Source organism: Ambystoma mexicanum, chromosome 7q, assembly GCF_040938575.1.
Source record: "Ambystoma mexicanum isolate Mex_15411 chromosome 7q, UKY_AmexF1_1, whole genome shotgun sequence".
In the NCBI taxonomy this organism is placed as follows: Eukaryota; Metazoa; Chordata; class Amphibia; order Caudata; family Ambystomatidae; genus Ambystoma; species Ambystoma mexicanum.
Window position 1 is genome coordinate 162,696,492 of NC_090941.1, and position 144,179 is coordinate 162,840,670.

A 144,179-nucleotide genomic window follows, 5' to 3' on the forward strand; every position below is an offset into this window, starting at 1 on the left:
AAGCATGCATATCAGACGTTTGTCAGGTCAATCTCCATCCTTTCTCCTCTCTTCCAGTCACTGGACCATCACGTCAGTTATCAACCTGAACCACCACCACTCACCATTTTGAACCATGCAGTGTCCTTCAACCGCTTCGGGTTATCCATTCAGCCTGCACAGCTTGATGCCACCTCAAACCTCATGGAGGACCTGCTCAAATCTGACTTGGCACTTACTAACAGCTTGGGACCAAAGAGAGTCAATGCCTGCAAACCCAGCTCGACTCACAAGCACAACAATCTGAAGCCTGGTTCGACACCGTCAAACTGCCTAACTTTGCAATCAGGTACTTTCAATTGAGCCTTCCACCATGATCCACCTTTTGGGGACCTAAATACTACTTATGTCCATTTTGCACCTTTTTCTACCAAGACATATCCTTTTTTAACACATTTTTAAATGTCTTTCGTGTTTGCCTCCCTGACAAGGTATGCAGGATGCTTATACAATTCTGTTATTCTTTCCACCAGGGTGTGTTTTTATAGCGATTTTAATAGTTAGTTGTATGATTGATTTGGTTCACTAAAGTATGTATATATTTTTATAGATGGGCTTTAGTTTATTTTGGAACTATTGAACTGTTGCTGTTTGGGTTGCTTCTGCTGCACATCCATACCACTTTTAAAGTATAGCATGCCCTCAGCCAATGTTTCTATGCATCCCCAGCCTTTCCATCAATCCTAGCCTGTGTATAACGGCTATGCAGGTTCAATGCAAAAATACGACTCGCAGAAATATCTGCTGAGACGGTTACAGGTTCTAATCCCAATTATTCAGCAATCCTAGAAGTGAAGGGTTAAATAGAATTGAGGACGGCTTTTGTACCCAGGAGGGTACAATATATTGGGGCATACGAACAGGCACTTGTAAGCACCCAGAGCCTTGATGCCTCATTATTATTCCCAAGCTCTTCAGACTAGTCAGTGTGAAGAGCTTGAAATCATTAGGATGCCCCAAGGCTCTGTGTTCTTACACTTGTCGGTTCATCTGTTCCAGTACACAATAAACTATTAAATACTCCCCCAATGGATTACTCATAGAGTGATTTGCAAAAAGTGTATTTTAATTGCAGGCTGAAGTATGGCTTTTGGAGCAATTCACTCACAAATGTATTTTCATTGCAGAGGTGGCATAAAACGAAGCGGTTAATATCTTACTGGCTTTTCTCATTGCAGGAGTGTGGCAGGAGTCACAGCCAGAGCTGAAGACTCATGTCGAGGTCCTTATGCTGGATCCAGGGAGAGTGTGGGTGCATGTAAGATTTGACAAAAATCCAGTAGGCGAAGCAGCATATGAAGCTGGGCAGTGGAGCCCTTTATAAGCTTTGCTTCAAGATGGCAGCCTGTGGGGAAATCTTGTGCATTCTCGGCTCAGAATGAAATGTCCCTATGGCATCAGGGGAAATGTAGTCAAATCTTCTGAATACACTGTGGTGCCACAAATACCCTAACTAATCACTAATATTCCTGCAGAAAGTATGATCGAGGTGGGGCCCCAATATCCTTCATGGGTTTCGGCTTTGGCTTTTATTGAGGGGCACGGTGTGGGGCTGAGCCTATCAAGGTGGGGTTGTGACAATAATATTCTCCTGCCTATAAATCATTATAAGCTAAAAGAAGGTGTAATAACATTCAGCCTCTGGATTTAATCGCATCTTGCCTACAAAGAAAAGAAAAATGTATTTTTTTTTCTCTGCAGCTAGAAGTTTTTTTTCTGGGAACTATGCAAAAACACACTCAATTGCAAAGACTGAATGCACTTTGTTGCCTCAAAAGTATTGTTGGGTTCAACAAGTACTTGGTCTAGCCACACACAGAAAAGACAGAATAGCCACTTACAGCAAGTGAATATAATAATGCCCCTGCCAAGTAAGAAGTAAATACTTTTTAAATCTAACTAGCATTTGGTCTGTCCACACTGTCTCGGGAGGAAAGCTCAGGGGCAACGTGCTCACCTCGGAAGCAAGACAACAAGGAGCAACACAGGTTCGATCCCCGGGTACGCGCTTAGAAACCTCTGGGTATTAAGCATGTTATAAATAACCTACAATATGTTAACATAAAGATGACATACAGCCATCGCGTGTAATCTCTTCCTGCCTACCATATGAAATATAAGATCTTTTTTCTCTTCAACTGATATTTGGTCCAGCCACAAAAAGACAGTGCACTAAGCAATAGACCCTGATTGCTCTACCTTGCCACAAAATAATTAAACACATTATTATTTAAGCAACTTGTCTTGTATTTGATTTTACCACTAAAAAGATAGTGCAGGCACTGAATGCAATCTAATCTCCTACCTGCCTTCAAACAAATCGGTGGTCTTCCCATCTCACTAAAAAGATGTAAGTCACATGCATTAATGTGAGGCAAATTGGTCATTCACTGTGATTCCTTCCTCCCAAGTATAGCAAGTGGCAGTCACATGTAGCCACCGAATATAATCTCCTGTCTAGCAAGACTTATATGAATGAACTCTGCAATTAGTAATTGGTCTGGCTACTAAAAGATGGCATGTTCACTAACAGCCACTAAATATACTCTTCTCCTGTCTAGTTTGAATCATAAGTCATTTTCTCTGCAATTAGTATTTGACCTGCCCACAAATAGATGATACAGGTGGTCACAAACAAGGCACTCTCTTACCTAAAATGAACTATGATATGTATTAGTCTCAACTTTACAAACGTCAAGTATTTGGTCTGGACACTAAAAGGTGACATTGTTACTTATAGTCACTAAATGTGATCTAATGTTATGTATGCCTCTAATACAGCCTGTGGTTGTCGTCTTCTTTCCCTCACAATGACAAGGAATGCCAGATGTGGTTATATCATACAAGGTATTCAGTCGTTGGGATTCAGTCCTCCATAGCCAATAAAGGGATATCACTTAAAACCACTTAAAATTATCCCCACCTGCCTAGCAAGAACTGCTGAACTGTTTCACTGCAGCTACCAACTGGTCTGGCCAAAAAAAAAAAAATCACTAAATATAAACTCCTCCTGTCTACAAATATGTGTAAAGATGTTTCTCAGCAACTAACATTTGCTCTGGCCACAAAAAGATGCACTCAGTTACAGACAAAACTGTACTCACTTACCTCAAAATAAATAAAGATGTATTATTCACGTTTTTTCAAGCAACATGAGTTGTGACTAGCAGCTTAACGATGGAGCACTCACAACCACTTATATATTCTCTTCCTGCCTAAGGTGAACTATTAGTATTTTTATCTACAAAGAGATTCGGTCGGCAATACAATATGATGCAGTCACTTACAGCCACGTAATGCATTTTTGTACCCCCAAACAACAGTTATACATGCTCTTTCTCTGTAACTCTTGTTTGGTCTGGTCATAAATAAATCATATGCACCATTACAGACAGTGAATGCACTATTAGACTCAAAAGAAGTCCAATGTTTGTTTTTTTGCAATTTGCTATGCAACACATGTTTGGTCTTATCACTAAAAGATGGCACAGTCATTCACATTCCCTGCACATAATGTATCTGATTATGTTGCCCGTTTCAAAACAATACAATGGCGTTCTTCTACTCACACCGACAGGACATGGTGCATCCATTCATGTCATGCAATGTGGTAACAGGGATGACTGACCTATCCCATTTCAATGTTCCACTCCTGCCTCAGCTAAATCCTATTTTCATGTTTAACTTGTCCCTATACCAAATCATGTTTTAATGTTTTACCTATCCATCAACTAACACCTATTTGCATTTTCTACCTTTCCCTCATCTCAATCACATTATTTGTATACCTCTCTCTCAACTAAGGCCTGTTGAATCAATTTCTCTAGCAACCCTTTTCCTCCCCCTAACAAGACTGATACTCGGATTCGAGCCCTGCATGTGCATTTACCATAAGACTTTAGCCTGAATCATCCAACACACTTTGCCCAAGCCATTGATAATGTTAGGAAGGACTTGATGTATCAGACATGCTCAAGATGTGTTCCTTTTAGTTCATATCCAAAGAGATTCCCTCAGGCACAGGAACAGAGATGAAAAGTGGTTGTGGCTACATCAGATGTCCATTGTGACCACCAAACATTTCACAACACTGCCAGTGATTTGCTGCTGAGGGTCCCCCTGCTGCTTGCCAGCAAGAGGACTGGTAGGCACCACAGATGTCCATGTGCTGACTATCTAGAGATGCATTTGAACCCACCCACCTACAGCAGGCCCCACACTGAGTGGTCATACTCAAATGCTCCCAGTGAAGTAATTCATCAATGAGTAAATAGTCCCTGCTCATTGAATTGCCAAATGCTAAGAAGACCAAGACACAGAGTCAGCCCATTTTGTTCTTCGTGACTACATTTTGGAATTCCTTGTTCACTTACCTTCGGTTTAGTCCAGTAAATTCCTCTTTTCCAACAACATCTGAAGACTTTTTTGTACCCCAAATGATCTCTCAGTTCCTGTAAGGTGCAGAGGCTTTATGCTGATATATTATGGTCATACATGGTGGTGAAGGGCATGGTGTCTTTGTAATAATTGTTAATACTTTTAAATTGACTTTAGATGTGTTTACATTGAACAGATCTTTGTTAACTGTGTCTAAGTAAGGTCCATACTTTTATAAATATGTTTATTACGCAAAGAGAATACAATAATGTACAACCACAAAGGAGCCAAGAAGTCAAGCATGTCTAAACACACCCGTTATCCTACTCCTTTGTTCAGCTAAATTTGCTCCACACAAATAATTCATCCTACTCACTTTTCTTGAGTCAGTTAGCCACCAATTATTTTAGACTTCATCAGTGAGTGAGACTCCTACTTATCTGTAGTGATAAGGAGGACAGACAATGCATTGTTTGTAATTGTTTGTGGTAGCAGTGGTATGATGGCAATCGTAGCACACGCCCCTAGTGAAAATTGATGAGTTCCTGCAGCCCATCTTTGGCTTAGAATAGTACCAGCCTGCTGTTTACATTGCTGCTGTTGATGTGCAGCTGACATGTATTTATTTATTTTATTTAAATAGCACGCAAAAAGAGCCCGCAGGCATGGAGGCGCTAGATGAGATAAACAACAGGAACAAATAGCACAAGTAGGCCAAGGCATATGGTCACGTCATCGGGAAGTGAATCTATGGAACAGAGTTGTTCTCAGTCCCTTTTTGAAAACAGTGAGTGATGTACATGCTCGCATGAGCAAAGTCCCACTCAATCTCCATGCTTAGGGAGTGAAAGAGATTAGGATAAGCCCCATTCACTTGACTCAGACCCAAAGATAGGATAGTCTGAATTTCTCACTGAATAAGCACATATCTGTCAGAGGATCGGTGGGCTTGACAAAAGAAATGCACCAGTAGATCTAGTACTTGAGTTTGTTGTACTCATTCATAGTAAATGTGCAGTGGTACTGCTGAGGAAGTTCGGCTTTGCATTGACCATGCTCTGATGTAGTTGCCTGTGGTAATTATTTTCCCGTTGATGGCCAAGGATTCTTGTGATAGGAAAAGATGCTGATAATGCGTTATGAGTTGCTATCCAATGCAAATAAGTGTGTGAGCGGCAAACAAGGGAAAATATGCCTCACATGAGTGATTATAGTGGAGATGGTGCCTGTGCTCCAGGAGGCGTCAATGATGCTCTGGGGGGGAGGGAGGTGCCAGAAGTGTTTGCCAAAGCAGTGTCATTGCTGCAGTGTTTGACATAATTCCCCAAGACTGCAGAGCTGCTTTCGCTTAAGATCTATTTCTACCCCTTTACTACTACTGTTTTTACATTGTAATTTCTATTTCCTACATACTCTAAGAAAAACAATACGCTGTTCACTACCACTTGTGTTCTAGGCGTGTAAACCCATGTCCAAGTCTGTATTATCAACTAGAGTACTCGGATGTGAACATCTTACATAAGTCAATGTTAGCTTCTCTCATGGTTGTTCTTTTCAATGCAGCCAGTATGCCTTCTAATAAACATCTGCACTGATTAATAATGATAAAAATAAATACATATTTCTGTCTGGTGATAAAAGACAGGTTGAGCCAGAACACAAAAGTAATCTGTCTTTAGTAGAGAAACATTTTTGTAACTAGGGATGTATTGCCTGCCTGGAGCTCCACTGCAGAACCAGGCAGAACCAAGTTCACAGGAAGGAATAGGGTGTGCAGCTCTATTACAGGAACATGGTCTATTTCGCACCCTCCAATGGATGGGCTCCCGGGGCTTTTTCTAGAAAATCACAGATACGACATCCACCAAATGACGATGGCACTCAGCTCTACCATAGTGTGTCAGTTTTCACTGATTAGCCCTCTTAGTTGACCGGACTCTAACATCAGAGAATTGTACCTCCTCAAAAGCTGGACATCTTTTAGATACACTACAGACTTGATATTACACTGGAATAGTGTGCCTTATAATTCACACTCGCTTGCTAAATGCCATTGCTTTCATAAGTCCTAGGAGCTCTCATTCAAAATATAATTCAGTAAAAAATACTCAAAACATCATGGTACACATGACTCATAACAAAACAATGCAATTGTCCGACTTCCCAGCAGCTTGCCCTAGCGGAAAGTTAATGGGAAAATGTCTGATTTGCAGCCCTGGAGTACTTCAGATTTGATATGATTTCTCCTTTGCATAGTAAGCCTCTAAGGGAAAAGCTAAATCAACGATTAGAGTCATTAAGGTACGTGCTGAGTAGCTGTATAAATCACTTTAAGCAAATTCAACATGTTGATGGACAAACAAAAGATAAACCACAAACGAACCAAGGCATATGTCGAATCACATTTACAAGACCTGATGCTTATGTATGTAAGGCGAACGTAAACGCCAAATTAAGGCCTCCGTAAGTTACACAGGGTAATTAGCACTAAATTCATATTCCTCTGCAGGTTATATAGTGCTTTGTTGGTGCGTTGATCGTAGGTACTCGGATGCTCAAAAATATCATGTCCAGAAAACAGATTGATTGGTTGTGTTATAGAAAACAATTAAGGTCGAACTCCTCATTCATTCCTTGAGGTAACAATGCTTCCAGTCTATCAATCCAAAAGGATTCTCTTTGTTGTCTCTTCTTCTTGGTATCCATGGAGGTATTCTCAATAACTTCTAATACCTGAAATTTGATTGATGAAATGTTGTGCTTTTTTTCATGAAAGTGTTTAGCTACTGCTGAATTTATGTTCTTGTTTCATATGCACGATTTGTGCTCATTGATGCGAATGCGCAGTTTGCGTCCTGTTTCCCCCACATAATACAGCCCACAAGGACAGCGTATGCAGTATAAACAGTTCTCTGTGTTACATGTGGCGTAGCATTTTATCCAAATTTTCTCTCCTGTGTATGGGTGTAGCACAAAACCACCTTTTATTACATTGTTGCAGTTGCTGCAGTTTAGAACGGATACGTGCCAGTTCTTTTTGTTGAGCTTCTTCTTGGTTTATCATCACGTGTGTTCACAAGAAGGGCTCTCAGGTTGTTGGATCTCTGATAAGCAAATGTGGGTGGATCAGTAAACAGATCTTTAGTTCTCTCATCTTTGGTGCGAATTTGCCAGTGTTTGTTGATGCACCTCTTGATTTGCATACTCTGGGTTGAAAATGTAGACACATAAACCAGAGATGGTGATGTTCTGTTGTCTTTAGGAGTCAGGGTGCTTAGTCTTGTTTTGGATGCTACTTTCTCTGTGGCCTTTTTGATATCCTCCTCGGGATACCTTCGGTCCTCTAATTTCTTACTCAATTTGGCTAGTTCTTGCTCAAACTCGCTCTGGTCGCTGTTGATCCTCTTGAGGCGAAGCTTTTGTCCATAGGGTAAATTTCGTAAAGTATTTTGCGGATGAAAACTCATCCGGTACAGTAAATTATTCCTATCTGTAGGTTTGGAAAAAAGAGTCATTGTGATCTGTTGATTATGTACTTTGACTTGTATGTCGAGATAATGTATCCCTGGGTTCCCTATTTCAGAGGGGAATTGTATCCGGTGATCAATGCTGTTGATATATTAAAGAAATTCATCCAATGTTTCTCTCGTATCCTGCCATATACCGAAAATATCATCGATATATCGTACCCACAATTTGAGCTTGTCCTTTCACTCTGCATTTTCTAAGATATTCATCATTTCAAAGCGATACATGAAGGCATTGGCGTAGACGGTGCCATGGTTGCGCCCATGGCTGTGCCTGATGTTTGGATGCAATAGTCATTCTTGTATCTAAAGTAGGAGTTTGTTGAAATGAAAATCAGAAAAGACATTATAAATTCTTTTGCTGCCCCTATCTCACCTTCTTGTAAGAGGAGACACTCGACCGCTTCTTGACCCATGTTATGGGGAATACTCGTGTAGAGGCTTGCCACATCAATTGTAAATAGGATGTCGTTCTCAGACAATTGTGTCCTTTCCAAAATGTTCAGGAAGTGTGTGCTATCCTTGATGTAAGTTTGTGTTTTTTGTATTATCGAGTTGAGGAAGTAATCAATGTAGGTGCTGAGTGGTTAAAGGATACCCCCTGTTGCCGCCACTATTGGTCTTCCGGGTGGGTTTATCAATCCTTTATGTATCTTTGGTAAAAGATAAAAGTGTGGAATAGTTGGTCTCGGTGTCTGTAGGAATGCTTTGGTTTTCTTTGTGGTCATTTCTCTTTCTTCGGCCCTGGTTAAAAGGATTGCCAGATTATTGCTGATGTCATTGGTAGGGTCATGTTCAATTCTCAAATAAACAGACTGATCATCCAGTTGTCTTTTGCATTCTCTTTCGTAATCCTGTGTGCTAAGTATCACCAACGCTCCCCCTTTATCAGCTGGTCTTATAGTTATGCTGTCATCAGAGTATAGATTGCGTACTTACGCCATTTCTCCTCTGCTCAAGTTCTTCTTTTTGGTGTTCCCTATTTGATTTTCTTCAGGTCAGAAATTACCATTTTTTCAAAAATATCGATTGCAGGTACACTGATAGGTGGAATGAATGTACTTTTTGGTTTAAACTCAACAAATTCTGCTGGTTCCCGTTCATTTGCTTCGTGTTCCATTTCTGCAAAGAACACTTTTAATTTCAATTTTCTGGTTAGTTTATGAAGTTCGACCTTGGTGTTGAATAAATTGGTGCCAAAAGTTGGTACGAATTTTAGACCTTTTTGCAATACTGCCTCTTCTTGTTGACTCAGTATGCGTTGCGAGATGTTGACCACTAATTTGTTCGAGCTTGGTGTCGTTTCTGTACCCCGGGGCCTTTTCCTCTGCCCCCTCCTCGTTCGTTTCCTCTTTGGTTTGCGTCTAAAAAAGTAGAAGTATGAGAAGGATGAGAAGTGGTATTGCTTGTGCCTGGTCTTGTGCACCCTCTTGCACCGTCCTCTGTTTCTGTTGTTGTTGCTGTTGTAATATGCCCGTCTCTGCTAGAATCTGTGTTTGAGCTGCTATTGTCTTAGTTGGGGTTGGTGTTCCTTGGACGTTGTGGTTGATTCTGATATTTGTCTGCCCAGGTATAGACTTCGTCCCGTAGATAGTCGAAAGTGTCGCGTCTAAATTTCCTTATTTTCCTGGCTTCTTAATCTGTTGTATAGCTTTCCAATTTCTTGTTAATGTCAATCAAGATGTCCTTAAACGTGTCCGCACTTGTGAGTATAGTGATCTCAACTGTGAGATCCTTTATTTCTTGCTCCAAAACTAATAAGTTTGCTGACAATTCTCTGATAGTCAATAAAATTAAATCCAAAGAGCACTTATTGAGAGTCTGTTCCCATTTCTTCACAAACTCTTTACTTTCTTTGCATAAGGTAGGTTTTAAACCGATTCTAAGTCATCGTGGAATTCTCTGTGCCTTGTAGTAACGTCCTAAAGTTACTGCGTGCAGCTTATGGTTGATGTTTTTCCTGATGGCATATTCTAACTGTTTGATCTTTTTGTTTGGATCAGTATCCTGTGTGGTGATGTTGGCTTCCTTTATGAGTCCAAGGATTTCATTTGCCTCTTCAGCTGAGAATCCTAATGTAGTTCCTCTTACTTCTGTTAATTTCTCAATTTCATCATATGACATACCTGCGTGCTACTCCTCAATTGGTTACACGGAAGTGGAATAACTAGAATTGAAGAATGGGAGAGGGTGCACAGCTAGTTTCTTTTGTATTTGTTGAATTAATATATAGTTAGTGTTCACTTCAATTTGCTTAAAAGGGTGCAGCCCATTATACAGTGCCTCCGTGTCGGGCACACGTTATGTGCTGAGAAAGAAAGGACCTAGGCTAGTTAGCCATCAGTGTCGGCCGCACTCCTATTTTACCCAATAGGGTTTAAATCATTTGTCTTGAATTATTGATAACAGTAGAACCATGTTCCAATAGTTTTTCTTCAAAGTGCTTTTATTTTACAGAATGATCTTTTTGTTTATATTCTTTCGTTCTTTAAGGTAACGAATGGTTAAACTTCACCACTTCGTTATATGCTGATACATTGGCAAAGGAAGAATAACCTAGGGCTAATGCATTTCGGAAAAATAGTATTTCTTTCTTCAGAGCCAGGTTAAATTCACAAAAATCTTACTGTTAGAACATTTAGAAAAACATCAGGTATGTATGCATTCAGTAAAGCAGGGTACCCACATTTGACAAACATGTACATATAACACAGAGAGAAGAGAACATCGGATTGTCAGTGAATTATATGAATAACATTGCGCATATACAATACAAATTAGTTATCGTTATACCTAGGTTCCGAAAAATTACTTTAGTAAAGTCATTCAGTTTATCCGATTCCCATTATAATTCATTACTCCTCGTGATGTTAAATAACATGGTGAAGTATTAAAGCAGGTGCTTATTCCTATGTCTGAAAAGTCAGGTAGTGTCTAGTTAGTCATCCACCTACACCCTGTGGTGTCACTGACCTGAGGCTGATGGATATACTACTCGATTCGAGCGTGAGGTTGTATTATTAACGTTGGTTCGCAGAACACTGCAAGAGAAAGTAATGTAATGTGTTTAGCTGCGATCGAACATGGTCTGTTCTATCGTGTGCTTATCTATGTGAAAGCGGAGGCTGCTTACCTAGTGAATTCTTCATGAGCTCGATCAAAAGTGGAACTCCAGTGACGGTTTGCGCGAATCTGTGCTCCCGTCTTCGTGTATATATCTATCGTTGCTGTGGCAACGTTGATACTTAAATGGCACGTCGCGTGCACGTGAAACGTCCATATTGGTGTGGGCTGATGCCGATTGTTGTGGAATTGGGCTGCAAACTATTAGCAGATTATTGGAAGTAAAATGATGTGGAGCTATGTGTTGGAAATAAGAATGGTATTGTCAGTGAAGAGAAAACCTCTTCTACGGATAGTTGCTACACTTATGGCAACTGTTTGTGTTAATGTTAGTGTAGATCAACAAAGTTATTGGCAATGTCTATAGTTGAACAACTGAGGATAGTAAGCCTCTAAGGGAAAAGCTAAATCAACGATTAGAGTCATTAAGGTATGTGCTGAGTAGCTGTATAAATCACTTTAAGCAAATTCAACATGTTGATGGACAAACAAAAGATAAACCACAAACGAACCAAGGCATATGTCGAATCACATTTAAAAGACCTGATGCTTATGTATGTAAGATGAACTTAAACGCCAAATTAAGGCCTCCGTAAGTTACACAGGGTAATTAGCACTAAATTCATATTCCTCTGCAGGTCATATAGTGCTTTGTTGGTGCGTTGATCGTAGGTACTCGGATGCTCAAAAATATCATGTCCAGAAAACAGATTGATTGGTTGTGTTATAGAAAACAATTAAGGTCGAACTCCTCATTCATTCCTTGAGGTAACAATGCTTCCAGTCTATCAATCCAAAAGGATTCTCTTTGTTGTCTCTTCTTCTTGGTATCCATGGAGGTATTCTCAGTAACTTCTAATACCTGAAATTTGATTTGTGAAATGTTGTGCTTTTTTTCATGAAAGTGTTTAGCTACTGCTGAATTTATGTTCTTGTTTCGTATGCACGATTTGTGCTCATTGATGCGAATGCGCAGTTTGCGTCCTGTTTCCCCCACATAATACAGCCCACAAGGACAGCGTATGCAGTATACACAGTTCTCCGTGTTACATGTGGCGTAGCATTTTATCCGAATTTTCTCTCCTGTGTATGGGTGTAGCACAAAACCACCTTTTATTACATTGTTGCAGTTGCTGCAGTTTAGACACGGATACGTGCCAGTTCTTTTTGTTGAGCTTCTTCTTGGTTTATCATCACGTGTGTTCACAAGGAGGTCTCTCAGGTTGTTGGATCTCTGATAAGCAAATGTGGGTGGATCAGTAAACAGATCTTTAGTTCTCTCATCTTTGGTGAGAATTTGCCAGTGTTTGTTGATGCCAGTGCCATTTTAACCACTTTTGGGGCCCTGGGCACAGACATCTTTGGGGCCCCCCTCCACCAAACCAAAGAAATTAAGTAATCAAGAATATCTGGTCGCACCCCCACCCCCTCATCCTGATCACAATCTATAGTTTGATATGCTGCAAGCAGCATTCAAAATAAGTATGTTTACTCCTTTTAAGTCCCCTTACCCTCTTCATTCTTGCTCTAATCAGAATAATAAACAAGTAGCATTTGAAGGACAACATAAACAGTCTATAAAGAGGTTACTTCTGTTCAATTATAGATACAGGAGACTTTTTATCAATAGCATCCAAGAAGGTATGCCGCCTGTAGTAATAATGCAGGACCATACGTAAAAGGTACATGTAACCCAGAATAGACAGAGAGCAATATAGAGTGCTATATAAATGCCAAATAACATAACAGAGAACTCGCATTAGCTTCCTCACAGAATCCAAAAGTGCTCAAGCATGGAGAGGAGACCAATTGGAAGAAAGGAGAAATCTACACATACCCTGGTATAGTCAAAGCTACCAGGAAGGTGTCTGTATCCAGACAGACTGGGATAAGAAGTGGGATATGGTTTTCAAATAGTGTTGCCATTAGAGATCAAAAGAACAAGTGCTGTGGTGTGCAATAAATCAATGCTCCCTATTATAGTGGAAGGAACACTATAGCCTGTGAACCTATGAGTGAGGCTTTTATGAAGATCATACCCTACGGAGGAAATCACTCTGAAGGGCTGACAATTTTGAAAGGTATAGGGACTGGCAATTTTGAGAGGTTTGGCAATACAAGATTAAATGAGATGCCCAGGATCCCACATTGGGTAAGGAGTGGATTTGTGCTAACTCAGCAATTTCTGCATTTGAACACTTTCTTTTCCAGTTCTTATTATGAACTAAAACAATCTCATTTTATAAAACTGACTTGGAAAGTACACAAATTAGATTACCAAACATGACCATTTATAAAAACAAAATATTATAGAAGGGTATTACGATAAAAAATGGGAATGATTATAACTTCATTCTCTCCATCATAAAGGGAAGTATATAAGTACCTGCATACCAGCCGATGTGACTTAACACATTTAATCTGGGTTTTTCTTTAATATTTTAAAGCTTTAAATACTTCCAAAACAATGGCTTGTGACATTGTCATTTATAAACATGCATAAAAACTTTGGCTTTTACAAAAAAGCAAACCGTTTTTTGTGTCAAACTAGCAGACCTTAACATATGCTTGCCTGAGGCCTACCACATCTGGTCTTCTCTCTTCTGTCTACCACTCCTTCCAGTCAAATTGCCTACATAAGAAGAAAGATCAAGTAATGGGCTAAACAATGCCACTGCATGCAAGAAGGCAAACCTCACATAAGACAGCAAAGTAATGTAAAAGATAATAGCTGATTTGACCACGATCCCTGTATCGTCTTCTGACAAAGCCAGGATACAAGCATGAGCGCTTTTGTGCCACAGTCTTGAATTTGGATACGTATTCACCTCTTGGACTAATAGTTTATGCTCATCATTGGAGGTGATTGCCTAGGTTTTACAACACCCCATCTGAACAAACCAATTTCTAGACCTTCACCATACAGACGATATGTTAGTTCTTATAGCATCCCCTATCTGGTGCAAGTACATTGCTGATAATGCACTTGTTTGCTATAAAACCAAGTAAATATGCAGGTAGGTTTATAAACTTCAAACATATGAAAGGCTCAGCCAGCTTTGCTGGAATGTACTATTCTAATCTTGCATGTGAACACATATCTCTCTTATGAGTGCTTGACACACTGAGCTAACTTCTAAACGATTGTGGCATTCAATTTATGAATATGCATTTCAATTTTAGCTATTGCACATGGTGAACATAATGCCACAGAGTTGTGCCTATGAACACACAAACTATTTATTCCACACTGAACACAGAAGGCATTACATGATGAATTGATCAAGGCAGAAAGTACTTCTCAAAACAGACATGCAATGGGCTTAGAGCCTCAGCAGCATGCCATAAAATATCCTGACACGTGCTATTTAAGTCTGGTGAACAATGGAATCTTACTTTTTTAGATCAGGCCCCCTTGTGGGGCCCCCCTCCAGGGTGGGGGCCCTGGGCAATGCCCCTTTTGCCCTCCCATAAAAACGTCTCTGGTTGATGCACCTCTTGATTTGCATACTCTGGGTTGAAAATGTAGACACATATACCAGAGATGGTGATGTTCTGGTGTCTTTAGGAGTCAGGGTGCTTAGTCTTGTTTTGGACGCTGCTTTCTCTGTGACCTTTTTGATATCCTCCTCGGGATACCCTCGGTCCTCTAATTTCTTACTCAATTTGGTTAGTTCTTGCTCAAACACGCTCTGGTCGCTGATGATCCTCTTGAGGTGAAGCATTTGTCCATGGGGTAAATTACGTAAAGTATTTTGCGGATGAAAACTCATCCGGTGCAGTAAATTGTTCCTATCTGTAGGTTTGGAAAAAAGAGTCGTTGTGATCTGTTGATTATGTACTTTGACTTGCATGTCGAGATAATGTATCCCTGGGTTCCCTATTTCAGAGGTGAATTGTATCCGGTGATCAATGCTGTTGATATATTGAATAAATTCCTCCAATGTTTCTCTCGTATCCTGCCATATACCGAAAATATCATCGATATATCGTACCCACAATTTGAGCTTGTCCTTCCACTGTGCATTTTCTAAGATATTCATCATTTCAAAGCGATACATGAAGGCATTGGCGTAGAACGGTGCCATGGTTGCGCCCATGGCTGTGCCTGATGTTTGGATGTAATAGTCATTCTTGTATCTAAAGTAGGAGTTGGTTGAAATGAAAATCAGAAGAGACATTATAAATTCTTTTGCTGCCCCTATCTCACCTTCTTGTAAGAGGAGCCACTCGACCGCTTCTTGACCCATGTTATGGGGAATACTCGTGTATGGGCTTGCCACATCAATTGTAAATAGGATGTCGTTCTCAGACAATTGTGTCCTTTCCAAAATGTTCAGGAAGTGTGTGCTATCCTTGACATAAGTTTGTGTTTTTTGTATTATCGGGTTGAGGAAGTAATCAATGTAGGTGCCGAGTGGTTGCAGGATACCCCCTGTTGCCGCCACTATTGGTCTTCCGGGTGGGTTTATCAATCCTTTATGTATCTTTGGTAAAAGATAAAAGTGTGGAATAGTTGGTCTCGGTGTCTGTAGGAATGCTCTGGTTGTCTTTGTGATCATTTCTCTTTCTTCAGCCCTGGTTAAAAGGATTGCCAGATTATTGCTGATGTCATTGGTAGAGTCATGTTCAATTCTCAAATAAACAGACTGATCATCCAGTTGTCTTTTGCATTCTCTTTCATAATCCTGTGTGTTTAGTATCACCAACGCTCCCCCTTTATCGGCTGGTCTTATAGTTATGCTGTCATCAGAGTATAGATTGCGTACTAACGCCATTTCTCCTCTGCTCAAGTTCTTCTTTTGTGGTGTTACATATTTGATTTTCTTTGGGTCAGAAATTACCATTTTTTGACGAAATATCGATTGCAGGTACACTGATAGGTGGAATGAATGTACTTTTTGGTTTAAACTCAACAAATTCTGCTGGTTCACGTTCATTTGCTTCGTGTTCCATTCCTGCAAAGAACACTTTTAATTTCAATTTTCTGGTAAGTTTATGAAATTCGACCTTGGTGTTGAATAAATTGGTGCCAACAGTTGGTACGAATTTTAGACCTTTTTGCAGTACTGCCTCTTCTTGTTGACTCAGTATGCGTTGCGAGATGTTGACCACTAATTTGTTCCAGCTTGATGTCGTGTCTGTACCCTGGGGCCTTTTCCTCTGCCCCCTCCTCGTTCGTTTCCTCTTTGGTTTGCGTCTAAAAAAGTAGAAGGTTGAGAAGGATGAGAAGTGGTATTGCTTGTGCCTGGTCTTGTGCACCCTCTTGCACCGTCCTCTGTTTCTGTTGTTGTTGCTGTTGGAATATGCCCGTCTCTGCTAGAATCTGTGTCTGAGCTGCTGTTGTCTGAATTGGGGTTGGTGTTCCTTGGACGTTGTGTTTGATTCTGATATTTTCAAACTACTTTAGAAGTCATTCTCACATCATCAGACATCATGGCACTCATAAAGTGATGAGAAACGTTTCAGAACGGTGCTTGGTGGTTTGGGGATGAGATTAGAGTGGTGTGCTAATTGTGAAAAGAGCATCCACGTTGTGACGCACTGTTTGTTCCTAAGATTTATCTGTGAATTGCTGCTTGTTCAACAAGCACATGTCCAAAATTTGTGTTCAGTTTTTGTAACATTTTGTAAAGCTTTTGAAATTGCACTGGGTGATTGTGAAATGATTTGCTGATGGACAACTTTATAACATTACAGTTGTTATTCTATGATGTATCTGTTTCTCCTTTGCTACGCACTCTCCACTTCTCCCCCCTTCCATGCACTTTTCCCCTCCCCCTCTCCCTCTCCCATGCACTTGTACGTTCTCAATGTCACTGGGCCTAATAAGATCGTTGTTTTGTTCTCCCCTGTTCCCTACCCTTGCCTTGTCACGCTCTGAAACACTTGTGTACGAGTGCTATAGAAATAAAATATCAATATCAATATTCAAACAAGTAAGTTCAGTATGCAAAATATAATTCGAAAGAAAATTAAATATGTGACACTGCATTTTAAGAATGTATTTCATTCTCAGAAATTCTTTCCTTTTACAAGTGTTATGTTTATTTATGTCAATTTAAAGGTTGTTTATTCACACCCATTTATTTCTTGTTAATGTGTAAGGTCAATCCTGTTGGGTTTTACACTGTGCACCCCGGCCATTTGTATGGTCCCTAATGGGATCTGAAAGAAAAGCACATTGTATTTTGTTATTAAGGACATGGTGGAAAAATGCAAAATGAATTTGCTGTTCGTCTGTGCATGCAAATTGGAAGCACCCAAGTCTCTGTGTGTTGGGTTCTTTCTAGTTGTTTTGTGTCTAGGGACCTTTAAGTATGAAAATACAGAAGGGTGCCTTATCTGAAATAGTGCAAAATTAAGTGGGATAGTACCGTGTTCCACAAGCTCGTTGGGGAGATGGAGAGCTCTGATGGTTTTAGGGAGGCTTGGGAGAGGGTGTTCAATTGTAGGACTTGTTTCTGTAAATATCCATCACTGTTTTAGGGGCTCATACGAATTGTGTATTAAATGTTTATTTCGGATTAATCCATAAAACAACAAGATAAAAAGCATGCCGTACAAACAGCCTATCGAAAATGTTAAATTGCAGTGATAGGTTCATTGTTTTCATAACATACAAATAATATCGTACAAAACATAATTGCAATATAAAGTACATGTATGCATGTCATTTAAGCCAGTCCTACCTTCATGAAACCGTATTTCCATTTCATAATCAATCACAAGGAATGTGCAATCTCAAGATTCTCCCTACAATATATTGTGCCCATTGAAAGGTGGCTCCTTCTAAGGAGCCAAGCACAATGGTTGTATGTGTACAAGGCAAACACAATCAGGTTGATTTAGACAGGGTTAGTGCATCAGATAGATTCCAATATTACATTTTAACAGAACGGGTTTCAAATATTGTCTCCTATATTATGGACATAGTAAGAGAAAGTGTTCAACATGTTCATTCTCTGCGATACAACATGGGCATTGCTCTGATTCTGACATATGCCAGTTATGTAACTGTGCACTCAAAGGTAGCGTGCTGAATGTATGCCTTATTTTAAGAGAACTTGCAAATGATGGATTCATGGTATACATGTATCTTTTCTGGCCCAAGAGCCAGATTACAACACTGATATTCTCAGGCAGGCGCTGAGGATCCAAAGTAGCTTTCTATCGTGGTCTTCACCTTTATAACAACGCACCCGGGTCTAGTTTCTTGGTGTGGCCATTGATAGATGGAGTATTACTCCCTAGGGGTGTCAATTCCATGCGTTGACTTGCCTACAATAAGGAATATCAATTCCCCTATTCTGGGAAAAAAGATCTGTTAGTGCTTCTCTATATTTTGACAAATCGGGGGAGACCCAAAGCCATACACAGTACATAATTGGTTGGTTGGCTATCCTGTCCACTATTTTCGTTTGAGCTAACTCTATATGTATGGGCATATTGGAAATACTACCAGGTAGGAGAATGGCATTTTTTAGAAATGTATTCGCCTCTACCTGAAATCTGGCAAGTTTAGTGTAACCCCAAATCTCAACCCTGTAGACTACTCTAGCCCTGGCCTGCATATTATAAATCTGTAATGGTAGTTATAAAGCACCATACCCATGGATGTGGGCCAGTTTTAGGGTGGCGTAGCTTGTTCTATCCAAGCTCAGTATTGCCTTTTCAATTTGAGCAGTCGGGGTACTGTTACTGGAAAGTATCGTAGCTCGGCAATCAAACCTATTAACGTGCTCAATGAATTGACCCTCAAAAGTAAGATGTCATTTTAGTTGTTTTTTTTCGTGGGGCTAGTGTAACACGGTCACTTTGTTTTCAATAATGTTCATCTTGAGACTGCTTTCTTTGCCTCCCCTGCTCATGAGAATTACATTTCCAAACTTGTTTCATCAATCCCATTTCTTTTAAATTAACTGTGACATGTGGTTAATGGTGAAGTCTCAGTGTTGTTGTATGAGGGTGTTAAGGTGGGTTGAAAGTATAGTGGCAGGGAATGTATGCTGTTTGGCACAGTACAGGGTTGTATTCTATCGCGTGGCATATGGATTGTGGTGGGGTCAGTCTGGTATTGGAGTGCTTTGCTGGAGATGGTGCATGGTGTGCTTGATTGTGTGGTGTTAGGTGCATGGTACCCAAAATGTTCAGTCTGTAGAGCTGGCCAACTTTTACTCAAGACATTTAGATCACTGTAAAACGTGCATGCGTTCAATATGAGGGGTTGCACATTGCATAATGTGACTCACCATGAGTCTGTGTGCTTGGATTCGCTTGTATGATGCTATTTGGTTTGGTCTATCAGATGTTACGTGGTTTACACCAGCTGCAGGGGAGACCAGAAATGAGGGATGATAGCAAGGTTGCTTAATGTCATTACTGTAATGTCCCACTCTGAGAATTGTCATATACTACACTAGATAAGTACTGTAAAGTCACCAGCCAATGTTCTAAACATTTGAGGGCCCCTGTTTGGAAGAAGCTGTGCTTGAAAAAGGGACAGTGACAGAAATTGCAACGAGGTCGTCCTCATGAAGCCATACAGCCACATTCAGAGTTGCCTGAAAATCACAAAGAGGTAATGCCACCATATCCTGTAGTCGTCATGGAATCATACTGCAATATGTAATGCATATATGACATTTATAGAGTGCAAACCTAGATGGAAAGCAAACAAGCACTGTAGATATGGGCTGCACCCCGGGAATTACAAGTAAGGGAGCAAGGGTAGTACAGGAGCTGGGGTGGATATGGGAAGCAGGGGGAAGGCAGGCGCTCCAGAAAGGGGCATGTAGGGTTATTATGAACGTAAAATCAGACAAAAGGACTCAGGAGTTGTATTGGAAATGGACTAAGCAAGATAACCTTTAATACAGACTTCCAGACCAAGTACACAGATAACACCCTATCAGCACACTGCCCAAACGAACTCAATCCCGCCTCCAAATCACCATCCCCTTATGTTCCCTCATGGTCCCCTTATATTCCCTCATGGGCTGGCCTCTCATAATACCCATCACTTCCATTGGACCTCCTCTGCCACCCCAGGTTATAACAACAGGGTTCACTGTCTATATCCGCAATCCATCTTCTATCTCTATGTCGTTTCATGGTTCTACTCTTCTGGGTCAGTCATGTTGTTCTGATGAAATCGGGCGTGGTCCTCCTCAGGTGAGGGGTGGGGAACCAACGCCCCCTGGTGGATTTCCTGTCGGGAATAAGAGTCTATTTTTATGGCTGGTTTAATGGCCTTCAGCCTGTGCACTCGAGAGCCTCCAAAGTGCTGTTTCAGCAGTACTCCAGCGCATGTCGATTTGGCTGAGCTCTCGGGACAAGTATTACCTCCATCCAGTGTGGTGGGAATTTACCTATCCAATGTCTGCCATAATTACAAATAAAAATAACAAACTCTGAGGCACATATAAAAGCGAATAAAACTACAGTTATAAAAACACTATTCCCAGACCCCTCCCATATCGGTTTATTATCCTCCATGATCACAGTTGTCATATTTCACTATGGGGTCAGTACAATGGGGACCTTATTACCCTATCCTACCCAGGGGTTATCCACATTCACAGACCCCGCTTTTGCGCTTACTGCACAACTAATCTAGCTAATATGGTTATTCACCTCTTCTACATACCCCAATTTACCAGTTTTTTGTTTGCACAGGCAAACCTATTCTTAACTACATCTACCTATGGTCCAGTCCTGCTTTTAGTTTGCTTAGGTAAACGTTTGCACTGATTTCCCCAGCTCCAATTATAGCATATCACTTTCTTGTTACATTTCTAATAAAACAAAAGAGGGATAAGGTCAGGGCCAGAATGAAGAGTAGGCGAGCTGGAGGGTCTTTTTTGTATAACCACGGCTAAGGACTGGCGACAACTTTGCATGCAGCACCAAATCACCCCTGCCAACAGAAGAGAAAACGTTGTGTGACATACTTGTGGTAATATAAGGTTGTTGAGACACTTCCTTATTGACAGCGCATAACACACCTCCCTACATACATATTGTGGCTGTTCTTCGGGCCACCTCAAACACTTCTTTTTCCCTGTTGTACTGCGTCTCTAGCACCTGCACATTTTTGGTCACATCTGTCACATGTGTCTCATTGCTTCTACTACCTCTAAATCCCTGAAACTTTGGGGCATCAGTGTCTGCCATCCTCTTAAAAATTCCACATACATCTTTACCATCCTCTTCTAGGTAGCCAGCCAGAAAAAAGTAAACTGATTGGTACTTGTGTGAATAGTAAAACGCACATCAGATTCTGATGACGCTACAAACTATACACATTGGTACTTTCCTTGAAAAAAAATTCTCCCTACCAAACTATATCTGCTCCTTCAACTTCCCAGCACACTCTATTTCCAGCTAACACAATTTGACCCTCACTTCATTTACTGAGGTATAGCAATGGTGGGGCTGTAAAGGCCATAACTCCCAATGTGACCCAATACTGAACCACAAATCAGGTGTCATCCCGGGGCAGAGATCAGGTATCTGGACGCATTATTGGGTAGTTTAAATTTCCATACTTCATGGTGAGTTATCCACTGCCAGTTGAAACCTACCGGGCAGTATTCTATTGGTCAGGTGTCAAAGTCTTTTAATTGGCCATTGTGCTGTAAAAAAACACTCTTTTTCTTCACAGTACCACCCGCTGTACTGCCGAAGGTTTCTCCGTGGACATAAGCGTTCCCAGAGTCATTTTTCAAAAACCGTGGCAGGCTATGTTGCACATCTTCCCTTATCAATATCAGTAGGGTATTCAGATAGTCTTGCGCTTTTTTGCATGCCATTTCCATTACAAGTTTCTTGCAGCTTCCAGCAGACCATCCATCAGTTTCTGGAGGGCCTCTTGTGTCAGCTGACTCAATAACCCATTTACGCACAGCTCATGATCTGCGCCTCACTCCCTGCCAACTCTGCCACAGACATGAGCCCTATTGCTTCTCTAGTCGATTTAATCGACCTTCCAAATTTGTGCCTTTGTATAACCCCCAAGTTGCAAGTCTCACATTAGCTCCACTCCACGTTTTATCTAGAACCTCCCTTTTCTGTCGATCATTCAACAATTCTGCCTGTTGCTGAGCCAGTCAGATGGCAGCCCCACGGCTGCAGTTAGGGCAGTGGGTAGTGTTAGGAAACTTCTTTGGAAGCAACTTTTCCTCCATATTATATGGACCCCCAAACATTTTGCTTTTGTTTTTGCACTTTGTCCTGACTTTTTGCAGTAAAGTGAAGCACAAGGAACAAAGGAGAGTCAAAAGCTACCCCTATTTCAGAGAAGCATTTAAAGGTGGGTGGTGGTGCAGCAGAAGCTAGATGTAGCAAATACTAGCTAAAAGAGCTCACGATATCAGGATAATGAATCCAAAACCAGGAATTTTAATTAATGTTTGACACACATCTAAAAGATTTTAGGTCTACAGCACAACATATGGCCTTAAAAACATAAACAAGAAATATACATATATCACACAATTAATTCCATAATCCCTGTTTGTGAAGGTTAGTAGCAAGATTATTATTATTTTTTTTTTTGGATTATTTGTGCAGTTTCAAGTAATACACGTTGGTAGTCGTACGCAGTTATCCTGATATTGTGACCTCTTTTAGCTAGTATTTGCTACATCTAGCTTCTGCTGCACCACCACCACCCACCTTTAAATGCTTCTCTGAAACAGGGGTAGCTTTTGACTCTCCCTTGTTCCTTGTCTATACCTACCCTCAAGAGTCAGGCCCCCCTTCAACACAAAAGAGGGTACAATCCCTATGCCCCCTTTACTTCTTACTTAGTAAAGTGAAGCATTCAGCTTCAATTCACTGGTCTTTTGCTCATATGTAGTGGAGAAACTGACCAGTCCTTAAGGCTGTGTTAAGGCTGTGTTTCCCTTAGGCTTTTGAATTTGTTGCCTTTTTGTGTAACATTTTAACATTGTAAAATGCATCTTCCAATGCAGTGCACTGAGGGTTCTTTTGTGTGACCCTACACTAAACTCAAAGGTATTTTCTTGTTACTTTGCATAAAGGAAAACTGGTGGCAGCAGTTACCTTTTCTTTATTTTTACTAAATTTTCTTTTAGCTCTCTCATGTTACTATGTTTGGCAACAAACTTTGGCTTGTTGCCTTACATGGCACAAGGTTTTTCGTTTGTTCTTTGGCCATCTTGTGTTTTTGCCTTCTTCCTGCCTTCTCAGGTCAGAAAACTCCTTTTATGGTCATGCATTTGCACAGGAAAGGCTGGCTTTGCACAGACGTGTGAAGGCCATGTGTGTCAGAAGCTAGGAAGTGGGTTGGGACTGGCTGGTCCAAATACACAAACTGGTTTATATATGTGTGGAGTCTAAGGATGAGTTTCTCCAACAGTGGTCCCTGATTGGACCACTGCTGGGGTGTGAGTGAGGGGCAGATCTTCATTGGTTGGGCTGAGTTTATGTGCTCACTTCAGTTTTTCCATAAGAAGAAGAGTCCTGCAATAATTCCCAGAGATCCTGTGAGGTTCCAAGTTTCCTGCATAGTCGTGAAGACCTTGGAAGACCCGTGGCCCGATCCTGAGAAGGTTCCATGTCATTTCATCGCCTGCCTTTTCATCCCCAGGCTTTTTAACGGGCACATTCCATCGAATGTGCTCATGTTTTTTTCTTTTTTTTTGCGGGGGTTACCCCCAAACCCACTCCCACACTTATTTTTGCCCATTGCCCACCCGCCCAAACCCTTATCTGCCCTTTCCCACCCCCCTAAAAAATTTGATGAGCACATTCGATGGAATGTGCATTTTGAAAAGCCTGGGGATGAAAAGGCAGGTGATGAAAGGACATCGTACCCCTGAGAAGGCCTAGTGACTAACATTTACTTTAGTCCCAGTGGAACCCTGTCTGGCTAGTGATATTTAGAAGTCCTTGGGTGGAGCTTTGACCCTTGGAGTGTTGGGAACAATCATTCTCATCCTCTTCTAGTAACCCAGCAAATTGAAGACCTTGTAAGTGTTCCTGGACCATCCATTGGATTGACCAGCTCCAAACTGGGCTACCGTGGTAGAAGTGATGTTGTTCCAAGTTTCAGTCAGCAACTCAAGGCGTCTTCAGCTAGTCCTGCAACAGTCTTTCCTGGGAACTCTTGACATTCTAGCATCAATGGGGACCGAGATAGAGGATCGACTTCGACCACAGCATCTGTGTCCCCTGCTCTTGTTGTGCAATGGTGACCATCCTGAAAGCAGCATTCTGGTCAACCATCTTGAAGATTCCTGAACTGGTTCCTGCTGCATTGTTCATTGAGAGGAGGTTACATCAAGCTCCTGTACTCGACCGGAACTCTACTTGTACCAGCAGCTCCTGGGCTTCTTAGACTGGAACCAATGGCGGGAAAACTGACCTCAGCTAGCACTCCAATGGCCTGCAAAGCTAGGAGAAAAACCAGAGTATGGGTGGTAAGTTGTAGCAATACTTACTTGCCCCCATATCTCCACACTTTAAAAGTACGAATAACTTTTGAAACTTTTACCATTGTTGCCTAAATTCCTTTGAAAGCTGGGAACATTCTTATTCACTAAAATACATCATATTCTGACTTTTGGAACCTTCCTTACATCACAGGACCCTCCTAACATGTTACCATACCCTACAACTATTGGAAACTTGAACCTTAGGGCATACAAATTAGGGATGGACTTTGAAAGTTTGAGCTGATACTCCTGTGGACTGTTGGTGTAATAAATATGTATTTGTTTGTATTGATTCATTATGTACCTTTACAAAACATATAGAATATAAAGGACATATAAGACATTTAAACACATAAACCTTCTGTAGAACATGTATAAACATCTAGACATCTAAAACATGGCATAACCTACAACATTTCACAACTAGCATTTCATTATCTCAGAATAAATGACAACCTTGCCCCTTATCTTTCAGCATATCGCAACTATAGCTAATAGTCTCTGAGGTGGGTTTTCCACATTTAATCTACATCCTCCTAAGAACAGCTAAAAATAACTAGCTAGAAATTCATACAAGTTCCAGAATTGAACATTTAAAATCAGTTATAAAATCTTCAAGACATCAATGGTTAATTTAAAATCATTTCTTTCCATTTCATATTATTTCTTCCAGCGTTTTCCGGTAGTCTTAATTAGATATTGCCTACAGGAAAATAACACAGAATTATTCCTCAGTTATGTGTACTCATGATGTTTAAATTCTTTGACATGTCACTCATGATCTTAAATAGTGCTATGTGAACCGATTGGAGGTTAGAATTTAGACAAACATTCCAAAAGTCTTCATTTTTTATATAGACTCAGGTTAGTCATATGGAGTGTTCCTATCTTTGGACAAGATGTCAAGACGTGTCTTGCGGTTTCAATATACAACTTACATTTGCAGATTCAGCACATTCTTTGTTCAATGGGAATATTACTATGACTTCCTTGTATTACGAGCACTGCGAGTTGGTTTGCTCTCAATTTTATCATGAAGTTATGAACAGAAGGACATGGGTATTTCAAAAGGTAGTGTAAAGTATAAGTAACCTGGAAAGATACTGCGCCTGATTTTTGCAAAATATTTTTATTTCTCAGAAAATTGCCCTTAAAGTTGATGACACGTGTTTCGGTCCTCCAAGGACCTTTTTCAAATCAGGGCTATTGATTAGTCTTAACATCATATAGTCATAAAAAAGACAAAAAATGAAAACATAAGCAAATAGTCACATTGGTAGACATGTGAGTATATCCAAAAATGAAGTGATTATATAGATATTAAGATTAAGTATGCATTGAAAGAAAACATTATTTTGATAAAATACATAAACACAATAGTGCATGGATGTTAGAAATAAAATGCCAGACAATAAATGGATGGGGAATAGGGGTTCGAGAAAGCAGGGGTGAGATTCGGAGAAAGATAGATGCAAAATCTTAGTTAGTTATGATACATGATGCATTTACAAATCAAAACATTGTTATGGTCATTCATATTCTTTCATGTCACAGAATATATCTAGAAGCGTGTTACCTTGTAGTCATGTAAGATGCCCCTGTCACATAATGTGAAAAATGAGCTTCCATATATTTCAAAAGGTACTGTTGAGTTCTGAGGTACTGATGGCTGATGGTTGATGTATACTTAAAATAGCGCAGTGTCTGGAGATGTGAGTAGTTATTAATCCAGTCCTGCTGTTCGAGTTTATGTTTGAAAATAACCTTCAATACTCCAGATTTTGTATCACGTGCATAATCAGGACTCCGGCTCATGTCCTTAAAACATTCATCATTTAGTTTTACAAAGTTATTAAAGGGTTTCAGGTCATAGTTTGTACCCATAAAATGTAACAGCGGGCATTGGGGAAAGCAGCAAGATTTAATGTAGACAGAGCCTCTATGTATTAAAACCTGACTCTTCAAAGAAACCAATCCCAATTCAAAGCAGAGGTAAGCCATTGTGGTGGATGAGGACAGATGTAACAGTTTCCTCCAGAAGGTACCCTCAACTACATTGAGCCATGTGAGATCTTTCATGACTAGGGCCTCGATACCATATAGTATGGCAGATATGAAACTTTGCTTACATAGTGTGAGGATGCCTTCCATCAAATATCCCGCAGTCTGACTTGCAAATGTACTAATCAAGCAAGTCAGCTGTATTGCCTTCCTTTTTTTATCCTCCACAATGGATTTATAATTTCTATCAGCACTCAGTTTGATTCCTAGATAAGGGTAACTATCAAGATACTCAACTCTATGGGAGTCAATTTGATGGGCCTTCTACTTGCTACTAACATGCTACTACAACTCCTCAGGTGAGGGGTGTGGGGCTGACGTCCCCTAAGGCACCATCAGTCAACAATAAGGGTCTAGGGTTATGGCTGGTTCAAGCCGGCATATTCCAAAATGGAGGTTTGTGTGGCCTTCACCCAGTGAACCTGAGGGCCTCTAAAGTGCTGTTTCATCAGTTCTTTAGTGCATGTCCATTTGGAGGAACTCTCAGGACAAGTATTACCTCAAGCCAGTGAGAAGGGAAAGGAAAAATAACACACTCTGGGGCACATATAAAAGCAAATACACTACAAGTATAGAAACACTTTTCCCAGACTCCTCCCATAGCGGTTTATTACCCTCCATGATCACAGTTGTCATATTCCCTTTATGGCATCATTACAAGGGGGATTGTATCCCCCGCTGCTCCCCACACAGGGGTTACCCGTGTTCACAGTTTTGAGTGGGGTGATCAGTAATTCAGTAATTGGAGAGATATTCTTAAAGGGTACGGTCTCAAAGCCCTTCTTGTGGTGTAGAATAGAGGGGGTTAGTCGAATCTGCAAGAGGTAACTCGTTCCAGAGACAAGGTACATAGTCGGAAAAGGCCTATTTCAGGTTTTTGTACTCTTTCAGACATTTGCTTCCAACCCAGTGATATTGTGGCTTTGGGCATTGCTCTTGATTTCAGAGATGGTTCATATCTCATCCAGGAAGAGTGGTGTTTTGACTGCGACTACTTTGCAGGACTATCAGGCTCTCAAGAACACGATGCGTTCTTGAAGAGGTAGACACTGCAACACCTTGAAGATGGGGCTGATGTGGTTAACATTTCAAGTAACCATTACTGTTCCCAAAGTTGTCATGCAATCATCTGGAAGTCGTCACATTCAGTCTGAATATATCATGGGATCACCCTGGGGTAATGTCCATCCATCTAGGTGTTATCAATGAATCATAATTAAGCAGTAAAAGATGATCACGAACTTTTCAGAGAAGTAATCAGAAACTCATTCTGGAGTATTTATTGTCATCACTCAACAGTAATTTCATTTAAATATGTCAGTTTATACACATACTTCAGAATGTTTCTGGTGATCTCCCAGAATTAGAGATGGATTACTCCAGGAAGGAGTGAGTGAATAACAACTTTAGAATGGTTACAGGAGATCTACCTTTTCAACTTGAGAGAACTTCTGAAATATATCTTCCGATCCCCTTTCAACACGATGTTGTATACCACAATCTGTCTCATTAGACATCACAGAAAAGAGGCCCACATCACATGACACTGTGGCCACAACCAGCCTGGAAACGTTTCAGAGATCAGGATCCAAACACGTGCATAAAGCGACATCCAGAATTGCAACATAAGAACCGAACACTGGTCTGCCTTTTCATGATATGCCCCAGACTCGAAAAATGACCGCATGTCCCAACTATTTGTATTCCATTCCTGTTCCCTTCCAGAGAAACTGCCCTCTAATCAATCCAGGAGTCTGCCGTGATGTGCTACATTTCAATATATTCGTTGTCCTGTGCCCTTTTTTTGTATGTCGTGCCTTATGCTCTTCTTAAATATATTGCTCTGCACATCAACCCCCTTGTTCTCTTTAGCCAGTTCTGTCATTTAAGAAAACCCTAAATATATTGTTTAAAACGCTTTGATATATCCAAGAGAGTGCCAGGAGGTCAGAGAGAAAAGTACATTTAGACAGAAAATTAAATGTGCAATATGAGTTCCACGGTGGATTGCTTTAGCTTGAAGGCTAAAGAGAAGTTATATTGAATTCTATTTTCGCACACTTTACAAATTGTAAGTGATGATGTTTTTGTTCTCACCACCACATGAAAAAGTACAGCATATTTCGACAAAAAATGCCAGGAGGTGAACACATAAGGTTTGAAAGAAGTCTCAATTTATTTGCTAGGACTTTTTCTTTGAAGTTGGCAGCAAGTAAAGTAAAGCTCAAAGGAGTTCTGGTCCCCCTTGGCGTCTGCTGATGTATCCTGAGCCTCTCGTCTCCACAGCAATGAAACTGGAAGACAGTTAATATGTTCAGAACTTGTGAACCCCCTCAGGGTCCCCGGAATTGCAGACCCCACCCATTGTAACTGTTTTATACGATAGACAGGCCGATAAAATGTACTAAAACAGTGAGAATGTGAAGGCTGCTTCAGGGTGGGAGGTACATTACCATCAGCATATCAGGAACGAGTCTGACATTTTGTCAAGAAAATAAATCTAAAGGGTGCATTGAGTGCACATTGAGTGCACCGTCGGGAACGTGTGCGCTCCTGTGCATCTTGTAAATGCTAAATCCAGGGGACTGTATGTTGGCATATTTTAACGGCCATGAGTTGATGTGATTTTTTATGTATGACAAACACGACCTAGCTTGCCCTTTATTCCATTTCTTTCGAAATTGCTTTTTCTCGAACGCATTGTTCTCAATACTTTGGTGGAGAATCATCTTTATTTATTTATTTATTGTGATATAGTTTAAATTATAAACTTTACACAAAGCAAAAGAAATAAGTTTCATAAAATTAGCATAACATTAAAATATGCAGTAAAAAGCAAAGATAAAATATCATCTTCATGAGTCCAATGTTGACCATACAGTTATCTATAATACAAATATTAATATACAATTGTTCATTCCCTACAATTATTTAGAGTGTTATGTCCAGCCTGACTTCAATCCTCAGCCAGATAGTATACAGTGCTGTCAACAAACGCATGCTGTTAGAATTAATACAATGGTTCCAAAAAAGATCATCTTTAATATACTCATTGTTGAAGACATATTTATCCAACAGGGGTTTGAATGTGCTGGCGATCTCAGTGCATTCGGTTAGAAGATGCTTTGCCGTTTCCAACAAATCTAGAACTTTACATAAACGGCATGTTCGCAAAGAAATAGCTATCTTGGCCTTTCTTCCCGTAACAGTTAGCGTAGGCAATTGATCCAGTCTGAGCAACAAGATAAACCGTCTAAGTCTGACTGATGGACATATATTAAGGTATCTCTGTGGTTTCTTAAAATCGTAAAGTCTATGTTGAACGAATTTGTAGCTTCTCAGCTTCCCTAGATGCTCAAAATTTTCAATCCAGTCCCAGAGATCTATACGTTTACATAGAGCCCTTTGAGCTTTCTCTGAGTAGCCCCCCTCCTTATTTTGCCACCCAATTTCAGAATACAGTTTAGTCATTTGGTCAATTGTTGTGGTACTCGATTTCTCCCTGGCCATTTCTTGATGGACAGCTGTTAATAAACCATTACTGGTATCACGAGTCATTTTTAGATAGATTGATGCTCGCTTCTTCAGTACGAGTGCCTTAAGAGAAATCAAGCCCAATTCTAATCTTATTATAGCCATTGGTATACAAGGAGCAAGGCCAAGGATACTACGCCAAAATTTTCCTTCGATTACCTGTAGCCAACCTAGGTCCATCTCCGATAGGGATTCTAAGCCATAGATTATGGCCGGGGAGAAAGCTTGTATATACAGCTGCCGAATACCCCACAGCGTAAAACCACACTGCTTAATGGTGAACCTGTGGAACAGGGCCGTCAATTGAGCCGCTCTAATTACACGCACCTGTTTACAGGCCACATACTCGCCAGTTGTTTCAAAGTCTATACCCAAGTACCGATATTGGGGAACGTAGGTGATATTCACCAAACCTACCTTAAGTGATACACGTGATACTCTCTTTTTTGTGTATCTCATAACCTTTGTTTTCCCCAAATTAATACTCAGGCCATTGACCTCTGCATATTTCCAGAGGGCCGCCGCAGATCTGCGTATTCCACTGATGGTGTAGTCGAAAATCACCAGATCGTCGGCATAGGCCAGGACAGGGCAAGAGGCTTTGCCAATTTTTGGCGGGCAATTGTTTACGGCGGCTATTACTTCGGGAATGTCAAACACATATAGATTGTATATTAGGGGCGCTGTAACACAGCCTTGCTTAACGCCCTTATTTTGTGTAATGTTAGGAGTTGTGTGCCCTTCTTGATCGAGTTTCAGTTTTACTGTGTTGTTTTGATGTAGTAGTCTCAGATAATATATAAGACCTTTCGGACAACCCATTAGATTTAATTTCCACCATAGACGGCTTCTGGGGATAGAATCAAAGGCTGCCGCAAAGTCTATATATAAAGCATATAGAGGAGGGGCCCCCGGTCTTAAGGCTCTAGTTCGTAGGATATCCATGATCATGATGTTTTGGGAGGTCGAATATCCCTGTCTGAACCCACTCTGGAATTTGGACAGTACACCAGAATCCTCAGCCCATGTTTGTAGATCTTTTAATAATAATGAGGCAAATATTTTCCCTGTGGCATCTAGCATTGAAAGCAATCTGTAATAACTAGGATCAAGTCTATTTCCTTTTTTAAACACGGGGATCAATATTGCCTTTTGCCAAGAACTAGGTATTTTACCAGTTTTTAAAATTTTCTCGAATAATATACTCAATAGGCTGGCCCAAAAAGTGGGATGCGATTTAATAACAATATTGGATAGTCCATTAGGTCTTGGTGCTCGTGATGATTTTATCTCTTTTATTTTATTAAGAATAGATTCATATGATATATCAAACGGAGCAACTGTTGGGGGACTATCCAATACTGGTAGGTTATTGTCCTCCGCTTGCCGGTTTTCCAAGAACCTTTCCCAGACTCTGGTTTCAATGGGATTGGTCAGTATCGCCTTTTGTGGGTCACGTGCCTCATTCAACAGGGACCAGATGTCACGAGTAATCCCTTCACATATGGTCTTCACTGTTTTTTGCCAGGCCAGTAATCCGTCTGCTCTTTTTTTGGCTTTAATAGCCGCTCTGTATCTGTTTTTGATCCCTCTGACTATTACGTAACATCTTTCCCCATGGGCCATAACTTTTTTTACCTTACGGAGCTCAGCTCTTAGCGCTCTTTTCATGTCTCTAATTGCTTTGTCATAGGGCATTCTTTTTTTTACTTTCCGTACTTATCATTAACCCGACTGATGACGATGCATGCCTTTCTGAAAAAGCCAAAACCCAGTCTTCTATGTCTTCAATTGACAGCTCTTTAAAATTAGGCAACTTTCTGTCATCTGCCATTCCCAGAGCCTCAGCTGCCAAAGAGATATTTTTATCCGACCAAGAAATCCTAGTACCGGATTTATTAGTTTTTACCATGCCTATGTTACTAGGCGGAGGCAACTCTCCGGAAATACTAATCTTACATTTCAATGCAGCATGATCGCTCCATTCATTAGTGATCACTGTCATGTCTGTCACCAATTGTTGGATCCTAGGGCACACAAAAATATAATCCAGTGTACTATATGAGATCCCATTTGACCATGTGTGGTGACCAGGATAATCGCTAGCTGTTCTGCCATTAAGCATCTCCATATCCCAGGACTCAAATAAGTAATCCCAGGCCCCCCCCTCAGGGTCTCTTTTATTGTGTATCATAACCCCGCTTTTTTCTAGTCTGGGATTCGACATTTTACTCACATAGCCTGACATATGGCAATTGAAGTCACCAACGACAAGTACTCCCGAGTCTCTAGATGTGTACAGCCACTCTGCCAATAGCTCTTGAAGTGAGTCCTGTAGTTGTTCGCTTAACTTTGCCCCAGGAGGGTTGTATAGACTGACCAGCAAAAAGGAGCCCCTAGGGTTCTTGAGATCCGGAATTACTTCGACTGCCATCATATTGGATTCAGAATTGCAGTCAACCTGTCTCGAACCCATAGTATTGGCCACCCCAATGGTCAAACCACCATAGGGTCGACCTTTTTCACCCCTCTTTGCTGCCACATGATATAATACATAGCCATCCAAAAATAAGGGGTCTATAGCCCATGTCTCTTGTAAAAAAAAACAGTTACATTTGTCCAGTAACTTTATTGAACCCTCCGGGGATAGCAGATGAGTAAAGCCACGGGAGTTCCAAGACAGAATCGTTAGATCTCATTGATTAGTAATGATCTCAGGAAGCGCCTCCGCTAACCATTTTAGAATTTGTTGAACTTCAGATGCCACCATCTTCTTACCCTTAGGTAAGCTTGGATAATCTGCTGTTACTGGAACCATATCTTCTTCTACTATAGGCCAATCTGGCTCAACTTCATTTAGATCAGCGTCGATTTCGACGTCTACTGCTTTTAGCTCCTCTTTATAGTTCCTTAACAGATCTGCTGTAGCCAGGAACTTGCAGTGTAACGCAGATACTTTGGAGTTAGGGCCTTTTAAGGGTTCGACAAATACAAAATCGTCAGATTTAAGGACCCGCAATTGTGGGACAGAGTCCAATCTTGTCAAGAAGTCTGAACGCGATAGCCATTTACTATTTTTGCTATGATATAAGTCCTTTATCAGACATATCCTATTTCCCCTTGTCTCCCCTTTGATTTCATTGACATCCGCTACAGATGTTTCCAGGTTTTCTGGGTCCATAGGCATTTCCGTAACTTCCTCTGGTTCAGGCTCTCCGTTGTATTCCTCGTCCAACTCTATACTCATTATCTCCACTTCAGACTCCTTGTCGGCCACTTGTGCAGGCAGCAGCCAGCTGGTGAGATAACCCTCTTTGGTCGCCTTCCGTTTCTTGGCTCTTGCCACTCTTTTCCTACTTTTTTTGGTAAGTAGTGCCGTCTCTCTCTGTTCTTGCACCATTCGTGCCCTAGTACCACCTCTTTTGCCTTTTCCAGCCCTTTTAGCTAGTCTCTGTTGTTTTCGTGAAAAAAGAGGGTTAGGGCTAGGCACGTCCTGCTCAGCTTCCAGGCTATCTTGCTCTTCGGTTTCATTGGCAATGAAAATTGCTTCTGATAAATTGGCTTCAGCCTCTTCAACTGCCGTCTGTCTTCCTTTATTTTCCATAGCAGTCGACTCCGTATTAGCCAATATTCGCCCGGACATTTTAAGCAGAATCTTAAGCGCAAACTGTAATGATGCTACTGACGCCTGGATTTCCGCTATTTCAGAGGCCCCTGGAAAGGACTTGTCCTGGGACTCAACTTCCACATCGGGGACATCCTCTGTGGAAACCATTGCCAGATTAGGTGAAAGTGACAGTCTATCTGAGCCGGGACCCACCACAATTGATCCTAAAGGTGGGGTTATGGTTCCATCCATTTGTATGCCACTGTTGATGCTCATGCTAGCCGGATGTGGTGTCATACTTTTTTGAATGTTTAGACATAGATCTAATAATGAGTTATTGTCTATGTCCTCAAAGTCTATCGATGCTAAGGCCTCATTACCACAATGGGCTGGTATGTCTTCTTCAATAGCAGTGGAGTTAATTTCGCCAACTACATTCAATGGAAAGAATTCCGTAATCACACCTGGAGAATCATCAAGGGCATAGAATAGGTGGGTTCTAGTGTAAAAGCTACATGCAATCACTCCTATCAATCACTCCTAGCAATCGCTCCTAGCAAATGCTCCTAGCAAATGAAGCAGCCTACTGGAGACACGTGCTTCCTACTTCATGGGTTTCAAGCAGCCTCTGTGTCATGCTCGGATTGCTCTAGATTCAAGTACAATCCTTGGGGTTCATGTTGGAACATTCCCACCAAGCATGGCTCTCTTTGCCGGAGCATTAAAGAAAGGCATTAAACCAAGGCGTAAATCAATGATGCCTTGCTCGTATGAAGACAGAAGGGAATAGACATTTTCAAAATGAAGCATGGGGGAGGGGTCCTCGGCTTTCACCCCCAAATAAACTTTGCCAGTCCGGTAAATGTGCACACTTTCCTTGGCGGTACTGCCCATGTTATTTATACTGATTTGGGTAATGTCTGTAACTTTTATTGAAGCAAATTAAACAATGTGATGTGTTGTATGGACCACTTAATTAGTCAATATGTTTCTGTGTTTCTCATAGCATTATACATATAATTATTCACGTGTTGAATAGCTTAAATGATATTAGCACCTGGGGTGGCGGAGCCAACCAATCAGGTTGCTTGAAACGTGGGCTGAAACTGCTGATCTCAGCCCGCATTCGAGGCAGCCTACTGGCTGCTTCCTCCATCCGCAGCACCACCTTACCCCCACCCTCCCTTGTTTTAATGTTTCCCTACTCTTCCTCCTTACCTACCCATTATCAAAGGCGGCTCCACCCCCTCTACTGCTGCTGCCATGCATCTGCTGATGTTCCGTGGCCACCCTGGACACAGAAAAGGTGATCCATTTGGAGCTCAGCCGTCCATTTCCATGTCGGCCATTTTTGGGGAGAATTCTCAGAAATGTGCTAATTCCCTTCTACCTTAGAGACCCCCAGCTCTTTTTTCCTGGACTTTAGGACTTGAAATTTAAATCCTGGAGAGAGTGAGACCTTTGTCCCACTCTCTCATGTATTTTCCTTTAATTTGGACACTCCTGTTTCTTTTGGTTTTGGATTCTGACACACTTCTTAGGCATCATCTTTTTAGATTGTGACACACAGCACCTTCAGCGCAGTGGCACAGGGAAGTCTTTCGGATTTCCCAAAGGTTTAAATACCTTCTCTTGGATAAACTACTGTTTCCAAGAGCAGTGAAATGAAATTGACTTTATTTACATTTGTAACTTTCTAGACCCAGCACACACTATGTTACAATAGGTTTCTGGAGGGGTTACTTAGTATCCCCTTTGTCTACTTTCTCATGTAACATTTTTATGTTACCCAATCTAGAAATAATGGCTGGTGGCAGTGGTTTACTTGTTCCCACCATTGTGTGTTTCTACCACGGGCTGCAATTGCAGCTGCAATAAAGCACCCCATTGGTGCCCATTTTCTCAAAATTGCCTGGTCTTCTATTTTTGCTATTTCTTGTTGGAAAGGTCCTTCTTGAGATTTACTCTGTGCGCCAAACCAGGTTTGGTCCCTTCGTTAATGTTGTCTTTGGCAGGATTCACTGATGAAGCCCACCTCTGTCTCCAGCATGTCTGGCAAGGAAGGAAGCGAGGGAGGTGCCCGAACCTCCCTGTGCTTAGTCTCCTTGATTACAGGAAGATGGCAGACTCCATAGGCATCCCCGGCATCTGGAGGATTTGTATGGTGGAGAGGAAGGGAGCGGCCGAAATGTAAGTTGTGTTCCACCCCTCCACTCCACCGTACAAATTAATAAAAATGATCTGTGGTGTTAATCGAAGGGGTAATAGCAAAGCAAGGATTGTACACCTTCTATTAATGTTATAGGTTATCCAACATGAGCCCCATCCTGTATTTTTTCTTCTGTAGGCCAAATTGAACTAATTCATTGCTAGGCACAGCAAGGTAGTGATTTAACCAGGGTCTGAGAATTTCGCCAAGTGGGAAGCTTGAATTTCATCTCAGGTTTCCTTGCTCCATATCTTGCAATGTAGTCAGTGGAACAGACCACCTCCCATTCCATTTTTAATTTTACATTCTTCCTCATCGTGGGGCGAGGGCAGGAGCCCCCCCAGCACCCCCAGCCCAGCAGAGGAACCACGCGACAAGCGGGGAACAGGACAGGGCCTGCCTGACCCTGTCCCCACACGGCGCCTGACTCGCCCATGCCGGGCGCAGCGCGGGCTGAAACCGAGGCTGAGCCTCATTTACACCAGCGGTAACCGCCGGCAGGCGGATCACGCCGGCGGCCAGCTCCAAGGCCACTCTAAGGCATGTTGAGAGCCTGTTTACCCCCTCACTCCACTCTTCCTCATCGTGGGGCGAGGGCAGGAGCCCCCCCAGCACCCCCAGCCCAGCAGAGGAACCACGCGACAAGCGGGGAACAGGACAGGGCCTGCCTGACCCTGTCCCCACACGGCGCCTGACTCGCCCATGCCGGGCGCAGCGCGGGCTGAAACCGAGGCTGAGCCTCATTTACACCAGCGGTAACCGCCGGCAGGCGGATCACGCCGGCGGCCAGCTCCAAGGCCACTCTAAGGCCTGTTGAGAGCCTGTTTACCCCCTCACTCCACTCTTCCTCATCGTGGGGCGAGGGCAGGAGCCCCCCCAGCACCCCCAGCCCAGCAGAGGAACCACGCGACAAGCGGGGAACAGGACAGGGCCTGCCTGACCCTGTCCCCACACGGCGCCTGACTCGCCCATGCCGGGCGCAGCGCGGGCTGAAACCGAGGCTGAGCCTCATTTACACCAGCGGTAACCGCCGGCAGGCGGATCACGCCGGCGGCCAGCTCCAAGGCCACTCTAAGGCCTGTTGAGAGCCTGTTTGGAGCATCAGGAGCCAGGGGCCACGGACCTTTAATCTTTTGTGAGTAGTGGAATACCCTCAGTCTATACTATTGTGCTTTCTGGTATGCCCTCTGCTACTCCGCACCCATAAACATTTGAACTCGGTTTCTTTAACTGTTTGCTACATATGCTCATGCTTCCAACGCCGCCGCCTCTATGCATTACTGCTGCCACCTCTTTAATAGTACAGGCATCCTTAGCCCTTAGTGCTCCATGCCTCATGACTGCTATTTGGCCGTGCCCTATGGTCGCTAACGTACCACCGCAACTGTGTTGTGCCCTATGGTCGCCCAGACCCCACTTGCATTGTGTGGTGTGCAGTCATAATGTCGACATCAATAATGTCGACAGTCAAAATGTCGACAAATTAATGTCGAAAATCAATAATGTCGACATACAAAAATGTCGACATTTTACATTAATGTCGACATTTTTTCGAAATGTTGTATAAATAAATAAATATATATTTATTGTTGTGTTGTATGTGTTGAGTATGAGGGGTGGGGGGTGGCAGGGGGTATTGGGTGAGAGGGGTTGGGGGGGACATCCCCATAGTAAATGATATTATTTTTATTTATTTGTTTATTTATTTATTGAATAATAAATAAATAAATAAATATATAATTACTATGTGTTGGGAATGAGGGTGAGAGGGTGGTTGGGGGGGGTGTGGGGGGGTGTCAGGGGGGTGTTGGGTGAGGGGGGGTTGGGGGGGGACCCCCCCATAGTAAATTAGACTCTTTTTGGTTATTTATTTATTGAAAAAATAAATAAATAAATAAATAATTAGATTGTGTTGAGTATGAGGGGTGAGAGGGTGGTTAGGGGGTGTGGTGGGGTGGCAGGGGGGTGTTGGGTGAGGGGGGGTTGGGGGGGGACCCCCCCATAGTAAATGATACTTTTTGTTGGTTATTTATTTATTGAAAAAATAAATAAATAAATATATAAATAATTAGAATGTGTTGCATATGAGGGGTGGGAGGGTGATGGTGTGGGGTGTGGGGGGGTTGCAGGAGGGTGTTGGGTGAGGTGTTGATAGTGTTAAGGGTTTATAGTCATATTGTCGAAAAAAAAATGTCGACATTTTTTTTTCGACATTATGACTTTTTACATTAAAAGTATAGAATGTCGACATTATTATTTTCGACATTATTTTTTCGACATTTTTGTCTGTCGACATTTTTTTGTCGACATTATGACTATAAACCGCATTGTGTTGTGCCCTATGGTCGCCCAGACCCCACTTGCATTGTGTTGTGCCCTATGGTCGCCCAGTCCCCACTTGCATTGTGTTGTGCCCTATGGTCGCCTAGACCCCACTTGCATTGTGTTGTGCCCCTTGGTCGCCTAGACCCCACCTGCATTGTGTTGTGCCCCATGGTCGCCTAGACCCCACTTGCATTGTGTTGTGCCCTATGGTCGCCTAGACCCCACCTGCATTGTGTTGTGCCCTATGGTCGCCCAGACCCCACTTGCATTGTGTTGTGCCCTATGGTCGCTTAGACCATACTTGCATTGTGTTGTGCCCTATGGTCACCTAGACCCCACTTGCATTGTGTTGTGCCCCTTGGTCGCCTAGACCCCACCTGCATTGTGTTGTGCCCCATGGTCGCCTAGACCCCACTTGCATTGTGTTGTGCCCTATGGTCGCCTAGACCCCACCTGCATTGTGTTGTGCCCTATGGTCGCCTAGACCTCATTCGCATTGTGTTGTGCCCTATGGTCGCCTAGACCCCACTTGCATTGTGTTGTGCCCTATGGTCGCCCAGACCCCACTCGCATTGTGTTGTGCCCTATGGTCGCTTAGACCTCATTCGCATTGTGTTGTGCCCTATGGTCGCCTAGACCCCACTTGCATTGTGTTGTGCCCTATGGTCGCCTAGACCTCATTCGCATTGTGTTGTGCCCTACCTATAACGCCTATGCCCCCTTCACGCCACTCCCCTGTATATTACCTTAGCCCCAGCATGCTACTCTGCCTGACTGCGATCATATTCCCTTTCTGTGTCATGCAAAGTAACATACCCTGCACTGGCAACAGTTACCTAGCCTATAATAATGGTTTAGTCAGACCCGCCTGCCCAAGACACCACCCGATCACCTGCCCTACACCATTCCTGCCCACCACACCAGCCTTCCCCCCGGATACCAAGTCCGCCCTTCCCACCCATAGACATGCACACGTTCCGCATGTCGCAGCTTACACACACCTAGCTGTCTATAAGCAGAACCCCATCAACACGAGAGCATCTTGCCCTACCATTGACTACAACACCTCTACATTAGCTAACCCAACCAACTCCCGTAACACTACCCTCATCCCCTCCGATCGGAATTCTAGACTTGGCGCCAGAACCCACCACAGACCTAGCAAAGGCCCTACCAAATCACTCAATAAGATCAACCCTCACACTGTAACACCCATCAACACTATCCATCCCAGTCTTAAAGGAGCTCTCCTAAATGTCAGATCATTAGTCGCCCATGCCTCAGAAGTCGCTGACATTATTCTAACAAACAACCTAGACTTCCTTGCGGTAACCGAAACATGGCTGCACGATGCTGCAGGTCCATCTCTTACCCTAGCCATACCTGATAACTACACCATCCTTAGAGCAGATAGACCGAACGCTCGAGGTGGCGGCGTAGCTATCATCTTTAAGTCCACGCTTGACATCAGACTATCCTCTGCTCCCCCACTCAAATCCTGTGAACACATTACAGTCAAATTTCAAACCTCCCCTAAAAGTACTATTACGCTGCACTTAATTTACCGACCCCCGGGCCCTCCTGGCTCATTTGAGGAAGACATCACTTCACTAGTTGCTGAAAGTTCCAAACCATCAGCACAATTGATTATACTCGGAGACTTTAACCTTGGGTTTAACGACCCCCTAGACACCCCAGCCACTGCCCTGGCCATGGCATTAGAGGAGCATGGCCTCCAACAACTTTGCTCCAAACCTACCCACTCGAAAGGCAGAATCCTTGACTGGATAACTACCCTTAACTGCAACATTACTACGAAAGATCCCACACAACTTATCTGGACTGACCACCACCTCCTCCCGTTTGACATTCTTACCAGCAACTCAGCACATAAAAGGCCTATCATGGCACCTGCCTGCCCTACTAGGAAAAAGAGCAATATCACAGCGGAAGCCCTAATACCTCTGGTGATCCCTACTTTAAACGCACTACCCGCCACAACGGACTTGAACCAACTGGTCAACGCCTACAATGAGTCCATGGCCAAAGCCATTGACATCATTGCCCCACTGAAACTGCGCAAAGGAATACCCAAAGCGCACCTGAACACATGGTTCACCCCGGAGCTCAAAACCCTGCGTCAACAAAAAAACAAACTTGAAGCACTCTGGAAATCAGTGCCTTCTATAAATAACAGAACCAATCTCACCAACATCTCCACCCTCTACAAAAATGAGATTATACGGGCCAAGAAAGAATCTCTCAATACTAGGATCTCCCAGGCAAGCTCCAGTACTAAGAAGCTCTTTAACATACTAAAGGAATTAGAAAACCCCATTACCCCCACTGACTCTTGCACTAAGGATAAACCCTGGTGCACAGGGATCCAGAATGCCCTAGCTAACAAAATCTCAGGGCTCCAAACTAAAATCAACAACAAACGACAACAACTCACTCTCGATCCCACCTCCTTCCCCACGCCCCCTCCACCTACTGCCACTAATTCAGGCTTCACCTTCAAAAAGGTATCCATATTGGAGGTTCAGAAAATTATAGCATCCCTTAAACCATCGAATTGCAAGGGGGACAGCTGCCCCGCACAGATTATAAAAGATGCAGCTAGGGATCTCTCCCCATTTATCACCAAATTAATAAACCTGTCCTTCGCCAACAACATGGTCCCCAGCAATCTGAAACAGTCCTGGGTCCTACCGCTACTAAAAAAAACTACTCTCAACCCTGACATCCCCACGAATTACAGACCCATTACCACCGTCCCATTCCTACTAAAAATCTTGGATAGAGTGGCTTATTTACAAATCCAGGACTACCTTGAGGCCAATCACCTACTAGGAACTCGCCAATCTGGCTTTCGACCACAACACGGGACAGAAACGGCCCTTGTTGATCTCAAATGCCAGATAGACGAACTCAAAGACAAAAACAAGGCTGCCATCCTTCTACTCCTTGACCTCTCCGCTGCCTTTGACCTGGTCGACCATAAAATCCTGTGCAACCATTTATCTCTGGCAGCACACTTCTCCCACTCTGCAGTCACATGGATCCAATCTTTCCTGGACAACAGAACCATGCGGGTCTTCTCCCCCCTAGCAGCGGCTGACCCCATCCCCATCACCTGCGGTGTCCCACAAGGATCCTGTGTCTCACCTACCCTTTACAATATTTTCACCAAGCCCTTATTCGACAAGCTGGACAATCTGGGTGTCACCTATACTAACTACGCAGATGACACCCAGATACTCCTCACCTTATCAGGCAACTACAACAAGGACGCCAAATGGATCAATGAAGTCTTTTCCATCATTCAGGCATGGATGGCCACACATGGCCTATGCCTGAATGATGACAAGACTGAATTGCTTCTTGTAGGCTCACCGAACACTATCAGTAAACTCTGTCCCGGCTACACTAGCTTCACTATTGACGGTAACACCATACCCATTGCCAAGAGCGTAAAAACCCTCGGTTTCTACCTAGACACGAACATCAACCTAGCTAAACAAATCAACATGACCGCCTCAGCCACTGCCTACACCGGTAAACTTATCAGGGCCTGCAGACCACTGATCTCCCCTAGCAACTGTCTCATCCTAGCCAGAGCACTCATTCAATCTAAACTGGATTACTGTAATAGCCTCTATGTAGGTGCCAACAAAACAGTAATCAATAAATTGCAAGTTTTACAAAATAACGCACTCCGTGCCGCCCTCAATATTCCTAGAAGGGAACACATCTCCGCCACCAGAACGGCCTGCAAATGGTTGTCCATCCAACAGAAAATTGATTTGAAAACCATATGCCTTACTTACAAAGCCCTCAATCATCTTGCCCCACCCTACCTCTCGAACAAATTTACACTAAGACAGAACACTAGAACCACCAGATCGTCCAACTCATTACAACTAACAGTTCCCAAATACTCCCTCAAAAGAGCTGGAGGATCCAGCTTCCCAACCTTGGCATCACAACTCTGGAATTCCATCCCACTGGATATTAAATCCACACCTACTTTCCAACCCTTCAGAACCAAGGTCATTTCCTGGTTAACCAACAAATAACTGTCCTACCACATATGTATGCACTCCGAATGTCCAATTTTATGTATATTGTTTGAATACTATTATCTATGCCCTATCAATACTGTACTATTGTCTTTTACCTGTAACCTGATGTTCAAAGCGCATATATACCCCCGGGTCAAGAGCGCTATATAAATAAATAAACAAACAAACAAACAAACAAACATTAAGTTGCACTGATTTCTGCAGAGCTCTTTTTCAATACCGAAAACGGTATTCTATGTTCAATAATTCTGACATGCACAGTGCTCAGTTGTACCCCAGCTAAATTCAAGCAGTATAAATCAAGCTTGCGTTCCATACCGCCTGAAAGCTGGCTCCCTCACCACTTTCCTTTACATTATTTAATTTTGTTCCCCTTTTCCTTTTCGCAACCCCACTTTGCCCCTTTTCCGGCCACCATGGAAAGCGAAGAGGGGACCCGAAGAGCCCTGCAGTCCCTTTCCATGTTGGCCATCTTTGGAAAAGGATTTCATTCATTGACTCGAGCGCCTCGCACGTCCCATTCAATGAATGAAATAATTTCTTTTTTTTTTTTAGCACCCCAGGTTACTGCTTTGGTAATGCTAATGTGTAAATGTCCTGGGTACCTCATTAAAAGTCCTTGCTTCGCTCTGGCTTTTAAATTAGGCCAACGAGTTTGTTAACATCCATTCCAGCCCCTGGAACAGGTGCTTAACACCACATAAATACATACTAAATCACATGTTTTAACAATATGCAATGTATATCGAAACATGTTCAGGAAGACAAATCGAACAAGAGTACAAAAGAAATAGAATATCTGCAAATAACTGCAAAATAATATATAATACTGCATGACGCTTATGTTGCTCCAGTGAGTTATTTGGCAATGGGGACCTGATACATTTGCACTCAGTTGTAGCCAGGTACACGCCGCCAAATCTTTGTCATTTGCACAGCGGAGTGCAAATGTACAGGCTAAAAGGCGACGTAGCTCCTTTTTGCCGGCCCTGGTCCATGCAAAGATGTACACTCCCCTTCCCCAGAATAGGGACAGTGCCCATGAATACCCTCAAACTCAGCCCGCTGGGTAGGGAGTGGCGCTGCACCTGCTCAAATAAAATCACTGTTAACAGGAGATGGCCCCCGCCCAAGTTATTTGATCACTAAGGGATACAGGCACCAGAGTGAATTGTATAGGGATCCCAATGGGGACCTAGTTCTATTTAATAACAATACGTATACTTTTCATTATCTTTCATTTCCCTTGGATTCCCCTGGTGTGAGCTCCAACTAGTGGGCACCTGTTACGTCATCTCACCCTTCCTTGGATGGGTCACAAGGACCCCAAGGGTGAGCCTGACACAAAAAAAACCTTACCTAACTAAGGTACTGCCCACATGGATTGTGAGGCCAGAGGATGGCCTCTGTGGGTGATCCCATCTTGCCAAGCGGCCTCAGGCAGGCCACCACATATTATCCCACTACCTAACACTGGAGTACCTCCCCTCTACCCCTTCTTTAACTAATTGCCATATCTATATAACCTCCCATTTAACTAATAACCCTACTTAACATTCCCCATAACACTTACCCCAAACTCTATACTTCACCCTACTTAACACTTTACCTACTTAAAATGTAATTATAAAATGTACACATATAACTACAGATACATATATACATTAACATACAACATACATACCACATAAATTGCTATGTCACAATGGGGTGACTTCTGCAGTCAGTCACCCCTTCAGAGTACCTTGACATCTGTCTCTAGTTTGCTGGCTCTGTGCTGACTGCTGGCTGAAAGTAATGCTGGCTGGTGAAGCAACTGGCTGATGGCAATGCTGGCTGGATTTAGGTTGCATAATGGGCTTGTCCTCGATGACAAATAATGAATCCCTGGGTCGTCCTTCTTTAGGGTGACCCTGTCCACCACATGCGGCCACCCGCAGTCATGTGTAGACTGTGTGCCAATTTTTGTCCTGGGTAGCCCCCTGCATGAGTGGGAGTCTGCCTGCGTTTACTGCTGTGCCCTGTGGTCCTTCTTGATCTTCTGGGTGGTCTTACTCATTCATTACTCATTCACAGTACGCCACTCATTAAAATTAGTTAAAAATGATCTATGTTGTTCTACATGTTGAAACTTGTAATGTGAAAACTAAGGGATGTAAGTCTACGGATTTATAATTTTATCAATTTCAATTCATGAATTCAATGTTGTTCTGTAACTTTCATGACCCTTATCACTAACTGCAATATGATGTGAAGAATCAATGACATCCGTCAGTGCCTTGGAGATCAGATACATCCCCCCTCTTTTTCATTTTTCCATTAGCCAGCTACTTAGGGGCCGATTCATAGAATTAAATAGCGCTGAAAAACAGGCACAAGCGTGAAAAATGCACGCAAGCAGCCATTTGTTGATTCATCGAACACATAGCGCGTGGCTTACCGGAGACTTGCGCTGAATCCGCGTGGGTCAAACACGTCACTGCAACACGACGAACGCCTTGAGCGAGACGCCCAGCGAAGGCGCATACCGTCCAGCACAGTCACCTAAAAAGGGGGCAGAATGTGTGGAATGGGGAACAACAAGCGTAAATGTGGGCATTACGTGGGAAGTACCACAGTAAAATACTTGCAACGCCCATACGCGCGCTAACAACACGTATTCATGGAATTGAACAGGGCTTCCATGTGCACAGAAAAAGACGCGCTAATCCGGAAACAGGTCTGCCAATGGAAAGCAGGCGTAAGCATCACCGCGCATCAATAGCAATGCATAAAAAGGGCGCGCAAACACAAACGCGCATATACAGTTACAATGAATGTCCTAGTTTCGCAGGAGTGATGGCTGGACACTGCAGGAGGAGGAGGATAGCCAGGGCACACATTTTTCTACCCAGGACCAGCCTTTGTAGGATGCCTGATAACCAGGTCTATGGCAGGTATAGGTTCCCACCCCATATCATATTAGACCTGGTCACGGAGTGGGAAGATGAACTCACATCACCCACCCTGTGCTCCCAAGCACTGAGCCCCTTGGAAAAGGTGCTCATTGTACTGCATTTGTTGGCCACCGGGTCATTTCAGCGGACAACTGCCATTTGCGGGGGCATTTCACAGGCCACGCAGTCACGCTGCCTACACCAGGTGTTGGCAATCATGACTGCATGTCCCTCAGTCCGCAGCCACATATACATGCCTAGAACACCCACAGAAAGGCAGGCCATCGTCCAGGACTTTTACGGGGTGGCACACTTCCCTAAAGTGCTTGATGCCATTAATTGCACCCATGTGGCCCTACATCCACCTAGGGCCACAGAGCACATCTATCGCAATCCCAAGCACTGGCATTCCATCAACGTGCAGGTTGTATGTGATGCCAAGGGAATCATCACCTCTGTATATGCCAACTATCCGGGGTCCACACATGATAGTTTCATATTCAGAATGTCACCCTTACAGGGGGCCCTAGAAGCTGGGAGGCATGACAACACATGGCTCATTTGTGAGTACAAATGCCCCTGCAAATGCCTGCATGTCTCACACAGACAAAACCACACCACTGACAACCCATCTCGCCACTACAGGGGACAGTGCCTACCCTCTGAGCACCTACATGATGACGCCAATACGGAACCCCACCACACCACCCCATGTAAGATACAACGCAGCCCACATTGCAACTAGGGCCATAGTGGAACGCACATTCGGAGTGCTAAAGTCACGCTTCCACTCCCTTGACCACTCAGGTGGTGAGCTACTATATGCGCCACCAGTAGTGTGCAGGATCATTGTGGCTGCATGTGTCCTGCACAACGTTGCAACATGGCGTGGCGTACCGGTGGACATGGTGGTGCACCCACACCCCTAGCAAATAACAGGATTAACAAGGGATAACAGGCTTATCTCAGTTCTATGATCTGACCTATACAGAACCAATATTTACTTTTACATAAAAGATCATAGAACTAGTGAATCTGTGTTGGAGAGCTCAAGTGTGTATAGGCCTATACAACCTTAATTTCATACCTATACAAAATAAAGAGCCAAGTGTCCGTCTAAAATAAATGCATGATGTGAAAGAATTCAATTCAACTCACTGGACACAATGAATTAGTTCGCATTTTTCTTCATATGTAGAAAAAATAAAATCATTTAATCTGATCTAAAATTCATCAGCAGTGCCACTAACAATACATTTCCAGATTCAACTGTTGAATAAATTACCAATCTGGTTGGGCACAACATAATCATAACATCCCACAACAAATACACCAGGCATACTTCATTAATACACAATCAAAACAATCTCACATCAAAAGTTTAATCCATTCAAATTTTAACATTTATATCCACAATATAAAACAACTGTGTAAAATACAATCTCTATTCTTTGTCACTAAGAATGGTGAAATATTAACAAATCGACAACCACCAGATGTATAAATCAATACTGCTTTTGCAATATAATCTAATCAACAATGGTATTGAACACAGCATAGGATTCCCCAACCCAACATGTTTCTTTCTGTACTCAAATCACTGTGCAGAAATTCATCAGGGGTAAGTAAGTCCAGCGTATTCAAATGGATGGATGTAACAGTATAGTCCTGTGGACAACAAGACAAGCTCTCCTGTAGATAAAAACACAAAAACACAAAAACACACTCAATCAGGCTAGATTGCAAAAGTGTACTGATTGATATATGCTACCATCGTGCTATTAATGAGCGGAGTGCAAAATGAATGGGGCAATCAAACCCCACTGTCGCCTTCATTACCGAAGAGGTCACTAATACCACATCGGTATGGTGACCAGGAGACCAGCTAAATTGGTCCAATCCTCACATGACACCACCATCGTGAACACCGCGTGACGGATCTAGAACACCCACGATCCTAGTAATTCCATCATCCGAATATGTTGTCACACAAATGTTCCATGATATCTCATATTTCGGATGAGAGAAAACATCCTGCAAAAAAATAGTCACCCAAGTGTAACCATGCAAAAGCCCAAAATGGATATTGACCACAGGATCACCATCAGAATCAGGAGTACCCCCAGATTATCCGAATCTGGCGGTGTAATATTACTGTGCACCCGCACCAATGTGAATAGTTAGTCAACCGGCACTGGATAACATGAACCATCAGTATATACATCATCCCAATAATGGTGAACCCATAACTGTGTCCACCAAAAATAAAGCAACTCACGGCTCGTGAACGGTTCCAGTTCACCAGGGCACGTATCTCATGTCCAGAGGACAATCATACGCGGCCCAATGGGTCTCGAATAGACGCGGCCACTGTCATGCCCTTCAGGGTAAACGGCCCAGTCTGTCAGGCTAACGGTGCCACGTCAACCGAGAAATGGGAGGAAAAGTAACAAGGGACAAGCAGAAACCTTGAGTCATTGCCAGGAGCCTTATTGTCCATGTTACTATCACCAATATGCCTCTTGTACCCTAGAAATATAAACCCTGCATAATAGTCGTATGACAACTAACCTGATCGATGTCAGCACGCCGCCTCAGTGGTGGTCAGTGTCTTGAGCGTGGGTCAATTACTTCCATATCTCAAGTAGGAGGAATAAAGGAGGTGCCTGCTATCAAGGGATGGTCCTCGCACAATGCCAGGTCTCTATGTAAGAAAAAGGAAGAGACGGACAACTAGTCACTTCTCAGACTCATGGAACGTTCGGCGTACGTACATCTCAGATCCTGCCTGTGACATGTTGGGCACCAGGCAGTGGTATTGTGCAAGTCTAAAACAACGAGCTGCTCTTGATCTGACTCGAAAAGATCAGTGTGACTCACACAACCCTAAGAGAACCACTACCGCCACAATCACTTACCATTAAGTCAAATCCGTAGCGTTCCTCGTAAGTGACAATGTTGGTATCGGCCACTGCGGGAACATTAAAGCTAAAGATATACGCAGCGTGTGACCTCACGCACAGTCACGTGACGACCACGTCCAAGCTGATTCACACCCCTAACCACATGCATGGCGGCTGCGGATGGGAGGGGAAAGGACACGTGACGAGGCTGCCCGTACCCAGCTTGTGGCACAATTATTCACCTAAAATCCAACCCCTGTGGAGTGCACACAGGCCTGGTACATTCCAGGTCACAATCGATGATGACAAAGGGACAATCATCTGTCCCAACCTTAACACCCTGAGAATGTGTCCTCGGAAGTGCTACATTGTGTGCATCCCTTAGTACTAAAAGTATCTCAATCTGCTGTGCACAAAAGGAACACATGGAAGATGGAGTATGCCAGAATCTGCATGACAAAGTACACATCTAAATGCTGGTATGTCACCTAAACCCTCCCACACTTTATATCACCTGCTTGACATACCATGCCATGGCATGCAATGTCAAAACAGAGAAATAAATGGCCAACACATAAGACTACTGTCACAAAGCGTGCAACTATCAACCTAAAAAGTCCACAAATGACTCACACATCAACATAATCATGTATACAGGAACATCAATTGGCCAGTACAACAAACAAGAAACACAGGACCCAAGAGTCAATCTGTCTGACCGCGACCATACACAAATGCACATGTGCCTCAATGTGTGTGGACTTGCACATGCCATCCTTCTAAATTCCACCCTTCCAAAATCGTGTGGCACTGCTAACTAAAGGGGGCAAGGGAAGGGCATACCGCATGAAGGCTAACAACAATGAATACAGTCAAGGCAATACAAGAAGATGAAACATGAACAAAGGATGCATCTCAATGTACGAACATAAAATGATGGCAACCATGCGGTGGACAAACAATCATGAATCCCACCAGGGGTGTATACACAGGTCGAACTTGAGACTTCCCATAGATAGAATGGAAGCCCAATGCTACTGTGTAAGTTTCTTTCACAAGCTGCACTTATAGCAGCCCATGGAAAGGGGAAGCAGGAGCGGCATATGTGCCTGGACCCAAGGCACGAACACCAACACAAGAAAAACTTCTATGGGACCAGCTGGAACCTACAGTGGATGCTCTCGGCTGCCACACAAAGCAACACACTGTCACATAAATGCACAATAGACAAAAAAAATGAATAATAAAAAGACAAAAATACCCATAGGAGGCCGGGGGGGCACCCAGGAGGGAGGAGGTGCAGGGTGCACGTCAACAACCACATGTGTGAATGTCAAAAAAGAACCCTCCATGGGTTAATGGGCCGCACGGCTATGATGGAGTGGGAGACCCATCGCTGCTGTCGCCACCCTCTAGTGCTGCATCAGAATGTGGTAGTGGAAAGGGAAGATAACCACGCATAGGCCTGGTCTGGTCCACCATGGCAGTGGCCATGAGGGAGTGAGATGCTTGCATCTGCAATATGATGGCCTAGAAGTCTCCATGCAACATCTCACGGGATGCACGCAGTTCCTTCGTGATGGTACGAGTCATCAGTTGCATCTGCTGTTCAGATCATCTACTGCAGGAAGCCTCGAGCGCAACCAGTGTAGTCCTGACCTTCTGCAGCCAAGGATGCACGCAGAGCCCTCATTTCTGCCCGTCGGCTCCTGTTGCTGGCCACCATGTTAAGCCTGTGTGAGCGGCATGTGGACCGCAATCACAATGCCTGCTGTTGGTGCTCCACCTGTCTTGCTGGGGGTATCATGGAATTGGCCACCATATCCATTCCCTGAGCCAACATCTCATGTGAAGCAGCCTTTTGTTGTGCTACAGGATACATGGTTTGCTCCTACACAGTATCACCAGCTAACACATTGCCACCGCGGTGGCGGACCCCACACCTGCCTGGGCCAAGGGTACCTGGCACTTGATGTGATGACGCCGCCTGTGGCTGCCGGACTGCATCCCTGCCTGGTTCTGCTGCCCCATGAGTCAATACTGTGGAGCATGACCCTGCAACCATAACCACCACGGATGGATGTTCTGACACTGACTGGCCCTGTGAGGGATGTTCCCCCCCTCCAGACATTTGGGATGCAACAGCACCCACAGTCGATGCACTCACCTGCAACACCACAGATGTATCAATATCTGACTCACCACCAGAGCGTAAGGCTTCCTTGGAGGAGGACTCAGACTGAGCCTGGGCCAGGATGGCCTGTAGCACCAGTGGAACTTCATGGGCTACCACACCACGTCCTCCACTGGTGGTTTGTCGTGGCACACTAACTTGTTCCTCCACCACCTCCTCCTCTGCATCCAGTGCCTCATCACATGCACATGGACAGGAAGAGCCATGTAGACCACACACATAGGCATCAAAATGTCGTCATGTAACACATCAACCTGCCATGTCACAAACTCCCGCACCTACGCAGTGTCAATGCAAGTGAAGGCTAGCATGGAAGCAGCCATTGACCTGTGTGGAAGGGTTAAATGCAGCCTGTAGTGCATAGTACCTGCAACACACATGAGCACCTGACTGGCATAGTTCATGCACCAACATCACAGATGCGAAAAGACACATGCCACATACCATAGCCATCCCTGATCGGCAACACTGCATTAGATGTGACTTGCTGTATACTGTCCCAGAGCCATGTACAATGGATGTGACATGACATGTAATTCACAAGCTCAATACACACAGGTGTCACACAGTGCAACAATGCAAGGGTGGTGGAATGGAGTGAAGTCAGACAGACCCATCCCATGAGGCCAGCTCACATTGACATCACGTGAGTGAATAGGCATGGTGAAGGTGAGACATGGGGTTGGAAGTGGGAGTGGGCAGTGCAGTACATGGGAATGGCATACCAAATAAATACAACTACATTATCATCAATGAAAATGCTGTGTTCTGGTGGAAGTGTATGTGCAGACATGAGCTGTCCATAGCTGCTAGAGGGTTGTAGGGATACAGTTAACAGCCACTGAGTGTGGAGAATGGCAGGGAGTCAGTGCATGGGAACAACTGGTGGCACAGAGGCCTGCGTCGGAGATTATAGTGTGGGTAGTTGACTAGTGCATTCTCCCAGTCATCCCAGAATCGTAGCAGCGCCAGGAGGAGAGGGCTGTAGCCTTCTCCCCCCTCCATCAGGACCCCAGAAAGAAGTAGAGACCCCAGACGCCCTCTACGCTCGGAACGAGCAACGCGGCCTCACCCACAATCTTTGCCTGTTTTTGGCAACATAATTAAGGGCATTTGCACCCATCCATGCAAAATTGCCCACATTTCAATTTTGGGGCACAGAACAGCTCCAACAGCCCGTGGCTCCATTGGCTGCCATTCCACACAACGTGGTGAATGGACGCCGCCTAGCCCGACACACAGCATCAGTTTTGAGCCTACCAGCACCTGCCGCCCGTGATTGGCTGCCCTGCATACACCCGCCCTGCAGCTCACCGATAGGCGGCAGCCGAAGGGCAAGCCTAAGGGCCTGTCTGAGGCCAAAGGCACCTCAGAATCGTAGCAGCACCAGGAGGAGAGGGCTGGAGCCTTCTCCCCCCTCCATCAGGACCCCAGAAAGAAGTGGAGACCCCAGACACCCTCTACGCTCGGAACGAGCAACGCGGCCTCACCCACAATCTTTGCCTGTTTTTGGCAACATAACTAAGGGCATTTGCACCCACCCATGCAAAATTGCCCACATTTCAATTTTGGGGCACAGAACAGCTACAACAGCCCGTGGCTCCATTGGCCGCCATTCCACACAACGTGGTTAATGGCCGCCGCCTAGCCCAACACACAGCACCAGCATTGAGCCTACCAGCACCTGCAGCCCGTGATTAGCTGCCCCTGCATACACCCACCCTGCAGCTCACCGATAGGCAGCAGCCAAAGGGCAAGCGTAAGGGCCTGTCTGCGGCTGTCAGCGTCGGGCAGCAAGAAACTAGCAGCCTCGTCTCACTCTAAGTACTCCTCTGTACTTTGCCTTAACGTTCCTAAAACTACCTGCATTGTCCCCTTTTCCAACCATCTGTGTACTACCACCGTCACCATCTACACACCACCCTGTGTCTAACAATCTCGCTCACAGCCACCTGCTGATACGCACTTTCCTGTCCATGATTGCCCATATCTTGCCGCATGTCTGCCTCCAACCATCGGAGGACCTGCAGTTAACTTCCATACAGTATCTCAAGTAACTAAGTATTGCATTGTATCTCGCCGTCTATTTTCCTATATGACCCCCTGACGGCACCTCTTCTGCCACTGTTATAAAGCACGTTACATGTGCGCAATCCGTGTCAATAGCATCCACGCTACCCATCCAGTTCAATGCGAGCCATATCATGCTGTTATAAACTGCGCTTAACTGAGTTATATCTTGATGTTATAAATTGCTCTCGTCTACTGATACCCTGAACTCTTAGCCTATAATGCAACTTTCACATCTAGGAGGACCCTGCAGCTGCCTTGCATAGCACTCTCTAGCCCACCCTGAGATTTATTTTACCCATGCATTGCCATACTGTTACAACCTTCCTGTCTATTGCTACACCACATTTTAGCCCATTTACTTGATTCTCAAACCTCATATCTATTCTCGAATCTAGGTGAATACTGTAAGTGTATTTAGCCATTGCAAACTACTGTGTTTTCAGTTGCTTTAGCCATTGAATCTAGCCATCGCACACTAGTGTGCTTTCTGTTGCTAACTTGATATTCGAATCTAGGTGGTTCTCCGCCCCGCTTAGCCATTGCAAACTAGTGTGTTCTCACCTGCTTACCTGATTCTCGAATTTAGCCATTGCAAACTAGCGTGTTTTCAGCTACTCACCTGATTTTCGAATTTAGCCTTTGCAAACTACTGTGTTTTCAGCTGCCTACCTGATATTCTGATATAGGTGGTTCTCAGCCCCACTTAGCCATTGCAAACTAGTATGACATTAGCTACTTTATGATTCTCACACTTAGGTGATTCTTTGCACCACCTATACAATGCGAACTAGTGCGACATCAGCTACTTTGTGATTCTCACACTTTGCTGCTACACGCAGCTTAGCCACTTTTGCCTACCTCGAATTTAGATGCATAAATGTAATTTAGCTGTTACTCAATGCATATTAGCCAAATTGCTATACTTTGAATCTAACTACTACTACATGCACCTTAGCCACTTTTGCCTACCTCGCATTTAGATGCATAAATGTAATTTAGCTGTTACTCAAAACTAGGTGTAACGCATCTCCTCCCAGCCACACTGCTCTACCTTTAACCTAGGTGTCACTCACTGCATTTGTAGCTACATTGTAGCTAATTGGGGTTAACCAAGCCTATACCCCGGCCTCCCAACACTCCTGCCACCGCTACTTAGTATGTGTCCATTCACTACCAACCTGCTTGCATGCCTCTTGATCCTTTTAAACACTGCAACACAGCTCAAGATGGCTCCACACTTACCCAACACACCATCACTAACTGGACCTAACAACCAGGAACCACACATAGGGCCTCATCACGAGTTGGGCTGTATTCCCAGCTGTAATACCACCGACTGTAATAGCCCGAGCACCGACCGGTCTGGCTGTATTACCGCCGGATCACGAGTTGGGTGTTAACGGTAAATCCCCATTCCCCATTGGGTCCATTGGATTCAATGGGGTATTTTCAGCGCTAATTATGCGGGCTAATACAGCCGGCGGTAATACAGCCAAAAACAGGGGATTTTCACCTCCAGAGAAAGGCTGGAGGTAAAACAGCCCATTTAGTGCCCAACTCGTGATAGGGCCAGCCCTTAAATGTGGCTGTAATACCGTTACCACCGCATTTAAGGGCTACAGCCCAACTCGTGATGAGGCCCATAGACATAAACATCCTTCAGCCACTGCCACCCACTAGCCTCCCTCGTGCTACCATAGAGAGGAACCTAGGACTCAGAGCCAGACTAGCCAAAATCTATGAGCCCCTTGCCCGCTCACTGCCCACCATACAGAATTCCAGAGCGCCGTCGCCTAAACCTAATTCCTCTACAAAAACCTCCAATTCACCTCAAAACTTCAACCCTAGACCGTCCTCACAACTCCCCCATTTACGCCACTCCTGAATCAACACATGACAAGTGTCATACTACTACTCCTAAAAACACAGATAGCCCCAAAATTAAGGGAGCCTTGATCGACGCCAGGTCGCTAGTAGCTCATGCTACAGAAATAGCAGACTTAATCCTTAAAGAAGACCTTGACTTCCTCGCTATTACTGAGACCTGGCTACACCCAGCAGCAGGCCCCATGCTTATGCTGGGAGTCCCAGATAACTACTCTATCCTGAGACAAGATCGCCCCAATTCCAGAGGAGGGGGTGTCGCCATTATCCATAAGTGCAGTCTTACCATAAGACTAGCAACTTCTTCCAATGTCCCCTCGTGTGAAACACTATCAGTCAAACTTCCACTTACCAATATCCAAACTCTCAATATCTATCTGATCTACCGCCCGCCAGGTCCCATCGGCACCTTTGATGAAGACCTCAACTCTATTCTATCCATCAATCTTAAAAGCTCTACTCAAGTTCTCACCCTGGGAGACTTCAATCTGGGCTATAATGACCCGGAAGACCATACCGCCAGTACCACGAAATGCAATTTGATTCTCTAAATGCCATAGTCTTTCCCTTTATTGCTATTCTGCTGTTTAATGTATGTTATACAGTCATCTCTGCCAAGAGTCTGCTTTCTATCGCCATAGTGTTTGGTTTCCTTCAGATGGAATTCGTTGACTTGGTTCTCTCCTGGTACGCAGATTGTTCCTGTATCTTCTCTGTCTTTGTTTTGGGCTTCTTGTTAATCGTCGTGCTGTTTGGATCTCATGCCAAGACGTCTAGCTTTATGTATCATGTAACATTGTTCTGTTTTTTGTGGCGCGTATAAGCCTTCGCGTACCCTGTGCGCGGTATAAATAATAAATCAAATCAAATCACTATAGTTGAACACTCACAGTGAGCTAGGCTTTGCGCAAAGATGCACGGCACCCACTCATTCAAAAGGTAGAATAGTTGACTGGGTAACCGATCACAACTGCCAAGCGAATATCACAAATATCTCACACCTAGCCTGGACTGACCACCATCTGGTATCATTCATGCTTTCTACTGACAGACCTCCACCTCCGCCTACCATTATGGCCCCACCTACTCTCACTAGAAACAAGAAGAACATGACAGTAGAAAGACTCATCCCAAACCTACTCCCCACACTCAACATACTCCCTGACAACCTTGACCCTGACACCTTAATCGAGGAATACAACAAGATTATGTCCACCTCGCTAGACCTTATCGCCCCCCCTTAAACTCAGACCAAGCAAACCAAAAACACACCTCAACAAATGGTACACACCATTCCTTAAAAACCGTAGGCAGCAGAAAAGAAACTGCGAGGCCACTTAGAAAAAATCCCCCTCAGTCGCGAACAAACTCAAACTCTCAAAACTAACCGCACTCTACAAAAAAGAAATGTATATGGCTATACGAACCTCCTTTGACTCTCGCATATCCCAAGCAAAATCCAACATGAAAGAACTCTTCTCTATCCTCAAAGAAGTAGAAACCCCCATAGTACCCCCTGACACCTGTACTAAAGATAAAAACTGGTGTTCAGAAATTCAAAGTGCCCTAGCAAATAAGATCACAACCCTCCAAAGTAAAATCTCCAGCAAAAAAGCCTCAGTCAATGTCAGCCTCCCTCCGAAAATTCCGGACAAGCTCACGCCCACAGATATCACCCACTTCAAATTCTCCAAAGTCAACACACTTGAAGTTGAAAAAATCATCCTGTCCTTGAAACCATCCAATTGCCAGGGAGACCTGTGCCCAGCACAGCTTATCAAAGACGCTGCCTGTGACCTCTCCCCTTTCATTACGAAACTGATCAACGCCTCCTTCGCCACTGGCTCCATCGCCACCAATTTAAAACAATCTTGGGTACGTCCACTACTGAAAAAACCTACACTTGACCCAGCCATACCCAAAAATTACCGACCCATAACGACAGTTCCCTTCCTACTAAAAATCTTGGACAAGGTCGCCTATGTACAAATACAGAAGCACCTGGAAGATCACCACCTCCTAGGATCCAGACAATCAGGGTTCCATCCTCAACACGGGACTGAAACCGCACTCATTGACTTAAAAGCCCAGATCGACACGCTCAGAGACAATGGACAAGCTGCCCTACTCCTCCTCCTCGACTTATCTGCAGCTTTCGATTTGGTCGATCACTCTGTCCTATGTACACACCTCCACTCTTCAGCGCACTTCTCTACTGAGGCCATCACCTGGATCACATCATTCCTTAATGGCAGAACCATGAGGATTTTCTCTCCCACTGCTGCAGCAGACCCTGTACCGATAACATGTGGGGTACCACAGGGCTCCTGTGTCTCCCCCACATTGTATAACATATTTACCAAGCCCCTTTTCGACGATTTGGATCATCTCGGTATCACCTACAGTAACTATGCGGATGATACCCAGATCCTCCTTCCGCTTTCTGGAGATTATGGAAAGGATTTGGCCTTGCTAAATAGGGTATACATCATCATCCAGGCATGGATCGCCACTCATGGACTATGCCTGAATGATAATAAAACAGAGCTCATCATCCTAGGTACCACGTCCAACCTAAGGAAACTGGGCCCGGCCTACAATTCTTTTATGATTGACGGGAACAACATCACAGTCGGACAGGAGGTCAAAACATTGGGATTCTACTTGGATTCCAACTTTTCCTTCAAAAGACAAGTGAGCTCCCTAGCATCCTCCACGGCATACACATGCAAATTAATCCGAGCAGCCAAACCATTTCTGTCAGACACTAGTTGCCTTACACTCGCTAGAGCCCTCATACTGTCCCGCCTCGACTACTGCAATGCCGTCTACCTGGGATCGTCCAAGGCCACCGCCAGAAAGATACAAACCCTCTAGAACAATGCTCTCAGAGCAGCCTTGGGCATCTCTAGAAGAGAACATATCACAGGAATCAGCCAACAGAACAACTAGCTCTCCACTAAAAATAACATTCTTTTAAAAACAGAATCACTCACCCACAAATCTCTTAACAATGCTGCCCCAACATACCTGATCAATAGATTCCACAGACAGTCCTCTCTAAAACCCATTAGAACAGCATATAAAGACTGCCTATCCATCCCCAACTACAAACGCGCCACCATAGGAGGAAACAGCTTCCCGGTGAAAGCAGGCAAACTGTGGAACTCCTTGCCTCCAAACCTCAGAATGGACTTGCCCTACCAGAACTTCCTCTCCAAGCTAGTCTCATGGCTGCAATCGGAGGCCCACTAGGATTACTAAATGCTGCACTACCCGCACACACTGTAACCATGTGTGCCTACCTGTTTACATGTATATAATTCCTATCTGACCCACTGCTGTTTTATATATAACATTGGTTTACCTCATTGTCTGTATGTATATTTTATGATGACTGCAACTAAGCTTCGAAAATTCTTGTATATGCTGCGCCCTGATACCCTTGGGTACTCTCGCGCATTATAAATAATAAACATAACATAACAAACATAACATAACATCCAGGACTCCAGCAGGGGAGAGGAGGCCGAGAAATCAGAACACATGGGGAAGGATCATAAGAGCCCCCAGACCCAAAGAAGGTTCACCTCCAGTGTCATTGATGCAGGGAGGCTGTAGAAGAGGGAGGCCCCAGCCAAAGATAGACATAAACCACCAACTAATTGCTCAGAGAATTTACTGACATTGAGGGAGTGGGAAAGGGATGATCAAATACCATGAGAAGGAAGCCAATCAGGAAGATGGAGTTGAAGGAACTGCCCCACCAGGAGCCATAAGGCCCAATGGACAATGCAGAGCGATTGACAATGAACATTCGTAGCCACTGATAGCCAGTGACATCATCACAATCCTAGGGAGACACAATACCTGGCACCAAGACAAAAGGACAATCCCCGCTGCCCAGATCAGGATGAGTTGCAGAGGGAAGAGAGTAGAGGCACAGAAACTGGCCATAGGGCATTGCAGTACACCACCATAAGCATGACCAGTCCTCTGGAGACATTGAGCTACTGGAGGAATCAGAGGAAGGAAGTGAGGAAGTGTAGCTGGCAGGGTGACCCGTCAGAGATGTGTGGGGAGAAGGCCAGTGTGGAGTGGAAGATTGTGACAGGCTATCCGCCATCACTGGTTTGAGCAGGAAGAGGGCCAAGAGAGCCTGGACAGAGTGACATGGAAGGAGTGTGCACGTGTGGTGATGGTGTTCGCCACAGTGTGCAGCACGTTCTGCATATGCAGTCTGCAGGTCAACGAGCACGTGTCAGTCCACCATGACATGGTTCACCCATTACAGTCATGCTAATGCAGCCAGAACTGCCAGACAACCAACACACTTCATCCAAGCAACATACACATGACCTGGACACACACGCATCACCACTTACTAGACATTTCCTCATAGATTAGCAGGTCTCCCACGCTTCAGATCTGCTCCACATCAATCATAGCACCTATGATCTCCTCCTGTGGAGTGAGTTAATCGTCCTCTTCTGGTGACCCACCTCTAGTCACTAGAGTAGAGGCATAGTTGGCATGCATCTTACCCTTAGCTCGACGCCGCAAGTCATACCAACACTTCATTGTGTCAGCAGCTGAGCACCTCTCATGACCCAAGGCGTTAATAAGGTCAGGGACACACTGCCAGTGGGCCATACGCTGGGAAGGTGTATGTGTGCTCCCTGCCTGCACAAGCATGTCACGTTGGTGTAGCTGCACATAGTCCACGAGGACCTGGAGCTCCTTATCATTAAAGCTCCTCATCCTCGACGTGTAGGTCTCCTGTGCCATGCCTTGTGACTGAGCCTGTTTGCCTACTGCATACTTTGCCTTCATACGAGGCTGTACACACCCCAAGTGGCTGGGACCACTTGGGTCAGTAGGGGCTGGAGCACTGGTGGCCTGGGCTGTGGCATCAAACACTGATGGTGTGACTGTAGGTGCCCTTGCAGGTGGCTGTACCTGGGTGCCGGTGTCATGACACTGCACAGCATTTCCCTTCCCCCTCGATGCACGGATGGCATCTACCCCTGCGTCTCCGTGGACCGGGGCGGGGAGCACCACAGGCACGGATGAGTGACCCTGAGGCTGGGTGGTGGTTGCTACAGATGCCCCACCAGCTACCTGACCCTGGCGGGGGCGGACATCAGGTGACACTGCTGCATCTGGACCCTCAGTGCCGGTGCCATGATGCTGTACAGTATTTCCCTTCCCCCTCAATGCACGGAGAGCATCTGCCCCTGCGTTTCCGTGGACCAGGGCGGGGAGCACCACAGGCATGGATGAGTGACCTGGAAGCTGGGTGGTGGTTGCTACAGCTGCCCCTACAGCTTCCTGACCCTGTTGGGTGGGGGAATGGCTCCCCCTGCACGGGGCCTGACACCTCCACCACCTCTGGCACTTCCGCCACCTCGCACACCTCTGCCACCTCAGGTGCCTCCAACACCTCAGGTGCCTCTGCCACCCCGGCCACCTTTGCCTACCATTCCCACTAGTTGCCCTCCCAGTCATGGTACAGATGGAATGGTTCAATGGGAGGTGCAGCTATCCCTTGTCCTGGGCAATGCGAGTGAGGGGACAGTGTACGTGATGTCAAATGTACCAGTGTGCCCCAGCAAACCTCAATGTAACCCCTGAGGAAAAAATAAATGGCCCGCGTAATGCACAGGAACCCCAAAAATGAAAAAAACATGTATGTGACCCCTCTGCAGCCCACGTGTAAAGAAAAAACGTAACGCGGTACCCGCAGCACCCAGCAACACAACAAATACATACGCGAAGGACACGTAAGCTACAGTGATGTTAAATAAGGGGTTATGTGACACATAGGGGCACCCACAGATAGCAAAATGCATATGTAACTCACCGCCAGCCTCAAAAGTACACGCGGGTGCGCGCGTAGGCAATCCACCACCAAAAGAAGAGGCCCACGTGTAAAGAAAAGATCACGTATGGAAATGAAGTCCACATGTCCGTCCGCTGTAACTCGGTAAGCGTGTGATGCTCTCCTATGCTCAACTTTATCCCAACCCTGAACGCCATGCCCAATGTTCAGCGTGTGTCACGTAAGTTGCGCGCTTAGGGACTTTTCTCTGATTTCACGCTTACATAGTTTTTCCGCACACGCAGAGTCACTCTGTTTCTGGCTGGCCACATGAGTAACATGGAAGCCCCGCGCCCCTGCCTATCAGCCAATTTACCTGCCTCCAATTGCCCCAAGCTGCCTCCGATGAGCCATCTGCTACTGCCAGCCCACTCTGTGTGCTTGGGGCCCATGTGCCCTGCATGTTGGTGCCTGCTCTGAAGCCATTGCCAGTAATCCTGTCATTGTGACCACCACTGCTGATCCTGAAGAATCCTGGCTGCCATACCACTGCTGCACAGCCCAGCCCCAGGACCACCTTGCCCACCCACACCTGCCTCAGGGGTTGCCATGCCTGACACAACACCATCTGAGGCAAGTGGCAATCCCCCGGCAAAGAGGCAGAGGGCTGTCAGCTTCTCACCCAGGGAAGTTGGCATCCTGGTGGAGCAAGTCCTGGGGTATCGTGATGCCCTCTTCCACGGCCCATCTCAAATTGGCAATGAAGGACGGAAGAAGATCTGGGCGGACATTGTGGGTGCCATCCACGTGGAGGGGGTGGCACCCGCGATTACCATCATGTCCACAAGCGCTGGGAAGACTACAAGTCCAGGACCCTCAACAAGGCCCAGCGCCTTCTCAAGGCTGGTGGTGATCGAGTGGGGTGCCGGGGCTGGTTGACCACCAACGAGATGAGGGTCCTGGAGTGCTTCTACCCAGCGCTGTATGTCCATGAATTGGAGTTGGTGCTCCATCTTGATTCGACTGGTAAGTGTTCATGTGTTCTTGTCCACCATAGTGCATGTGCATGTTGACTTGTAGCTGGAGCGTGCACCTTGGCCTTATGTCTGTCATGCCTCCTGTACAGATGTCTGTGTGCATGTCCCTGACAGTGCTGCATGTGAGTCCATTCAAGCGTGTCCCACATCTATGGTGTCTGTGTTGCAATGTGTGATGTGCACCGGCATGTTACAACGCGCACATGTTTGCATACCTGTGTCTGGACTGGGGCAGGCGAGAGGTGTGACACATGGGTGCTTATGTAAACATCATAGACATGCATGGTGTACATGTGCATGTGTCTGAGTAGTGAGTGTGTGACTGGCCAACACTCCGGGATATATGTTACTTGAGTTCTTAATTTGTGATTGCCTCATGCTGCCAATTTGCCCTTGAGTGTACTGCAACGTGATATCTCCATGGCCTGCTTCATGACTGTCAGGTGATGTGTGGGAATGGGAAGTGTATGACTCATGATGCGTGCGAGCTGGAGGCACAATTCTGACATGCTGCCAATGGCTTGTCCAAGGATGTGAATGTCTCTTGTGAATGAGAGACATGATTGTGCATGTGTGTAAATAGGACTTCCCTGTGTGTAGTGGACGGTGATGATGCTTGTTACCTCTGACAGTGCCACTGATGTACATTAGCATTGCATTGTGACAAACACACATGTGTTCAGTACCCTGAAGTTTGTGTTTTATTTTTCCCTATCCACAGCGAAGATGGGAGAAGAAGGCGGAGAAGGCGCTGTGGAGCAGGGATGCCTCCACCATGCGTAGACGCAAGGCCCAGTCTGCCTCCTAGGTACTGTCATCTTCTGGGAGCGAGGAGACTGGTGCCTTGTCCAAGTCAATGGCCGCAGCTGCTGAGGGTACAACCAAGTCCAAAAGGGTGAAGGTGGTGGAGGACACCTCAGAAGTGGGAGGGACAGGTGAGCCCGCACAAGGGCAAGACATTGTGGAAGACAGTTGGGAGGCATCCAGGTTGGCAGGAGAAGGAGGAGGCCACATCAGCCCAGCCCATGCAGCCTGGCAGGGGTTGTGACGTACCTGTGATTGCTGCAGTCCAGGGTCTTGGGCCAGAGGCAGTGCAGGTCAACGTGGAGGGGCCAGTGCCTAATCATGTCCCTGGTACTGCGACTGCAGCCGTATGCACATGCAGGCATGCCCCAGGCCGGACCCGTCAACAGGTGGTGGCCGCTTCCACCCAGACGGAAATACCAATGCCTGTGGATGTCACCATTCAGTGCAGGATGGAACCTGTGCTAGCCGGTATCATGGGGCGGGTAGACTTGTTCGTCATGATGTACAGGCTTCCAATCGGGAGCTTGCACCTAATCATGAGGAGGTCTGCAGTCTCATGAACTGGCTGACACATTTCCTGGTATCGCAATGGGTGCATAGGCTGGCCACTTATGTGACCCCCTTCCTCGTCTGCCTCCTCTGTGAGCCAGTCATTCTCCCTGCCGTCTTCCGGCCCAGATACCACCAGGGCCCCCTGTGCACCTGTCCTAACCCTGGGAGCCAGTCTGGTGGAGACCACATCCCTGCCAGGATCGGGAGTCGATGGAGGATCAGCAGAGGTGGTCACCACAGAGATCCATCTGGGGACAGGACATGTGGCAATGGTGGAACAGCAGGAAACAAAACAAGCAGCAGGGCACATGCACAACAGCCCCGGGGGTTGTCATCATCCCGGAGGCTGTCCTGGAGGCAGAGGCACCAGGCTTTTCGACGGCGGCATGCTAGCGTAGGAGCCAACAGGACTCGGGGCCTCCAATGGAGGAGAGGCAGGTATCGGCCATCGGGCAGGAGGCACACATGGACCTTTCAACAAGGATGTCTTCCGTGTTGCGGCGACTTGGCCAGCAGATTGGAGCAGAGCGGCAGTGGGCACAGGGGGCACGACTCACCATCGCCAGGGCAGATAATACCCTGTGTCGGGCAGAGAGGTGGTCAGAATACCTCGAGGAGACTTGCAGGGAGTTTGAGAGGGGCACGTTGGAGTCCCTGCAAGCCCTCAAGGGGAGAGCACAGGCTCACTTAGGGGAAATCGACACAGAGTTTGATGATGCCCTAGCTGAGACTTTGGGGGGAAATGGTGAGTCACAGTACCAGCCAGCTGCCACTGTACATAGTTCTTTAGGTTTAAGTTTCCTTTTGTTATTTCTTTTTTTGGGAGTTTTGTGACTTTCCTCCAGGTATTGTACATAGTTCTTTGTTTTTTGGGATATTCTTTTTCGGACTTGGTTTTGGCAATGGACCCTTGATTTTTGTAAATAGTTCTCTTTTGAACAGATATTTTTCATTTCACCATGGAGCAATGGTTTTCTTTGGATTTGCGTTTTCATTTTTTCACTACTTTATGGACATGTAGCACATCTTTTCTTTCAGCTTCATTTGTTTGACTTGCAATTTATTTTGTTTTTGACAATCTTTTATTTATTTGCTCATTTGGTGCTCAATTGGTAAATTAGTTTTATATGAGCATGAGTTGAATACTGTTTTTAATACATATTTTTTATTTGAAATCAAAGTGGTGTCTGGTCTTGATGGTTTAGGCCAAGTTTCGCTCTTGCTTACTCTGTTCTATGTCCATGATGCTGGCCGTTGTTTTACATGTGTGTGCACACATGCATGCATGTGTCATGTTTGACTTCCATTGGCATGTGGCATGTTGTGGTGTGCATGTACAATGGATGGGTGTTAAGGTACACTTGGAGTGTGCAGCATGTGGTGGCTTTTCATTTAACATCTGCTGTGTTCATGTCTATCGGTCCACAGTGTGTTGGCGGTTAGGAGGCTGAAGGGTGAGGGGGGTGAACATTAGGCCAGGTCTGCCTGCAGGTTGCCATCACAGGTGGGGTGTGGGGACATGAGGCGGGGCCTGCATGCGGGGTATGGTCACAGGTGATGGAGGGTCCCTTGTGGTGTGGGCTGGTCACAGGTGATGGGGGGATCCCATGTGGTGTGGGCTGCCTGCAGGGTATGGTCATGGGTGATGGGGGTCCCATGTGGTGTGGGCTGCCTGCAGGGTATGGTCATTGGTGATAGAAATCCCATGTGATGTGGGCTGCTGCGTGGTATGGTCAAGGGTGATGGGGGTGTCCCATGTGGTATGGGCTGCCTGCGGGGTATGGTCATGGGTGATGGGGGTTTCATGTGGTGTGGGCTGCCTGCAGGGTATGGTCACAGGTTATGGGGTCTCATGTGGTGTGAGCTGCATGTGGGGTAGGGTCATGGGTGATGGGGGATCCCATGAAGTGTGGGCTACCTGTGGGGTATGGTCAAGGTTGATGGGGGTCCCATGTGGTGTGGGCTGCCTGCAGGGTATGGTCACAGGTGATGGGGGGGTCCAATGTGGTGTGGGCTGCCTGTGGGGTATGGTCACGGGTGATGGAGGGGTCCCATGTGTTGTGGGCTGCCTGCGGGGTATGGTCACGGGTGTTGGGGGGTCCCATGATGTGTGGGGTGTTGATGGCTGCTGGGGTGTGGATGTCCCGTCAGGAGGCGTGTGCTTCCAGGGGATTTGCGTGTGTAATGTGTGGTTCACGCAGGCCTTCCTACGTGATTTGGCTAGTGCGACCGGGGTACGCGATGATTTGGCTAGTGCGACCGGGGTACGCGATTACACTGGGGTGCAGATGGGGTATGCGCGGGCCTTTACATGTGATTTGGCTGGTGCGACTGGGGTACGCGATTATGCTGAGGTGCGGATGGGATACGCATGGGGTACGCTCAGGCTTTTCCATGCGGTTTGGCTGGTGCGACCGGGGTATGCGATTATGCTTGGGTGCAGACGGGGTACACTCGGCCCTTTCCACGTGATTTGGCTGGTCAGACTGGGGTATACAATTATGCTGGGGTGCAGTAGGGGTACGCGCGGGCCTTTACACACAATTTGGCTGGTGCGACTGGGGTACGCGATTACGCTGTCGTGCGGACAGGCTATGCACAGGGTACGCGCAGGCCTTTCCACGTGGTTTGGCTGGTGCGACCGGTGTACGCAATTACGCTGGGGTGCGGACAGTGTACGCACAGCACTTTCCACGTGATTTGGCTGGTGCGACCAGGGTACGTGATTACGCTGGGGTGCGGGACGGGGTTCGCACTGGACTTTTCATGCGATTTGGCTGGTGCGACCGATGTACGCGCAGATTTTTCACGCTATTATGATGAGGGGAGCTTTGTGCTGAGCCATGGGTGGCGCGGGGCCTTGCGCCGTATTTGGCATTTCACTGTGTTTTTCCTGTGGACAGGGCATGTTGGGGGCGTTACTGGTGCTGCTTTATGTGCATTGTGCCACAGCTACTGATTCCTCTGAAAATCCATGAATACGTGTGCCACGCAATTGCTGGTTTGCGACACAACTGGTGCACGCGTGGCGCATGCTCCTTCTCAGCGCTTGCCCTTGCGCTACTTCTGCGCCTGATTCTATGAATTAGGCCCTTAATTGGACCCTCTATTGCCCCAATATTCTCATGAAATTTCATCTGGTTTCCTCAAACTAATAGACTCCACATGTTCTTAGGAGACACCTCACCCTAACAGCCTTTAATATGTTCTCAATATTGTGTCTCGTCCCAATATATGGGTTCCGTACTGTTTAGCACAGAATGCTTAGCTTGAGCCATGGAATAAGATAAACTGTTATTCCTGCCCATTCCTTGGCTGTGGATCAACCAACCATCATCAGTATCTAAATGACATTGAAACACCACCACTCTGTGGTATAGTGGGACAACTCAGTCTCATCATCAGACTGCCTTTGAATTAGCTAGAACTCCACCTGAATATACAACATGAGCACTAGACAGAATGTGCCTGTTCACTACTTGATGTCACAGGCTTGCGAATGACATCATTCCCACTATATAAATAAACATCCAATATGGGGTCTGCATATCCCTACATGTGGAACATCTTGACCAGGCCAACAACGGCATGATGCACACATCCGCAAATCATTATAGGTAATACTCTCAATGTTGCTGACATTGCTTGATCGCAATGCCATTCTTCCAGGCATAGCAAGTTACCAACAAGGCTCGTTCGTTTCATGGATTATTTACAGATACAGTACATGGTACCTGCAACAGCATTCTGAAACAAACCAGACATCTCCACATTGATCTGAATGCAGAACTTCCTACACCTTTGGTTTGAGTTTATGGCCCTTTGGAACAAGCATATGCAATGGATGGGATTACACCAGAATAATTCTGAGTCCAAATAACTGGAAAAACTCAACAAGATAACAAGTTACTGTTTTATTAACAATTATCTAAAACATGGAGGTTACACCAAACATCAACAGACGTACGCTCAGTCTCTCAATGATCTGCACAAAAAATACAATTCTATGTGGCAATAGTGAAAAACTTATCAAGGGTCGGGATTGGTTAAGGGAAACATCTAGATATTCTATCATATAGGAGCTAGGATTGTTATTGGCTGTCCTTTATCAGGTGGACAACTTATGCTTACCTCTACAAACATGTCATTTAAGAAAGCATAGTTACATTGTTTTTCAATGGTCTTCTAAACTATAAGTTCCTTCATTATACAAACTAATACAAATGGTTGGCACGCTTGCGCCATGTCTGGAACATTCGGTTCATTTAGCAGCATGTAAGCCCAGACCCAGGTGCAGGGAGAAAGGGCATAAAGCTACCTCACCACCCAATTAGCCCAGCATCTCTCATCACCATACCTTCTGTCGGCCTTGCAGAGTATTCTTGTCTAGGGAATGCACAGTAGTAAGGACACTCGCTATCATGTCTGGAACTCCAAGTTCAAGCTCTATTTCCATCCTTCACTCACGTGACAAGCGACCACGATCTGGTTCATTTTGCATTTTTTAAATGTTCTAAATGAATTAAAATTTGGCATCCTTTGTGTTCTTCCTTGCACCTTAACGTGAGAAGATTCATCCTCTGCACACTTGTTCTTCTCCAAAGTAGCTAGCTGACCTCGATTTCTACAATTTTGACTTTAGGGCAGACAGCCTCTCCACGCAGCTCCACTAGACTTCTATTCTGCTGCGACACAGCTTTTCTTTCTCCCTTCATGGTTTCTGGCTTATTTGTTTCATGATACCAATGTCCAGTTTCTGTGCAATGGCGGCCTCGCCTGCATTCTATTCACTACTCATAGCTGGCCTATACAATGACATGATCTACCTTGCTTTTCAGCGTATGTACATTTATTGAACTTCTATTTTCTGCAAAACGTTGTTAATGTGTTATCTTCTTCTTTTCCGCGTTGATAGTTTACTCAATTCTTTACTTCGCCATTTGTCCTCTATGATCCATACATCGTCTTCCTTCAGTGTCTCAGGACATTGTGCACACTTTTTATGACATCATAAGTTTATTTTCTTTACTCATTCTCATATTCCTTCAGGGAGTTCCTCTTGCAGGTTGTCATCTCTTCAGGGTACATTCAATAGGGTTGTCTCAATGGGTATCTCCTTTGAAATACTTGCTTCGGTATTGGTACGATAGCTGGTGTCAGGCAAGTCACAGTCTCATGTCTTCAAAACAGGTGAGGAAGGGGGTCAGGATCTCCTGCAGATGTATACAGCTGCTCCTCTACATGACCTTGATAAGATACACCCACCCAAGATTTATATTCTTAAGGGAGCATGCAGAGTTAGACAGACTTTTCTAACAATTTGGGACTTTTTAGATATTCCTACCACTGATACACATGCTAAACCAAGTATAACAACCTTAAACCCTCATGGAATATACGACGACTAAAAAGGTACCATTTTATCATCCTTCCACAGTGCAGTGTAATCCTATCTCTAATAATAAATCTGTCCTGCCTTCAGGATCCAGTTCCATATTGACATACTTATATTCTCTCCCTTAGAACATGCATAAAAGCACCTGGGAAGCGCCATGACCAGAATTATTATTATTTTTGAGGTTATTATCAGAAAAGCACCTCTCTTTTGGGCAAGGGATTTTCTCGTAAGGACGTACAAGTGTCACTGAAGTGTGATTTAGAACATATCTGAACATTAACAAAAGTTTTCAGTTTTACTTACAGTGGGCCTCATTACGAGAATCCCGCTAAAAACGGGCCCATTACCGGCATGGAGTAAGTAGTGGGTCCGTGCTCATTTAACGCCGCTAATATCGCTGATTACGACTGCGCGAGCACGCGGAACCCCCATGCCGGTAATGGCCATACCGCCTTCCTATTTTCATTACCTCCATTCTCGTAATGAGGCCCAGTGTCTTTTTTTCTCTCTTCTTTTTCTTCACTTTGGACACAACACGTTCAAATGCTATGATGTTTTTAACTTGTGCAATGGGCTCAATGACTTAACTATGACATGGTTCAACAACACATGATTTTTCCATATTCACACAATGAAATGGGAAAATGTATTTTTTACTATTATGGGTCTTGCACACATGGTGGTGATTCCTTTGTATACTTGCATATAATAAATGTGGTGATTTATGTATATGGCACTGATCACCTTTAGAAAGACCTGGTTGAGTCGAAAAACGCATTTTGGCTGGAACTTTGTAATTTTTGATTTCCAAAATAAAATTGAACTTTAATTACAATCAACAAACATTATCTCCATATTGATACTTTGATCTGGACAGAGCAGGACTATTAGAGGTCTGATGATAATCCCACAGACTGACCTAGCGTGACAGTGTTATAGGAATCCTTGTGTTTTTAATAGTTGAAGAGAAGTTAATAAGGATTGGACTTTGGAACCCTGTGAAGTCCCCAACTATAATTCTTACAGTAGTGATGGTGAGATTTTTGGTTGTGAGAAGGGAGGGGATGTCGGATAACCTGACACTTGATGAAATGATGAGGGAAGTAGTAAACAGTTATCACACTATGTTTAGGCACAAAAGAAGAGGAGCCCTAGTTCCCAAGATGTGCAGCCTTTCCTAAGAGAGAGACAAGGAGAGCTGTAAAAAACGGGATGTTGAGGTTGTTTTGGGAATTATTATGGTTATGTCTTATTTTTTAAACTGTGCTTTGTACATTATATTTCTAATGTTTATTTCTTTGATGATATTGCATTGTGCTGTATTATAATGTTTTTTTCTACACTGTGAAGTGATGATGATTAGAACAATACATAGCAAGAAAGAAAGAAAGCGATACTGAGAAATGGAGAGAGAAAGAGACAGGACAAAGGTAGGAAAGAAAAAATATAGATGGCACACTACAGATAGTGGCATAGAGAGGGTGACTGAGACTGGCAGCAAGACTGTGCTTGATACAGTCAAATTAGGACATAGGAGAAGTACTGTGTCAAAGGAAAAGGCTTGTAATAAAGGAGAAGGACTGTGGGTGGTGAAGGATAAGGACTATGCTGAAGAGCTGTCATGAAGGGAAAGGACTGTGAGTTTTGAGAAGGACTGTGACAAATGACCATGACAAAGGAAAAGGCTATGATGAAGGACTGTGATGAATGAGGACTGTGATGAAGGAGAATGACTGTGAAAGAGGATTGTGATAATTGCGAAGTCATTGGATAAAGGAGAAGTACTGAATATGGACTGTGTTGAAATTGAAGGACTATGATGAAGGACTCTGATTAAGGAGAAGATCTGAGATGGAGAAGGATTATTGGGATGGACTGTGATGAAGGAGTGGTACTTATGAAGTAGAAGGGCACGGATTGTGGCAAATAAGAAGGGCTGGGATGGAGGACTGTGATAAAAAAAATAACTGATGAAGAATGAAAACTGTGATGAAGGAGAAGGCCTTTGATGAAGGAAGACTGTAAGGGAAAGGAAGGAATGTGACAAAGAAGAAGGATGATGACAAAGGAGAAGGACTTTGATGTAGGAGACCAACTGATGAAGAACAAGATCTGCCATGAATTAGAAAGACTGGGATGAAGATGGACTGTGACAAAGGAGAAGAACTGTGATGAATGATTGTGATGAAGGAGAACAACTGATGACGGACTAGGGCTGTGACATAGAACAAGAACTGTGATGAAGCACCCTAACAAAGGAGAAGGACATTGATGAAGGAGAAGCCCCGATGATGAAGAAGAACTGTGATGAAGTTGATAAACTGGGATAAAGGAGAAGAGCAGTGACAAGGGAGGAATGTGATGAAGGACTATGATGAAGTATAAGGGCTATGTCAAAATAGAACAACTGAGGTGAAGGAGAAGGCCTTTGATGATTTGATGAAGGAGAAAGACCAAGAAAAAGGAGAAGAAAAACTTTTAAGGATTATGATGGAGGAGAAGGTCTGTGACAAAGGGAGACTGATGTAGGCAAGTGATAAATCAGAAGGACTTTGATGAACAAGTAGCACAATGGCTTTAACAGCTTCATGCTGGAATTCAACCTCTAAAAGCGGGACCAGGTATCAAACCTGTGATAACTTGGTGCTGTGTTGTTTCCACAATTGCGACAAAGGGGAGATTCTGTAACAAAGGAGAAGGACTGTGACAAAGGGCTGTCGAAGAAGTACTGTGAAAAAGATAGACTGTGATGAAAGAGAAAGACTGATAAAGAACATTAACTGTAATGAGACTGAAGGACTGTTCTGAAGGACTAAAGGAGGAGGACAGGGACAAATAATGACTGTGATGAAGGAGAAGGACTATGCTGAAAGAAAAATATTATCATGAAGGACTGTGACAAAACATATGACTCTGATGATAAAGAGGGCATATGCTGAAGAAGAACTATGAGGAAGGAGAAAGAAGTACTGAGGAAGGACTGTAATGAAAGGTAAGGACTGTGACAAAGGACTGTGATGAAGAAGGTCTGTGACAAGGAAGGACAGTGACCAAAGACTATGATGGACTAGAAAGACGGTGAAGGACAAGGATTGTGATGCAGGACTGTAAAATGGAGAGCAAGTTTTATAGATAAGGCCTGTGATCAAGGACAGTGGGTTGTTTGTTGGGCAGTTTACAGTATTACTCGACTTAACATTATACACGTCATCCCCTAGGCACGGCATGTGCCATATCTTCAAGAAGGAGATACAGGGAACCCAATGAATATATTACAGAGTATGTCTGTGTTAAGTCTTTTTAGACTTCTGGGTCCTGAGGAATGCAGTAATTAATTTCAATGCAGGAAACCGTTGACAGATTTTCTAGAAGGGTGTCAACTATTTATACAGTCACCTCTGAATTGGTGACTCCCAGCCCTTTAACATGAGTAGCTATACTCTTGAGATGGATGGGGATGCAGATTTTAATCAAACATCAATAATTCAGATGACACAAACTGTTTGGCAAAACGTTTGTCTGTTTTAATGTAAGTCAGTAAGTAAGTATCAAACATCAGCAATCACTCGATACTCAACTCTCAACTCATTTAAGAAAAAGCATATTTTTATAGACCAAATTTGTCAAGACTGACATGTAGACCTGCATCATTACCAACATCATCCTACGTGGCAAACTTCTAAAACCTATCGGGAAATGGGATTGTCTCTAAGTGAACTATTAAGTATAGGTGTAGTATCTGTATGAAGTAACAGAGAGAAATAATTGGTTACTTAACATCAGGTGGGGCAACTAAGCCCTCCCTTTAAAATGGCCACTATGAACGTCACTAAATGTATGATGTCCCATTGGCTACACAAACTATAGGACCCCCAACTACATGGTCTTCTACAATTGGTTGCTACTAACCCCCATCAATAACTTTCCACCTACGTGAGCAGCATTCAGGCTGAACAACTAGGTGCGGGTGAGCTTGTCTCGATACCAGCTTCCCACCAATTAAATGGACACTCCATCATCACCTCAATGTTTTAGTGTCAATTAGTGTCTGAAGTTGTCCTTGAGTCTGTACTCTACTCTGGGATTTTTTAAGAAGAATGGGTACTGTCTGGCTTCCATGCTTAGGTGTGATCTCCTTGTGCATTCAACTTTCTTCCATCACGTGACTGGACACCATGAATTGATCCTTTCTCGTGTATTTAACTGTAACTTCCAATAGTTTTCTGACGTCTTTTTGTTTATACTTGACCCTCTTGAACAGGAGCTTCTGTTCTTTCACGTTAATTGTATCTAATGTCAATCAATTCCAGTTCTGATAATACCTTGGCTCTTTGGCTCATCCAACTCCTTAGCTGAAATATAATCTCTTTAATTCACTTGCCTTTGTAACTGCAACACTAAATTTGGAGGCCTTCCTCGTTTGTTCAGACTGCTATTTACGTAGTGGAACATTCATTCTTCATTCAATCCATATGTATCTATGAGATATATGTATGCATGTTGGCTCTTGCCACAATCTTTTTACTATAAGCTTCACGATTGCTTTGCTGCTTGCGTTTCATTGCATCTGTACACGTTTAAACTATCTAAATATCTTCATCACACTTTTGGCATAAGTCATCTTGATCCTAAAATGTCACTTATCCTTAGTACTTCTTCATTCTTCATAAATCGTCTGCCTCTCAGGTCTGATTATCTTCTATCTATGGAATAGATTCAGTTTCCTATGACGTCACAATTCATCCTGGCCATTCAGTTTCTTTGTTTCATCAGGAATCATGTTCAAATGACCATCATATTGTCTTGGATGCAGGTATGGTTTCCTTAAGGGATACTTTACTTCCCATATTCACTTAGGTATAGGCATTCTTATGGGTACTGCACAGAGTCATTGATCTTCTTCTTGCCTTCTGATTGGTGTAGTATACTTCACATACTTTGGCTCATACCCATGAGGTAATGTAGGCAGGGTAAGTGGAGTAGGGGTACTTGGCTCCTCCTCTACACCTCACCTGAATTCTTTATTTTAATTGGATTTGTTTAATCAACACGGCAAATGCTGAACTTAATAAATACATACAAGGTTCACAATGTTTGGAATATATTTGCGCTGGGGTAGGGGACTTTTTCCTTTAAGCTGAACTATGATAATTTAAAAAGAGCCATATTGATCCACATTGAGACACCAAGATGGTGCCATCTGTCATTCAGAGTCCTTTAAACCAAGTGGCACACCTCCCTCATGAAGCTCAGTAAGGTTGAAACATATGTGGGGTTGCATGTGTTTCTGTGAATAGGGGACCTGGTCTCACAGTTCCTACTGGGGTGCTCCAATTGATGACATGGCTGACCGATTTGCAAATGGCTTGTCCCCTTCTGTAGTGGCGTAGATGGGCTAAATAATGGAGGTGTAAAAGGTTGCCCAGCGTAATGTCAGCAGTTAATGTTACTTCAAAATCGTCCACGTATAAAATGTTGTGGTTAGGGGCAAATTCCATTCATCATGCTTTCACATGATGACAAGGGGCTTCATCGCAGATGTTTTGCACTGATGCAGGTACTGTTTTGCACCGCATTATCACTGTGGTAAAAATTGTTCTAATGCAAATACGCATTCTTATAATACATTTTTGCCGCAGGGGAGGGGTTGCCATAGTACTAATACTGCTCCATATTAGCACCAGTGAAAACATTGTCATGGTGCAAACATTCACTGAAATTATATGTTGAATTCTTAAGGGCATATTTTGCCCTAATCATTTTACAGTAAAAATGTACACTTACTACCAAGGTCTTTGCCAGTGGCTAGTGAAAACCTGGGAGTGTGCCAGTGAAATGTGTGCCATCCTACTGTGGACAGGACAAGTGCTTTCATATTGGAGTCAGATGTGATGGCAATACCCACTTCACAGTGTTCACTTGCAGTCTGTTCTGTGACCTGCAAGGCGGCCTTGATGTGTGTTGTATTATTACGGCCCGACGGGTTGCAAGGCACTGCAGAGAGAGTTGTGTGCCAATAAATTAATGCACCATATGGGCACACCATGGCTAGGTAGGCGTACTGTAAGCAGACGTGGAGTCGGCTGATGGAGAGAATAGGTGACTGAAAAGAAAAGGACTGCGGTAGCTGAATACTCGCACATTAAAAGACTGATTTCGTGCACTGCTCCTTCAGAAACAAACTCACAAGGAGTTGCAAATGTACAGAACATATTTATATGAAATAAAACGAAATAGTTATAGCTATTTAAAAACAGCATAATGCTTTCTGCGTGATCAATAATGATCCTCCGGCAAGCCTGGGGAGTGTCTGTGACCTGTTGGGACTCTCTGGGCCTCCTATTTTGTATAAATTGTAGGCATCTTTGTGCCCCCAGTCTGTTTAGAGGACCATGCGGCCGCCGCTTCGAGCTCTCCCGCACTTCTGTGATTCCTCCACTGCCCGCCTCCCACCGTCCCCGATTGGTTCATCCAGCCCACAACACCAGCCCTGATTGGCGCTTCCCTCCTCACAGCTGGGCCTATCGACCCGAGGGGCTTGCGCTTCCCCCACTTTCCTGCGGCAAGCCTGGTGAGTGTTTGTGACCTGGTGGGACTCTCTGGGCCTCCTATTTTGTATAAATTGTAGGCATCTTGGTGCCCCGAGTCTGTTTAGAGGCCCATGCGGCCGCCGCCTCGAGCCCTCCCGCACTTCCGTGATTCCTCCACTGCCCGCCTTCCATCGTTCCTGATTGGCTCATCCAGCCCACAACACCGGCCCTGATTGGCGCTTCCCTCCTCACAGCTGGGCCTATCGACCCGAGGCGCTCGCGCTTCCCCCACTTTCCTCCGGCAAGCCTGGTGAGTGTTTGTGACATGGTGGGACCCTCTGGGCCTCCTATTTTGTATAAATTTTAGGCATCTTGGTGCCCCAGTCTGTTTAGAGGCCCATGCGGCCGCCGCCTTGAGCCCTCCCGTACTTCCGTGTTTCCTCCACTGCCCGCCTCCCACTGTCCCCGATTGGTTCATCCAGCCCACAACACCGGCCCTGATTGGTACTTCCCTCCTCACAGCTGGGCCTATCGACCCGAGGGGCTCGCGCTTCCCCCACTTTCCTCCGGCAAGCCTGGTGAGTGTTTGTGACCTCATGGGACCCTCTGGGCCTCCAAATTCCGGGCTTGGCATCTCCATCGGAGCACGGTGAGTGTTTCCCCTTGTCTGCTGCCCTCTTGAACATAACTTGCAGGCCCCGAGGCCCTTTTCCAGCCCCACTCCAGCCCTCTTCCTGCTCCCCCTTCCCTCCTGCCTCCCAACCCGCCCCCCCTGCTCCCATTGGTCCTCTCGGCCTTCATCACAGGTCCTCCCAGGGCAGCCCCCGGCCTGTGCAGCCCTCACAGCTAAGGGCCCGAGGCAAAGGGCGGCTCCAACAGAGGCGGCTCCAGTAGTGTCTGCAGGTGTCCGCAGGGGAAGCCAATGAAGCCAGGAGTCGGCAGACACCAACATAAACTGTGAGTGTGGCATGGGTGGGGTGTAGAGCAATTACTCTATTCCAGAAAACCCCTGCCACTCTACCTTACCTTTCCATAGCATAGACTGCCATAGACTTACATAATGCATACTTAGAAAGGCTTGCAACCACTGCAAATGGACTGTAAATGTTGTCCTGCAACACATACCAACTTACTTACCAATGTCTGCTAGTACCACACCTGGAGGGAACTTTGTAGATTAGCCTGTGTCGCATCTAGATGGGATCAAGATTGTTAGCATGCACCACACTTACAGAGAATTCTTAACATGTGCACACATAGATGGAATCCTCATCCTAGCCTGCGTCGCACCTAGATAGAACTGTGAATGCTAGCATGTGCCACACTCAGACATAATTCCCAACTTTGGCCTGCACCGTATCTAGACAGGATTGTGAATGTTAGCATGTGCCACACTTAAAGTTGAGAACATTAGCCTCGCCGTATCTAGACAGGATTGTGAATGTTAGCATGTTCCACACTTAAAGTTGAGAACATTAGCCTGCGCCGTATCTAGACAGGATTGTGAATGTTAGAATGTGCCACACTCAGACATAATTCCCAACTTTGGCCTGTGCCGTATCTAGACAGGATTGTGAATGTTAGTGTCACGCTCACCTGAAAACTCCACAGGAACGATGGATTCTCTCGGCCTCTGCTCTCCTGTCTGAATTCTGTTCTCTCTCTCTCTCGCCTGGGGTTCTTTCTGCAAGGGTAGGTGAAGAGCGGGTTAAGTACTATACCAGGACCCAATAACAACCCACTCCCAGCTCCCTGAGTGGGTGCGGTGTTTTGGGGCTCACCTCCTAATGTGGTAAGGCGGGCTCTCCGTCCTGGCTCAGCAGGGGCACTATGGTGCGGGGCCGGATGGCTGTATGGGATGCTGTCCCCGTTTGTGAGTGTTGCGGCGGAAGACCGCCTCTTCGAGTCTTTGTTGTTCCGGAGATCCGGGAATTAGTCCAAGGGCAGTTTATTCACTGACCCTTAAATGGCTGTCCAATGTCCAAGTGTTCGCCGATGCCTAGTTACTTGACTAGGCGCAGGTAAGGAGAAAAGAAGTATGTCTTTTGGGGTTCTTGTACCAGAATTGTCTATAGTGCCTAATCTGCTTTTCTTTTGTCTTTTCCCCAACAGGTTTGTCAAGAAGTACCTCTGCAGAAAGGAAATCCGGATGGACTACAGAAGCCAGATGGTCCGCATGATGAAGATCGGACTGGAAGGACGATCGGACCGCCGAAGAACAGGTGAGTAGAAAAACAAAGCTTACTAATGCTTTCTGTTGTTTTCCTTCTTGCAGGTGTGAATCTCGAGGATGCCAGGATGATGTCCAGACAAGGATCGGGACTGCAGGAAGCCATAGAATGGCTCCAGAGACTGGACCAGGTAAGCGCATGCTCACTGCTACAGAGAAAATACACGAAGCGAGTTCTGCTCTTTGGCCGTGGCCTTTTATAGGAAGCCTCGCCCAAAGACTAGAGCGTTGCATCCGGTCCAGGTTGGCACAAAGGAAGTCATGTAAAATGAACAGGAAGTCCCTCACTATTCTATGGGGGTAAGCGGTTTCTAAATGGAATCATGGATATTAACCTGACCTTGCCCTCCAAGCTCTTACCCATACTGCTCCCGCCTGATTTCTCCCTGTGTTACCATGAACTAGGTACGAAATCGACTGGCCTGTTTGACCTAACCTGGTACCCATGACAGTTAGCATGTGCCACACTTAAAGTTGAGAACATTAGCCTGCGCCGTATCTGGACGGGATTGTGAATGTTAGCGTGTGCCACACCTGGACGGAATTGTGGAGATTGCCAAGCACTACACTTAAAAGGAATTGAGAATGTTGGCATGTCCCGCACTTTGATAGAATTATGAACATTGGCCTGTGTGGTATCTGGATGGTACTGTTAGGGTTGGTGAGTGCCACACTCAGACTGAATTGTGTAGGGCAGCAAGTGCCACACTTAGATAGAACTGTGAATGCTTGCATGTTAAATGTCACATAACCCACTAATCAATATAAACTCTAACTCTCTGTATACTTAAAAAAAAAACTCACACAACCATCTCTCTCACAGCCATCTGCATGCACTTCACCACTCTGCAACAACACATAAGCCACACCAACAGCACACGCGGACTGACACTGATCCAATACTCGCACCAAATCTCAGCACCCGGTGTCAACAGAGTTGTAGCTGCCAACAGTACACCACTCCTCCCACTATCCTACGCCCTCTTCACCTTACTAACCCATCCCACCTTTCTCATTTACAGATCCTCCAGAGCGCCTCGGGACCTATTCCGTTGGTGACGGTGCGCTATATAAGTACCGTTAACATGATATAACATAACATAACATAACATACCATTCCACAGACATTTTGTTTTTTCATTATTAGGTCATTAAAATTATTTTCTTCTGCTTGATGATCCTCGTTGTGAACAGTTTTGTGTGCCCACTCTTTTTGCGATATGCAACAAAACTGTGTCAGATATTCTTTTCTAAATTCCATACAAGGTTTTGAGAATGGTGTGTTGGTATTAACCATAACACACGCATTGGCAATGCCAACAGTTTGGGCTTTTGTGTAGGCATGCGTAAGTAACTTACCAGGCGCTTCCATAGCAGATATTACTGCCCATTGATGGTAGAAGGCGCACAATGGCGCAGGTACCTGGGCATCTAATAGCAGTGCCTGGCAAATGCCTAATACTTTTTGCGAGCCAAAACTATTGGCATTGCCAATGATTATTTTAACAGGACTTCAGTGAAGGATACGTATAGTGCTTATAAATCGAGTGGCTGAAGACAGCCCAGGATAAGACATTTTTATTACACTAGTGGAGTGTTTACACCTCAATTAGACTGCTTTGAAAAGACACTAGCAGGCACTTGAGTGCAAGGTTTGATGGTAAGTTTTGATTAAAACAAACTGAAAGATTTTCCAAGAGCCAGTGTTTTGGGCAGGGAGGGGCAGAACTAGGTAGGAATGGCCATAAGGATTAGCATGGCCATGAGCAGTCAATGGGTGTGCAAATAACCAAACAACACCTACAAGCCTTGTGTCCCTCCTCATATGCCATTTCTCCCTATCTGTGCTCTAATACAATAGTTTCGGCCTACACAGGGTGCTAAAGCACCACCTAATTGTCCAAAGTAAAACATATGGTAATACGGGCAACATCATCAGGATGAATTACAAGTGCGTGGGCCTCATTACGACCCAGGCGGTAAGGGGTTAACAGCGCCGTAAAAGGTGTCGGCGCCATTAAACCCTTACCGCCTAATTACGAGGTCCCTTTGCGGGTCCCGACCTTAACGGCTGGTTTTACCAGCTGTTAAGGGAGGAACCCGCAAAGGGACTTTCGAGGTAATTACGGTAACGCAATTTGCAGTATCGTAATTACCGCCTTCCCCATTCCCATTGAGCCCTATGGGGGCAAAAATGGGAATGGGGAAGGGCCAATGCTGAATGGGGAATTACCGCCCTGCCAACCTTGGAATGGGACGGTAATTCCGCCATTCACCATGGCAGAGTTGGTAAAATACCGGCGTCAACCACGGCGCTAATAGCGCCATGGTTAACGCCAGGGTCGTAATGTCTTTGGCAACATGCTTTGGTGCAAAAGCCCAAACATGCATCTTTCGGAAATGTATTGAATGCCTCGCATGGCGTCCATGGATGCTATTGTACCACATTGACCTAGGCACTGGCGCAGATTGTTTATTAAATCTTGCCTCTTGGAGAAGTCTATCTCTATCTGTCAAGGATACGAAAAAACCATTAACTCTGACATTTTAAAAACTGTATTTCTGAAATATCGCACTGATAAACTGTAACATCTCCAAATCTTTCTGGAAAGTCTTAAAGGTGCCACCGAGAACAACCACTTCATTTGCCCAATGGTCTTGCCTCGTGATTCCATCTCTGCCCGCATTGATTCTGTCTGCATCAATTTGTTCAACTCTAATCTTAAACAACAGTGACCCTAATCCCAGCAGACTGTGAATTCATTGGGCATTGCCCGTTGACTGTTCAATTTGAGAGACGCGTGTTAAAAACTTGTAAAAACTTGTATGGGTAACCAGTCCCAAAGTCAATGGGGGTCATTCCGAGTTTGGAGGTAAGGGAAAAACAATGCCAGTAAAGGATTACCGGCATCGCTTACCGCTCCAGTCTATTCCGACCTAAGAACCCGCTATTAGCGGCACCGTTAATAACGGTGCTGCTAATAGCGGCATTGGCGCGGGAACGCAGCTCATCATACTGGCAATAGCGGCATGCCGCTAATGGGAGGAAATCACAAGTCAGGCGGACAAGCAAATACCGGCATCATGAATGCGCTAATAGGGGATATCGGCATGCCGGTATTCCGGCATCTCAAACCAACCGTAAAATGCTATGTGCAGTGTTCCCAACTTCCACAGATGCACACAATCAGCACAGGTGGAGGCAATGAAGTCTGGGCCAGTACAAAAGGAGCATACCCACACACCACACCCCTTCCCACACCAAGATGATTCCAATAGTAGTAGCAATACTGGAGCTGGGGGACATGCTTGCATTGCAACACCAGCAACAACAACAACAGCAACAGCAGGCGCCAGAGAGGAGACGCAGGAGGAGAAGGAGGGTGAGACAGGCCCAGCATGCCCCACCAGTGGAGCCAGCGGTACCACGCAGGCAGCCCCCAATCCCTCGCATCAGAGCCAGTCCTTTCAACCTAACCCCGGAGCAGATCCACACCCTGTACCGTCTGGACCGGGACACCATCTCCACCATCGTGGACATGATACATGACATTGTCAGCCTCATTGAAATACGCACCGCCATCCACCCTCTACTGAAGGTAGCGTTGGTGCTCCACTTCCTTGCCACAGGCACCTACCAGCACACAGTGGGGCACATGCATGGCATATCACAACCCTTATTTTCTCGCATTCTGAACCAAGTACTGGATGCCCTCCTCAAGCACACAAGGCACTATATATCCCTACCATGGACTCCCCAGGAGATCCTTGATACCAAAGTTGGCTTCCATGCACTGGTAGGCATGCCAAATTGTATAGGTGCCCTCGACTGCACCCACATGGAGTTGGTGGTCCTGCATGCCATGGAGGTGGTGTACCGCAACCGCAAGCAATACCACTCCATCAATGTGCAGATGGTATGTGACGCCAGCAAGATCATAACACATCGTTGTGCCCGATATCCCGGATCAATTCATGACTCTATGGTCCTGCGAAACTCAACGCTACCATGCTACATGGAGCGGCATGCGGGACGACGTGCCTGGCTACTTGTAAGTTGCATGACAGGCATATGGCACTGATTTGGGGGGAGAGATGCACACACCACCATGGTGTCAATGTTGATGTGAAAGCATGATGTGCACATCACTAAACACTGTGCCCCAAAGCATCCCAAACAGAACATGACATCCAGATCCCATAGGACAGAAGTAAGGTCGACACCTATCACAACATGACAAACAGTAAACCCCCCCACATCCCACTAAACATGCACCACTCATCAGCGGACCTCACCTTCCATAACACCATCCAGCAACATGCAGTGAATATGCACTATGTTGCTGTCTCCAGCAAATCACCAAACAGGACAAGCATCCATGGGAGTGCATTGAACCAAACCACTAAGGGGATCCACTGTCTGTCACAGGGCCGCCACAACCACAGGATTTCAGCATGTCACCATGGCAAAAATCAGCGCTGAATGCCTAACATTGCAGAGCCTACTGCCAACACTCCCAGTCAGCAATTCCTACAGAAGACAACACATCTCACGAACACAGCTGTATGCCTACTCGATGCATGTACAACAAGACAGCAGTGCACACCGTGTCTCATCTTGAAGATGCATCCCACACCATTAGTCCATGGCAGAGGACACAATGAGGGCCTGAAAGTGGCGTTCATACAACCAGTGACATGTGCATGGGACCAACGATAATCTGCAGGCATGTGTGACTAGTACAGCTGTCCATTATGATTCGACTGACATGTACCTTTTGTTGCCTCCCATGCAGGTGATAGTGGCTACCCCTTGAAGCCGTGGCTCCTCACCCCTGTCCGAAACACACAGAACAGGCACGAGGAGGACTAAAATCGTTCCCACACCCGTACCCGTGTGGTCATTGAGCAGACCTTTGGCCTGTTGAAGGCACGATTTCGCTGCCTTAACCGGTTGGGTGGGGCACTCCTCTACAGGCATGAGAATGTGGCCAAGATCATCATGGCATGTGTAATACTGCACAATATGTGTATCCGACGGAGCATGCCCCTGCCCCCTGACATTGAACTGCTACCACCTGGTGATGAAGAAGGGGATGAAGAAGATGTGGTTGCACATCATCGCGGTGCCGATGCATAGGAGGGACGTGCTGTGCATCAGTCAGTGATAGCACAATATTTCCGACACACATGGCTGCAGAGGGTGACATGACAGTGTGACAGAGGGCACTGGGTGTTGGAGTACATGTACACTATGCACTGTATATGAATAAATGACACATGCGCAATGATGAATGTCCACTCAAGATGTTTTTTTTTTTTTTCACACAGCGGGTGTATTGAAATTTACAATGAAGAAGAAAGTGCACCAACCCCCCTCCCATTCCCCCCAAAACTGCCAAACACACCCTCCTCCATCCCCCTCCCCCCAAAACTCCCCCACACATGTCCAAACAAGTGTCCATTGCCTTCATCAGGCTGGCCAGTCTACTTCCTGCCACTCCCTGGACCTGGTGGCGGCATGTCCGGGCGGCACAGGTTGTGCGCCAACTGGCGCAGTGGGCTTGTCTGTGTTGAGCTGGAGGACGATGGTGTGACCGTCTGCTCCATCTGGGGTGCTGGATGTTCAGCCTCCATAGCATCAGCGATGCGGCTGAGGACCTGCCGCAGGGCGGATACCTCCTCGCACAGTCTACTTGTATTTTCTGCAAAGATCTTGCCTAGGGAGGCGGTGTTATCAGCAATTATCTTGCCCAGAGAGGCAGTGTTTTCACACCACTCCTGCTGTGCTTGGGCATTGTCATTCACAAATTGACGCACAAGGCAGTCAGCTCCTCATGCCGCTGCGGCCCTGCCGGTACACCTGTGGAGGTGGAGGGTGCTTGGTTGTCATGTTCAACTTCTATGGGCTCCACTATGGGACTCATGACCCCTTGGTTATACTCCTCCCCCAGACTGCTCCGCAGTGGTGGCATGGTCAGACTCTAAAGATGTGATCTGGGGGGATGGTGCTGGACTTGGTGTGCATGGCAGTTCGGAGGAGTCGTCCTCCACGGGCACCCAAACCTCTTCCTGTGCCTCCTCCTCAGCCAGAGGTGCTGTGGCTGCTGTCTCCCTGACTGAAATGGACTCTGCTGAGTGTGGAGCTTCAGCTGTGTCCTGTGGCAGTGTGACAGGGGTTGCAGCTTCTATCTGGACGGCCCTTGGCGGCACCAGTGCCGTGGCATCTGGAGGTGGTTTCCTTGGTGGTGCATGGCGGGCCTTGTGTTGGGCCTTTGAGGTCGAAGGCCTGTGCCTCATCCCGAGCCCTCTTCCGGGGTGTGGTTGGCTGTGGGGGTGAGTTCCACACCTCGCTGTCATGGTCTGAGCCTGTGGGGGTTGACGAGAGGGACGGCATGAGTGATGGTTTGATTGGCATCATGCATACATTTGTATAATTGCTCATCTACACAATAGAGGGTAATAGGGATTTGAGTTTGGATGATCACATTGCTTGCTACATGGGTGGGTGATGCAGGGATCCGTCGGGGTCACTCATGTTGGGGCAGACGTATGCTATGTGACATGCATATTTGTTGTGGGCCGCATGCAGTGTGACCTATGCCATTGATGTCTTAGTGTGTTATGTGGAAGGTATGGCATTGCCTTGCTGCAGGCATCTGCATGTGTCTGTGCTGTGTACGACAAATATGCTGGGAATGTGTGTATATTGGGCCATGCGCCTTGCGCATATGTCCTCCCACTGGGACAGCTTTATGGGAGAGCTTGCTCCTCCGCCAGTTGACATGGCCTGGCTCCTGTTGGCTGAGAGTATGTTGCGGACTCGCAGGTGCAAGTCATCCCACCTCTTCCTGCAGTCCTTGGTTGTGCGGGAGGTGTTGCCAACTGCGCTTACTTTTTGCGCCACTAGTGCCCAGATATCCTTCTTTCTGATTATGGCCTCCCTCTTGAGGCTCTGGGCAAACACAACATCTGCATGTTCTTCCAGGGTCTAGACAAGCATGGTCAATTCATCTTCATTAAAGCGCTCCTTGCACTGGCGGGAGTCGCCCTTTTTAACAGCCTTGGGCATTCTGGTGGTGTTGTGGATAGGATTTCACAAACAGCAATATCCTACAGGTCCTGGCTGATGAGGATGGCAATGGATTGTGTTTTTAAAGATAGCCACCATGCTCTTTCCCGTTCCTGTGCGATGGCGCTACTTCCGGTTCCGCTTATTTACGGTGAACGCTATTAGCGGTGACCACTAATGCCGCCTTGCTTCATGTCGGTAGTGCAATCTGTGCTTTACTTGATGGTGCTAAGGCCCTTTTTGGGGACTTCAGCAGCATGCCGGTAATGTCATTACCGTCATGAAGCAAAGCTTATGCCTGCGAGGTTGTAATAGCCCTCTATTAGCAGGCTCTGACCTACACGGACACAGAATTTACTCCATGCCAGTAAGGGCAGTTACTTACCTCCAAACTTGGAATGACACCCAATGATGCCACCAAGCGTCATTTTATACTTAAACACTGACAATAGTAGTTGACATGGTGGTAGGGCGTTAACGGCACCGTTAACCCCCTACCGCCCTATTACGAGGTCCCTTAGCGGGTCCCACGAGGACCGGCTGGTTTTACCAGCCGCCCTTAGCGGGACTCGTTAAGAGACCATGGAGCTAATAACCATGGAGCTAATAACGGGCCCGCAATTTTTGGGCCCGTTATTAGCTCCTTCCCAATTCCCATTGAGCCCTATGTGGGCTCAAATTGGAATGGGGAATGGTTTTCGAAATGGGGACTTACCAGGTCCGCATAGGTCGGAATGTCCCGGTAAGTCCCCATTCCGACACCACGGACCCGGACCCGAGTTTGGAGACAGCCATGGTGCTAATAGCACCATGGCTGCCTCCAAACTCGGAATGACCCCAGTGCTAGTTTATCAAGGTTCAAATCTGAACAATTGCTGGACATGTAGAACGTGATTCATCACTTGCCTTCTGCCTAATTAATTAATTAGGCTCCTGTGCTCCTTCATATTCCATTTGAGATCATCAGTACATGTTAACACTATGTTTAACATGGACATCTTTTTCAGACAGCACTCGTTCAGATCTACACTTCTACCATACCTGTCCATCACCTTTCCAGATTCTGACCAATCCCGTTGCCTGTTTTTGTCAAATGCATATGAAGAGATGTTAGAGGATAACCAAAAATAGAAATTACCCACAGAGTGTGTCCCCTTGCTGCCCGTTCCAGAAGGGCACTTCGGGGCACTCCCATAGGAATTGAGACAACAGACGCACTGCCCATATGACCAAACTGCAAAGGTGCATCCCACATCCCAAATGGTCACAGCTTTTGATTCTGCTGGCAGCTGATGTAGAATAGCACTGCTGCTAATGAGGTCAGCTAGAAGGCGTTATTATTTCCAGAAAGGCTACAGGTGGGCTGTTGTGGGGCACATGAGGATGCACTCAGGTGTGTGGTGGGAAGCATGATATGATATGATATGGCATTTATAACACGCCTATACACAAGTGTTTCACGGCGTGACGAGGCAAGGGAGGGGAAACAAAGGGAGGACAGACAGCTATTCTACTAGGCCAGGTGTCATTCAGATTGCGCAAGTGCATGGGATGGGGGAAGGGACAGTGCAGTACAAGGGAATAGATAGTAACAGTAAGTAAAGTAACCGCCATTAAGTGGCAAGTGCAAGGGTAAGTGCAGACATCAGGTGTCAAGTGCTGGTAGGGGGACTTGTATGGTTACAGAAACAGTCTCCAATGGTGGTGGTTGCTGGCAGGCACTGCAGGTGTGTTTGACTGGTGGGGGAGGGACCTGGCCTCGAGATCAGAGGCTGTCCAGGTAACCAGTGCAGATCCGGTTACAGCCAGGAGGTCAACAGGGGAAGAGGAGGAGAAAAAGCAGAAGCAAAGAGAAAGGTTTTGAGGTGTTTCCAAAACCGAATATGGTTCTCCTCAAGTTTAAGGGAGGCAGGGAGGCTGTTCCAGAGGGAGACCCCAGTTCCCCAGTTGAAGAAAAAGATCTACCACCAACTCGTTGCTTGGAGAAGCGACTGACCCTGAGGGAGTTGGATGCGGATGAGCGAAGAGCTTGCGAAGGAAGATATTTAGGAAGAGAGAGTTGAAGGTATTGAGGCCCTGCGCCCCAGAAGGCCTTGTGGACAATGCATAGAGTTTTGAACTTAATCCTCGCAGCCACTGAGAGCCAGTGCAGAGATTTCAGTCCTGGGGAGATATGATCCCTGGCCTTGAAGCCAAGGACAAGTCTCGCAGTCCTGGTCTGGATGAGTTGCAAAGGGCAGAGAGTAGAGGCAGGCAGATGGAGAAAGAGACTGTTTCAGTAGTCCAGCCTAGAGAGAACCAGAGCTCTGGAGACAGTGAGCTTCTGGGGGAAGGTAAGGAAAGGAAGAATATCTCTGAGCCGGTGCAGCTGGTAGTGTGACTTCTTAGAGACGTCAGAGATGTGAGGAGAGAAGGAGAGTGTGGAGTCGAAGATGACCCTGAGGATTTTAGCCTTGCAGGTGGGAGCAGGAAGAGGGTCAAGAGAGGCCGGCCACAGAGCTACAGGAAAGGAGGGAGTGGGTGTGCCGATGAGGAGAATCTCAGTCTTACTGGCATTAAGGCAGAGGTCATTGACGGCACACCACACCTGGATAGCAGACAGACAGTCAGAGATGAGGGACGGAGAAGAGATGGCCGAAGGTAGCCTGAACATGAGCTGAGTGTCATCCGAATAGCACTGAAAGTTGGGGCAGAGAGCGGCAATGCGGTGGGTAAGGAGTGCCAGGTATTGGTTGAACAGCCAGGGAGAGAGGTTAGACCCCTGGGGGACACCACAGGTAGAGAAAAAGATAGCAGAGAGGAAGGACCCAAGTGGGACCTGGGAGGGTCAGTCAGAGAAGAAAGAAGTCAGCCACGCCAGGGCCTGACCGGTGACCCCCAGGTTATCACTGCGACGATTGAGCAGGATGGCAAAGACAGAAGAAAGATCAAGCAAGATGAGGATACAGGGGGTGTTAGAGTCAAGGTTGGAGAGCAGGTCTTCACGAATATTCAGCAGAGCAGTTTCCGTGCTTCTGGCAGCTCTGAAGCCAGACGGATGGTCATGAAGACAACCAACAGATTCAGTGTGGAGATTAAGCTGGGAGATGGCCAGTTTCTCCAGGAACTTGCCCAGGAAGGGAGTGATGGAGATTGAGTGGTAGGTAACTGGACAGGAGGGCTCGGCAGAGGGTTTCTTAAGAAGCGGGTACACAAGGGAGTGCTTCAGGGGGGATGGGAAGAATACAGTGGTGAAGGAGTGGTTGCAGAAGTCAGCCAGGGTAGGAGTCAGGGAGTTGATGTGGTCCTTGATGGTTGTGGAGGAAGAGGGGTGGACCTGTTTTGACAAGACTTTCATAGATCGGACTTGCCTAGAAACCTTGTCTGCGGAGAATAGGGGAAAGCCAGAGAAGGAGGGAGGAGAGGTGGCTGCAGGTCGACCTCAACCCCCAAGTAAAAGACCTGTCTGGGGCACCCAAGGCCCACATTTGGAGTATTTCCAGAATGACAGGAAGCAGTGTTGGTATGCATAGTCTGAATTGATTGGGGATATATTTTTCTAATCCAGTTGAGCTAGGCTCTGCAACCTCAATGATAGAACATGTGCTTCCAACATACAATTTTAACTAATAATCCTTTTCATTTGGTGATTAAATCAGAGAGGAAACCACAATTCTCATTAGTGTTAGAATCGGCAAAGACATCAGTTGTTTCAAACAAAATGAAAGGTCATAGACAGAATATGTAGGACATATGAAAGGGGAGAGGGCTATAGGAATTGGCAAAACGTAAACAAGGGTAGAACAAAGTCAGACAGAGAGCAGAAGTGAGAAGTGGAAAATATGTTAATGGGGATGGGGCATGTCAAGGCATGTTGTGGAAACTCAAACATTTCTTCTGTAGAGGGGAGTACATGGGAGGGGTAATATAAGGGCCACCATAATGAATGGGAGAGCGTAAGAAAGGCAATATGTCACAGAGAACCAGGCATACATTTGATTGTAAAGAAAAGGAAAGGCATGAGCTAAAAAGAGAAAAAGAAGGAAGCATGAAAACTAAGTATGGGAGAAGGAAGAGAGAAAGGGTAAATGAAAGGGAAAAAAGCAGCTGGAGGGAAGCGTGTGGAGAATGGCAGTGGATGAACTAAAGAAAAAAAGACACGTGAACACCATACAAAAAGAGACAGGAGAGAAGGTGATACGTAAAAATATGACTTGAAGAAATGTGGTGCGGTTAAAGGGGAGTGGGGAAGGACTGTGGAAGCAAAGAAGAATGTGAGACAGCAACTGTGGATGAATGCATGGAAACTGCAAATAGAACATGACAGATGCATGATCTAAAAGAAATTAAGGGCTGATGTAGACTTCACCAATTTCTGAGCACTGACCTATCCTGTCCCAAGTATCAACTCTACATCAAGTTCCTGGGCTACACAGCTTTTTTCATTACCAATGTACAGCAAATTTGACAAGTTTGACGCAAATGATTAGCAAAATATATTTTCATACAATAAATTATCAAGCTACAAGCCCCACAAGTGAGACATCATATACTAAAGAGAATAATGTTAATATCAGTGGATTAAGTCAAGCTGTGAATCACACAGCAATCCATACATGGATGTTGATAGTGTTCCCTAATGTATGCACCGTAATAGGAATGCAAGGTAATAGTCTTTTTGGTATGTATTGTCCCTAATAAGGGCAAAACCAGTATTCAGTTATTTGCAGCCTTGACAAATGTTTTTCTTGGGTTGATTAATATTAAATAGTGCTGCCCTTTAAAGAGCAAAAGGCTTGCATTTGGGATAATTTGCATACCCTTAATGCGTTGTTCAACGTGTTATGTAGGGTTGCATGTTTTTAACAATAATTATGCTAAACACAATTAGAACATATATCATAGTTCTTTTACATCACATTATAAATGTATTTCTCTTACAATTAATTCATGTCTCTTTTAAACCTTTTCCCTTTTTTCCTTTTTTCTTTTTCTCTTTTTAATTTCTAGTTGCTGATTTCTGTGTCAAATGTTTAAACCTTATACATTTAACACAGAAATCAGCAACTAGAAATTAGAAAGGAGGGTTTAGAAAAGCTTAAAAATCCTTTCAGCTGTGATGTGAAAAGTAGAATGCGCCATTTGAGCCATGTCATACATGCCACAACGCCTCTGAGTAATCATCAGTGTAAATTCACCACTGATTCAGATCCACATGACTAAGGAAATGTGAGTATGCAAATAAGCCCACATTATTTCAAATGTAATGTGATAAAGTTTACAGTGATGATTACTCAGAGGCGTTGTGGCATGTATGACATGGCTCAAATGGCGCATTCTACTTTTCACATCACAGCTGAAAGGATTTTTAAGCTTTTCTAAACCCTCCATAACTTTGCTGCTGTCTGCTTCACATGCCCCATATGCTCCATCCACAAAACATTCAGACTATACTGCGCTAATGATTTATGTTGAGGGTGGAGCTAGTTTGCAGTCTTGAGTGAGGTTTGTCTTATATTGATCAAGCTATGTAAGACAAAGACAAGTTCATGGAGAAAGAGGCTGGTGTTTGGGCTAATCTGAAAACCAGCAATCTGTTGTTTATGTTGCTCTTAATAGGAGGTGAATTTCCTGTCGGGTGCCCCAAAGAGAAGTCCCTTTCACATGAAAAGCAGGATTTTTCAACACTGACACAAAAACCACATTGCTTGGGGCTGCAAGTGAAAACTGAATGCCCTATTCACCTGACTGAAAAGCAGGATTTTTAAACACTGACCCCAAAAATGACTTGGCATGTGTATCTGCAGTTTAAATATGAAAAATATACCACTGATAACAGGAAAAATGTCAGGGAAAAAGAAAGATTGCGTGTTGACAAAACATAATGTATACTATGTTTCACATACAAAATACCAGTGACATTTGAAAAGCCACTTTGTTTTCATGAAAAAGTGTCTCTAGGTAAACCCTTTTGCTGGCTGTTGGACACATGTCACCACAAACTTCTCCACTGGAATGTGATACCCCTCATCTAATTACAACTGCAGTAAAGTGTGTCCAGTTAAAGGTGTGGAAACACCATTGTTCCCCAGACTTGCCAGTTCTGAAGGCAGTTACTGCAGGGCAAGTTCCCTTTAGCTGGAGCATAATTAACAGGTGTGAAGATTGGGGGCTACAACTTCAAAGAGCAAACTTCCAACTTCAGAGAGACTCATGAAAAAAACCTCTGGTCACAGGCTGGCCCAGGGAGATAGATGGCTGTGCTGGATGAAGCAGTCTGCCATTTGCTGAACATACAGATTTACAATTAATTCGAAAGAAATGTTATAACTTAAGCCTTTTTCCCAGCAACCATAAGGTTGATTATTTTGTACCATTTTGTAGGTACTTTTCAGGCGATTTTGGAGATATAAAATTCCTCCACCTGTGACTCTGGGAACTGTAATGGCCAACTAAGATGTGTTTCTGGCTGATCTGAAAATGTTCAATTTTTCCCAGCAACCATAAGGTGAATTTTTTTCATTTATGTACCATTTTGTAGGTAATTTCTAGTCGATTTTTGAGATATAATATTCATCCACTTGTGACTCAAGGAACTGTAATGGCCAACTAAGATGTGTTTCTGGCTGATCTGAAAATGTTCCAAATGTGAGCGTAGGTGAACGGGTGGAGGGTGAAATTGGGTTCATGGGTAATAAGGTACATATTCATGACTGTTATACTTTTTGTGAAAAAGGCAGAAAAGTGCCACACGGCCGTGCAAAGTGGTGCTGACCTGGCTTTCGTCTTATTTAATTCCCCATGATTAGCAGAATCAGAACAGATGAATATTGTGTCAGTTATTAGTAAAATTATAGTGTTGCCACATAACTAGATTTTTGCAAAAAACGTGATATGAGAAAAAATGGGACTTGTAAATTAAAGTAGCATATGTTTGCTTCAGACCCCTAAACCAATCCTGACTGGGGGGCTGGATTTGGGAGGAGTGAGAAGGGTAACTGCCCAATCCTATTTGGATGACCTCTTGCAGGATACTTCCCCAAGATGGTAAAATTGGTGGTGTCATCGCTCCTATATAAGGGGGACTGCACTAGAAGGTGGAGACAGAGCTGGTGACATTTACCATCAGGAGGGCTGCTGAAACCTACCACCTGACAGCTGCAAGGAAACACCAGAGGTGATTGCTGAGAGTGCACCTGGATGGAGCTGTCTACTTCTAAGAAGGCCTCAAAGTTGACTGGGTCCGATGGTGGAGAGCGAGAGGTTTCATGTAATAATGTCCCTGCAAAAATGTGTCCTGGCAAAAATGGTGCCGTTTTTTGTAGAGACACTGTCACATTGAACATGCGGGATACACCCCCGCAGCCCACACATTCTTTTTTTTTAAAAGGGGAGCATGGGACATCCCCACAACCCGTCCCCTATACATAATGTCACCATATATAATGTCACTAATGGCTTTTCCTGGCGACATTACGTATAGGGACATTATGTATGGGGACATTATTACCTGATACTGAGCAGGAGGCCATCTTTGAGAGTGGGGTGACCAGACCACTGCCCTATCTTTCCAGAGTGTCCTGAGATGCAGCTGGCTTTCCTGTGCTTTAAACAGAGGCTTGCTATCTAAGTAGAATTTAGCCCTGGGACTCCAAAAGGTGGGAAATCTGCTTGCCTTAAAATCCTTTCCCTTTAGAGTGGGCGGGGAGGGAGAAAAACTGTGTAGATCCTTAGCCTATTTAACTAAAAATGTTAGTTTAATTAATTTCCCATTTGGCAGAACACTACAGGGTGAATTATGTTAAAATTCGAAATTAACAAAGCTCACTTCCCAGGGTGCAATGAAAACTATAACCTATCATTTAATAAGTAATCCTTGTTGTCCTGCTGACTCCAACCTCTTTAAGGAAGAGGGGTGTCTTTTTTCTTAAATCAGTCCACCCTTTTTATCCAGCTTCCCCCAACACAGAACAAAGTAGGGTGGGGTCTGAAAAACAAACCAATAAATCACCCTGTGATTATTTTAAATCAAAAGTGCGGCCGAAATCATAACTGCCATATGTATTTGTACCAATCTTGAAATCCTACTGCTAGCCTTTTAAGCCTGCATGAAAATCATGGGCATGATATGAGTCAGAGATAGGGCTTAATAAAATAATCTGTTAAACAGTTTGTTCCGTCACACCTTGAGTGGGAAGGGAATGAACTCCCCATGTTGAGGGTGGCTTCTTAATAAACCATTACATTCCAATGATGGTTACTAGATTGCACTGTTCCATGTGTGACTTGGCTAAAATTGATTATTATACTTTCATGTTTCAGGTGAAATTGCTTTCTTCAAGCTTTTTTTGTATCCATTCTAACTTTGCTGGTGTCCCAGTACTCCAAACACAAGGCTGTCAGATTATACAAAAATACTTGGGAGGCCCTCTACTGAGAACAACCAGGGCGGAATAACCTGTTCTATGGGAAGGTGCCCACTCGGGAGGGTCTAAAACCACCTTTTTAGCTCACTGTTCCTTTCACAGAAGAGAAATATCCAATTGCATATCAGTCTGATCCTACCCACTTAGGCAGTCCAGTACCAAAATGCTAGTCAATTCTCTTCTGAACAAAAGTACCAACTATCACCCTAAATTACAGAGGATAATCCAGACGTGGACATGTTGCTCACTGTGCTCAGTGAGGTATAGCTTCACCTCACTGATGAGGCCCGACTAAGTTGAAACAGGTATCTGGGAATGGTACTCTTGTTCATTGGACAATGTTTTTAAAGTCAGCAGTTATAAAGGTAACTACTATACATCAGAACATGGGCAGCATGTGAATGGAAATAATACTTCCCCAGAATTATCTCGCTGTCAAATTGGACATAGAAAACACTTTAAAAAAATGCTTGAAAGGTTTTTTATTCAATTAAATAAAAAAAAGCCATCAAGAATAAAAGGGAATGCCACTTTTTTAAAGACCTGCCCATGAAAGGTAGTCTGCCCCTTTAAAAGGAGTTCGTCAAGTTAGGCATATTGCTATCCACCAAATGCTCAGCACTGTAGGAGTTATGGCAATTCTATACAGTTTGCCATTTTAGATTGTCGAAATATTGTACTTGTTGTCATCATTTGGAATATCACCTGACACACAATGCATCCTTTGCCCCGATATCAGAACCTTTTACTTGATGAGTGAGCTTCTGTTTAATTATTTGCTTCCTATTAATCAACATACGCTTAACGAGAAACTAAAGCCACAACTCTATTTTCCCCACAATGTGGCACCAGCCAAAAATGGTGTGGCCCATGCACATGTGTTTGCCCACGCCAAGCACTTGGTGAAGTATCTAGGCTGTTATGACTTGATGTGTATGGAGTTGTATTGCGTTGAAGTGGAGGTACTAGCCTCAGAATAATGGGCAGCCAGATTCAAATCTTATCTATGCCAATGTTTTTTTTAAAGAGTCCACAATCAGTCACATTGTATAATTGCTGCAGAATTTTAATACCAGACAGCTTTATTTTTTAGCGTGTTATTTTCTAATTTGGGCTGCATTTCTCATACCTGTTATATAGACTATGGTGTTGAGGCTGGAATCGTCTAAAATGACTGAGTTGATTAGACAGAATAGGTGATGTGGCCAAATTTCGGCAGTTCTAAAATTTCGAATGGCCGAAAAGTTAGACCAAATCACCCATGCAGTGCTATGGGCTGCGGGGGCTGTGGGGGTGTACCCCGCACCCTTGCTCACTATATTGTGAGTGGGGTGCGGGGTTGTCCCCCGCAGCCATCCCGGAAAAGCCACACAAAAAAGAAAGAGGAAATGACCATGCAGCGTCAGTTCCCGATCACAGAAGTGAAAGGGAACAAGAGTTGCAGGGACACTGCGAGTCAGCGGCCGAAAGGTAACTAGGGGGTTGGGTGTGTTGGTGAGGGTGTGGAGGTGAGTGGGGGCAAAGTTAGAAATGTTCAGGGGAGAAAAGACCAAAGTAATCTTCGGTCTTTTCTCCGTCCAACATTTGGATCTCAGGCTTTCAACCCCGATCCATCAAGCTTACATACACTTGGAGCATGAATTAACATCACTGCTTGGTGGCCAAGGGGATATGTGCAGCCATTGCAGTGATGTTCGAGAGGTTTAAATAGTCACTACTAGAAACAAAAGGCACAGTTTCAGAGCTTCCTCCCATTGAATGATGCTTTTAATGCCCGCTCTCTGCAAACAGTCACACGTTTAAAGAACTACAGAAGTAAAAAAAAACGTGTTTCCTTATTAAAATGTGCACTGAACTTTTGGTTTGGTTTTTGTCACAGCAATCCAGAAGCACATTGCACTTCTGGAAATGCCGAAAGATGTATTTTTATTGAAATGCACCTTGATAGTTGTGCTATGCAGAGATGGCTGTACTTGACAGCCTTCTATGAAACAATAAAAGTGCAGACTTTTACATGCCGTGTGGACCCCTATTTCTCCTCCCTCACAGATATGTACCGTGCATTGGAAATTGTGAGCCACTTTACTTGATGTACCTGTTGTACCTGCTGTGCATACAATGACTAACATCCTCACCGCAGAGATTAGAGCCAATCAGCAGTTCCCTCACCTTTTCTGCCATCTACTATCACACCAGTGGGAAAGAGCACCCCCAGAAGAGAATGAAGCATCAGACAGAGTAATATTGTTCCTCATGTTGCAGCATGTGGGATGCAGTGAGGGGTTGCACGGTATAATGTAGGAGGTGGGGGTCGCCATGCATGTATACCATCCATGTTTACAATAGCTGGGTATACTCCTAAATGGTAGCTATTGCCTCTATTCCCCTTGCAAGGCACCAATCATTGCGATGGCATTGAAAGGGAACATTAAGTGCTCTCAGCTACCCTCTCATAATGGCCCAAAACAAGGTGTTCCTGCATCTGAACAACACTAACATTCCTGTGCTTTTAGGCATCTGTGTGAGATCCTTGCCTCTCTGAATAAGGAGAATGATGAGCGGCCATGACCTCGCTGACATCTTTGCTGACCTCTCTTTATGCAATAAACGTTATGGCGAGTTCTCAATTAGATATGGCGAACTGTGACAGGAGTTACAATAGACGTTACAGTTGCCTTGGACAGAGTGATGTGGTGGGGGCTGGTTGTTCTGTGTGTAGGGAAAGTGTTTCTGCAGTACTGTACTGTACTGTAGAGACCCACACGATCCATTCCATTTCAAACTGTAGATGCATACAAAGTGACAGTATTTGCTTTGCATTCTGGGATTTGTAGTCCTGGTTGCATAGTGATTTATAAAATAAGACATTATGAACTAGGTGGTGGGTTTGTAACCGGGGTAAAAAACTGTTTATATGTTTTTATTGTTTTCATGCAACGTTTGTAGACAGCCCGGTAATGGGGTTGTTCTATTACATGCTAGGCTGTCGATTATAATCCATGCTACTAACAAGGAGAAGTGGGTGCCGCATGCAAAATGGTAAATCGTGACAGGTGATAACTTTGATCAAGTTCTGTTATGGCTGATAAGTTGTTGCTCTTGAGAGTTTTATCCAGATGGCATTCAAAAGAGGGGTCACTTTTTGAAAAATAAAACACTTGCAAAGCACACAGTGAATGTTCATGTCTGGGGGCCTCTTCAGGAATGTCCCTTGACCCATGATTGTCTTTGAAAGCATAATGGCCATAGCCTTCTTTCAGACCCGCATGTGTGTCGCTGATTGCCCCCACGTGCAAAGACGTATTATGCCTGAGTCATTGAAAAATTAAGACAAGTCCACTGCAATGGTACCAAACATCCCTCTGCTGCATGGCATGAACATCAACAGGGAGCAGCCAATGCATGGAATGTGCACGCTTTGGTTTCAAGTATTTACACATTACATTTGCCACCAGAGAACTGCCCATGTTCGATTGGCGCTGTCAGTGTGTATTGAGAGGAATTAGGCAGCCAGGAATAGGTCATGTTTTTAGATTGTGTGTATATTTCATGTATGTTCATTTCACGTGTTTCTTTCCCTGCAAGTTATATGGCATTAAGCATATGAGTCTGTATTATTTTCACTATGGAAATGGTTTCTTGGGTTTGCTCCCAGCTCACCTCTCGGCACTCGGATAAGAATGGGTAGGGGAGGGGACGGCAGCAAGGAGAGAGAAGGTCAGATCAAAAGCAATTTTGAAAAAGCTTTTGGAAAATCATACAATTCGTTCTCAGAGATAAAGAAATGTAATATTTCCTTATTTGATATTTGATATTGGAGACATTGGTCGCATAGTGTATCTTGATGCTCTGAAACCTCACAAAGGTAAGTCATACAAATCAATATCAGTCCAATGAAATGTGATACTCAATATTTCAGTTTAGCCATGGTGCCCAGACGATCCAATGTGTCAGTACATTGCACCCTAATAATTCAGAAAATATATAAGTACAATATTGAACCCATTCACTGGATTCCCTCACTTATTTTTCACAACAGAGACACATATATCAATTGAAAATAAATGTGTCACATTCCTCAAACTGTGGTGAAAATGAATGCAAACAAAAATGTCTCCTCCAAAATGTAAAATGAGTCATTGCATAATTTACTATTTTTCATAAAAATAAAAATAAAAAATACATTAACATGGTTTTATTAAAGTCAAGTTTGTAAGTAATTATGTCTGACAGATTTGTGTAAACGCTTTGAAAGACTCAGGGTCTTCACTGTGGGTGTTGTGAATGGATGAGTGTGAGGAAGGCAGATACAGGAGGGCAGGACCAGCTGAAAAACTCGTGTTTGTGGTGCTGGTGGCGGTGATGTGGGAGAGGAGGGCTCATTGTTAGAGGCCGATTGTGTATGTATATGGAGGAAAGGATTTGCATGATTGAACTTCTTTGAATGGAAACTGGTCCTTGTACCACTTAAAATAGAGGGAGAGATCACACCACTACTCCTGTCAGTTCAAGTCTGAATACAGTAGATTTGACGAGACCTGATCTGTTGCCAGCACTGATCTCCTAATGGAGAGTAAACTGTTCACGAAAAAAAAAAATCCCATATGCTAAGAGCAAGAACGAGTTCCTCTTCATCACAAAGGGTAGGTAGGTTCCTGTACAATTCATATTAGCTGGCATTTTGTCTATCCTTTTCTACAATGTAGGCCCTTCAGTTGTTTGATATGCGGCATTGGTTACTGTGTGTTGTGTACTTCCCATTTGTGTGAGTGGCATTTCTTTTTCTATTGACATTGGAAGACTTTGATATGTGGTTACAGTACTGTTTGGTATGATGTGTTCTGGGGAATTTGTGAGGAACCATGACATTAACATGCTGCATGTTTGTTTTCTTTAGTGCCAAGAGACCGGCTCAGAGGACATATCAGTTCCCACAAAGGAATCCATCACCTGCCATAGTACTACCCTAATGATCCTGGATTATTTGCGATGTACTGTGCAGCCAACTCCTAATAGCAATGCACACATTCTGAGAGGCACTGTCGAAACACACTGTGGGGGATCAGTTGCAGATTTCAAGTGGCAGATTGAGTATGCTTTCCCAAATGTCTATGCATGTTAAGACATGTATTTCCCTAGTGGCAAAAACGGAAATGTATCTGCAAGCGCCTGTAAAAGCAGGGGGTGGGTTGCAGTGCACACACACCGTACATTGTAAACAAGTAGCAATGAATACTAAACACATTCACTGTCACACAATATGGGGGTGCCTTCCAAAGATGCCCCAGAATTTCAGGATGTTTGTTTTTTGCAGTACCGGTAATACAAACATGCTGCAAGCATTATACATCTAAAAACAGAAATGCAGCCTTCAAAATGCTTTACCAAGCTCAGAATGGATGTGATCTGTGCACTACATACCTATATGCTCCATTCTGTCTGGGACATGTAGCCCTCTGGCTGTAAAGGCATAATTACAGCTGTGAGAGTCTATACCTGATAAAAGGAAGGTATAATAAACACACTAATGATTCTAGAACTGGCATCAGCAGTGGCACCAACTTATGAGCTTAGCTCATCTAGCACCTCAAAGTCCTTGAAAAAAAAACGTGAAAGAACTTGTGTGGCAAGACCAATACCTTGGCCTTGTCAAAACGGGTGTGAACCTTTATGAGGAAGTTGGAGACGTATGATGAAATCCAGAGCCAGCCCTAACTCTGTTGACAGTAGCGGTTGAAAGGTCCTCAGTCCCTACCCCTGTTTAATGCCAACCGGCTTTTTTGCTGACCACACTTATCTCACGCCTTGCCTCCAATACTAGATACTTTCCAGTGTCTCTCTGTTCGTTCTAGAAAAACATTATCCAGTTCCAAAGAAAAGAAGAAACTAAAAAGAGGAAAAACATATCCAGGAAACCACTTCTATAGCGTGAAACTCAAATCCTGGAGTTCACATGGAGAGAGAGACTTACAGATAGAAACGGCAGCGACGTGGCGAATGTGCACCGCCGTCATCACTGGTTCACCATGAAGAAATAGAGAGTAGCAGGGAGAAGCCGCACTCCTCTGGGGCCAACAGAAGAACATTGTGGAGCACAAAGGCTCTTGCATGCCCACACTAGATCAAGAGTGATTAAGTGGGGAGATGTGTCCACACTTCCCAATTGTTCTTGACTGAGGGACACTTGAACAGAGTCCCGTAATGTGAGGTCAGAGATGCCAGCGAAGGATGACCAAGAGACCAGCAGAAGGTCCGAAGGAGCAATGGCCTTTAGAGAGATCTTTGGAGCAGACGAGATGCTTGCTAGAGAATAGAAGTGGTACTTTGGTGTGACAGTTGGTGTTTGTGTGACAACCATGCTTAGAATGACTAGTGTAAGGTGTTTGGGTTCAAACAGGTGTATCCGAACATCCCAAGCTTATTTATTTATTAGTAAATTAAGATGATAGATGAATCTTGCTGCAGCAAAATATGCCCAATGTGTCTCACCTGTATTTACGCTCTTTCAAATCTAATCTAGAGATATGAGAAATACTCAGTCTGCCAATACTTGAACATGAAAAATATGTAATACTCAAATATATATAAATTATTTTATTGACCACTTATCAATATACTCAAATGATTCCAATTACTGCAAAAAAAACACATTCCATGAAATACGTCTTTTTGGTTCACAGAATATACAAATTCGAATGCTTGTGAGCCTTCAATTTAATCAAGAACACACACTCAGTAATAACAAAGAAAAACCTCAAATCCTAGGATCTATACAGAACCCAACGTTTCAAGGCAACATACATCTCCAGCAATAGTGAGTATTAAACATTCATTTGTCGCATGTTTCCACCAAATTGCAGCTTAGTTCTGTCAACAGCTTTTGATCATGATCCTTATATATGGCATCAATTAATTCTCCTCTATCGTTTGAACCCCCAAACACAATTCACGATTTGAGTTTAAACAATGTTGATGCTTAGAAGGATGATTGTAACAAAATTCACAATTTAGGCTTGTACACTTTGAACCATAGACCAACAGATGTTTCACTTTATAGGGATTCAATATTCACACAATGCATACATCCTCAAGGTCTTTCTGTCCTTGAATAAGTGGATGTCATGTTTCAAATATTTAAGTTTGTAGCATACGCGTTTCAAACATCTAATTCCCGTCCTTGAAATTCATTGTTTTTCTCAGCCAACTAAATAAATGCCTTGTGCTCTTCCCTCAAATCCTTTCACTCAAATAATGTGATTGTTCAATTCATTCACACATCGTGTTTCTAATCAGTAAAATAACACGGGCTACACTGTGCGATGGCAAGCAATACATGGCCATCTCGTTCATACCAAACACCATGGGTGAATGAATTGAACAATCACCATAAATGGAGATTACAAACCGAGCAGATATTTTTCTAGACTTGGAACGCTTTTTCTGAGCATAAAGAGAAAGCAGGCTCTGTGCTGGCCCTTCATTTAAAAATGAATGAGTTGAAAAGGCAGGTCCTGTTGATTAAGGATGTAGGAGAGCTGGTATAAAGAAAGAATGAGGACATGTAGCGTCTATGGAATCTGCTCTCATTATAGTGCTCCCCAAAACAACCAGAAACTAAATGGATTATATGAAATATCAGCCAAACTCACTTTTGAATGGAGATGTGAAATTGCTAGCTAAAACGTATGTCCAGTGATTGAGTGGGCACTCCCCTAGTATAACCCACAAGAAACAGACTGAATTCATAATTTTCCATATTAGCTCAGTCATTATGAGAGAATGGATGGATGTGTTTCTTTAACATAAAAACTCATCAGACCCATGCCCGGCAATTATTAGGCAAGAAAGCCTTTGATAGGGTTAATTCATCATCATCTTTGAATAGGGTCTATCTCACCATCCAGGCATGGATGAATGATGATAAAACAGAGTTGATTATTCTAGGTACTCCCTCCAACATCAATAAATTAGGTCACAAATACTCTTCATTTATCATTAATGGAAATATCATTAGGGTATCTAAGGAGGTAAAAACCCTGGGCTTTTACCTTGACTCAACCATGTCCTTTGATAAACAAGTGAAATCTCTGGCCTCTAGCACATTTTACACATGTAAGCTTATCAGAGCTGGTAAGCCATTTCCTTCAAATGACAGCTGCACTATCCTAGCTAGAGCATTAATTCCCTCCAGGTTAGATTACTGCAATGCACTCTACAGTGGTGCTAACAAAGCAATTATTCAGAGGCTAAAAATCTTGCAAAACAACGCTCTAAGAGCCGCACTAGGAACAAACAAAAGAGTACACATTGCCTCGACTAGACGTCAACACAAGTGGCTCTCTACCCATAATAAAATACAGTTAAAAATGGCCTCCTTGACCCATAAAGTTTTAAACAATGTTTCCCCTAGCTCAGTAATAGACAAACTGATGAGAAGAACATCCAGTAGGCCAACAAGAGTGAGTAACGCCAACTGCCTCGTGGTACTGAGATTTAGACTTACCAAGATTGGTGGTAATAGTTTTCCTGTGAAGGCTGCCAAACTCTGGAACACCCTGCTTCACGAGCTGAGAGTAGACCAACTCTATCCACACTTTAGAAAGAGATATATCACCTATCTCAATTTGACTGAAGGCTAGTTAGACTGTCACAACGGCCTACACAACCCTACACCATGCTGACGTTGCCCATTTTTGTAAATAACAGTTGGAACTGTACTGCATATATTTGAATTGTATATTATCTGAACATTTATACCTATTTTCTGCCTGTAAGTAATTCTACGTGTACATTTATGTTTTTATATTGTGAACTACTTTGAAACTTTGTAAGCTTTGCACCTTCGCATTGCTGCGCCCTGTTAACTTTGGGTTTGGTGCGCATTAGAAATAAATAAACAAACAAACAAACAAACAAACTGGGCCTACCACTGACTGGTTTGGAGCAAGATAGGATGTGGTCCCAAATACCTATGTCTATTTGATGCATATTGCAGTAGGGCTAGAGCACAAGTATCAGTAAATGGTCTAACATTTGCTGTTTGTGCCATTAGGAGAGGGACTCGGCATGAATGCCCACTTTCCCCCATTTTTTGACTTATTTATTGAGACACGGGCCATTTTGATCAGGTGGGATATTGCGATTAAGGGAATTGATTGTGGTCGCTGTAGATCCTTCTTTATACAGGGGATCTTCTGGTACTGCTTTCAGATTGTGAACAATCATTTAGAAGCCTATTAGAAGTCATGGGATTATATAGGGGAGTTTCTGATTGCAAGGTGAAAACCTCATAGACTGAGGTCTTTCCAAACACGTCATCCTTAGAGGTTTCTTCAGTCACATGTGTTCGCATTGGGTAGGTAAGGATTTCAAATACCAGGGAATCCAAAAATCTAGATATACATATCATATACTGGCCAAAAATGCTCTGGTTAAGCTGATAGAATTATGAGCTCTATGTAAGAAATGAGTGGGATAATAATTGTCATTATGGGGGACAAAGTAATAATTAAGATGACCCGCCTTCCCAAATTACTACACCTTTTTAGCATGGTCATGCTTCAGCTCCCCTGTACGATTAAATCTGAAATATAAAAGTCCTAATTAATTTGCATGGGGGAAGGTAAGAGAGCCAAAATAACTCTGGGTGTTACGACGATACAGTTCTGCATGGGAGGCAGTGGTTTCTAGAAGGCAACTGTATATCACAGAGCATGCTAGTTGCATACACCTTTGTTACTAAATCAATGTAACATCATGTGAAAGACCAAATTGGGTCCTTATTGAGGAAGCCTCTGTCGATCCAATTCCTTTGGATTGTCTGCTGCATGTAAATCAGAATCCTTCGGTGTCCACCACACCACCAACTATTGCGCTTGAAATTCAAGTGTGTAAGCGCAGCAACCATTCTGGAGGTGTGAAATACCTCCTTTGAAGAGATTCATGCTTCTGTAGGAATCTGGCTATACATATTGATAATCATATGATCACCTGTAAAGCTAGTCAGCGAGCCAGAATATGGAGAATAGAACAGGTTCTTGGTGGGAATACGTTACTGGATTTTGAATCCCTCAATTTTCAGCACAAGCTGCAGACACAAGTACTCCAACACTATCAGCAACGTCAAGACGTGATTGCAACTCTTCTTTCTCAACTAAATGCTAAAATACATGACCCTCTTAAAATGTTCCTCCTCTTGAGGATGTCCTTACTCTCAGCAGCTTCTATATATCGCCTGGACATATACTTTAAAGTGGATTCAGACTTCTTGTGAGATAAGATATCTCACGCAGACTGAGATTGGATATGTTCTGGAGTCTTTTGTGGGAAAGTAGACCTAGATGTGTGTTACACACAGCAAAGGACTAGTCATTACTTGTATGGTCACCAAAGAGAATGTAGTCATGTCAAATACTTCCTGATAATTCATGCTGGTCTTGTAGGAAAGAGATGGGGTCCACTAGTTGTATCTTCTAGTGCTGCAATAGAGTAAGAGACTTTTGGGTAGAGGTCCCCAAGTGTATAGATTTTATTGTAGGCCTGCCATTTCTAGGTTTGTCAACCACATACATATTGGGATTGATTACATAACTTCAAGGCATTATCAGTGCAAAGCAGGAATGGGTTTATAGAACCTCGTAATAGCTCAAAATATATACTGCAAACCTGGAAAGATGGAACTAAGCCCTCATATGAGAAATGGCTGCAGATCTTGATTTTTCTTTCAGCAAACTAAATTATCCGAGGGGAGATTAGATTGAAGATCACAAAGAGATGTGCATACATTTAATGATCTCTATGGGTGACTATGTCAGGCCTGTGGGATATTACTGATTCTCACACACCCTTCCCTCTCCCACCTGCCCACAGCGCCCCTCCCCCTGCAGATGTAATGTTATCACACCATGCACTTTTCATATGGTAAATCGTTAGATGCTGTGTGGAATTTTGGAAGAAATGGTCAATCCATCAAATCTCCTGAGAAGTCTAATAATGTTGCATGATTCAGTGTACGCAATGGTTACATTTGTTTAGGAGGATCAAGTACAGAACATTGCTTGTCACAAGAGGAGTGACAAAGGAGTGTGTGATGCCGCCTCCTTTTCAAACTGTATGTATACACTGGAACAATCAAATTCTAATGGCCTCTATGGTGGCAAGCCACTGGTACCTCTTGTATCATGAGCAGATAACATGGAATTAGCCTATCTGACTAAACATTTTTGATCTACTGACCCATTTGATAGTTTTTGGCATGTGTGATTTGGCCTGTGAGGCATTTTTCCTGCATACTTTGCAAAATACTGAACCGGGAGAGCGTGGGTTGCAGAGGGTGTCCCCTGCTCCCCAAGTTCGGTATTTTGTGGTTTCAGGGTTGCATGGGTGCCCCCCGCTTCTTTAGAATTGGAGGCGGGGGACAAACAAAAACGAATGCGCATGTAGCCTGAAGAGATAAATTACGATCAAACAACCCAAACCGATAACATGGTTCTTATAGCAAAAAGCTATAGCTATAGCTAGATTGTGCCGTGATTGCTAGATGACTTTACAGGATTGATATGTTAATTCACGTTTAAATGTTTGCTGTGATGGTAATTAAACAGGATATGAAAGTAGTAAACACATTTTACTCAGGAGGTTCACTGATTCCGGTTGTTGCGAAATATGACTACTTGGGAAAAATCCTCTCAAAAGAGCTCAATAGAAAATAATATTTATATAAAGAAAACAAACGTATGGCTCAACTAACCAGTGAATTTCTTGGATTTGTGAACTTTATTCAAGTACATTTAATTGACATTCTGCTGCACACCTACACAGTCTGAACTCATTTCTTTTCTCTCTTCGGAGTTGGGATACAATGATTATAAAGCTTTCCAGATGTTGGAAATTGTTTCTTCAAATCTGTCTCTGAGATTTCCAATGCCTGCATCAACATTTTCCTTGCACTGTAAATTCAGAAGGGGATATTTAGAAGAGGCATTGAACCTTTCCCACACTTAGTATGGTGATCAATGTGAGCCAATAAAAATGCAAAGTTTACCCAGCAGTTGGTTAAAGACTGTTGGTTGTTGTTTTTTGTGTCCCCTGTGGCAATTCAGAACAATTCAGAACAGGACAAAGGTCCGCAGTATGAGCTTGTTGGTAATTTGGTGGTATTTCTGCAGAATTACTGACAAAATCATTTCACCACTCAGTCTAGCCGAATTTCTAATGGATTACTGGTGGTGGTAAAGCAGTGTTATTCCCCATTTTTGCAATCCATCAGACTCCATTTGGACTTTTGTTGGATTTAATATGAGGGGTAATTCCTCTTTGTAAATGTGCTGATATCTGGCCGTAAAGCCGAGGATTTATCTCCAGCATCCTGCTAGGGGTACATCCTGTGCTTCAAGGATAAACTCGGAATTAGATGGTGCAGTAATCCCATTAACATAAAAATGTGGCAGTAATGGGATTACCACCACATTTGTTCTGCTGTGCCGAACAGGTGATGTGGCCCAAAGATCGTTAATAAGCAAATGATTCTAAATAGGAATTACACAGAATAAGAAAGCCAAGAAATGATTATGTCACATAATAGGGTACATGGGTCTTTGGCAAATTTCTTGGTGAGTGCAGAGTATCGCACATTTATTGGGCCTCACTATGACTCTGGTGGTAGCCGTGCCGGTAAAAATGGCAGACTGCTGCCGGAGTCATGTTTTTTTTACCGGCACCTGGCAATGGGGAATCACCGGGGCATTACAGCCCCTGTGGTCCCTACGGCCAGGCGCCAAAAAAAGAAACTCCCCATTCCAATGTGCGTCCCATCAGCAGCGTTAATAAGGTGCATCCATCAAAGTCTGTGGGCGGGTGCTGTTCCACCAACTAGGTCAGACCTGGCGGCCGGAAGGGCATTCCGCCTACAAACTTGTACTCTGCCGGTCTGGTAACAACGGTGCCCGTAGCTCACCGGACCATTGTTACTGCGACCGGCAGGGTTATAATGAGGCCCATTGACACATTGTGCCTCATTACGAGTTTGGAGGCAGCCATGCCCTTAATAAGGGCATGGCTGACTCCAAACTCTGGTCTGGGTCTGTGGTCCCTGAATGGGGAAATACCGGGCCATTCCGACTTTGGAGGGCCCGGTATTTCCCCATTTAGGGAACCCGGACCATCCCCATTCCCATTGAGCCCCCATAGGGCTCAATGGGAATGGGGAGCATGTTAACAACGAGCCCGTTAATGACGGGCCCGTTGTTAACATGCTAGTCCCCTCGCAAGACCCGCAAAGGACGTCTGGTCTGACCAGACGTCCAGAGCGTGTCCCGCAAGGGGACCTCGTAATAGGACGGAATGGGTTTAACGGCACCAGCACCTTTACCAGTGCCATTAAACCCATTCCCCCAGGGGCGTAATGAGGCTCATTCTTTGTCTCAGAGAATATGGCTCACATGGGTGAGATTTTAGTTACTCCCCACTGAAACAGTTGTGGTGATTTGGCGACATAAACATATAAGAGAATGCAGATGCCCATTCTGTTCTGACTTGGTTACATTTTCTGTGTATTTTTTGTTTTGTAGGGTTTATAATCAGATTCTACCCCTGTTTGAAATACATAGATATGTACATTGAAGATATGCATTTGTTGTCACTTACGATGCAATGTCCCTGGAGATCATGAAGTATTGTCGAAACACGTTCATGATAAAAGGAAAATGCTTGCTCTTCCTGTAAATTTGGATAATAACGAGATGCTCAAATGCTTACACGAAGGCAGACTACGACTACTTGCATATAAAGTTCTGTTTTGGTATTTTAACTATAATATTGGAAGATAAATGTATGTTATAACTGTGCAATGTATGTTTTTAATTTGTTTATATCTTATTCCATGTAAAAATAAATATGTGTGCTTAATGTGCATACATTTATGAACTTGGACATTTTGAAAATGTTTCATAATTGATTTTGCACAACAGCAAGTCACATACCTGTCTCGGAGGATTATTAAATATATGTGAGTTAATCGCACAACTTTTAGAAGTATACAGCGATCTCAAGTTGCCACTTGTCAGCTGTAAGCTTTTGAGGTAGTTTTGGCTTTTAATCTAGCATCTCTTTTTTTCTCTTGTACTTGCAGTGTTACATTCATTAAGGTTTATTAACACCCTGGCCGTGTGTGTGGTGGAGGACAGCCAGACTCCTAGCAAATTAGGGAGCATGGAATGTGGGATTTACCTCATCGTAAAGCCTGTGTTTCAAGTCCTTGGGCTGCTGGAGCCCATAATGTTTCCCGCTGGGAATCAAGTGAGTGCTTCCCGACCTCTCCTGCCACCTCCTCCCCAATTTCTACTGACCCCTCCCTGGCAGCCCCAAGCCCACTTACCTTAAGATGCCCCATCCCTTGCCAGTGCCTGGAAGACTTTATGTTCTGTCGATTCCACGTCACGGCAATGGCCATCATGGAAAGAGAGAGGGGACTATGTGTAATTCTCTTCACCCTTGACATTGATGTCCATCTTGGTTTGTAGGTTTTTTGAAGTTTAGAAGCATGCATTTCTCAACTAAAAAAGCTACTATTAGCATCCCTTTAATGATGCCAGGATGTTAATATCTATAAACTCCTCAGGGCACAGGGCTTTACCAGGTCTGTTATTGCCTAGGCGCCCGTTAAGGCCCTTGCTTCACTCAAGCCTGCAACTGGCTTCTTATTGATTAAATAATTGTGTAGGGTATGTTGCAAGAATGCAAGATGGCACAAGCTAAATGCCAGGACTAGCTGAATCTCACTTGCAAACTCTGTGCATATTTAAAAAAACATGCTTTCAGTTCACCAAGGACTGACAGTAGTTTAAAACAGGTCAGCAGTGGGATGTGCACATTATGGCATCTGCTTACATTTCCATGCGCCTACTTTCCATCAGATAACCAGTGAATTTCAGAATAGAAAACATGTGCTGCTTCTAATCAAGCACATGGTTCCGTAATGGCCTTGATGAGGCATCATTTCCACAGACGTCACGTCCTATGGTGGTTTTCCACATGCCATGTACTAACCAGTCCCACTACATATTTGTTTAGGACGTGTGCCCTGTATTTGATCATGTACATGCAAGCTTACATCGGTGTAGAGCCAGAGTGCATTATCAGCTCTGCTACTGGACTAGAGCAGACTTCAAGTTATCCTAAGCCATAGATTAGATTCGCATAACACAATTTAGAAACTGTCTTCCTTGAGATTAGAATTTAGATTGCATCGGTTCCATGCTCTGTGACAGAGCAGGAAAGCGTTTAACTGCATTTGTTTCCGTCAGCGCTCACTCCTAAAGCAGCCTGACTATTGATCTCCAGCTTTCCATCCCGCTCACACAATGAAGACACGAATCGGTAGCAATGCACACACGACACAAGAAAGGAAATTCAATTTGGATGAATTAGATATCTTTTCAGATCTGCTCACTTTGTAAAACCTATTTCGAGGTTCATCTATTTTGGGAGAAAGGCAAATAATACAGCTTTGACACAAAAGCTAAATTGAGCATAATTGCAGGTTTTGCAATGATTTAATGTTTCTCTGACTATACATGTTTAAAGGTGTACATACTATAACAATAAACATGTTCATACTTTATATTTATTTGTGAATGTATCTGATCATATCGATTATGACACCTTATCCATAACTATAGCATATTTTACATAAAACACCTTTTCAAGTTACAAAGTAAACACTGAATCTAAATGATCTGTTTCAACATTGGGTAAACTCCCACCCCATCACTATCTATTTCTCCTCCTCCTTTCTATCTTTCCTTTCACCTTTCCTTCACACCACATTGCTGCTGTCAGCAAAACTTGCAACCTACAATGAAAGATCAGACAGATTCTTCACATTGTTCCTCCAGGTGACTTCTATGCTGCAATCCAAATTCTGGTTTTCTCCGAGGTGGACTATGGCACCACTCTCCGTATGGAACTCCCCAACTGCACCCTTGTACCCCTTTAAGCTGTACATACAAAAAACAGTTGCCAGATTCCTCCTCCGGCTACCCAAACATTTACACATCACCTCTGCTCTTGCTCAGCTAATCTGGCTCCTCGTACCTCAGAGAATCACCTTCAAATGACTCTGCATTGTTTCCAAAGACATCCACCACAAAACCCTGTCTTACCTTCATGACAAACTGAAACCAAACACCCACACAGGTGCCAGACAATCAAGCCAGCATCCCCTACACATTTCCCACAGCATGCACATAAAACATGCATTTACCCAGTGGGCACCCAGGAGTGGAACACCTTACCACTTCACTTCTGCAGTGCACCCTCCAACACCACTTTCAGAAAGAGCCTCAGAAGAAATCAGTTTCCTCACTATAACCCTGACCATCCACCTCCCCTGCTACATCTTGTCTATCCTAATCATCCCTATCATCTCCCGAAAATGTTTTGTAACTTTAGTTTCTCGTCCCACCTTTCCAACCTTTGAACCTTATAAGGAGGTTGGAGACCCCATGAGTGTGGTGTACACGGAACACAAATTCGAATAAAATGAAATAAAATAAAGCCTTTGTTGATTTGGGGTGTTTGGTATATCATCTGGCAGGAGGCTATCTACATGTGGGTGAGTGGGGACTGGGTGTGCTCCCAGAGGGTACATGTCCATGAAGTATGGTATATAACAGCAATCCCAATGCCATTCTGCGTCTCCTGGTTCGTGTGTTGCCCTCTGTAGATTGTAAGGAATTGGACATCATGATGTGTGTGAAGGTGGGGATCAGACCTATCTTTGTGAAAAAAGGCTGTACCTGCGTTGTGAATTGTGATGAGGTCAGCAATATCTGCTGCATTTAGTTCTACAGAGCAAACATTGATGAGCATGAGGTTTCTTGTGTGTTGTGGAGGGCAGTGTGGTTGTTGGGGAGTACAATGAGGATGGGCTTCTGTGGGTTGGAGTTGAATGGGAGTTGTGGGCTATCTGGGTACTGGCATGTGTGATTACGACAAGGGTGGTTGCCGTCTGATGCACATGAGCCTTGTTTACCTGGATGCATGGGTAGTGGATCCATGCTTGTCCTTGTCTTAACAGGACCGAATAGGAATTGGCCTAATAATTTTGTATAAGTCACTGGTATGAGAGACACACTGAGATCTACATTATGAAGGGAAGCAAAGAGGCGGGGCAGATAAAAGGTGCCTGAAATTATTAGACGTGATTAGCAGGCATATGTGGCAAAGGTCACTTGCCTACGATCCCCTTGCAACAGCTAATCAACTGCAATGGAAACCAAGCAACGGCTATACCAGTAGTTCTGTCATTTGTAGTTGTTTATCAATGTATATATTTAGCAGGGGAAGGAATGAGGAATGACAGCACAAGGGGCTGAGAATGACAGTGCAAGTGGAAAAATGACAGAGCAAGGGGGGAATGACAGTGCATGGGGGGAGGAAGGACAGTGCATGGGGGAAGGAAGGACAGTGCAGTGGGGAAGGAATGAAATTGCTTTGCTCTTCATTCAAAGTAAAACATTCAATTTCACATAAAGTATATGCAATCTGCCACTATTAGTAGTGCCAGTCGCACATACTGGGCCTCATTACGGCTTTGGCGGTAGCCATGCCGCTATTGGCGGCATGGCTGCCTCCAAAACCAGGTCCGGGTCCGGGTTCCCTGAATGGGGAATTACAAGGCCATTCCAAGTTTGGAGGGCCCGGTAATTCCTCCCTCAGGGAACCCGGACCCGGACCTTCCCCATTCCCATTCGAGCCCCCATAGGGCTCAATGGTAATGGGTGCAGGGAGCTAACAACGGGCCGATTACGACCGGCCCGTTGTTAGCTCCCTGGTCCCCTCACGGGACCCGGTAACGATGCCTGGTTTTACCAGGCGTCCTTACCGGGTCCCGCGAGGGGACCTCGTAATCAGGCAGATTGGGTTTAACGGGTCTGCATCCATTTGCGGCACTCGTTAACCCATTCCGCCAAGGTTATAATGAGGCTCACTGTCTTCATATAGCATGGCATTTTTTATTTAGCATCAAGGGTAAAGTAAACACGATAAGACAGACTGACCTACATTCAATGTAATCAAAGGTTTATAGTGAAATTTTCGAATGTCACCATTTCGAATGCATTTTTCTCGAATGAAAAATGTCGAGAAAAAAAATGTTGCTTTTTATTTTTTTTTAAATGGAGGGCTCCCCCCAAATCCCCATTTTTTTCGACATTTTTTTTCCCGACAAAAATGCATTCGAAATTGTTCATTCAAAATTTTAACTGGATACCGTAATCAAATAAATACACGTCCAGTGCCACTGGGGGTGGGGACATAAACTCTGCTGTGCAAACCACTCAGGGTTTGTTATTGCCAAAGTAAATTCATTTCATAATTAGGAATACATATTAGCTGCAAGGACTACCATCTCAGACTCTGAGTCCCCTCTATAGTCTACAACAAAGTTATTCAAAAGATGAGCTTGATGGTTTAATCCACTGCACATAATCAGTCAATTCAACGTATGTGTCCAATAATCAATATTAAACTTCCTCCTTAGTTATTGTCCAAAAAATATTATCAAGTTAGTTCTTTTTTTCAAGAGTTTTTAATCTCTGACAGTGATTTATCTACATCCAACACGTGTTTCGACCTCAATTTACACAGGTCCTCGTCAGGTACATTAAATCACCTTTAAATTCATATATTACAGTGAAAACATTTATACCAAATCATTCAGGCACAATTATCCTAAATCATAGATTATATGTTGCACAGTTTGGTACAGCAATCTAATAAAAATAATAATTTTGCTAAATACCGCATAGAATGGGTATCAGAGATTGTTCCACATCCCGGGGACAGAGTTATAGTTTCGTCAGAAGACAGACAAGAAAAATGTATGTGTACACATACGAAAATTGTGAATCCTGTCTTTCTTTTCACATAAAATCAAATGACTTCCATATTTAAACACTATAGTCTGCATGCATTCACCTGCTTGTGTTGTGCATAACATTTCTATTAATCTTACATTAAGATCTTGAAGTGAACTCCTTTTCATGCTGAAAGAGCGTTGCACATCCTATCATTCATTTCAAGTGTACTCATTCACCTACTCATGTACTACACCTCATTGCAATTATTCTTACATACATAATAAAAATGCAAACACCCTTAAAAGCACAGCTGTAAAGTATCCATGGGACCAACACTCCACAGGTCTCATTTACAGACCGATTCATGGAATAAATGTGCGCCAAAAATGTCCGCGCAAGTGTGCGAAAGCGTGCGAATTGCAGCGCAAGTCCGAAAATCGCAGTGCAAGCGTGCGAAATCCGCGCACATCGATTCATGGAAGTCCGTGCGCGTGTAAAATCTGGGATGTGCGCTAGCAAAAGCGCACGTAGCGCGGCGCACCCAACAAAAGTAGGCGGAGCACGGGGCGTAACACGTGGAATGGGGAACAACGCGTGAAAATGTGGGCGTTACGGGGGAAGTACAGGAGGCAAATGCGCGGAACGCCCACACGAGCGCCTACAACATGTATTCATGGAATCGAACAGGGCATACACGTGCGCCAAAAAAGACGCGCTAATCCGGAAACACGTACGCCAGCAGGAAGCAGGCGTACGCGGACCCGCGCAGCATAAAAGTTCATGCAAACAACAAACAAGCTCAGACGCTACAATGAATATACCGTTCCTCGCAGCAGTGGTCGTGGGACACCGCAGGAGGAGGAGGATAGTCAGGGCCAGAATTTTTAAACCCAGGACCAGACTTTTTGGGATGCCTGATGACCAGGTGTATGGGAGGTACAGGTTTCCACCTCACATATTACTCGACCTGGTGAGTCAGTGGCAGGATGACCTCACATCACCCACCCTGTGCTCCCAAGCACTGAGCCCCTTGGAAAAGGTGCTCAATGTACTGCATTTCTTGGCCACTGGTTCATTTCAGCGGACAAGTGCCAAAGGGGGGGGGGGTGTCACAGGCCACACAGTCACGCTGCCTACGCCAGGTGTTGGCCATCATGATTGCACGTCCATCAGTCCGCAGGCACATATACCTGCCGAGAACACCTGCAGAAAGGCTGGCTGCCGTCCAGGATTTTTACGGGGTGGCACACTTCCCCAAAGTGCTTGGTGCCATTGATTGCACCCATGTGGCTCTACGTCCTCCCAGGGCAACTGAGCACATCTATAGAAACCGCAAGCACTGGCATTCCATCAACGTGCAGGTAGTATGTGATGCCAAGGGAATCAACACCTCAGTATATGCCAACTATCCAGGGTCCACCCATGACAGTTTCATTTACAGAATGTCATCCCTAAACCGGGACCTAGAAGCTGGATGGCATGGTGATACATGGCTGCTTGGTGAGTATAAATACCACTGCACATGCATGCATGTCAGATACTGAGTAATGTCACAACCCCACTAATGATACCCATCATCACCTCCCCAGGGGACAGTGCCTACCCTCTGAGCACCCACCTGATGACGCCAATTCGGAACCCCACCACACCACCCGAGGTAAGATACAACACATCCCATATTGCAACCCGGGGCATAGTGGAGCGCACATTCGGAGTGCTCAAGTCACGCTTTCGCTCCCTTGACCGCTCTGTTGGGCAGCTGCTATACGCGCCCCCGGTAGTGTGCAGGATCATAGTGGCAGCATGTGTCCTGCACAACGTTGCAACCCGCCTGGGCCTGCTGGTGGACATGGTGGTGCCCCCACATCCCCAACCACATGCACGACCACTGCGCATGGGAGGGGAAAGGCACGTGGTGAGGCAGCCCGTACGCAGCTGGTGGCTAATTACTTCAACTAAAATCACACCCCTGTGGAGTGCACACAGCCCTGGTACATACCAGCTGACAATCAATGATGATGACATAAGGGACAGTCAACTGTCACAACCATACTAGCCTGAGATTGGTGTTAGGGAGAATTCTCTGTTTAGGCTGAATTTCCTAACCTAGTGAGTCCCCCAGCAGCTCTGCTGGAGTTCTGGAGTTTGGTTTTTTCATCCTGCCAAGAGTGAGACTCTTTTCCTCCCACTCTTGGACATGATTTGTGGTATTTCTTTGAATGTTAATGTGTTCTATGGGCTATGGGGTCTTTTACTCCATAGGGTCTCATGTGTTTGGCTATGTGTGTTACACAGCACCCTCCGTGCCGTAACACTGGGGTGTCCTAGGTGACCCCCACAATAGACTCCATACCCTGGGACTGACTACTGTCTCCCAGGGCATGTAAAGTCACCATTGGCTTTACTAGACCTAAATTTACTAACAGAACTAATACAAACCATCCTATTGTGGACGTACTGGTAGGGGTAATTCGATTACCCCTGGGTCTGTTGTTCGAGGGGGCACTGTCCCATCCCCCCTCGTCGAGTTTTGGCTGGTGGCAGTGGATACTACTTTTTATATTCGACCGCAAATATATTCCTATGGGATTCTTCCCATTGTTCTAGGCTAATACTTTTTCCCCTTAGTCTCTAACATACCGCCGGTTTATTTGTCTTAAATAAATCCACCGGTTGGTATTTTCTGCCAGAACTCGGTTTTTTAAATGGCGTATGTGTTCGCTTCAGTAACTCCAAACCAAAGGTCGAGCCCTTTGTTCCACTTTTTGGCGGGCTTCTACACAGAAGCCCCCAAAAGTGGTGCCACTCTGTCTGGGTACCACAGGGGTTGTGGGAGGGGGTTTAGGCACCCTGGACTGAGTTGCCTTGCCAACTCAGGTCGCACTCTTGTGTGATTGGCCCAAGTGGTGAGCCGCCCCGCTCACCACTTAGCCTGCTTGAGTGACAGCTAGGCTGAGTGAATGGGGGTTTTCTGCATAAAAGCAGGGCTTTTGGGACTGGAACTTTAGAAGTCGCCACAGGACCTAAAGAATCTGACGAGGGTAAAGCTGAGCCGACCTGCAACAACGACACCTCTGGTGGAGCCCTGCTGAACCGACTCACCACTTCCCGACGACAGAGGAGATCTCCCTGCTGGAGAGTCTTCTTCCCCTGACTGGTGGGAACAACCAGTCCCTTGCTTTTCCTTTGCTTCCAGGACGTAGTGGTCGAATTGCCCGTGCTGAGCACACCGGCAACTGGATAGCCACTAACCACTGTACCGCGACCAAAAGGTGGTGCCTTGTGATGGAGCACTCCACGGCGGGTCTCTTCCCTGGTGGTGCAACGATCTTCAACTTCTCCTCGACGACGAGATCCTCTCATCTTCTGGCAAAGCCCTGACTTGCATCCACCACCAGGAACAACTGCCCCCACCGGAGTTGTCTCTTCACTTGCAAGGTACTGTGTCCGCCTGGCTTCCCTTGTGCCGGTTAGCGTGAGGTGTCTTAAAACCTTACCTTTCCACTGGGTCGCCTCCAGGCCTTCTTAACTTTTTGTTCTAAAACTGGTCCAACCTTTCTGTGACATTTTGCTACAAAGACTTGAAGTGCTTTACCACTGTGATACTTTTGGGACATACAGCCTTGCCTCTCTCAGAGTGGGCCTGGCCTCTGAACTTTGTGATCTACAGTAGACCCTGTCTTGCTTGCCTTGCATTTGCTTCGTAAAAGTGTTGGTACCGAGTTCGTTTCATACCCTGCCTTTTTCTCTCCCCTTCTAACGAATATTAGAGTGCCATCTGGGTTAAAGCATTCACCTCTGTCTGCAAATAAGTGGTGCCTTTGAACCTAGACTTGTCGAACTATTGTCAGGGGATTGATCTATACTTATAGTAATTGTGATTGAAGTTGTTTACCGTAGTAGTGCCAGTGTGTTTTCATAGATGTGTTTTTTAAATAAATAAATATATATCTTTACACCCAAGCGCTGATCCGTGTCTGCTTGTTCTACTGTGTAAATTGCCCTATTTTGTATACTCTAAATACTGCCTAACTCGTCTTGAGAGAAGTCTGACTGCTCAGCCACAGCTACCAGGTAAATCTGGGTCGTACAGACTGCTACCAATTGGGTTTACCGCCAACTCCTGTAGACTTAAACATTTTTCAGTGGTCCCAGAGGGAACTGCACAGGTTTCTGCCTAACACTGGTGTACAGCGGTGGGATTTGTATCGAGAATACAGTTTAGAGTGCTTTTCAACACTTTAGGATAACTAACCACGAAGCTTAGCACTAAAAAAGCAACTTTCTAAAAACATGTCTACTAGGAAGTTTACAGTCAAGAGTCCTTGTCAGGTGAAAATACTGAGAGTTTGAGAGCTCTCTGTAGACAAGAGAATCTTTCTGTAAGAGACAAGAAAATAGAACTAATAGCGAGATTGCTGGAAAACCAAAGTCTGGGTACTGGTTCAGAGGAACCAACTTCTCCAGCAAATGTAGATAACAGTAATGGTGTTGATCTAAATCAAAGTTCATATGATAGTGATGAAGAGGCTGAAGAGGAAGGAGAGGCTAATGAAACTGTCTCCCCTGCTCCTGTGTCTGCCTTACCAGCTGTACCTACTGGACCTATAGCAGGTCCCACACTAAGTCCTCAAGTCCTTGAACTAGAAAAAATGAAAATAGACTTGGAATTCAAAAGGATTACTGCTCAAACCAAACAGAAACACCAAGAAATGCAACAAATGCTTAGGCTCAGAAATGGAGCTCAAGCATGAGTTAGAAATGAAAAAGTTGTCTGTTGAAACTGCTTCTGTCTCTGGCTCCTCTAGAAGTTCCAGTCCCAGAAGACCCCGGATGCCTAAGGAATTAATTGGTATGTATGAACCAAAGTTGGATGTGTTGGATTGGCTGAGTTTGTTTGAGTATAACCATGGGCTCCAGAACATCACAGGTAATGAGTTACTTACCTGGTTGTTCTCTAGGCTCCCCCCTGTTGCAACTGATGCGGTAATGGAGTTGGGGGAGGAGGATAGGAGAGAGTATGAAAGTGTGAAACTAGCTCTGATAGCTGGATCTGGGAATACCCCTTCCCAGTATCTTAAGAGGTTTAGATCCCTCAAAAAGCATGATGGTACCCCTTGGGCTACCTGAGTGAGTGAAGGGTTGAAAAACTTAGAGGGATGGATTAAGGATTACAAGGTGAACCCTTATGAGGGTATGAAGAATCTTTTTATGTTGGAGTCAATTTATGATGCCTGTTCTCCTGAGCTCAGACAGCACTTGGCTGATTCAAAGGAATTGGATTCCAGGAAGCTAGCTAAGGCTGCTGACTTGTGGGTTGCCAACAGGGCTACTCATAAGGATTCTGGGGCAACTCAGAAAAAGGATGAGGGAAAACAGCCTAAAAAAGACTCAAACGAGAATTCTAATAACTCAAATTCCAAAGAGGGCCCCAAACAAAACCATAAGGGTAAGCCACAAGGAAAACCACAGCAGAATAGCGTACCTTCTGGTGCCAAACCAGAGGGAGGCCAGAACAAGCCACAATTCCAGAAAGCATTCAGTAAATGCTTTGTTTGTGGCTCTACTGACCATATGAAAGGAGATCCCAGATGCAAGGGTAAACCTTCAGGGGTCCAGCTTGTCCCCTTAGCCTTCGCTCCAGAGGAGGAAGTCCAAATGGCAAGTGGAAACTTTCTACTGCTGGCTGATGAACCCATTGGAGTCTCAGCCAGTGTTTCTTTAGTGTCTCTGGGTTTGTGGGAACAACAGAATTTAGATGTCTATAATTCGATCCCAGATAATACTAAAGCGTATTATAAGGACAGTGTCCAGGTGAATGGTCAGGAGACTCCTGCCATTAGGGACACTGGGGCCAGCATAACTGTGGTGGATACATCTTTTTTTCAGGCTGAGGATGTTGCTAAGGCACCCAAATGCCTCACCAAATTAGCTGGAGGGCCTGTGCAGATGCTTCCTCAATTACCAGTTCTCATCCAGTGTAATGACATGACTGTGAAGATACCTGTCAGCATACAAAGTGAGGTACCAGGACGCGTTCTGTTGGGTAACGATTTAAAAACTCTTGGAGTTGTGTCTCATACCCCCAGACCTCCTAGTAAACGGTTACAGGAGCTAACCAGACCTGCAAGGGAGAGAACCATGAGAGGTACTCCCGAGGAGATGATGAAGAAGGATATCACTCCGGCTCCACTGGATTTGTCAGCTGCTGTCTCAAAGAAATCAGAAGCGAAAGGGAAAACTAAAACTTCTATACCGAAACCAGCAGCCAGCACTTCAGTGCAGCCAACAAGGACTTCCCCTCGGTTGTCCACAGTTACACCCATAACTTCCCCTCCAGCTGAGGCTGAGATGGTGGTACAACCCTGTGTGGTAGAATTAGACTCTGAAGAAGAGCTGATGGAATGCCAGGAACTCATTGGAGATCTGGATCCTGTTGACGATCCTGAGCTGCAGTCGTTACTGGCAGAAGGTGGACCCAACAGGGCGGACTTCAGTAAGGGACAGAGGGAATGTCCAACTCTGGAAGGTCTTCGCCACCAGGCCGAAGCTCAGGCTGAAGGACAAGAGCCTGGGGAATACAGATTGCACTGGGAAGATGGCCTCTTCTACAGTGAACCGACCGAGTCTGCACCTGGAGACTACAAACGACCTGTAGTACCCCAAGAGAACAGACAGCAGTTCTTGCAGTTAGCCCATGAGATTACTTTGGCTGGTCACTTGAGTTTCAAGAAGACTAAGGAAAGGCTCTCTCTCTACATTTATTGGCCAAAGATGGGGGCCGAAGTAGAAAAACACTGCAGGAGCTGCCACACCTGCCAGACCTCTGGTAAGGTTGGCACCAAGAATGTGGCACCTTTATTGCCTCTCCCAGTTGTGGGAGTCCCATTTGAGAGAGTAGGGATTGACATTGTTGGTCCCCTTGATCCTCCAACCTCCTCATGCAACAGGTTTATACTTGTTGTAGTAGACCATGCTACTAGGTATCCTGAGGCCATTCCTATGAGGACTGTTACAGCTCCGGCTGTGGCTAAGGCCCTCCTTGGTATTTTTACCAGGGTCGGGTTTCCTAAGGAAGTAATCTCTGACAGGGGGTCAAACTTTATGTCCCACTACATGAAAGCCATGTGGAAAACCTGTTGTCAGAGCTTGCTTCTTCTTGGCGCAGAGGCAGCACAAACGCAGCAAGAACACCTCCCTCCCTGTTAGGTCTTAGCACCTGGGAATTGACAGCACAGGCCACCTTGACCCTTCGGGGAAAGAGGGTTAGGGTCCGTTGGATGGATATGTACGGGAAGTTAGGAACACTGGTAAAAGGGATAGGTAGAGGTTGTGGATAGGAAGAGGGGATAGCAGGGTCACATGCTCCTCAGCTCCAGTTTCAAGTATACTCCGCCCTTTCACACTTGCACTCTCCACTCACTCTTCTACTGTGTGTGTCTTTTATCACCCGGGGCTTTTGTGCTGGAGCCCTCACCAGGACATTCTCAGACTTCACTGAAAATACAGATCACAAGTATGTGCCTTGCAGGAAATCATACATTAACTCATGCACGACTTATCTCCCCCACATTACTTCATGCGAGGATTTAACACTGCATTAACTTCATGCAGCTACAATTGCGATTCCCCCAGAAATAACCAGGAAAAGCACTTAGCTTCGTTTTGCCAGAATCCTGTGGCTTTTTTCTGGCCCTTTTCGTGTTGGTTGGCCACGATCTTTACCAGTTTCTCCTGTCTCTGCAATAAGCAAGAATCGAGTCAATACGGGTGCGGAATGTGTGTGCGACTGAGTTCTGGGCTAGAAGTTATCCGCGCGGCGGAACAGCAGCTCCGGATCCATGCGACTATAGTCTAAACATAAGCGGCCTTTGTTAGTTCAAGTCACATGCAGGGTTAATGATGTTATGACATCTAGCGTCCCCTCCAGGTGCGTTCCCGCTTCCAGCTAAGCGCGGCTGGCCGGAGTAGGAACCGCTCCTGTTACGTGGCCCCTCGAATGCTACAGGCTGTCAGCGCTAGGTAAGTAGTACACTTATCTTAGTTTGTACGCGGGGCCTGGGGTCTTGCAGGCGTTGGGTGGAAACGCCCCGCATGAGCTTGCCTCCGGAGCTCTTCAGAACACGTCCTTCCAGATCGCTGGTCAGTATTGCGAGCGGCGTCACTCAGGCGCGGCTCGCGCATGCGCATTCGTGCGGGCGCGGCCGGGGGCATGGCGATCTTCCCTCGCGCAGGCCCAGTTGAAGGACGGCCTGCTGGGAAGTGTAGTTTCCGGGCTGTTCTCTATCCCTGGGCCACGGTCCTACAGAAGGGGTGGAGAACACGCCTGGAAAACCTGGTGGGATGCTTTCTGGCTCCTTTTCCACCCTTAGAGCACACCATGAGTGCATTTACCCCCACACCTGCTCCAGTCCTGACAGTACTCCCCCTCCCTCCTGCAGGCCCTGGTTTAAGGGGATATTTCAGATGAAACTGGCGGAGGAGTCGAGGAGCATGGATGTTCTCTGCGGGTTCCCAGGACCTTTCCTCGGGGCCATACCCTACCCAGTTCACCAAATAACATAATTTCTTGCGTCTGATACTAGAGTCTAGAATAGTTTTGACTTCAAATTCGGGATGACCCCCTACTAGAAGGGGTGGAGGTTGTTTGGTTCTTATCAAGGCAGGGGCTGGTTTCACCAAGGCAACATGGAACACAGGGTGTATCTTCATGTGCGGGGGCAGAGTCAATTTTACTGCAACTGGGCCTATTAGAGTTTCTACTGGGAATGGCCATATGAAACGAGGGATGAACTTGCGTGACCCTTGCAGATGAAGATGCCGCATAGACAGCCAAACCTTATCCCCGACTTGATACGGGGGACCAGTTTGTCTTTTCTTGTCAGCATGATGCTTGTAAGCCTGCTTGGCCGCAATCAGATTGTGTTGAACAGATTGCCAGATGTCTTCTAGTCTTTTTCGCTTTTCTACTGCTGCTGGTACTTCAGGTATTTTGTCTTGAGGTACTGGTTGAAAACGGGGATGATAGCCATACAGGCTATAAAAGGGTGTTGTCTTAGTAGAGGAATGTATTGCATTATTGTAAGCGAGTTCTGCAAGCCAAACGACATCTGCCCAGTCCTCTTCTTTTCCCTGGGTGAGGCATCTGAGGTATTGCTCCAGAGTCTGATTCAGCCTCTCCGTTTGACCGTCGGTCTCAGGATGATAACTAGTGGATAAGCGTATGTCAATCCCCACTGACTTGCAGAATGCCTGCCAGAATCTAGACGTGAACTGTGGTCCCCGATCAGAGATGATGTTATAAGGTAATCCATGTAGACGGATTACATGTTGTGCAAATAAGTTTGCTAGAGTACTGGCTGATGGGGTTCCTTTGCAGGGTATGAAATGCACCATTTTGGTAAAATAATCTACTACAACAAATATTGCTGTAAATCCTTGGCTCTGGGGTAGCTCCACTATTAAATCCATTGACACGGTGTGCCATGGGGTAGGCCGTGTAGGTAAAGGTTGTAAGTGTCCAGCTGGTTTTTGATGGTCGGCTTTGTTTCTCATGCACACTTCACATTCTGTTACATACTTCCGAACGTCGTTGCACAAGGTTGGCAACCAGAAGTGACGTTTTACCAGTTCGATGGTTTTTGCGTTTCCAGGGTGGCCTACAAACGGGGAATCGTAACACCATTGAATTGCTTGTTGACGAAGCGGCGTGGTGGGTAAAAATAACGCTGTTTTATAAAATGGTAATGCATCCTTTATGGTCTGATCCTTGCCTTGCATCGCCCATTGAGGCAATTCCTGAGCTGACATTGCTGTCCTAATGTTGTCAAACATGGTATCTACTGTTACGCTCCCTATGAAGCGGTCTGGGTCCACCATAGGCCTGGGTTCCTCTTTTCTTGATTCCAATGAGTCAAGACTTGGTTCTGGGTACCGTGAGAGTATATCTGCCTTCCGATTTTCTGCTCCCGGACGATAGGTCACCACAAAATCGTATTCTGAAAACTGCATTGCCAATCTTAATTGCCTGGGACTGAGGGCCTTTGCCGATTTTAAAAACTGTAAATTACGATGGTAAATGGCCACCGTGGGCTGGGCCCCCAGAAGGTAGTGGCGCCACTCATCAAATGCTGTCTTAATCGCTAACAACTCTTTGTCGGCTATTGCGTAATTTTGCTCCGCTGGTAAAAGCATTCGGGAGTAGTAAGCGACTGGATGCAATTGTCCTTTTGCGTCCCTTTGAGAAAGAATCGCCCCAACTGCATAACTGGAAGCATCGGTTTTGATGATATATGGTTTAGCTGGATCTGGGTGCTGTAATACTGGGGCGGTGACGAACGCTCTCTTTAGAGCCTCAAAGCCTGCTTCGGCGTTTTCATCCCACAAAAACGACACTCCTTTTCGTAGAAGCCAGGTAATGGGTTGCACTTTCTTTGCGAAGCCATCTATGAAGCGACGGTAGAAGTTGGCAAAGCCAAGAACGCATTGGATGTCCTTGACCGATTTTGGGGATGGCCAGTCCATGATGGTCTGCACCTTCTTCTTGTCCATGGTGACCCCTTGTGGTGACAGAACAAATCCAAGGAACTCAACTGTGGTCTGATGGAATGCACATTTCTCGAGTTTAGCATACAAATGAGGTTCGCGTAGCCTTTGCAGTACCGCTCTGACATGTTTTCGATGTTCTTCTAGGTTCTGGGAGTATATCAAGATGTCATCGATATAAACTATTGCGAATACATCCAAATACCCACGTAACACTTCATCAAGGAAATGTTGGAATGCTGCCGGGGCATTGCACAGTCCGAACGGCATGACCTGATACTCGTAGAGGCCGAACTTGGTCCGAAAGGCCGTTTTCCATTCGTCCCCTTGGTGTACTCTTACGAGATGATAGGCCCCCCTGAGATCTAGCTTAGTATACACGGTGGATCCACGTACCTGGTCCAACAGCACCGGTATCAAGGGTAAGGGGTAACGATTTTTAATAGTTATCTTATTGATGGCCCTATAGTCTATACAAGTTCTTAAGTCTCTGGTCTTTTTTGGAACGAAGAATAGGGGAGAAGGAACAGGGGACATAGAGTGTCTAATGAAACCATTTGCCAGATTGGATTCTATGTAGTCCTTCAAATACCTGTTTTCGGCTTCGTTGAGAGCGTATATATGACTACAGGGTAGCACCACACCTGCTTCTAAGTCAATCCGGCAGTCAAAAGGCCGGTGTGGGGGCAGGGTTTTGGCTGTTACCTTGCTAAAAACATCCCTGTACTCTTTGTACTCGGTTGGCAAGTCTGCGATTGCACTACTCCCCACGTAATGTGCCAGGGGTTTAGGCGGGGTCTTTAGGCAGTGTGCTTGGCAACGTCTAGAATCTAAATGGACTGTCCCGGTACTCCAATCGATGGTTGGGTTGTGAAGCCGCAACCAGGTGAGCCCTAAAATGAAGCCAAACTGTGGAGCTGCAATAACATCGAAACTGAGGACCTCCTGATGTGTGGTATTAACCTCCAAAAGCAAAGGTTCTGTCTGCTGCGTGATGGGTCCGGAAATCAAGGGCGAACCGTCTACAGATTTCACCTCTTCAGATACTGTCTTCATGGTTACCGGAAGACCCAATTTCCTAGCCATTTTGACATCTACAAAGTTTCCTGTGGCTCCAGAATCCACCATCAATGTTACTGGAACACGTTTTCCTTGCCATTTTAAACTGCCTACTAAAGATTCGTGTGTACATTTGCCAACATATATGGGGTGTTTTTAGCTTCGCTCACTCCTGCCACCCTCACGGGCGAGCTATCGCGTTTCCCGACATCCCTCCATTTGGTGGTTTGTTGGGACATTCCCGTACTAAGTGTCCTGCATTAACGCAATAAAGACATAGTTTGTCTTTTCTCCTCTTCTCCTTCTCTTCCTTGGATAACGGCCCCCGTACGGAACCTATTTGCATGGGTTTGTCGGCCCCCTTCTCTAATACCCTGGTGGTTTTCTGCTGATCCAACCTCACTACTGGTTTGTTCTCCCAGCGACGCCGATCCTGTCTCCATTCACTCTGCCTTTGGTCTAGCCTAAGAACGAGATCTATCATGGTTGAGCAATCCCCAGGTTGGGGGTCCACTTGAGCTACCAAATCTTTGAGCTCCTCCCTGAGCCCCTGATAGAACAGGGCCATCCTCTTCTCCTGTGGCCAATCGGTTTCCATAGCCAGCCGATTAAATGCGGTAACGTAAGTGACCAAGTCTTTATTTCCCTGTTTCAGGGTTAGCAGTTCCCTATCCTTCAGCAAGGACGCAGCCCTACGGTTGAATATCTTGCCAAACTCCTCAAGGAATGTGTTCCAACTGTAGAGCAAGGCATCATCCTTGTGGACTAACGGTGTAGCCCATGATGCGGCATCCCCGGTGAGGTAGGAAATTACAAACGCAGTACGGGCCTGGGCGGTCCGGAACACAGCAGGCTTAGTCAGAAAATGCAGTTGACATTGCATGATGAACTGATTAAAGTTTTGTGGATCTCCATGATATCGCTCCGGGGCTGCTAGGGGTAAGGATGGTTCAGTAGCTACCTGTACCTGGACTGGGACTGGCGGGGGTGCTCTGGGTAAGGGAGTGGCCTGGGCCTAATTTTGCACAGTCAACGTATGCACCTGCCCTACCAAGGTCTGATAATCCTGCCTGGTTGCCACCATTTCTGCCTTTAGCTCTTGGAGTAGGGTTACCACATCTGCCATGGTTGTGCTGCCTGGGCACCAGACCAATACTTGGGCTCTCAATTCTGTCAGAGCTTGCTTCTTCTTGGCGCAGAGGCAGCACAAACGCAGCAAGAACACCTCCCTCCCCGTTAGGTCTTAGCACCTGGGAATTGACAGCACAGGCCACCTTGACCCTTCGGGGAAAGAGGGTTAGGGTCCGTTGGATGGATAGGTACGGGAAGTTAGGAACACCGGTAAAAGGGATAGGTAGAGGTTGTGGATGGGAAGAGGGGATAGCAGGGTCACATGCTCCTCGGCTCCAGTTTCAAGAATACTCCGCCCTTTCACACTTGCACCCTCCACTCACTCTTCTACTGTGTGTGTCTTTTATCACCCGGGGCTTTTGTGCTGAAGCGTTCACCAGGACATTCTCAGACTTCACTGAAAATACAGATCACAAGTATGTGCCTTGCAGGAAATCATACATTAACTCATGCATGACTTATCTCCCCCACATTACTTAATGCGAGGATTAACACTGCATTAACTTCATGCAGCTACAATTGCGATTCCACCAGAAATAACCAGGAAAAGCACTTAGCTTCGTTTTGCCAGAATCCTGTGGCTTTTTTCTGGCCCTTTTCGTGTTGGTTGGCCACGATCTTCACCAGTTTCTCCTGTCTCTGCAATAAGCAAGAATCGAGTCAATACGGGTGCGGAATGTGTGTGCGACTGAGTGCTGGGCTAGAAGTTATCCGCGCGGCGGAACAGCAGCTCCGGATCCACGCGACTATAGTCTAAACATAAGCGGCCTTTGTTAGTTCAAGTCACATGCAGGGTTAATGATGTTATGACATCTAGCGTCCCCTCCAGGTGCGTTCCCGCTTCCAGCTAAGCGTGGGCTGGCCGGAGTAGGAACCGCTCCTGTTACGTGGCCCCTCGAATGCTACAGGCTGTCAGCGCTAGGTAAGTAATACACTTATCTTAGTTTGTACGCGGGGCCTCGGGTCTTGCAGGCGTTGGGTGGAAACGCCCCACATGAGCTTGCCTCCGGAGCTCTTCAGAACACGTCCTTCCAGATCGCTGGTCAGTATTGCGAGCGGCGTCACTCGGGCGCGGCTCGCGCATGCGCATTCGTGCGGGCGCCGCCGGGGGCGTGGCGATCTTCCCTCGCGCAGGCCCAGTTTAAGGACGGCCTGCTGGGAAGTGTAGTTTCCGGGCTGTTCTCCATCCCTGGGCAACGGTCCTACAGAAGGGGTGGAGAACACACCTGGAAAACCTGGTGGGATGCTTTCTGGCTCCTTTTCCACCCTTAGAGCACACCATGAGTGCATTTCCCCCCACACCTGCTCCAGTCCTGACACCTGTGGAGTTACGTACAAGTTCTCAACAGCTTACCACCCACAAACCAATAGGTTGGTAGAAAGGTTCAACCGAACCATGAAGAGCATGATAGGTGCTTTAGAGGACCCCCTTAAACGAAAGTGGGATCTTCTACAGCCATGCCTTCTATTTGCTTAAAGAGAAGTCCCTCAGGAGGGAGTAGGTTATTCTCCCTTTGAGCTGCTCTGTGGTCATCCCGTCAGAGGTCCATTGGCCCTGATTCAGGAGGGGTTGGAGAGTGCTCCTTCCCCCAAGCCAGTCAGAGTGACTGACTACGTGATAGGTCTCCGGAGGAGAATGTCACACATGATGGCAGAAGCAAGTGATAACTTGAAAGCTGGACAAGCATTGGTTAAGCACTGGCATGATCAAAAGGCTAACATGGTTGAGTTCACTCAAGACCAGCTAGTTCTCGTTATGATCCCAACAAGGCAGAGGGCCTTGCAAAACAAATCGATGGGACCCTTCAGAGTTGTGGGTAAACTCGGAGAGGTCAACTATCTGGTGGACTTCGGCAATCCCAAGGAGGCTCCAACAGTCTTCCACACCAACCGACTCAAAGCGTATGTCTCAAGACCTGATGTAGGAGCGTTGCTTCTAGCATCATCAGAGGAAGAAGAAGAGAGTAAAGCTCTTCCGGATCTCCTCAGAGGCTTACCTTTGGACGAAAAGATTGAAGGAGTAAATTTCTCTTCAAATCTGACACCTGAGCAACAAGAAGAATGCAAATCTATGTTGAATCAGTTTGCCTCTCTTTTCTCACTTTCACCAGGCTTGACCCCTTGGGGCCAGCCTGACATACTCACTGGTGACTGTCTGCCAGTCAAAAGCAGAGGATACAGGATGTCAGAAAATGTAAGAACCCATATCAAAGGTGAGGTAAGCAAGATGCTTGATCTCGGGGTAATAGAGCCCTCTACTAGTCCATGGTCTAACCCAGTTGTGTTAGTACCAAAGGCAGGATCTAAAGAACTTAGATTCTGTGTGGACTATATAGCTCTTAATGCAGTCACCAAGACTGATGCCCACCCTTTGCCAAGAACAGATGAGTTGGTGGATAGACTTGGTTCAGCCAAGTTCCTCAGCACATTTGACTTGACGTCAGGCTATTGGCAAATAGCCCTGACAGACCATGCGAAGGAGAAAACTGCATTTTCTACCCCAGCTGGCTTATACCAGTTTAAGGTAATGCCTTTTGGATTGAAAAATGCACCTGCTACATTTCAACTGATGGTAAACCAGTTTCTGAATGGGATGGAGGACTTCTGCATGGCATACTTGGATGACATAGCAGTGTTCAGCAATTCCTGGGAAGAACATGTGGACCACCTAAGAGATGTTTTGCAGGCTCTTGGACGAGCCGATCTGACAATAAAGGCGAGTAAATGCCAAATTGGACAGAGTAAGGTAGTCTATCTTGGACATGAGGTAGGAGGTGGAGAAATAAGGCCTTTGCTCAGTAAGATTGAAGCTGTGCAAAATTGGACAACACCTACTACTCAGACCCAGGTGAGAGCCTTCTTAGGTCTCACCGGGTATTACAGGAATTTCATTAGGAACTATGGGACCATAGCTTCTCCTCTGAATGTCATCTCCTCTCCAAAATTCCCTAAGAAGGTTAGATGGAACGAAGAGTGCAATCAGGCCTTTGAAAACCTGAAAAAGCGTCTTTACCAAGCCCCAGTACTCAGAGCTCCTGATTACCACCAAACTTTCATTGTGCAGACAGATGCTTCAAATGTAGGAATAGGTGCCGTACTCAGTCAACTGGATGGGAAAGGTAGGAAGCAACCTGTTTGCTTCTTCAGCCGCAAGCTGAAGGATCCTGAAACAAGGTGGGCAACAATCGAAAGAGAGTGCTTTGCTATCGTTTGGGCTCTGAAGAAGTTTAGGCCATGCTTGTATGGTTCTACTTTTGTCATTCAGACTGACCACCAACCCTTGAGATGGTTAATGCAAATGAAAGGGGAAAACCCAAAACTACTGAGATGGTCAATCTGCCTGCAAGGGTTTGATTTCACCATTGAGCACAGGTCAGGGTGCCACCACCAAAATGCTGATGGTCTCTCTAGGATGTATGTCATCGACTAGAGGTATGAGATTCATCCAGGAGTGGATTAAATCCTCCTGTCCCTTAGTCTGGGGGGGGCAAGTGTTAGGGAGAATTCTCTGTTTAGGCTGAATTTCCTAACCTAGTGAGTCCCCCAGCAGCTTTGCTGGATTTCTGGAGTTTGTTTTTTTCATCCTGCCAAGAGTGAGACTCTTTTCCTCCCGCTCTTGGACATGATTTGTGGTATTTCTTTGAATGTTAATGTGTTCTATGGGCTATGGGGTCTTTTACTCCATAGGGTCTCATGTGTTTGGCTATCTGTGTTACACAGCACCCTCCGTGCCGTAATACTGGGGTGTGCTAGGTGACCCCCACCATAGAATCCATACCCTGGGACTGACTACTGTCTCCCAGGGCATGTAAAGTCACCATTGGCTTTACTAGACCTAAATGTACTAACAGAACTAGTACAAACCATCCTATTGTGGGCGTACTGGTAGGGGTAATTCGATTACCCCTGGGTCTGTTGTTCGAGGGGGCACTGTCCCGTCCCCCCTCGTCAAGTTTTGGAAGGTGGCAGTGGATACTACTTTTTATATTCGACCGCGAATATATTCTTATGGGATTCTTCCCATTGTTCGAGGCTAATACTTTTTCCCCTTAGTCTCTAACATACCGCCGGTTTATTTGTCTTAAATAAATCCACCGGTTGGTATTTTCTGCCAGAACTCGGCTTTTAAAATGGCGTATGTGTTCGCTTCGGTAACTCCAAACCAAAGGTTGAGCCCTTTGTTCCACTTTTTGGCGGGCTTCTACACAGAAGCCACCAAAAGTGGTGCCACTCTGTCTGGGTACCACAGGGAGTGCGGGAGGGGGTGTAGGCACCCTGGGCTGAGTTGCCTTGCCAACTCAGGTCGCACTCTTGTGTGATTGGCCCAAGTGGTGAGCCGCCCCGCTCACCACTTAGCATGTTTGAGTGACAGCTAGGCTGAGTGAATGGGGGTTTTCTGCATAAAAGCAGGGCTTTTGGGACTGGAACTTTAGAAGTCGCCACAGGACCTAAAGAATCCGACGAGGGTAAAGCTGAGCCGACCTGCAACGACGACACCTCCGGTGGAGCCCTGCTGAACCGACTCACCACTTCCGGACGACACAGGAGATATCCCTGCTGGAGAGTCTTCTTCCCCTGACTGGTGGGAACAACCAGTCCCTTGCTTGTTCTTCGCTTCCAGGACGTAGTGGTCGACTTGCCCATGCTGAGCATCCCGGCAACCGGATAGCCGCTAACCACTGTACCGCGACCAAAAGGTGGTGCCTTGTGACGGAGCACTCCGCGGCGGGTCTGTTCCCTGGTGGTGCAACGATCTTCAACTTTTCCTCGACGACGAGATCCTCTCATCTTCTGGCAAAGCCCCGACTTGCATCCACCACCAGGAGCAACTGCCCCCGCCGAAGCTGTCTCTTCACTTGCAAGGTACTGTGTCCGCCTGGCTTCCCTTGTGCCGGTTAGCGTGAGGTGTCTTAAATCCTTACCTTTCCACTGGGTCGCCTCCAGACCTTCTTAACTTTTTGTTCTAAAACTGGTCCAACCTTTCTGTGACATTTTGCTACAAAGACTTGAAGTGCATTTCCACTGTGATACTTTTGGGACATACAGCCTTGCCTCTCTCCGAGTGGGCCTGGCCTCTGAACTTTGTGATCTACAGTAGACCCTGCTTTGCTTGCCTTGCATTTGCTTCGTAAAAGTGGTGGTACCGAGTTGGTTTCATACCCTGCCTTTTTCTCTCCCCTTCTAACGAATATTCGAGTGCCATCTGGGTTAAAGCATTCACCTCTGTCTGCAAATAAGTGGTGCCTTTGAACCTAGACTTGTCAAACTATTGTCAGGGGATTGATCTATACTTATAGTAATTGTGATTGAAGTTGTTTACCGTAGTAGTGCCAGTGTGTTTTCATAGATGTGTTTTTGAATAAATAATTATATATCTTTACACCCAAGCTCTGATCCGTGTCTGCTTGTTCTACTGTGTAAATTGCCCTATTTTGTATACTCTAAATACTGCCTAACTCGTCTTGAGAGAAGTCTGACTGCTCAGCCACATCTACCAGGTAAATCTGTTTGGTACAGACTGCTACCAATTGGGTTTACTGCCAACTCCTGTAGACTTAAACTTTTTGCAGTGGTCCCAGAGGGAACTGCACAGGTTTCTGCCTAACAATTAGTCACCTGGAAGTGTTACATTGTGTGCATCCCTACCTACCGAAAGACAACCAATCCTGTGTCACAAAAAGACACACATTTATGCTGCATGAATGATTACCCCCTTACAAAATACAACATGAAAACAGCGCCATGTCACCCAACTCCTCCCCATCTGCGCTACCCAACACACCATGGCATGTCATGCAATGTGAAAGCAAACAAAGGAATGCACAACACATGACACAAGTGTCACAAAGAGCACTGTCCCAAATGAAAACAGGCCACAGACAATATGCTCCCAGTAATCAACAAACATCACACATGACCAAATAATTACCAGCAACACAATACAGCAACACAGGATGAAACATTGCCAAAATATGACAGTACATAATCAGAGTAGTGCAAGTTTTACAACCTGAATAAGCCAGCACAACCACCCCTTCCAACTGCAGAGTGTTGACGTCAGGCAAATGTGTCAGTGTACTGCATACAACATGAACTGCGTCCGCAAAGGAGACGGCCTTGTGAAGACATGAAGAAGGTACCTGTGAATAAGGAGGAAGACATGGATGCACAAGCACATATCAATACACCATGCAGTGTTCAATACAACAACAATCCCCACTAGGGATGTACACACAGTTTTGACTACAGACTGCCCACACAGCTCATGGGAGCCCAATGTCACTGTGTAAGTCACTGTCACTTGGTCACACCCTTTGCAAGCCCATGGGAACGGAAGCAGGAGGGGTGTGTGTGTCAGGAACCCAAGTATATAACACAAACACAGGACAAGCCTGCATGTGCCCAGCTGGAATACACAGTGGATTCCCACGGGAGCCACACAAGGCAACACAATGTAAAAAAAAGGAAAAGAAATCAAAAATGGCCATGTGGGGGCCAGGGGGAAGAGGGGGAGGCCACCCAGGAGGTTCGAGGACAGGGTGCACACCAGCAGCCACCTGCGTGGATGTTGCAAAAAAAAAATACCTCCATGGGCTCATGGTCTGCACGGCTACGCTAGTGTGGAAGGAGTGCTGCTGTCGCTCTCATCACCCTCTGCTGCTGCATCAGGAGGTGGTGGTGCTATGGGATGCAGCCCACGCAAAGCCCTGGTATGGTCCTCCATGGCAGCAAGCATGCGGGTGTCGGGGGGGAAATTCTGCCGGGGTCGGCCGGGCCGTCCGCAGACCTCCGGGCAGGGAGGCCCCAACACCTCCCGTATATCCCAGGTGTGAGATAGAGTATGAGACGCACACAAGGAGCAAGGCGACTCTGCTGTTTATTTATGCAAAACGGCAGGGATGGGTCAAGGAGCGTACGCGTTCGTCCTGACACACACACAATCGTGGGGCTCGCAGGCCCTTTTTACTACATTATGACGCGCTACTTGCGTCACTTCAGAAAGTTAACAAAAAACCTATCGCCACTCTTAATTGGTTGCTCGAGTGGTAGGGTTAGTATAGTACACATATAGAGAATGATATTAGTGGTCAAGGTGTAGTCAGGTGGTATATCTGGGTTGTCCCTTCAATTAGATACATAAGAATTGTTACATGAAGACCCCTGAGGATTGGCTAATGTTACTGACGTCTGAGATAAGAGCCCCATGTTCTGATTGGTGCATCCGTGAGCTCCCCAGCCTGGGACCACCGTTGTTCCCAGCTCTCGGTGTACCTGTGTTTGCAACAATGTTTCAATATGGGTACATGCAGACAATGTGAGGATTTATTCCTAGGTGGGAGCTGACCGTTCCCACTGTAGCAGGTGTCCATTGAGCCTTTCAAGTGTCCCGGCCTGTGTCTCGTAGTGAGGGACCCAGACGCCCTTTCTCTCCTGGGTTTTGGCATCTCGTCAGGTTCAGCTTGGTCACGTGAGGCGGGACCGTGTTTGAGGCAGAATTCTGCACAATTAATATGGTTTTTCCACTGTGTGTCTGGTTTAATTTGTAGATATGATTTTAACGTTGGTACGCGGAGTGCGAGGTTGCAACATCGTGCCTTTGATGATTTGTTCTTGGATGTGGGTTTGCAACATTGCGACCTTGGCTGGTTGCTCCACCAGGCTCATTCTGCAGGATCAGCAACCTGACTTTTGCTTTGTTAATGTCCACGGAACTCTTGCTTGAGGCCTACTTGGGCCTGGTGCATAAGTGATCCATTTCGTGCATGGGTGCTTTAGATTATAGTGGCATATATTTCCATGACCAATATCGTGTTTCCATTATACCTCTCATGGTGGTAACGGGTTTCAAGGGAAGCGTGAGCAAGCGTTATAGATGAGTTCATGATGCGTCTTGCGTTTCTGCACTCTGAAAGCCTATGTAAAAATAATAAAGATGCACGTCCGTGAATATGCCTGTCGCCTACGTCAGAGCACTGAGTATGTTCTTCGTGTAGATTGGTGTGGAAATGTTAAGTGGGTATATTTATACAGATGTGCTTCCCGTTGTCTAGGTCGTCATGGCATCTCTAACGACGTGTGGTTTTTAGTCTAGCTGATTCGAGCCGCAGGTGTCGGCATGGCCAGTGCGGGCTGCTGGGCAGGCAGGTGGACACATCCGTATGTTCCTGTACCAGGGTACCTGGTCGTCTGGTAGATGGACAAATTCTTCTCGCGGCGGGTGTCTGGGCCTTGACCCTCTAGGCCAAGCGCGAGAGGTGAAGGACGGGAGCCTGGTCTTCCATTCTCCCACTTCAGTCCCCCCTCTGGTCGACTTGTCGACCACAAACATATCCTTCTCGTTATCTCCTCTTACCCTCCATATCTTAGTTATCCCGCCGAGATGTCCGTAATGATTTACATGATATTCAAATGACCAATACATGTATTCACAGGTTCCTCCAGGAGTACAGTATACCCATCTTCCTATGTAGCTCCTGGGGTTCCTTGGGTTCTCGATCTTCACTGATGGTGGGTCTAGATGATTGGTGATGATTTGGGTGCGCAACTTCTCCCTTTCTTGTATTATCACACCTGTATGCTGGTCGTTATCTGCTGGCATCAAGGGGTGCATTCCCACCATTTCCAGCAACTCGTCAGTCGTGCGCGCCTTCCGGGCCTTCCAAAATCTAATTATGATCAGGGCAGCTCCAGCCAAAATAGCACATCCCACTATTATTTTCAGTCCATCTGACAGCCAAGATGGCATCCATGACCATAATAGTGAAAACCAGCTCTTATCCTTGTTTACACCATTACTTTCGTCCATCATTTTGAAGTGCATCTGGGCCAATTGTGAAACTGCTTCTGTCAGTGTACCATTGTCAGCATCGTTGGCAGGTATGAACGTGCAGCAAGATTGTCCTATCTTTGCACAAACTCCTCCTTCCATTGCTGTGAGGAGGTCCAATACATATCTGTTCTGGAGTGCTACCATCCTTACAGCTCGCAGCTCCTCTTTAATTGCGTTGAACCCATTTACTGTTGAATTGATGGTCATCATTAGTTCCCACCTGGTTATTTGGAGCCATTTTGCGTTTGCGTATGCCTGCAGTCCCGGATGTATTATTGAGGAGAAGAACATTGCTGCTCTGCTGAATAGTCTGTGTTCTGGCGGTATTGATGTTAGTTCCGTTTCCGACCTTCCCCACAGGTAATTTCCTGTCAATGGCTCTCCTTGTCTTTTTCTCCTATTTAGGACAGTATCATTGCTGTTGGTCCTGTTCCCTTGCTCCTTATGGAGTGGTGCAGATCTCTTTCTTCTCTTATCCCCTTCATCCATTTTAGGGAATTTCGCCACATCGACATGCTTCTTAGGTACCACTAGTGATGGTACATTGACGTGTACCATTGTGCACACACCATTCCACAGGGGAGGCAGTGTATGATATGCCTTTTCTCCACAGGCCCAATAATGGTCCATTATTACTGCTGTTCCCGCTCCCCCCTCAGGTAACTCCATCACGCTTGCACAATTGGTGTTATATCCTACGTCCACCTCTCCTTTATGCTGGTAGCATACTTTGGGCGCAGTCAATGGTAGTATAGTTATCGGGTCTTCATCTTCTTCTACCCATGTGAGCATTGGTACATACTTGATCCACGTCGTCCAACATCGATGATTGTGTGTCTCGATAGTTGAGATAGTTTCTTTTGTTACCATGTTGCTGCCAATCACTCCTATCTCCCAGCTGTTGCCCAGGAACACCTTTCCTGTTATCGTCAGTAGCGGCCTCTCCCAGCATCCTTGTTTACCCGGAACTTCAGTGGCGTACCAATCACATGGTAGATACTGCAGTGTTACCTTCTTTGTTTCTCCTTTTGCAGGGCCACTTGTTATGTACCTGAATGCTTCAGCATGTAAACTGGTCTTGTGATAACTCAGATAGGTCTTGAGGAAGTTGTTTTCATATGGGTATGAGTCTCGTGTTTTCCATGTCATGTGCACTACTGTTCCTTGAAATCTTCCTTTCGTTTGGAACAGGGCCAAATATATTATGCACTGTGCTGTTTTTTCATCTATTTCTGTGGCAACAAATGTTCGTGAAGCGCTCATGGCGTATGGTATTAATGAGCAAACGTAACAGCTGTCCTCAGTTGTCTGCTTACCGATGCGGGTCATGTGCTGGTACCATATGTTGTTTGTGACGTGTGCCGAATCTTGTACATAATTATCAATACCTTTATTGTCTGAGTATGTGCTGCGTTTAACTCTATTTTGCTTGGGTGCAAAATTACTATTACCACCTGACGTAACTCCTGTTGCAGCAGGGGACGGGGGTATATTAAGTTTGGGTGCAGCAATAAAATCAATAGCATAGCTGTACTGCCAGACAGAAGCAGCCAAGAACCCGGTGATCATAAAAATCCCTATTATTTTTATTACATATGCTAATTTCACCGGCATTTTGCTCTTACCTTGCTGCGGTCCTGGCAGCTTATTCTTGCGACGTTATAGTTGCCCGCCTGAAATTTCTCAAAAGTGCTGGTTATTAGATGTTAGTTTTGTTACCTTTAAGCTCTCCCTATCAAGTAGTCATTCAGTGCCCAGGCGAAGAGCTGCTCCCACGCTATTCTAAGTGATGGGTCTCTTAGGACTGGCAAGTATGGGTGGAGGTGGGGCATGTGATATTCTATGGCCAGGAGGAAGGCTGTGTAGTATACACGTACCCTTCTCCTTTTTAAGTATGTTGGCCTCTTTATTTCGTATACAAATTGGTGTGACAATTCTTCTGGGTAGTTATCGTCTGGCAGCACCATCTACACCTGCACACTGAATTTGTTAATTAGCTTTTCTTAACAATACAATATTACGCAGTTCCTGTATGTGCGAGAGAAAAAAGAGAACATTCACGTGTTTACATGTGTATTGGTGCAAGCAATGTCCTTCAGTTTTAGTTACCACTTTACTTAGCAGTCAATGGGGGGGGGGGTTTGCGCTCAGATGGCGGAAGTATTTTTACTCTTTGAGCGTGTGACCATGGGGTGGGCAGTATGGGGATCACCCCCTTCTTCGCCAGTTATTGTTTCCGAGGGAACAATTGGGTCGTCGTCTGTGGTGGAACTTTCTTCCGCTGTCGGCGATGTTGTTGCTGTTCTTCCAATGGATCTGTCGTTGGCGCTGGGGCGGGTCTGCAGTTTGTAGATCTTTACGTCATGTAGGTGGTTCCATGCACGCTTATCCTTTAGTTTTACTGCTCTTGTTGATACGTCCTCTACCAGATGGGGGCCAGTGAACCTCTTCTGGTTCCACTTTCTATTGAAATTGCGAAGTAGTACGTGGTCACCTTTGGCAAGTTTGCACGAGTTCTCCTTTCCCAATTCCGTACTTTCGTCTTTTTCTTGATTGCTGGTAGACCCGCCCCGTGTGCGCTCGAGCTGTTGAGACACAAACACGACACTAGTAATCAAAGAAGACACATATTGATACATTTCATCACCTAACACATTCGCTGAACTTTCGTTGTCGGTGAATGCCCTTGACGTTGGTGTTAGGGGAAGGCGCATTTGACGTCCAGTAACCACTTCGTGAGGGGTGAGGTGGTGGTCGGACCCTGGCCTGTTTCTGAGTTCAAACAATGCTAATGGAAGGCAATACAACCAACTTTTCTTTGTTGTTTGTTGTATTTTAGCAATTGCCTCCTTCAATAGGCCATTCAGGCGTTCACATACACCATTAGCCTGTGGATGGTATGCACATGCAAATTTGTGTTTAATGTTCAGCAGGGATGTGATATGCTGGAACATTTCATTTGCGAAATGGGGGCCGTTGTCTGATCTTAACACCTCGCACACTCCCCACCTGGGGAAGACCTCCCTTACTATGAATTTGGCTGCTCTAAACGCATCAGGGTGTGAACAGGGCCCTGCTTCAATCCACCTAGAAAATGGGCATACTACTACAATCATATACCTATTGCCTTGACAGATGTTGATCATATCAACATAGTCAATGTGAAGGTGCCGAAAAGGTCCTTCTGGCCGGGGTATGGTACCTCTTATCACTTTTAGAGTATGACCGGCCGTAAACTGTTGACATGTTAGGCAATTGCTGATAAAATTTGACACATGAGAGGTTAACTCGGGACAAAACCAATCTTCTCTAATTCGTGCTGCAATTATTTCCTTGCCTGTATGGGCAGGGTGATGTAATTGGCTCAAGGCGGTATTTAACAGTGCCACTGGTATTACAACTTTCCCAGTGCCACCCTGGCGCCATAGTGCGTCGGTTGGTGACATTGTGCATCCTCTTTTCACCCATACTTCTTTTTCGGCCATTGGTGCAGCCGCTTGTAGCTCCATAATCTGTGTGGCTGGGAGATGGGTGTACCCTTCTCTTATTAACATCTCCCTCGCTATTCCCCTCCCTCTCCCTCTCTGTGAGTCGGTGGGGTTCCATATCTCACCAAAATATGCAGCATATTTCGCATGTGCGTCTGCTGCTGCATTTCCTTTTGAGACGTAGTCTTCTCCATTGGTGTGTGCGGTGCATTTTACTAGGGCTAGTTCTTGGGGATCGTTTATTACTTCAATTAGTTCAGCCAACAAGAGGGCATGTTGTACTGGAGTGCCATCAGCTCTCCTAAACCCTCTTCTTCTCCATTTTGATAGCCCTGAGTGGACAGTGGATGTAACATATGCACTGTCGGAATATATAGTTACTCTTTTATTAAAACTTTCCTTTAATGCCAATATGAGTGCAACGAGTTCCGCCGCTTGAGCAGAGTAATGCTGTGGTAATTGTACACACTTCATAGCCACACACACCGGCGCCTCCATCATTTTTACTACTGCTGCCCCAGTCCTTCGTGTCCCATCTCCTTGATCAATAGTTGATGACCCATCAATAAACAAAAGCTCACCTCCCTCTAGTGCGTTTTCTTCAACTTTCCTAGTACATGAGTATAGTTCAGTTACTTGGGTGCAGTCGTGGGCGTAATCTCCCTCTTCAATTACTTCTGCTAGGAACCTTGCAGGGTTAACCGTGCTACATCTAACAATTGCTAGTTCAGCTTTAGACAAAATAATCTCATAACCTGATGCCCTCTGTGTCGTTAATGTGGACTTAGGTTTATTCAATATCGCAAATAGTGCATGTTCCACAAATAGTGTAGTTGGACACCCCATAGTTATTGCTGATGCTTTTTCTACAGCAAAAGCAGCTGCAGCGAGACCTTGTTCACAAGAGAAGTGGCCTAACATTATAGGGTCTAAGTGACCGCTGTAAAATGCTACTGGTTTATAGCCCATGCTAGTTTTTTGGGCCAACACTGCTTTCATCACTGCTGAGTCGCAATGTGAGAATATAAAGAAGCGCCGCTCATAGTCTGGGGATGCCAGTACTGGAGCAGTTGATATTGCGTCTTTTAATTCGTCAAATGCCTCCCTCATTTCCATAGTCCATCCCAACTTTTTCTCCCCTTTATTTGCTTCCTTCAAACCCTCAAGCAGGGGTCCTATGTATGAGCTGTAATCAAATACCCATGCTCTACAGTAGTTGCACAGCCCCAGAAATTGCTGCAGTTCTCTCACAGTCTGTGGCACGGGAGTGCTTGAGATGGCCTGTGCTCTTTGTGGTGCAATCCTTCTTCCATGTTGGGATATCAGTTGGCCAATGTAAAGTACCTGTTCCTGACAGTATTGTATCTTTTCCATGTCTACCTTGTACCCCTTTTCTGCCAGTATCGTCAACATTTTTAAGGAGTCCTCTCTACATTTGCTTTCGTCTGTACTACAAATTATTATGTCATCCACATACTGTAACACTGTGCTTTCCACCTCAACGTTACCCAAATCCATCTGTATTACTCTATTGAAAATTGAGGGTGATTCACAATACCCCTGTGGTAATCTGGTATGTTTCCACTTTGTATTTCGGTAAGTAAAGCTTGTCAAATCTTGTGAGTCTGGGTGTAATGGTATTGAGAAAAAAGCATTTTTAAGGTCAATCACTGTAAATCGTGATGCTTCTGCCGGAATGCCACACAATATTGTGGCCAGGTTTGCTGTTACTGGATACTCTGCTTCTACTATGTTGTTCAAGGGTCTGAGGTCCTGTATGAAGCGCCAAGACCCCCCTTTAGCCTTGCGCACCGGGTACACAGCTGTGTTACATGGTGATTCTGAGGGGACCAATATGCCATTGTTTATAAGGGCCGTTATGGTTTCATATATTCCCTCATCTGCCTCTTTTGACAATGGGTACTGTTTCACTCTTGGTAGTATGGCACCCTTTTTCAATTTTATCCTTACACCCCCTATGCTTTTTATGCATCCTACGTCATAAGGGCTAATAGTCCATAATGATTTGGGCACCTTTGACATATCCTCCTTAAAAAATGGGACTGGGGTGCCTGCGGGTGCCTCAAGTGCCATTGCAATTTTCTGTGCTACTTGTCTGTGAGCCACTCTTAGCCATATTTCTACACTCATCATGAACACCATTTCATTTTCTTCCTTTTCTTCTGAGAACAGCTCTTCATCTGACACCTGGGTCAGCCTACATCCTTCTGCTAGTGCTATCACCGCCCTCCATGCTCTCCCTTCTTTATCTTGGGCGTGCACAGCAACATAATCAGCCGTTGCAATAATGCTCTCAATGTCCACTACAAACACCTTCCCTTCTAGTTCATTAGCTGGTGTTTCTGGTCGGAATAGATAGGCTGCTGGTCTCCTCCATATTTTCCCTTCTATCCCTGGCATCCATGCAAATGCCATGTCTGTGCCATATTGGAATATCTCGCCATCTACTGGCTCCGCCCTAATCGCTGTCTGTCCACAGTATGCTTGCAAAATCTGTCGTGCTGCGAGCATGTTAATCCCTGGAGTAGAGCAAATTATGCCATCCTCTGTAAAGGAGATCGTCATGTTCAACCTGTTCATTATGTCCCTCCCCAGTATATTTACTGGTGAGGCACTATAATACAAAAGTGGAACTGACAGATCATAATCTCCAATAGATAACGGAACGTTATCAGTGAATGGAACCAACCCTTTGGCCCCAGAAAATCCTTGGGTGTTCATGGCTTCGCCTGACATCTTAAATTTACCTTCCCTTATGCAAGACCGGGTTGCCCCGGTGTCAACAAGAAATGATAATTTTTTGTCACCTATCGTTACCTCTATGCGTGGTTCCTCCGCACTATTAGGTGTTACTGACAGGATGGGACACACCAAGGCCGTCTGTGGGCTGGCCTATTGGGGGTACAATGATTGGCCATTCCCTGTGTAAGGGTTGTGTCCCAACACCGTCACCCCACCCAATTGTGTTCGTTCATTTTGTGGTGGTGGTTGTATTAACGCTACTTGTTGTTGTGGCGGTGGCAGATACTGTGTTATTTGTTGTTGTGGCAGTGAATAGGTTTGTGGCTGTTGTGGTTGTTGTGGTTGGCCACTCCCTTGTTGTGACATCTGCTGCTGTTGTATGCCCTGCTGTTCTTGTGATGTCCTAGGTTGTGCTTGTTCATTCCATGCTGGTGTTCCTGGCCTGACCCTACATGTACGTGACATGTGCCCTAATAGTCCGCAGCTCCAACACACGGGTGGTTCCCTGTTTTGCCATGGGAAGCTCCCTGTGTTGTCTTGGTATACGGGTTGCCCTGTGGGGTAGTTATTTCTGAGTCCCCCAGCCTGTTGTTGGGTATTATATCCATATCCTCTCCCTCTCATAAACCCTCCTCTCCCTCTGTTATAACTATAATACCCAGTTCCTTGCATTGGGTACCCTCCTCCCATGTTTGGTGCGTGTAATTGCAGAGGCGGCACTTGCTCTATTACCCCTTGTGGAGGCGCTATTTGAGCGGGATCTTGTGCAGCCACTACTTGCGTTGGGCTTTGGGCCATTGGTGTGGGCGTAGTTATTAGTGCCCCTTCCATTGTGTATTTAGTAAGTTTTTTCTGTACTAATTTGGCCTCTTCTGTTTTCCTATCCTCTTCCTTTTGTTTCATTTTTCCTTGCCATGTTCTGCAGTGATGTACTATAGTCAGTTGTATTTCTGGCCATGGTTTTGCTTCCATCCCCACTACTTTCTTTAGTTGTTTTTGAACTCCTTCTGGGAGCCCTTGTACTAGTATATGATAAAATATGGCTGGTGTTTTGTCCCATTGTTCTCTAGTTTCCATGCGCCACTTCTCTTGAATATCCTGGATATAATCAACAGGATCCTCATTTTCGCCCATCTTATGGGAAGTAATGGCTCCTATGTCTGATGTGTCTGGGTACTGTACTCTCAGTGCCTGCCATAGCGCATGTCTGCAGTTTGCAAATGGTGCCCCATCATGCGATGTGTTCGTTATTGTTACCCCATGGAATCCCGCTCTTTTCCAAATGTCATCCGCTCTATCCCCTAATATTGATATTAACAGGCCCTTCACGTCTCCTACTGCTAGTTTCTGTCATGCGGTGTGTTTTTCCATTTCATATATCCACTTACCCGCACCTCCACTTAGTGATGGGAGCCTACATTTTATATTTTCCTTATCCGTATGTTTCCAAGGTACATACTGTGGTCTAGCCCCTCCTCTCTCTAGCAGTGGCATTAAATTCTGTCTTGCGTCACCCTTTACGCTCCATAATGTTGAGTCTTCACACCCCTCCTCTTCCCCCATTTCTTTTACTACTTCAAATTCTTCCTTACTACCTCTGCTCCTACCTCCCTCTTCTTCCTTTCCCCTTTTTCCATCATTTCCTGTGTTCAATATAGGTATGTTTATTTGTCTGTCTTGCCTGCGACTAGGGAGGTCCCTAAGCCGACATGCATAAGGTGTAAGTTCATTCATGAAGGGCGCGAGCTTTATTCTGTGCAGAGAGCGCGCGGTAGTTGAACATGTAGGGCGTGACGTGGGAGGGTGCGATGGTGATGTGGGTGGCGTGGTTTCATTGGTTTGTGTTTCCCCTATTCTTTTCACTTCCTCCTTACTTCTCTCCAGCTCCTCCCATCTTCTACTCATCCAGGGCGAATCTATGTTTGTTCTAGTAAGGTATAGTTTATCTAAGCTTTCCCTTTCACTCTTCCTTCCATCCTTCTCCACTCCTCCTTCCTCCTCACTGCAAAAATCATTCATAAATGGCACCCCCCACTCTGCCTTTTTTCCTTTTATTGTTACTGTTTTTAAGTCTATTAGGTCTCTTTCTCCCTTTCCGTTGTTACCAACTGTCCCCCTTTGTGCTGATGTTGTTGCTACCTCTCTACTTTTATATACATCTCCCCATCTTTCACTCTCCCAACCCCTCTCTTCTATTCCTCCTTCACTCCTCTCCTCCATTTCCCTACTATTTTCCTCCCTTTTCCTTTTCAACTCCTCCATTACTTCGTTGCTCATCTGTTCCAATATCCTTTCATCCTCTTTCTTCCTTTCCCATTTCACCCTTTCTCTTTCTACTATACTCTCTATTACCTTCCCCTCTTCATATTTCTTAGTTGCCTCTGATATTATCCTCCTCCTCCATATTTCCATTTATTTTTCCTTTTCTTCTTCTTCCTTCTTCTTCTCTCTCAGCACTACTCTTGATATCCTATCTGCTGCTCCTTTTACCCTTTCAGCTTCTCTCTTTTTCTCCTCACTTCGTTCCCTTAATTTTTCCAATTCGTCCTTACCTTCTTTCCTTTTCCTCACTCTCTCTCTTTCCTCCCGCTCAAGTTGTTTAACCAGTTCATTCTGCTCATCCCTTAGTTCTGCTAATCTTCCCTCCAAAATCTCTTCCTTCTGCCTTAGTAGCTCCTCTCCCCTCATTTCACTCTCTCTGGCATTATCCTCGTTTGTTCTCTTTACCGCCTCCCTTTCTTCTCCAGTTAGTGAGCCTCGTAATTTCAACAATATCTGTGCAGCTACCCACTCATCGTTTCCTATCTCTACAGTCTGCTCTTCTCTAATCCTCTTGTCCCCCATTGGTATCTTCCCATGAGCCACATATGGTGGAGGGCTGTATGCCGGGTTTGAGTATCCTTCAGCCGCCCTTAACTGTCCTATTTCTCCTAATTCTCTTAAAGGGTACAACCCTCCTCCCTCTGTTTTCACACCCGGTGTTATGGCTATCTCATTGCTCGGTTCCTTTTTTATGTCGTCTGATTTATTAATCTTTTCTCCTCCCTGTCTTTCGATCCCCGTATTCTTTGTGCTTTCGCACTCCTTTTCCCCCCGTTCCTTCTTTCTTAATCTCCTCTTCTTCCGGTGTTTCCCCCATAGTGAACATTCCATTTGGTCCTGGTCGAGACCCCTGGAACATCCTCCATAAGTTAAACACCTCCACATGGTTTGCTAACTTCTTCCCCTTGTATGTATTGTGCAGATGGTTTAGTAGTGAATGTTGGGCATATGGATCGAAACTGCCATTAGGCGGCCATGGTGTTAACATTTTATTGTCTGTCCCCTGGGTCCACTCTATGCTGTACTTAATTAACTTCTCCCTATGTGGTGGCAGTGTGGTGCATATGTGCTGTAGTGGGGTAGTGAGGGTGTTCCCCCACCCTCCCGACCCTCTCCCGTATGACATAATTTCACTCCCCGTGTTACCCTTCCCCTTACTTAGCAGTTTACAATATACAACCTTGTATTGCTTACCTCGCCCCGCAAGTGTGGGGACTTACGATAATCCTCTGACAAATTATGCAATAATAATAGATATGATGTTATATCATATTCCTTCCCCTACGGCCCCCTGCGGCCGAAGCGCACGCAGCCCCCTGCGGCTGCGTACCCCTTACGATGATCTTATACAGTCGTCCTGTTTCTCCGTTCTCCTCCCCCTTTTACATTTGCCGTGGCCGGCGTTCTCCGTGCGCAGCCACGCCCCTTTCCCCTTCTTCTTTCGATCCACTGGTTTATAGTTTATCTCCGTACCAGCTCCTTTATCATGCTTCTCTTTCCCACCACTCTAAAACCCAAAATTCCTTGTGTTCGCTATTTCCTATTAAATCCCTACTGGTGACGTCACCGATTTCTTCGAGCTACTGGTATATTCTTGTTATGGTTTTTTAAGTTCAAAATACACTTACAATCTACCCCGCTAACCCTACAGCTGTCTTCCTGTCTCTCCTGGAACAAGGTAATCTCATCAATATTATAACCGGACTGCGCACGCTGCGTCGCCTCGCGTGTGATACGCCCCTCAACAGGAGGGCTTAACCAGCCAGTTATCTTCCGTTTTGGGCAACTATGTGACTAGCTACCGGCCACAGGGAAACGTCATCTACCTATCGAGTTTCTTGCTCGAACAATAGGGAACCTCATCTACTCATTGATCAATAAATGTCAAGTCGTAGGAAACCACACACACCCATCCTCACACTTAATCGCAATTTAGATCATCAGTGTCTTACGAGCGGCTGCACGTGATGTTTTCGTGCCCCGCCCCCCTCTTTCGCGTAACGTTAGCTCACTTGTTACGAGCGGCTGCACGTGATGTTTTCGTGCCCCGCCCCCCTCTTTCGCGTAACGTTAGCTCACTTGTTACGAGCGGCTGCACGTGATGTTTTCGTGCCCCGCCCCCCTCTTTCGCGTAACGTTAGCTCACTGTTCTCGCACTCGTTTCGCTACCATTCATTCCATTTGCAACACTCAGTTAAACCTTCGCCGCACATCTCTACAATACCTCCCCCCTCCCTTATTTACTTCCTCCCCCTCCCTCACAATTTCGCATTGCTTGTTGTGCGTGTCATGCTCACCAAGTTCTCTCGATGCAGGGCCGCTCGACTGCGTGCACCCTCCAAGCGGCTCGCCACCTCCCCTCGTCTGGACCACGTCTGGACACTCGCCGACCGCGGGCGGGATACTTCTCAACCGGCTCCCGAGGGCCAATATCCGGATTGCGCTGTCCGGTCTTCTCGCGGCTCCGCGATGGTCCTGTAGTCCTCAGAAGGGGGCAACGGCAGAGGGGGCCGCGCCGCCGGGCCTCCTCGCAACGGGAGTGCCTGGAAAACTAAAAATAAAAGTTGATCTTAAACAGATCTCAGCAGTGCCTCCAACTTGTCGGGGGGGAAATTCTGCCGGGGTCGGCCGGGCCGTCCGCAGACCTCCGGGCAGGGAGGCCCCAACACCTCCCGTATATCCCAGGTGTGAGATAGAGTATGAGACGCACACAAGGAGCAAGGCGACTCTGCTGTTTATTTATGCAAAACGGCAGGGATGGGTCAAGGAGCGTACGCGTTCGTCCTGACACACACACAATCGTGAGGCTCGCAGGCCCTTTTTACTACATTATGACGCGCTACTTGCGTCACTTCAGAAAGTTAACAAAAAACCTATCGCCACTCTTAATTGGTTGCTCGAGTGGTAGGGTTAGTATAGTACACATATAGAGAATGATATTAGTGGTCAAGGTGTAGTCAGGTGGTATATCTGGGTTGTCCCTTCAATT